The sequence below is a fragment of the Piliocolobus tephrosceles genome, chromosome 14 (genome assembly GCF_002776525.5).
Source record: "Piliocolobus tephrosceles isolate RC106 chromosome 14, ASM277652v3, whole genome shotgun sequence".
NCBI classification, from domain to species: domain Eukaryota; kingdom Metazoa; phylum Chordata; class Mammalia; order Primates; family Cercopithecidae; genus Piliocolobus; species Piliocolobus tephrosceles.
In genome coordinates this window covers 41,303,686-41,431,906 of record NC_045447.1, presented here as the reverse complement: position 1 = coordinate 41,431,906, position 128,221 = coordinate 41,303,686, and the positions used below count along the sequence as shown (strand labels likewise).

At 43.0% G+C, this 128,221-nt stretch overlaps 1 long non-coding RNA gene across 1 annotated transcript; it reads right to left on the bottom strand.

Annotated features, from left to right (window-relative positions):
• Positions 1-47,196: 47,196 nt before the first annotated feature.
• Positions 47,197-83,008, bottom strand: LOC116418429. Its single transcript, XR_004228439.1, has 3 exons — positions 82,696-83,008; positions 78,577-78,676; positions 47,197-47,374 (listed from the first exon to the last, which is right to left on the bottom strand). It is a non-coding gene; the product is annotated as an uncharacterized LOC116418429 (long non-coding RNA).
• Between the last annotated feature and the right edge of the window lie 45,213 nt (positions 83,009-128,221).

The window sequence follows — 128,221 nt, the reverse complement described above, 5'->3', positions numbered from 1 at the left end:
TTTATTATACTTTAAGTTCTAGGGTACATGTGCATAACGTGCAGGTTACATATGTATACATGTGCCATGTTGGTGTGCTGCACCCATCAACTCGTCAGCACCCATCAATTCATCATTTATATCAGGTATAACTCCCCAATGCAATCCCTCCCCCCTCCCCCCTCCCCATGATAGGCCCCAGTGTGTGATGTTCCCCTTCCCGAGTCCAAGTGAGCTCATTGTTCAGTTCCCACCTATGAGTGAGAACATGCGGTGTTTGGTTTTCTCTTCTTGTGATAATTTGCTAAGAATGATGGTTTCCAGCTGCATCCATGTCTCTACAAAGGACGCAAACTCATCCTTTTTTATGGCTGCATAGTATTCCATGGTGTATATGTGCCACATTTTCTTAATCCAGTCTGTCACTGATGGACATTTGGGTTGATTCCAAGTCTTTGCTATTGTGAATAGTGCCGCAATAAACATACGTGTGCATGTGTCTTTGTAGTAGCATAATTTATAATCCTTTGGGTATATACCCAGTAGTGGGATGGCTGGGTCATATGGTACATCTAGTTCTAGATCCTTGAGGAATCGCCATACTGTTTTCCATAATGGTTGAACTAGTTTACAATCCCACCAACAGTGTAAAAGTGTTCCTATTTCTCCGCATCCTCTCCAACACCTGTTGTTTCCTGATTTTTTAATGATTGCCATTCTAACTGGTGTGAGATGGTATCTCATTGTGGTTTTGATTTGCATTTCTCTGATGGCCAGTGATGATGAGCATTTTTTCATGTGTCTGTTGGCTGTATGAATGTCTTCTTTTGAGAAATGTCTGTTCATATCCTTTCCCCACTTTTGGATGGGGTTGTTTGTTTTTTTCTTGTATATTTGCTTGAGTTCTTTGTAGATTCTGGAAATGAGCCCTTTGTCAGATGAGTAGATTGCAAAAATTTTCTCCCATTCTGTAGGTTGCCTGTTCACTCTGATGGTAGTTTCTTTTGCTGTGCAGAAGCTCTTTAGTTTAATGAGATCCCATTTGTCAATTTTGGCTTTTGCTGCCGTTGCTTTTGGTGTTTTAGACATGAAATTCAGCTTAAGAATTAGTACAGGGCTGGGTGCTGTGGCTCACGCCCATAATCCCAGTACTTTAGGAAGCTGAGGGAAGAGGATCACTTGAAACCAGGAGTTCAAGACCAACCTGGGCAACAAAGCAGGACCCTGTCTCAAAAGAAAAGAAAAAAAGAAAGAAAGAAAAGAGGAAAGGAAAGAGGAAAGGAAGGAAGAACTGAACACTGAGCACATATCCTCCCACAGGCCTTGCTCCTGGCTCTGACAGTGCCTAAGATGAACATTTCCTGCCTGCAAGAGCCCTCTGGTCACCAGGGGAGAAGGAGGCCAGTGGAGAGGCTTGCACTACAGGGCCACGCCTGGCAGATTGTGCAGGACATGTGGTGCACTGAGGAAGATGTGGAAGTAGAGATTCTGCTTGGATAAAAAGACGAAGAAAGGCATCATGGAGGAAGTGGCATTGAGCTGGGCCTTAAGGATGAGAAGGATGTAAACACATGTTGATGAGGAAGAAAAGGGATTCTAGCCAGGGGAAGAGCATGAGCAAGGCAGGGAAGCAGGGAAGAGCAAGGTAAGTCTATGTTATTATGAGATGAACTTGCTAGAAACTTAGGGCCTGAGCAGGGGGGCCATGAAAGAGTAGGAGGCCTTGAACACCAAGGCAAGGGGTGTGTAAAGCATTTGGTTGGTACTACAAGCCACTGAAGGCCTGGAAAAAAGGGAGGTAACATCATCAGAACTGTGCTTTAGGGGTATTAATCCAGGAAAATGTGCACATTTGTTTTCCTGAAGGCCCCCCAGGTGGCAAACGAAGGAACTGACATTAGAAGAAACATCTGGTTGACTCCCAAGCTTAAGCATATAACCCTTCAAGAAGGCCATCGAGGCTGGGCGTGGTGGCTCACGCCTGCAATCCCAACACTGTGGAAGGCCAAAGCGGGTGGATCACCTGAGGTCAGGAGTTTGAGACCAGCCTGGCCAACATGGTGAAACCCCATTTCAACTAAAAATACAAAATAATAGCCAGGCATGGTGGCATGCACCTGTAATCCCAGCTACTCGGGAGGCTTAGACAGAAGAATCGCCTGAACCCAGGAGGTGGAGGTTGCACTGAGCTGAGATTGTGCCACTGTACTCTAGCCTGGGCAACAAAGCGAGACTCTGCTTCAAAACAAAAAAAGGCCAGAGAAATGCTATAGATGAGATTCAAACCAACAATTGCTGTTTTTAGACACAAGTGTGCCACCCAAAGGAATATACTGAGAGAGACAAAATAACATCAAACAGGGAAGGGGTGGAGATTCACCTGCTAATTTTTAGTGTAGTGGGTTGGATGGTGGCCCCAAAAGCTGCGTTCACATCCTAATCCCTGCTACCTGTAACTATGACCTTATATAGTAAAAGAGTGATTATTCCCTTATATGACAAAGATGTGGTGAAGGATCTAGAGAAGCAGAACTTACTCTGGATTCCGTGGGTGGTCTTATAAGCAATCACATATGACTTTATAAGACAGACACACAGAGAAGAGGAGGAAGAAGCAATGTGACCACAGAGGTTGGAGTGATGTAGCCACAAGCCAAGGAATGCCTGAGGCCATCAGAAGCTGGAAGAGGCAGGGGATGGACTCTCCCCTAGAGCCTCAGAAGGGAGTAGGGCCCTCTTGACACCTTGATTTCAGACTTCTGACCTCTAGAACTGCGAGAGAATACATTTCTGTAGTTTTAAGCTACCCAGGCTGTGGCAATTGGTTATAGTTGCCACCAGAAACCAATATACTAGATTACCTTTTGTTAAATTTAATTAATTCCAGACTGGGAAACATGGCAAAACTTTGTCTCTACAAAAAATACAAAAAATTAGGCAGGCATGGTGGCATGCCCCCATAGTTCCAGCTACTTGGGAGGCTGAGGTGGGAGGATCTCCTGAACCCAGGAGATCGAGGCTGCAGTGAGCCCTGATCACTGCATGGGTGACAGAGTGAGATCCTTTCTCAAAAAACAAATCAAACAAAAATTCATTCATTCATTTGAATAGGTAATACATGCATATGGTTCAAAACGTTACCAGGGTAAAGGATAAACGCTGAAGAAGAGATCTCCCTCCTTTCCATGCCCAGGAACCACATAGTTTTCCACCCCAGAGGTATCCAGACATCACTTGCTCAAGATGACTATTCAATCTTTTGCATGCGACTACAGAATTTTGCAAAGTATCTCAAAATAATCTGGAAGGTAGAATGTGGTCATGGGGTAATTAATGGAACGAGACCTTGTCCTTGCAGACAGGCAGACCTGGGTTCAAATTCCACCCCAGTTGCAATACATAGAGACTCTCTGGGCAGGCTCCCCAGGCTTGGAGGGGCTTAGCTTTCTCCACTGTAAAATGGGGATGATGAGGTTTGCCACCTCTAGGACTGCTGTGAGGAGTACGTGAGATGACTTGGCTGCCACTCACAGCAGGTGACAGTTTGCAGCTGTCCAGGGAATTCCCATCTTCTGAATTCATGTCTCTGCTGCCCATGTGGCCCGTGGAGGCTACTGCTCAGCTCAGGTGTTTCTCCGCTTGGACTCAGTCAGCATGCCCTTTGCTGACATGCTTAAGAGACACGGCTGCATTCTTGCCATTCCGGGGTTATTTCTGACTGGTTGCCTGTGGTATCTTTTTCAGGTGTTGATAGAAATCAAGGTTACATAACATCAATAAGCCAACTTTGGAACCCCTAAAGAGAGAGGGTTGAGCATCCTGAGGGAAGCAGATGAGCCTGGGCTGCAGAGACAGGGCTCTGGGCCTTTGTTCATGATGTCCTTCACCCACAATGCCTTCTGTCTCCAGTGCAAAAATTGCCACAGCAGCCATGCAATGGTGTCTTCAGTGTAAATTAAAAAATACAGGCGTTAGAGGATTCTAATCCACCTTGGCCAGGAATCTTTTCCTCAGTGAGCCTCTGTTTTCTTTATCTGTAAAATGAGGATAGTGTTCTTTTCCCTACCTATCTCAGAGTCATCATTTGGGTTACAAGGGAAGAATCGGGGACCAATTTAGACATGACCTACTCCACCCCTTATTTTACAAATGAGGAACTTGGGACCCAGAGAAATTAAGTTACCTGCCCAAGATTACCCAGCAAGTCAGTATCTGAGCTGGGGCTAGAACTCAGCCTTCAGGAGAGACCCTTTTTCTTTTTAGCAGTCTGGTGAGATGTATACAATAAACCATAACATACTATGTAAATGTCATTTGAGGTTACTTGTCTTAAAGATGTCTAGACTTCAATGTACCTGACTGTTTCTTTTCATAAAGTTTTGTTCCAAGTGAGCAAAGCCCCAAGCCTGTACTTTTCAGCCTTTCAAGGAAGCCTATAGGGTATTTGAGTTATCTTTGCAACTGTGGGCCTCTGGTCCTAATTCCGTCATGGCCACTGGCTGCTCAAGACAGCAGTGACTTTACCTGGCCCTCTCTGCCCCTTGATCAGGAATGCAGGGAATTAGCCTCATGCATAAGGCCACTTGACCTTCTGCAGGGTGACATGGTGAGGAGGACAGGCGGCGGGGCCTTTTAGTGGCAAATGGTTCTTCCCGGAATTGGGTAAACATTCTTGAAATGTACACATCACTCGCAAATATTTGTCTCCCTGACTTGTACTTTTTTCTTTCCAAGTTGTACAGAACTAGAAAACAACCTGGGAGGTTTCCAATCAATGAATACCACAATCCAAAATAAAATGACTTCTTTCTTCTTTCCTATCATTAAAAATAAAACAACAGAGTATACTACCTTAAGCAATAAGGCATTTTCATTGTGTGGAGAACAGTGGTGTTTCAAATAGCAGGAACAGGCAGAAAGGAGGTTTGGTCACCTTACTCTAAACAGCTAAAGCTACCCAAATCTCTATTTCTGTTCTCTCATACCTGGAGACATCAAAAAAAAAAAAAAATTCATAAAAAATAATAAACCTGTAGACTGTAAAGGAATCAATCAGTTTTCACTTACAGCAGATTAAATGGTCTAGGATGAAATGAGAGGCCTGGAGAGGTCTCCTGGCCCCTCAGAGGTGCTCTTCAAATGTGGAGGCCAGTTCTTAGCATCACTCCACAGTGCATGCCCACACAGATGGCAGAGTGTGAAAGCGTGTTGCAACCCAAATCAGCATCTTCCCTTTAGTACAAAAGACTGACCAGGTACAGGTGCTCACACCTGTAATCCGAACACCTTTTTTTTTTTTTTTTTTTGAGACAGAGTCTCACTCTGTTGCTCAGGCTGGGGTGTAGTGGCGCCATCTTGGTTCACTGCAACGTCCGCCTCTTGGGCTCAAGCAATTCTCCTGCCTCAGCCTCCCAAGTAGCTGGGATTACAGGCACGCACTACCACACCTGGCTAATTTTTGTGTTTTTAGTAGAGACGGGGTTTCACCATGTTCACCAGGCTGGTCTTGAACTCCTGACCTCAAATTATCCAACCGCCTCAGCCTCCCAAAGTGCTGGGATTACAGGTGTAAGCCACTGCACCTGGCCTGTAATCCTAACATTTTGAGAGGTGGCAGCAGGAGGGTTGCTTGAGGCCAGGAGTTTGAGACCAGCTATATAGCAACATAACGAGACCCCATCTCTACAAAAAATCTTAAAAATTAGCTGGGCTTGCACTTGTAGTCTGAGCTACTTGAGAGGCTAGGGCAAGAGGATTGTCTGAGTCCATGAGTTTGAAGTCAGTAAGCTACAATTGTGCCACTGCACTCCAGCCTGGATGACAGAGCAAGACCCTTTCTCTAGAAAAAATTAAAAAATAGAAAAAAGTTTTCAAAAAATACAAGATAGCTTTGGTTAAAGCAGAAGTCACTGGCTGCTTTTCCATTTTTGATAGCGGAAGCTTAAATAGATGTAAGTGGCTGCAGTTAATGGAAAACATGAAATCTTCAGTTAAGATTTTTGATCCATGAGGAAACTTCTTCCATTTCAGTTTGAATTCTTTCAGCAGTAGTCATTGAGAACCTACCCATAGAGTAGGTACACTCTTCATTCTGCCAGGTGGAGGGATTAGATTTCATTCTTTCCCTCCTGTAAGAGGGGAAGACAGACATATCATCACTTAATTCAAAAACAAGGTACAATGAGGCAGGTGCTAAGTAGACGTGCATATAACTTAGTCAAGATAATGTAAAACAGAGACAGAGAAAAATTCTGATAGGAGGGAAATAATCAAGAAAGCTTCATGGAGGAGTTGGGGCAAGAAGGATTCTGGGCTGGGTGTGGTGGCTCATGCCTGTGATCCCAACAGTTTGAGAGGCCGAGGTGGAAGGATAGTTTGAAGCCAGGAGTTCGAGACCAGCCTAGTGCATATAGCGAGACCCCCATCTTTACAAAAAAATTTAAAAATTATCCAGGCATGGTGGTGTGCACCTGGAGTCCAAGCTACACGGGAGGCTGATGTGGGAGGATCACTTGAGCATGGGAGTTTGAGGCTGCAGTGAGCCGTGACTGCGCCACTGCACTCCAGCCTGGGTGACAGAGAGAGAGATCCTGTCTCAAACACAGAAACAGAAACATGTTAACATTAGGGAATACTTCGTGATGGTATATGGGAATTTCCCGCATTACCTTTGTAACTTTTCTATAAATAAAAAATTTCCTCCTAAGGTGTCACAGCTTTTGAAGATTCTTATTCAAATCAATGTTTACCAGGATAGTTGCAAAATGATGATCTTCCAACTCTAGCACTGTCTTCACATTTAATGGTTGGCATTTTACTGTAAGCAAGGGGCCTCTCCTCTCTCCTGTTACTTATCTACTTATTATTGCTCTGTTTTTTATTGCACAGACTCATAGATTCCTATTTTTCAATGGTTTATTTTCTTAATTATGTTGATGCTTAAATTGCCCTAGATTTGGCCAGTGGAAGCGTCTTCAAGTTGATTTCCTTGTCCTTTTGCCAGGTCCACATCACTTTTTTGAGCACTGCCTTACTTTCCAGCACAAGATATTTAAAGCTCATTTTGTAATGGAAAAATGTGTGATTAGAACAAAACAAAGGGGGCCCTCACAGATCAACAAAGATGGTTGTGCATTGGCAATTATAGGTGTAATTAAGTATAAATTATTTTGAGCATATAACACAGAAAGAAATAATTGCACAGAAAAAAGAAAGGACCAGAATAAAAGACTAAAAGAAACTCTTGGAATTATGAAAAGTTTTTTTATATTGTCCTTTTTTCTGTACATTCAAAATTTTATGTAATGAGAATGTATTACTTTCATAATGAGAAAAATTACATAAAAGGTTTTTCCTTTTTAAGAATAATGGAGTGGACCAGCTCTGAGACATTACAACAGGATAAATAAATATGTTCAAAACACCAATAAAAATGCCTGAAAACACCTCTTCACCATCATCAGTCACACTATCAAAAACTGTCAGTCCTATGGCTGAACGAGGGTTGGAAAACGTGGGTTTCTACATCTTATTCTGCGGTGTACCTCTTGGGTTACTTTGTCTAATCACTTCATCAATTTGGGCCTTAACTCCCTCACCTGAAAAAGAGGATAATAACTTCTTGCTATATCAGGAATGTAATGAGACTCAAGTGAAACCATGTATATGAAAACTCCTTTAAAATGCTATAAAGGTAAATAGTTTTATAAAAGAGCTTTTTAAAAAATGGCTGCTTTGTTGAAATGTTTTCAGTTTGTTTTTAAAAAAGCAGCGAACTTGGAGGACCTGTGCATTTGGATGGTGAAGCCCTTTGGCAGTCTGAGTAAGCCCACTTGGGTTCTGTGTTACAGCCTGGGCAACCGCCTCTGCATGGCTGCGTCTTAATTGGGGTCCCCAGAAGCAACCGTGGAGGAGGATTCATGTGAAAGTGGTGTATTAGGAAGTGCTCCCAGAAAAACAGGTAAGGCAGTGGAGCACCGTATCACACAAGGCACTCGGAGGAGAACTTTGGCTCAATCCCACCAGGGAGTTCTGGTGAAGGTCACACCCCTGAGTCGTCTTGGTTAGGAGCCGGTGGCTGGAGTACTTATGCCTCAGCACCCAACAATTACCAGAAAAAGGGTGGGTGGGGGTGGTTAATCTCCCAGGTACTTCCAGCTGTCCTGTGTGCAGGCAAACAGTCGCCAGCAGCCCTGGGCTCTATCCTCTGACAAAGAGATGCAGATGCTGGCCACAGGTAGGCCCCCAATGGTAAAGGAATCTAAATGGATATGCACTGACAACATCAGCTCAAAGAAAGACTAATTCCTTCTAGGCTGGACATTCAGAACACGAGAAATGAGAACAAGAGACACATAGGACAGGCCTCTCTGGAGATGGCCCAGAGAGGCTGAGTGACCTCCCAGGGTTACTCAGGCGACAGAGTCAGGATTCCAGCCCTGGTGTATCTGACTCCAAATCCCATGTGCCCTTTTCTATGCCCTACTGTCTCACTACATGAGTTAATGCCTTACCTATGGAAGATCACCCATAGGAAATCCTTCATGTACCACAAAATCCTACACACCCCATCTTCCCTCAGAAATCCAAAGCCCTCATGGGTGTCCCCAGGATGGCATTAATGTCCCCTTCCCTATAATCACCCCTGTCCTCTTGAATTTGTCCAACATAAGGGATCAAGATAAATTAAATTACGACCTTATGAACTCCACAGAGAGACGCCTATGTCTCAGATACAGGGTGGCCCATCTCCTGGCTGCAACGGCCAGGAGTGATTTGGGGAGAGTCGGTTAGATAAACAGGTACCATCCCAAACAAAAAACCTTGTGAGCTCATCGGCTTGTTTCTCTTTTATTGTATTTAAAGGCAATTTCCCCACATCCTGCATCTTGAACATGAGCAAACATGTGAAGGAGCCAGACACACAGAAGCTGAAGCCATGCAGACCTCACATGTAGCCAGGGAGCAATGGTCTTGAGCCCCAGTTTGATGGCTGGTCCTGCCACAGATGAGCTGAGGGATCTTGTGTAAGACACACAATCTCTTCAGGACTGATCATCCGCATCCATAAAATAGGAAGACTACCCCTACCCTATCACGTTATGGTGAGGATAAGCGATATATCAAAAGGCTTCATAAAATGTCAAGCTCGGCCGGGCACAGTGTCTCAAGCCTGCAATCCCGGCACTTTGGGAGGCCGAGGTGGGTGGATCACCTAAGGTCGGGAGTTCGAGACCAGCCTGGCCAACATGTAGAAACCCCATCTCTACTAAAAATACAAAATTAGCTGTGTATGGCGGCGCATGCCTATAATCCCAGCTACTCGGGAGGCTGAGGCAGGAGAATCGCTTAAACCCAGGAGGCGGAGGTTGTGGTGAGCGAGATAGCACCATTTCACACCAGCCTGGGCAATAAGAGTGAAACTCCGTCTCAAAAAAAAAAAAAAAAACTCAAGTTCAATGCACATGTGAAAGTATTGCTATCCACATTCGTTCTACCAGCATGATTTTAATAAAACCAAATGTGGTCACTTCTATTGTTTTGGATAATTGATCCAACATCCTCAGACACTCAGACCCCAGCCAAGAGTTAAGATATAAACCTGCAAGGCCTCTGGGCAACTGTACAAGATAACATGAACCCATGCACCTTCCTTTTAATGAAGCAACCAGGCTCTGACACTCAGTGAATGTGTTTTCTTCTAAGCAATTCTAATAAGCTTAGTTATCGCGTCTGGCTTTTCAGAGTAGAAGTAAACAAAGACTCAAGCAGTTGGCCCACTGACCCCAGCAAAAAGCAATAGTTAACAGCCTGACAGGAGAAATGCCCAAAAGAGTATAAATGGCAGCTGTATTCATTCAAAAGCATAGTCTGGGGTCAAAATCCTACACATTCCAGGTATTGGTAATGACTGCAGATGCTGAGAATCAGGCTTTGAGATCTGTGCTGTCGATCTAAGGGGGCAGGGACAGCTAGTAGAAAAATGTCCAATACCACTAGTAGTTAAAACAGAAAGCATAGAAAACAACAATTAAAGCCTATGATTGGCATATATTTTCTGAAATGAAAAAACTATGCTGGTAGTGATGACATAAAACTGAAAACTATATAATTGTTTCATAGGAAAGGTAAAGCAAATTTTGATTACATAAAATATGACATCTTCTGCATCCAATACTGGAAAATATGGAAACTACACAGGAACATGGAAACTTGCTTATGATGTGTTCTTCTAGAAGCCACAAGACACTAAATTGCATGTACAGGCCAAATACAGCTGCCCACAGCCATATGCCTATGAAAAAGATACTAGAAAGGATATCAGGGTTTTTTCCTTCTTTCATCCCCTCCATCCTCTGCATTTACAGATGAGGAAACTGAGACCAATGGGCTGTTCCTGCTGTTGAAAACCTGTCCCTACAGTTTCCATGTGGCCCACAGGGGCAGAGTGGAGGAGCTGGTGACCATGCACCAGGAGGATCAGGTCATGAAAGAGACCTGGAGCTGGGGTGGAGACAGTTGGTTCAACACGTGACTTCGGCACACACCCACTGAGCAATGGAGCCTACTCAATGCCAGGCCCTGAGGAAGAGAGGCGGACCCGACCTAGTGCTCACTCTCACGGGGCACATAGGAGGAAGAGACGATCTCCGCCTGAGGTGATCAGGGAGGGCCTCAAGCAGGAGTGGCATTTGGATCTCAAAGCAGGGTGAGGACATGTGGCATGCTGGAGCCAGTTTGTACCAGTTTTTGGAGGCTAGCTGCTTTTAGGAATCTCACATGCCAGTGCTTAGGCATAGGCATTATTAAAAATAAATTTGACAAATTTACAATTTGATAATATTTGAAACAAAGGTAATACCCAACACTTGTCACATCTAAATTATTTAACTACATTTTACTATTATCTATGCTCTTGAGAATGTTTGCATCTATTGCAACATTTTCAACATTGTACTACAAAGCTGTGTGCTACTATACATCTCTTCCCAACTCCGTATCCAGTGACATGATGTTGGTAGCTGAAACTGGCCACAGTGGGAGCATTTACACTATGGAAATGGGCAAATGCTACACATCAGGACTCCATTCAGTGTTTTGTTGATTGTCTAAAGTTTAGACTCTGAACTTAAGAAAGGGGTGAAGAAAATGTTAATAATGCAGATTAAATTTCAAAGTCTGTCAGGTCTATAGCTTTTACATATTGTGAATGCACCCACAAATGAGGAAATATTCTATTTGAAACTAATACCTGATTGAATCCTGATTCAATGAAAGTAGTATCTGTGTCACTGATAAATGAGTGAAGTTCCATTATATGTCTTCATTATATGTCATTTTTTCTTACTTGTTAGGGTAAATGAAAATACCAATCAACATTCGTGAAAGAACTAGGCTCCATTACATGCGTGACTTCATTGCTGAGTCCTATAGTAAACAAGCATTTGTTCATAGTTTGATTTTATAACATGATTTTTGGTGACAGAATTACAAAAATCTAGTGGATTTATTTATTTGTTTGTTTATTCATTTGAGACGGAGTCTCTCTCTATCGCCCAGGCTGGAGTGCAGTGGCGCGATCTCAGCTAACTGCAAGCTCTCCCTCCCAGGTTCACGCCATTCTCCTGCCTCAGCCTCCCGAGTAGCTGGGACTACAGGCGCCCGCCACCATGCCTAGCTAATTTTTTGTATTTTTTTTTTTTTTTTTTGTAGAGACGGGGTTTCACCTTGTTAGCCAGGATGGTCTCTATCTCCTGACCTCGTGATCCGCCCGCCTCAGCCTCCCAAAGTGCTGGGATTACAGGTGTGAGCCACCGCGCCCGGTCAACTACTAGTGGATTTTACAACGAAGGGCAGCACTGAAGTTAAAGGTGTGTGGAATTTATAGTAGAGTTTTGCATGTTATTGTCTTTAAATTGTGGGCTACACAGTCTTTACATTAGGAAAATTTATAATTAACATATACATATAAACTAACTTGTATACTTATATTAACTTATATACATATATATGCATACATTTTTTGAGAATCCGTGGTAAGAACTCAGGTAGGGGAAGACAGGACAGGAGAGGGTAGAGGAAGATACAGTAGGGATTATAAAATGGGTTCTTCTATAGCAGAGTGACACTGTAGGAGATAAGGAGGCTGCTATCTCCTGGGGGCCAGCATCCTCACTGCCCTAGATTCCTCTGGCTCTGGTCCTTGGCCTAAACAGCTTTCAGGAGAAATGAGGAGGCCCTGAGTGGGGCCACTCCCAACCTCCCACTGAGTGAGCATGGCCACAGGCTGTGCTGAGCTGGACCACCCCAGGAGAAAATGCTTTGGAGCCACTGGAGAGAGGGGACCTTGTATTTTCAAAGCATCCCTGAGCTGGAGGCAAACCTAGGAGGTCCAAAAGATCCCCTCATGCAATGCCAGCCCTCTCTAGGTCAAAACCCAAGTAGGAGAAGATGAGGCAGAGAGGGAAGGTCTGGGCATGCTGAGCTGATTCCAGGATCCCTGCACACCCACTGGGGAACCTGTGCTTCTGCCCTTCAAGAACACACGCTGCAGCCCAATTGTGTTGTTTCTCTGCCTAATCCTGCCATTATGTTGAATCCTAGTGAGACAGAAAATCCAAGAAGTTTTCTGCCCTTCACTGTACATGCCCGTCCTTCCTTTCTTTTTACTGTGGTTTCCTCATTACTTACTGTTCTTATATGTTTTTAAATCTCCTCAGTGGCTGTAGTCAGGTTTCTCCTTCAGCCCCTAGCCATATTTTTGTACTTGATATTACTTGTCTTACATATATTTTTCCCTTAATTTTTCCTAAGGCCAGTGATTTTATCAGTTTTTCACAGAACTGGCTTTTTGTTTTGTTGATCATCTGTGCTGGTTTCTTGGATATCTCTACTTTTAAGTAGGTTTCTTCCTTCTACTTCCTCTGAGTTTATTTTTTTCTTTCTCTTTTTTTTTTTTTTTTTTTTTTTTGCATCTTGAATCAAACATTTATTTGGTCCCACTCCTTATTTTTAAAATTTTTCTCTTTTAATAGTAAGGACACTTAAAGCTATGAATTTTCCTCAGAGTACTGCTTTGGCAACATCCCATAGATCTGATATCCATTCATTCAACAATTTTTTTCCAGCTTTATTGAGGTATGATTGAGAAATAAAAATTATATATATTTTGGGTATATAATATGATGTTTTGATATATATACACACTGGCAAATGATTACTACAATAATGCTAATAGTATATTCATTACCTTACATAGTTACTGTGTGTGTGTGTGTGTGTGTGTGTGTGTGTGTGTGTGTATGTCATGTGCATGTGAGATAAGAGCACATGAGGCCTATTCAACAAATTTCAAGTATACCATACATTAATATTAACTATAGTCATGATGCTTACATTAGGTCTCCAGTACTACTTCTTCTTATAACAGATTTGTAAACTTTGACCAATATCTCCCCTCACTCCCCAGGCCCTGGTAACCACTGTTCTACCCTCTTGTACTATGAGTTCCCTCCCATTTTTTTTTTTTTTTTTTTTGAGATAGGGTCCCACTCTGTCACCCAGGTTGGAGTGCAGTGGTGCAATGTTAGCTCACTGCAGCCTCCACTTCCCAGGTTCAAGCAACCCTCCACCTCAGCCTCCCAAGCAGCTGGGACCACAGGCGTGCACCACCACACCCAGCTAACTTTTTTGCATTTTTGGTAGAGACAGGGTTTCACCATATTGCCCAGGCTGGTCTCACAAACTCCTGAGTTCAGGCAATCCACCTGCCTCAGCCTCCCAAAGTGCTGGGGTTACAGGCGTAAGCCACCATACCCAGCTGAGTTCAACTTTTAAAAGATTCCACATGTGAAATCATGAAGTTCAGCAAATATTTATTAAATACCTACTATGTGCTAGAAACTAAGAAATGGTGTTCTCATTATCATTCACTTCTAACATGTGCATTTTCCATTTGGATTTCTCTTTAACCCGAGTCATTTTCAAGTGTATTTTTGTTTCTAGGTGTATGGATTTGCAAAGGGAAGCTGTCTTTCAATAATTTAGTTCTAATTGCTTTGTATTCTGATCAGTGAATATGATTTATTAGATGGTAGTGTTTTGGGATTCATTGAGATTTCCACAACTTACTATTTTTTCTTAACATATTTTTAAGTTGGGGTATAATACACGTTCAGTAAAGTGCACTCATATTAAGTGTACAGCTTGATGAATTTTCACAAAATATATATCTATGTCCCCACCATGTGGATCAACATATAGAACATTCTCAGCACCACAGATGACTTCTTACCTCCTCCCAGTCAATACCCTTCAGAGGTAACATTATGATTAATTTTTCCATTTGTAAGTTTTTGAAATTCTTATAAATGGAATCATACAATATGTATTCTTTTGTGTCTAGCTCCTTTCATTCTATATTATGTCTGTAAGATTCATCCATACTTTTGCAGGTAGCAATGATTTATTTCATTTTCACTGAGGGATAGTAGCCCATTGTACAATTATAATTTATCTATTCTATTGTTAAACGATACTTAGGTTGTTACCAATTTATGGCTATTAAAAACAGTGCTGCAATAAACATTTTTTTCTTTCTTTTTTATTTTTCTTTTTTATTTTTTTGAGACGGAGTTTCACTCTTTTTGCCCTGGCTGGAGTGCAATGGCGCGATCTTGGCTCACCACAACCTCTGCCTCCCGGGTTCAAGCAATTCTGCTGCCTCAGCCTCCCAAGTATTACAGGCATGTGCCACCACACCCGGCTAATTTCGTATTTTCAGTAAAGACGGGGTTTCTCCATGTTGGTCAGGCTGGTCTCAAACTCCCGACCTCAGGTGATCCACCTGACTTGGCCTCCCAAAGTGCTGGGATTACAGGCATGAGCCACTGTGTCCGGCCAATGAACATTCTTATAAGTGTCTTTTAATACACAAGTGCATTTCTGTTAGGCATATACCGGGAGTCCTAACTAACTTTTAATTTGGGGATTCTGAGGGTAATTTTTTCCCCTATGCCACTTTAAATCTTATTTGGATAAAGGTAGGATATAAAACATCTTAAGGTGTGTGACTATGCCAACTAAATCAGGGACTTTAACTTACAGTAGCATTGCCCCCACTTTAGCTTGCCCGACCCCTTAGTGTTTGGACTTAGAAGAATCCTGGGCCCCAGATCTCTCAGACAGTGGCTCCCAAACTTCTGTCTCAGAATCATCGGGAGGGCTTGTTAAAATGTACTATCCTGCCCCTGCCCAAACTTATGGCTTTGGTCTTTCTAGGAGCAGGACCCAGCAATCTGCCTTTTAGAAAGCATCCCCAGGTGATTCCACCACTCAGCCAGGTGTGGAAACTTTCCTGATTCCTGTTTCCATGGACTGTGGACCAATGAAGCAAATTATCACCATCTCAGCTGGATTCCCCCCTACTTCCCCAGTCCCCTTCTGAGGACGGCAGTTACAATTGGTTCTGCCCCTGACACCCCCACCCCTACTCCACCCCCATCTTCTTCCATGTCTTTGCTCCTAAAAGCCAAAGTAAAAAATAAAAACGTGGATGGTTGATTGGAACCACCAATAAGTTTGAGTGCATCTGGTCTCTTTCCTCGTTGCACTCGTGGGGAAATTGAGGCAGGAGAAGGAAGAAATGGCCACAAGGAGTCAGGGCCAGGGAAGAGCCCCACCCTCACTACTTCTACCCTCTACACTAAGAAAAAACATCCAGCAAAGGGAAATGCTTTAGCCTCAAGCCTGCTGAGACTATCAGTATTCTGAACATCTATCTATAATAACATCTATGTTATTATAGATAGAATGTGGGCTTGGAATCAAACACACCTGAGGTCAAATCCTAGCTCCTCTCCTCGTAAGGAAATAATTTGAGGTCTCTGAATCTCAGGCCCCACATCTTGAAAAAGGGATTAGGACTGGTGTTAGGATTACAGCTAACACACATGAAGTGTGGGGTGCATGGGATGTGCTGAGTAAATGGCTGTGATTATTATGAGGAAAATCTAGGTCACCCACAAAGTCCTATTGCATTACCTGGAATATTACATAGGCTGGTGGCAGAGGCAGAGGGAGGAGGGAATGTTGACTTTCCCAATGTTTTACCTGCTGTCTTTAAGTTCTTCCTTCCTCTGTGATCTGCGAGCCTTAACTCTAAGTTCACCTGGGACCATCCCACTGGACACACATGGTTGAGCAGCTACTCAGGGTTGGGTGAGAGACACTGGGGTTTCATTCCTGCCATTGAGGAGCACCCAACCTGACAGGTAGACAGGCACCTATGTGTACAGCCACACTGTAGGGGGCAAACTGAGAGCTGGGGTGAGGAAGTGGTGTTTACAGTGGGCCCCACGAGCCAAGGAGGATGTCAGTGGGCAGACTCCGGCCAGGAAAACACACCACATGCATGCAAGCCTGGCAGTTTACAGATGGGCAAGCAGACAGGCAGGGACTGGGGAAAGCTCTCCCAGTAGCTCTGAACCCTGGCTCTCCTGTCGCCCAGGGCTCCATCTCTCCATCTATTTTGGAGTTTATCTTTTAGGGAAAGTTGGATTGATATAGTGTCAATAAAGAGGCCAGCGGATATGCAAGAGCTTAGTATGAACTTGTAGGAATAAAGCAAATCAAATATGTTAAGCAAACTGAAGAGTCGTAGAGTTCTTTGTATGCCTATCTGAGCTAATATTGCACAAAGAAGAAAGACGCATCTCCCTCCACGGCAGAGTATATGTGAACTTGTGTTAATAAGTGGTATTTACAGAGTATTTTGGTTTCAAAATGACATCCACATGGAAGTTCAGGGGCAAGAGCAAGAACTCGCCTTCAACAGCACCTTGGTCTTTTCAAGGCCAGGCCTCGAGCTTGAAGCATGGGTCCTGGTAGTCAGGAGGCCTGTGTTCTAGGCAATCTGTGCTTGACTTGCTCTGTGATCTGGGCAGGCCCCTGTCTCTCCCTGGGCCTCAGCATCCCTGTCTGAAATGAAAGCTTTAGGCTAATTGTGTCCCAGGGCTCTTACAGATCCAGAGCTCTCAAATGTTGCCATCTTTGTTTTTGTATACTTGCAATGGCCCTGGGAGGTAGACATCATCCTTCCCATTTTACAGGTGGAAAGTCAGGACTTTGAGGAAGGAAGAATCAGAAGTCACCCAAGAGTCAGAGGCTGAGCCAGATCAGAACCCAGAGCCCACACCTTTCTGGTACAGCTTCTAGAAAGTCATGCGTGTGTATATTTGTGTGTACATATGTGCTTGTGTATGAAGGTGCATGTCTCCATGTGTGCGCCAGAGCTGCCCTGTGCTTATTCCCTGGATGCTGCATGTGTAGACTTGTTAGCTGGACTGAGCTTATTCCAGGCAGTTCCACCCTGTGGGAGGGGAGAGAAGAGTGGCAAGGTGGAAGGGGGGAGGGAGCTACACCTACATTTTTGTGCTGCCCACTGATTTTAGCTGCTGAAACGCAGGCTCCTGGCTGCTGTGTACTTAGTTAAGTCTGAATGACTCCATACGTGGGCAGTGGGCCGGAACGCTGCCTGACAAGCATCAGAACTGACAACTTCTCACACAACTGGGATCCAGGTCTGCAGGAGCATTCAAGGCCTTCCTTGCACACAGAAACACACATACACATGAGTATGCATGCATGGTGCACAGAGCAAGTGCCTTTCCCTCTCTGGCCTTAGTTTCCTAATTAGTAAAATGGGAGACTATCTTTGCTTGCCAGAGTATCCTTAGAGTTCAGAGACATTAAAGTTTGCTTTGCAAACTATAAAGTACTGGGAAGACCCTGCTGAGATAATGCTCATTCGATCTGCCCATATAAATAGCAGAGAATGGAACTTTTCCCCATTTCTTTAAATCATAAAATTAGCCCCGTGGGCTCCCTCCAAATAGATATTGGATTAACTTACTCTAATACATAGATAATACCCTAGTCTATTCATAGAAAGTTGGTGATTTCAGCCTCAGAAACATGCTAGCCAGTGTACCCTTTTCCCCACCAAATCTGGAATGGTTTGGTTGCCAGAGAATACCCTGATTCATTGTTCAAAAGGAAGACAATGTAGAGAGATGACTAATAGAATGGACGCTGGAGCTAGAATGCCTGGTTCAAGTCCCAGTTCTGCCACTTGCAGTTGTGTTGCAATGCCTAGGGCCTGTCATTTAATTGCTTAGAGCATGCGGCATGACTGTAGCGCCTTCTCCACTGGGCAGTTGTGAATGTCTGCACATATAAGACTGCTTGATATAAGTGGTGGTTATTTTTTTTTTCTTGAAGAAGAGTAGGTGGTGGTGATGATGATGGTGATGTACATATTCAATGTGAATCAGTGATTGCCAGTGCCAGGGCTAGACCTGAGCTCACCCATGGCCTCCTCCAGCCTACACTGGTTTTGGAGGAATGTTTTATTGTTGGAGGGAAGGGCAGGTACTCTACCCCCATTTTCTGACCACAGTATTTTCCACAGGAGCTTCCACAAGAGGTTTTAATGAAGGAAGCACAAGCTCTCACCAGTTCAAAGCAAAAAGGTGGGGATCTCTGCACCTCTACCAGTGCTAGCATCATCACCACCGTCATCTGTGCCTGGATGCAGAGGTCTTGTGACAGAAGGTTTGGAATCCTGAGGGCTATAATGACTCAGAAATTTATTAGAACTAAGCAAAATGAATAATTGAGTTCCAATTTCTGTTCTGCCCCTGACAAGCTGAGTGGCCCTAGGCAAGTCATTTCACCTATCTGAGTCTTTGAAGATTACATTATTGGTTGTTGTTCTTAAGGCCAGGATTTGATCAGATCAGAAAAGTCTCACTTTCCAAAGGGGATGTCAGTAAAAAGTATTTACTTAGTTTGGTGAAGGTGTGAGGATCGATCAAGCATGGAGATTTTGACTAACCCACTAAGCTGCTAAGAATCATCATAAGATCTTGTATTGAAAAATTATTTATGGGAGTAATTTTATTTGCAGTTCATATGCAGTACAAGAAGCCAGTACACAAAAGGTCAAGTCATGGAGGCTGAGTCTGTTCTGAAGCTACCCATCCCAGAGAGTGGGAATTGGAGAAGCTTCAGGGCATAGTATGAATAGCACTGTGGGCAAGAGTTACGGACATGGGTTTGGTGTTAGGCAGACCTAGGTTTGAATCCCCGTTTGGCCACTTAGTAACAGCTGGGTGGCCCTAGGTACATCCCTCAGCCCTCTGCGTCTCAGCTTCCTTGTCTATAAAATGGCCATATGGTTCATATGGCTGTGTGCAAAATTACATAAAGTGATACAGTGAAAAGCTCCCAGCACATAAGTGAGCTCAATAAATGGAAAATGCTGGTCTCACTTAGGACTCTCTTGGTTTGAGTGACGGAAATCAAATTCATACTAGCTTAAGTAAAGGAGTCATTTTGTTGTTTTAAATAACCAAGAAGGGCAGGGGTGGAGTTGGCCTTAGGGCGGTCTGGGACCAGGGACTTAGACATCAACAAGACGCTCTCTTCTCAGCTTCTCATCTCTAACTGTTGGCTTCCTTCTGCCCTGTCACAGAGGTTTCCTACGGGGTGAGAACATGACTTCCAAAAGCTCTCAGTTCCCCATGCCATGACCCATCAGGAGAGGATCCTTCCTCACCAGCTAAAAAAATCCCGGAAAGGACTCTAATTTGCCTGGCTATGTCACATGACCACCTCTGGAGCAATCACAGTAGCCAGGAGGATGGAGTCCTCTGATTGGCTCAGCTTGGGTTACGTGCCTCTCCCTGGGCTAAGGGATGTGTTCCTGGAAGGAACAGAGGGAGGGGATGCTGCGGGATTTTCTCTTCAGAGAGTCTGTATGTGGGTGTGTTAGGAGAACAGTTCTCTGCACTAGGTGCTAAGGGTGGCATGAAGCCCCTTCTTACAAGCGCCATATCATCTTAGTGTGGCTTTGGTACTATGTTTATTCTAAAATGTGGTCTTTGTAGAAACAGCTCGACTTAATACAGCTTAATGCTGACCAAATCCACCATCCTCAGCTGCTGTTTGCAGAGCTTAGGCAGCGTTCCCAGCAGAGGAAGCCCAGGCGCCGTGGCAGTCTCTTGGAGGGCTCCGAATGGAGCTTTCCCTTCCCCAACCCATAGTCCCCTGCCTCAGTAAGACCCTGGCCTCATTTCCTCTGTCAACTCCCTGCAGATCTCAGTGAGCCTGGGAGTATGGTAATTAGCAAAAACAAAACAAACAAACAAACAAAAAAACAGTCATAGTGTTAGAAGGGACCTCACGAACCACCTGGCCCATTTCACAGATGGAGAGACTGAAGCCAAGCAAAGGCGAGGTGCCTGCCTACCCAGGGACACCTTGCTCCTTTGGGACTATGTCTTCATCATGCGCCCTCTGACGAAATAATCTGTTCAAACCCCCATGACAGGAGTTTACCTATAAAATAAACCTGCACATGTGCCCCTGAACCTAAAATAAACATTTTTTTTTTTTTTTAAAAAAAAGCACCCTCAGCTCCTGTCTTATGGTAGGTCCTCGGTAAATACTGAGTGAATCAGGTGTGGTCGCTTGTGCCTGTAATTCCAGCTAATTGGGATGCTGAGGCAGGAGGATCCCTTGAGGCCAGGAGTTCAAGACCAGCCTGGGCAACTGGGCAACACAGTGAAACTCTTTCTCTACCAAAGAAAAAAAAATTAACTGTGTGTGGTGGCATGTGACTGTAGTTCTAACTACTCAGGAGGCTGAGGTGAGAGGATGGCTTGAGCCCAAGAGTTTGAGGCTGCAATGAGCTATGATCACACCACTGCACTCCAGCCTTGACAACAGAGTGAGATCCTGTCATAAATAAACAAACAAACAAATAAATAAATAAATAAATAAACAGATAGAATGTTGGGTGAATGAATGAATAAACTGAGACTTAAATCCAGGTCTGTATTATTTCTGCTATATCATTCTACTTCCCCTCGAACCTAAAAATCATTTCTAGACTAAAGTCCTTTCCTGCTCTAAGGGAGATGGCTCTTTGACAGGATGGGCAGGAGGTTATGGAGATGACGTCAGTGAGCACAGTCTTAGCTGAAGTGAATGAGAACTGGTATGTGGTATTGGGGCAGGCAGATGGGAGGAATGGATTAGAGAGAGGTCAGCACACACTCATCATTGCCTTTTAATAACTCATGATTTGGTCCTGTGTGTGATAGGCAGGACAGCATTCCACTCCCATTCAACAGATGAAAAAGTTCCATCAAAATTCCTCTGAAGCTTAAAGAAGGCAAGCACTCCGTGAGCCTTGCTTGCCTAGTAATTTGTGGAGTTTAGACCCCTTCCCCGGTGTTCCAGCTTCTGGCTCCCTAAACCTCTGAGGCAGCCACTTTGCTGCCTCATGCTCATGCCCTCAGCACCTGCCATGCCACCTGGGGTATCTCCTGTTGGTCATTTCTGGCACAGGCCAGATGTGCTGGGGAATTAATAGCTCCTTGTTGGAAGCAGTCCTCAGCCAGTGGCTGATGGGAGTTGGCGGACACACCCTCCAGCTGCCTTGCCCCTGGGAACTCAGGGGCTGTGCATATGGGCCACACTGGCTCCCAGAACGCCCCGCAAGACCAGCTCCAGTTGCTCACAGGGGAGGCTTGCTTGCTAACACACCATGATTGTTCTTCCCCTCTCCTGCTTTACTTCCATGTCCCTAGCAGCATTTCCTGGGAAACTCTCCCAAACAAACTTCTTGCATTTGAATCTTTGTCTTAGAGTCTGCTTCAGGAATAACCCAAACTAAGACTACCACCTTCTTAAAAAAATGGCAGAGTGGGTGAACCAGCAGGCTACATAATGGCAAATATTGTTTATACGAAATAAGTCCAAGTCAGGTCTATACCTCCATGCCCTCTCACCACTTGCCTGCTCCTTTCCCGGCCCCACCCTCACCAGTCTTGCAAGTTTCTTCACCAATCACGAAGGAGGGGAACACCTGTGAGGGTGTCACAAGTCATGCTACCAAGAACCAGAACCATACAGGGCTTGACTCCATCCCTGAGCCCCTGGGTGACAGCCTCCCATGGCTCTGACAAGGTGCTGGAGTGAGCTGGCATATGCTCTGCCTTCTCAGACAGGCTACTGGTCTGGTCTGTCCTGGTGTCTGTCAGACATGAGCCCAGCCTTATGTCACCCAGTTCCTGATCTGATGACTCCCCAGGATGATCTATGTCCCTGACAGCACAACCTCTAGACCACTGGGTCTGAGGACCAGAGTGGTGGAGCCATGGGATGCTGGAGCAGGAGAGACGTGTAGGGCCTGGGCACTTGTTCTAACCCTCCCATTGTTGGGGGGATGCCTTAGACCTGGGAGGACAAGGTCTTGTCCAAGGTGACACAGTGCAACAGGAGTGGAATGGGGCATGAACTCAGGGTTTTTTCTTTTATTTCCAGTTCAGCATTTTTGCCTCATTAACAGACTGTATGGAAAGAGGAGCGAGGGGGCATGACAGAAGAACAAAGGCCCTGGATTTCAGACTTGGCTTGAAACCCAGTTTTGCTGACTGTTAGCTGTGTGACCTTAAGCAAGTTACTCAGTTCCATGTGCCTCAGTTTCCACGATTGTAAAGTTGAGGTTCTATTAATCATCCAACAGGGTTGTCAGGAGGCTTAGCAGAGAAAATTGAGATGGAATACACCTGGTAGTAACAGATGCTCAATAAACACCAGGTGACTCTGAATCTATAAAGGGATCCCTCTTATTTTACAGCCTTCCACCTGGATGACACTCCACAAATTTTAAACAGAAATATCCTCATCATCTTCACAGTCACTTCTGGAAAGTTTACAGCAGGGTCTAGTGCAGAATTTCCAGATCGTGTGCTTCAGAGTTCTGCTTCTATGTGAGAAAAGGTGCCATGTGAAAAAAGAAGGATGCTACCAAGTAAGTTTGGAAAGGGTCGTATTAACATCATCCACGTTAACACACTGTAGGACTTCTGAGGGCCTTCGCTTAACTTTTTTTTGTCAGGAGCACTAAATATCTCCTAGTTTTTGGGGATGCTGCAGGGAACAGGTTTGGGAGACAGCTGGTCTACTGGAAAGGCCACCTGACTGAAGTCAGGAGCCTTGGCTCTTTTATGTCTCTCATTTACTCATTGTGTGCAGTTCCTGAACCATTAGAACCTCAGTTTCTCCACTGGTAAAATGAGAAGGGGGATGAAATCCGTAAGTTAGGGAGTTTCCGGTTCTGAAGTGCTGGATCTTGAAGCTCTTCTCCACCACTAGCGCCCTGCTTGTAACCTTAGCACACGCAACTGGACAGGAATAGTCCTGAGAGAAGGGTGGAGGGTTCCAGGAGGGCGCCTGCCTGCGAAGGGTCCCCTTGCCGGTCTCACCCTGGAAAGGTTGGCGGAACTGGGAGAGGCGGACCGCACTGCCTGCAGCCTGCGAGGAGACGCCTGAGCTGCGAGCCTCCCCGCCCTCCTCCTCCCCTGCCGGGACAGTCAGCCGCTAGGGGATTAGGAGCGGGCCCAGCTCCCATTCAAGTCATTCAGCGAGACAGGAAACCAAGCGCGCTTCTGCCCGCTCGCCTCTGCTGGGCAGGTCTGCGGGATGACGCGCATTGTGCTGGGGACTCGCACAAAGAGAGGCCCAGCCATGGGGAAAGGCCGCATCCCGAGGGAATCCGCTGCCCGTTGACGGGGACGCCTGCAAGGTTTCAGGACGAATCCCTGACTCCCACCCCGGGGCTGAGCCCTCCCGGGGCCGCCTCCGCACTGCCCAGTGCTGCCGGTTATCTGCTGCGGGTGGCTCCGGGCCTTCAGGGGTGCGATGGGCGCCATCCCTTCCAGCGCCTCCGGGACAAGGCAGCCCGAATGCCGAGTGCCGGAGTCTTTCTTCAGGACAAAGTAGAGATCTGCACAAAAGGCAGGCAGGCGGGTGAGGACGAGTTAATCTCTGTGAGCCTGCAGGCTCTTGAAGGCCTTGGGGGAACGGGCATGTTCATTTTCTCTGCCTCACTGGAGACATCGAATCCTTCACCTAGACAAGCTAGATCTGGCTTTGAACGCTACTGGAAGACAGGGATTCCTTGTCGGCTCCCAAAGGCCGATGCAGAGAGGCTCGCTTGAGCCCAAGAGTTCAAGACCAGCCTGGACAACATGGTGAAATCCTCTCTACAAAAAAGAAAAAAAAATAAAAAGGAAGAGAGAGAGAGAGAGAGGAGAGAGAGAGGAGAGAGAGAGAGAAAGAAAAGTCCAGTGTCCTGCTCCTCTTTAGTCCCAGCTATTTGGGAGGCTGAGGCAGGAGGATCGTCTGAGTCTGGAAGTTCGAGGCTGCAGTGAGCTGTGATTGCACCACTGCACTCCAGCCTGGGCCACAGAACGAGAGATCCCGTTTCACCAAAACAAACAAACAAACAAAAACAAAAACAAACAAAAAAACAACCAGGAAAGAAAAAAGAATGATGGGCTTTCACTGTCTGGGATCCTGCCGGATTTGAGCTTTGACTACTGCAGAGTGTTGGAACTTCATGCATTCCTAATTTGGCCATGTCGTGTACCACCTGAGTGGGACACTTCTCCAGGAGGCCTTGGACTCATCCAGTTCTACCCCCTTTCTCCTTTGTAGTTCTCAAGAATAACTGTAGAATATGCTGGAAGAGCAACATCCTGAGATAGGGAGGGGCTGGCTGGAACAGCCTGGCTCTGTGCCAGTCCTCCCCAGAACAGAATGTCCTTCAACGCTTTAGTCCAGCAAGTCTTGTTTTCCGGAGTATAAAACCCAGGACAGACTGCTTTCCAGGGTCCTCTGCTGCCGTGCAAGTGGGAGACACACAGTCGAGATTCCATTCCCCTGGGCAGGTTTCCCGAGCCTTGGGGCTCAGGCCTTAAATGCGTCCTATGCTTCTACAGTCCCTTGCTGCATCTCTGTAAGCAGTGAACCCGCTTCATGTAACTTGTAATGTGTTGGCGTTCTATCTCACCCCACTCAGACAAGTTGGTAACCAGTACACAGTGAACCTGATTCACAGCCTGTAGTATTACTGATTCAATGTTTTACTTTATATCAACTTGCTTATTAAATTTTGCTAAGCTGTATCTGTGAAATAATGAGCTTTATGTACTAGTAGTTCCTACTACAATAAAATAATTTTCCAACCATAAAAAATGATTTGTCCCTGTTTGACCTAAAATCAGATTGAGAATCATCAGTGGTAAGTAGAGAGATGGGGTTATATAGTCTCTAAGTGCCCTTCAAATCTTGAGAGCTGCTGTATTTTGTGCTTTTACAGAGTATTCTGTTTAATCCTTGTTTCAACCCTACAAGGTAGATACTATCCTTGAGTTTTCACATGAAAAAAAAAAAAAAACCTGAGATGCTACAATATTAAGTAATTTCCCCAAAGTCCCACAGCAAATGACAGAGCTAGGATGGGAACCCAGGAGTCAGAAATCAGAACTTGTATTCCTAATCACTTAAGCTATATCACAAATGAGAGAGAGTGGATGATTCTATGAGTCTAGGGCTCTCAAATGATGTGGAGGGATGAACGGTGCCCCCCAAGAAATGTCTATGTCCTAATTCCCAGAACCTGTGAACATTACTTTATGTGGTGAACAATGTGATTAAGTTAAAGATCTTGAGAGAAGGAACTTATCCTGTATTACCCGGGTAGGATCTGCATCAATCACATGTATTTTTTAAAAGAGGGAGTTTTGACACAGACAGAAGACACATAGAAGAGAAGGTGATATGAAGACAGAGGCAGAGATTGGAGTGATGCAGCTGCAAGCATGGAATGCTGGCAGCAACCAGAATCTGGAAGAGGCAAGGAATGGATTCTCCTGCTGGAGCCTCCGGAGGAAGTACAGCCCCACTGATACCTTGATTTAGGACTTCTGTCCTCCAGAAAGGAGAGAATACATTTCTGTAGTTTCAAGCCACCAGGTTTGTGGTAAATTTTTTTACAGCATCCACAAGAAACTAATACCAGTGGTAAAGTATATTTTACCTCCCCGTTCGTCATAGTTGCTCTTGATGGCTGGAATGGTCTGTCTGGGGCTTTGATATGGTTTGGCTCTGTGTCCTCACCCAAATCTCATCTCAAATTGTAATCCCCACATGTCAAGGGTGGGATCTGAAGCGAGACGAGTGGATTGTGGCAGTGGATTTCCCCTTTGCTATTCTCGTGACAGTGAGTGAGTTCTCACGTGATCTGGTTGTTTGATAAGTGTCTGGCACTTTCCTCTGCACTGTCTCTCCTGCTGCATGTGAAGAAGGTCCTTGCCTCCTCTTTGACTTCTGCCATGATTGTAAGTTTATTGAGGCTTCCCCAGCCATGTGGACCTGTGAGTCAATTAAACCTCTTTTGTTTATAAATAACTCAGTCTCAGGTAGTATCATCATTAGCAGTGTGAAAACGGACTAACACAGGCTTGTTAGCATGGTTCTTGCCTTTGGATGAGCTTGGCATCAACTGACTCTGAAACATCAGTAGAAAAAATAAAATCAGGTAAAAATGAGAGGAAGAAAATTATACAATAAGCACATTATATAATAAGCACCTATATTGTTATTATCGCACTTGAGTTTTACCTTGAGCCTCCAGATAGCTGAGGTAAAATGAAAATCAGGATGGATGATATAATTTTCACTTTCTGATAAAAAGGAATCAGTTCTGCTCTTCAAGAAACACACATCTTTCCTTTATGTTATATTCTAGGAATAACTGAGCAAGTATGTCTTCACACAGTGGACACTGAACAAGGCAAGAGATAAAATGCTCAACAGTGACTCAGACCAGATCTAGGGCCATCCTCACGTGGAGGGTTCTCATGTTATCCCTGCATAAACACTACAGCCCAATAAAGAAACACAGTTCAGCATCCTGACCACCCAGGCTGGCACCCAGGAATAAGCCCTCACACGGACACAGTGCACCAGAGTTCACAAAGTGCTTTCGCATCTGTCATCCTACATATGTTCAAACAGCCAGGCAGGGCAGATAGTGTAGTCTGAATTTTACAGATGCCAAAACTGAGGCTCATATTCTGGAGATTGTCCTAAGGTCACACAGCCGGTGAGTGGCAGGGCTGGGGCTCCCTGAAGCTCCAAGAACACATCTCCCAGGCATGCTGCCTGGGAGTGAAATCCGAATGCCTCATATTTTGCTGCGGGAATTTCATACACATACATCTTATCTCTCCAAGCACACCGAGCCTTTGCAGGCAGGGTCTTTTCTTCCATGTTTTAGGAAGCCTTGGGTACCTGCCCAGGGCCAGTAGGTAAAAGATATCCTGCCATGTGTCAGGCCCTGCCCAGGAGAGACACCCCATCCTCCCCCTGGTCCTTTAGGTCAGGTCCCAAGCTATCTGAGAACAGTGGCCTGAAGGAGAGGAGTTGAGGAAGGGAGTTAGGGGGCAGACCCAGCACTGTCCAATAAGATCCAAGGAGAGAGGGCAACACCCCCGCCAGCTAAAGGTGTGGCCAGGGTGCTGTCCGACCCACAGTGCTGACTGGTCTCTCGTTGCTGGGAAAAGAGAGACCTCCAGGGAGGTGGATTTGTCCTTCCTGTCTCCCACCCTTCCCAATCAGTGGTTGAAGGGGTTGGAGGCACTTTCTCAGCTGAGGCACTGGAGGAAAAGGAGAAGGAGGGACTGAATGTTTCTGTTTCCCCCACTTTCTTCCTACTCCTGCCCCTTCGTGCCCTTCGCCTTAATTCATCCTGTTCCTCTTCTCTCATCCCCTTCCAACCTCCCCTCCATTCCTCTGGAGGTACTCATTTCCACCTCCTTCCATCCCTATCCCCTCTCTTTATTTTTACCTCCCTCTTTCCTCTTCACCCACTAGCTGTGCAACCACTTGCAAGTTTCTTAACCTCTCTGAGTGAAAGCCCTAACCTCACAAGGTGGTTGTAAAGCTCAGTAGTCAGCATAGAGAAAATGCCCAATCCAAGTGTATTCTACTCACTCACTGCCATTTCTTCCGGATGGGAAGGAGGACAGGGAGGGACACCACATTAACTCCCTTCCTCACCACCGCGGAGCTCCAGCATACCAAATGTGCCCCAACCAGTGGAGAAAGCCTAGGGTCACAATGGACCTCCTCTTCCACCTGAGGAGTCAGACCATGGCCCAGGATGTCAGACTACATCCAGCAGGGCTATCAGATGACATATAATGATGGATGATGATCTCTAAGAGGGAGTGGGAATCATGATTTACCATACACCTGCCATGTTGCCAGGCATAGTCTGAGATTTCTACATACATAGTCTTTATGATGGCCCTATGAAGCAGGTGCTATTTTAGTAGCCCTGTTTAACAGGTGAGTAAAGAGGTTTAGAGAGATGAAAGTCAGAGAGTGACCTTCCCTGGGTCACATAAATCTTAGGTGGTGAAGGCAGGTCAGTCTGACTAAATGACATGCTCTTTGAGTTAACTTTTTTTTTTTTTTTGTCTCGCTCTGTCCCCCAGGCTGGACTGCAGTGGCATAATCTCTGCTCACTGCAGCCTCTGCCTCCCAGGTTCAGGCAATTCTCCTGTCTCAGCCTCCCGAGTAGCTGGGACTACAGGTGTGAACCACCACGCCTGGCTAATTTTTGTATTTTTAGTAGAGACAGGGTTTCACCATGTTGGTCAGGCTGGTCTCAAACTTCTGACTCAGGTGTTCCACCTGCCTCAGCCTCCCAAAGTGCTGGGATTACAGGTGTGAGCCACCACACCCAGCCAATTTAACTTTTTATTATGGGAAAATTTAAGCATATAGAAGACTAGACAGAATAGTGTAACCAACCCTCACTCACCTGTCACCAAGCTTCATTGATCAACTCTTGGCCAATCCTAATCCACATCCATTTCACCCTTTCCTTATTTTGAAGCATATCGCAGACATCATATAGTTTTGTCCATAAATACTTCAGTATGTGCCTTTACAAGACAAAGCCAATTTTAAAAACATAACTAAAATATCATTGCTATGCCTTAAAACTTTACAATAATTTCTTAAGATTACCAAATAACAAGGTAGCACATTTAATTAACATTTCCAATCACTGTTCTACTCTCCCCGGCTGCCTCTTTTAATAAAAATAATAATACCTCTTCCACTGCAAAGCCCTCCCACACACATTAGCTCATCTAATGCTCATATCTGCCCTTGGCCCTACACAGGGTTGGACTTTCTTCCTTCCGGAAATGTGAGAAAGTCTTTCTAGAAAGGCTCAGAGAAGTGAATGGACTCACCCAAGGTTACACAGTAGGTTACGGGCAGAGTCCCTAAACTCCTGTCTCCCAGCCCTTGCTTCTCTCCACCTTAGGGACCTCACAATGGGAGGTTCCAACTGTCAAGCACAGAGGCCAAGGCAGTGATGGGGGGTGTCCTGGAGGAGCAGGACGAGAGACTCTCCCCGCAGTGGTGGCAGGCTGGACAGTGCACGTTCTCAGCTGGAGAGCTATAGCTGAGACTCTTTCTCTTAATAACAACAGTACTAATTCCCTGGCACAGGCTTGTTTGTGTGCAGTAGCTCCCCAAAGCCTAGGCCGTGGCTGGGGCTTATCATCTGGCCTCCTGAGTGGCATGCCTTAAGCCCCCTGCACTAGGGCAGATTGGATACTGAAGCCCAAAAGGAAGGCACAATAACCACATCACTCAGTCAGCCCCATTCTAATTCTGCTTTTCACCTAAGTACAGAAGGAGGGCAAAGGTTGCTCTGTTTTTCTTCTGGGAACCTCCTTGCCTAGCCAGCCCCACACATGCAGAGAATGCCAAGGATTCCATTCTAAATCCCCTGGCTTTTATGGCTAATTCTTCCATTAGTCTGCAAGCTATAGAGCAAACCCTTCAGCCTGGCACTCAAGGCCTGTAGTCTGCCCAACACCACCGAGGTAACCTATCATGGATAGCAAAGAGACCATGGTGCAATTTCAGGGAAAACAAAAAAGCTTTATACAAGCTAATTCCTGGAGTTGTCCAGTTAGAGCTTCACTTCCTTAGCTTTTGACTGTGTCGTCTGTCTAAACACAAGCATTGTTGCCACCAACCGTGTCCATTACGTCTTCTTCCATACCTCATATTGAATGTCCTAATAATACTGCTTGCTATTCATTTGCACAGATGTACTGTGACATTTCATTTTTCTACGACTTTGCTCATGCTGTTTCCTCTGCCTGGAAATTTATTTCTTCCTTCTTCGTCCACTAACTACCACTAACTTCGTCCACTAACTATCTCAGAACTCAACAGAGATATCACCTCCTCCAGGGAAGATTCCTGAATGTCTCCTTCCCCTCATCAGCCTTTCCACTCCCCACATTGGGTGAAGGGCGCTTTCACGGGCTTATCTTTATCTTAGCACTTATTTCAGTGTACCACACTCAGCAGCTTGTGAGCCTTCAAGGGCAGGGATCATGTGTTGTTCATCTCAGCCTCCCCCAGGCCTAAACACAAGGCATGGCACATAGTAGGATCTCAACTTAATGTGCTCGTTGAAATACTTTATCTCCTTGAACCCTCACTGCAGCCCTGTGGGTCAGGCTGCCCAGGAGTCATGATGCCTCTCATTTTATGGATGTGGAGGCTAAAACAAAGAGGGGTGAGTGACATGCCCAAGGCTCCATGCTGAGAGGGAAGCCAGCCTCTCACTCATGCCTCCTGGTCTAGCTGCCACCCACTCGGACCAGCCCTGGATGCCCAGGTCAGAGGATCTGTGACAAAGTGGAGCAGAAGGCAGGGCTTCCAGGCACATCCAGCACAGTCCCTGTTGCCCCAGGGTAAAGCCCAAATTCCTCCTCCTGGCATGACGACCACCCCAAGGCCATCTCTCCAGCCTCATCCTTTAAACTCCTTCTCAGATACCCCTGTTGAGCCACACCTGCTTATCCACCTGAGCTTTAAGGACCTGGGCTCACCTGAGTTTTAAGAACCCTGTACTTGGTGACCAAACTCTGTCCCCATTGCATCCTGGGACTTCACAATCAATTCAACTGGATGAAGAGGCAGAACAGATGTTCACCGAAGTCTTGCAATGTCAGAGTGAAGAAACAGCAAAGTGTTTGGAACACACAGAAGGGCTCAGCCCTTCCCAAACTGTGTTTGTGGAATACTACAATTCTGAGAGATGCTTATAGCTATTCCTCCCACAAAAAAACCCATGGGCAATACATAATAACAATGCCCAGAGCATCTTACATGCAATGTTGTCTTTCATCCTAACAATATCCCTAAAAGGCAGGGTCCATATTTTTCTCTGAACTGTGAGGAAACTGAAGCTCACAGAAGCTAATGAACTTCCCCATGGTTGCACAGCTAGGCAGTAGTGCAACAGGATTCCAAACTCATCTTATGCATTTTGCCACGTTGCAAGTCTACCTTTCTGTCTACTGCACTGTCCCTCGAGGAAATTCAAGATGCCATTAGCATGCTGAACATCCTGAGGATTCTTTTTTAAATTTAAGCATTGGCCAGGTGTGGTGGCTCACGCCTGTAATCCCAGCACTTTGGGAGACCAAGGCAGGTGGATCACGAGGTTAGGAGTTTGAGACCAGCCTGGCCAATATGGTGAAACCCCGTCTCTACTAAAAATATAAAAAATAGCTGGGCGTGGTGGCGGGTACCTGCAATCCCAGCTGCCTGGGAAGCTGAGGCAGGAGAATCGCTTGAACCTGGGAGACGGAGGTTGCAGTGAGCCGAGATCACTCCACCGCACTTCAGCCTAGACGACAGAGCGAGACTCTGTTAAAAAAAAAAAAAAATTTAAAAAGTTTAAGCATCTTTCACACCTATTTGAGGCTAGAACAACTCCCTCCCCACCACATTTTGTTTGCTGAATCCTATTCCTGTCCCACAGAATACAAACATTTCACTGAACACAGTTTTTGAAGTGCTGCCCTGAAAAATACCAGCTCTTGTCCTGACAACCTGAGAGCACAGGATGGAGGCCATGAAGAAAGCTTGGAGACCTCTGTGCAGAGCCTCTTTGTTGTACATATGAAGTTCTGAGACCCAGAGAGTAGCAGGTGTTCTCAGGTTGCACAGCCAAGGAGGGGAGGAACCATGGCCAAGAATGGCCTTTTCACTCCAGGCAGGCTGGTGGGGCTGGCATTTTGGAAAGCTCTCAGTAGATGGAATTCACACACCTTCCTGTAGAGGCCGCACAGGCTTCAAGAGATGGAAACTGCTGGAAGGAGCACCGTCCTACTGAAAATAATCTCAAGATCCCAGGACCACAAAGCTAGATGTTTCACATCAAGCCTAATTCCCCCAACACACAGACCCAGAGAGGAGAAGGACTTGTTCAAGGCCACAAAGCACATTCAAAGCACAGCTGGAACTAGAATCCAAGTGTCCTGCCCCCTGCCTCCAGCTCCAAGGCTCTGTCTCGCCTTTCCTGCAGTTGTTGATATGTGTGTCTGTCTCCTCAGCCTGGCCAGAGGCATTTTGAGAGCAAGGTTCATGCCTGACTTCCCAGCTCCCGGCATTTAGGACTAAAGAAATATTGGTAAGTGAAGGAAGGCAGGGCCTGGCGGGTCAGACCTATAATCCCAGCACTTTGGGAGGCTGAGGCAGAAGAATCACTTGAAGTCAGGAGTTCTACATAGCCTAAGCAACATAGTGTGATCCCATCTCTTAAAAAAAAAAATTAATTAACTGGACGTGGTGGTGCATGCCTGCAGTTCCAGCTACTTGGGAGTCTAAGGCAGGAGGATCACTTGAGCCCAGGAGTTTGAGGTTACAGTGAGCAATCACATCACTGCATTGCAGCCTGGGAAACAGAGCAAGATTCTGTTTCAAAAAAAGAGAAGGGAATGAATACAAGAAATATTTGATTTTTACCAAAAACCCTATTTCTCAGCTTGATCGTTTACAGGGCTGGGATTACCTTTTGGCTACTTCCAAAAATGATTGCACCCTCAAGGGATAAATATTTGCTACCAAAAAGTAACAGCAACACTTATATTGTGCTTAATATATATGTGTATGTACACACACATACACATGCCTGGTGTGAGGGATATGGCAGTAAACATGACAGATACTGTCCCTACTGTTTATGCCTTCGTAAAGCTTACATTCCGGTAAAACAGATAATCATTAAACAATTTATTTCACAATTAGCCAATTAAAATGGTAGTAATGGCTACAAAATAGTGGTAGAGTGAACTGCACTGTGATTAGCTTAATCAGAGTCGAAAGTGCTAATCTGCTGAACTTCTTAAAAGCTGTCATTAAAAGAAACCTTTCCATAGCTCCATACAGCAGTTGTAAAAAGAAAGCAGAGAGAAAGAAGTTCTTATTTATCTGAGGGAAATTAAAAGAAATTCTTAATCAACACATATTCCTGCAAAACAAGACTCCTTACAAGCAAATTAGAGAGAAGATATTCAACAGATATTCAGCAAGAATACCTTGTGAGCACCCACTGTATGATGGAACTTGATGGCAGCTAACCCAACAATACCGTGTATGATACCAAGTAGGAGTTATTATCGTACTCAAAGAGGAGAAACCAAAGGGTCAGAGAGGCTAACCAATTCTTCAAAGTTCAGCCATGTAGCTACCAAGTAGGATGAGGATTTAAGCCCAGGTTGATGTACAGCAATGCCCAGAATCTTTTCCTACACCATGTTGTGTTTTCTAATCTTAAAAGCTGATCAGCCAAGAGTTGAAACTTTGGACTCTGACATCATAGGTATGCAAAGTCTTCTTGTCAATGCCATCTCTCCTCCATGGGGCCCTGGAGAAAGAACATTGCATTTTCTGGGAACGAAGAGGATCAAAATGAGAAGATCATATATGATGTAAACCACACTTCTTGGGGGAATTGTTAATTACTGGAATGATTGCATTCCTTTCCTCTGAGATATAGGTTTCCTGAACAAAAAGCTTTAATATTTTATTTATGCAAATGGAGAAACTATTCTATATCCCTCAAATAAGACGCCTAAGTAGGATCTTTTCTCTGTATTTTCCTTCTCTAAGGCAATTCCACCTCTTGGCACAGCCAAACCTTGCCCAGAATTCTTGGCCCCAATTTCATGAGCAAAACTATATCCTAGTAATCCAGTTTTCTCATAGTTTAAAAGGGACAATGGAGCTGCACTTTTCTTTTGAAGGGAAAAGGGCTCATCTTTTTCTGGATTCATCCATTGGCCTGGGAACAATCTTTATCTGATCACCACATGGGCCTGATTCCACAAATGCCTTTTCTCATCAACGGGAGTACTTTGGAGCATTTTCTAACATCCAGAAGGAATCCAACTTTGGAATAGGGAAGTATAGATTATGCCTTGGTCAGTGTGCCTTCCTGGAAGCTGGCTCTTGGAATCCCACTGCTCCCACAACCCCTAGCCTATTCCATCATGGGGTTCTGGGAACCTGAATGTCCACCACACTGCTGCTCCTGAAACAGACATTCTGTCTTCTTGAGAGTGAGCAGGGAAGAGGGCACCTGGACAGGCGTGTATGAACAGCCCTCCCTCCTGAGGAGCTTGCCTTTCAGGTTTCCTAAGAGCCGATGTGCCTGTGGATTCTATAATGAGGAGGGATTTGTTTGTTGAAGGATCTTTTCAGCTTTATTGCTTAACTCAAAGGTGAGAAGGGGGTGGGGGCAAGATGAAAACTACTCTACTTTGCCTTCCTGCATAGTTCAAATTTAAGCTTCGTCTGCAGCTGCCCTGAAACAGCAGCTAAGATAGTTTTAAAGATGGGGATGCAGGAGTTCTAGCCCTGGATTGGCCCCTTTATCTGCTACATAACCAAGGCCAAATCTTCCCTCTCTCTGGGCCTAAGTCTCCCCATTTGTACAATGAGATGATGGGGTGCTATGATCTGTGCCTCAGCTCCCTCCTCTGTGCAGTGGGCATTGCAACAAATATCCCACTCCACCCTCCTGATTGTTAGATCAACATGGAGGGATGTCAACTAGATCTGAGAACTGACGGCCTCCTTTTGACAGTTTGATGTATTAGAACTATAAAGCAGGGGCAAATTCTCAGTGGCTCTGATATTTCTTCGGTAGTGGCTAACTGTCTGTGTAGCAAATGTAATTTATTTTCTTTGTTTTCATTTCAAAAACCTTTTCAAATTGCAGAAGAGCTGCGAAAGACACAAAAGAGAATTCTCATATATTCTTCACCCAGCTTTCCCTGAGGTTAACATCTTATATAACCACAGAACAATTTTCAAAACTAAGAAATTAACATTGGTACAATACTAGTAATGAGACTACAGACTTTACTCAGATTTCACTAATTTTTCTACTAATGTTCTTTTTTAATCCAAAATTCAACACAGGGTACCACATTACATTTAGCTGTCATGTCACTTTACTCTTCTGCAATCTGTGACAGTTTCTCAGTCTTCCCTTTTTCACAACCTCGACATTTTTGAAGAATACTACTCAGGTATTTTGCAGAATGACCTCAATCTGGGTTTGCCTGATGTTTTCTCATGACTTGACAGAGCTAGTGAATTTTGGGAAAGAATATCACAGAGATGAAGTTCCATTCTTATTGCATCATAGCAGTGGTATGATATGAATACTGTTATCACTGGTGATGTCAACTTTGATCATGTGGTTAAGGTGGTATCTTCCAGGTATCTCCACAGTAAAGTACTGTTTTTTCCCTTTCCCCATAGTCTACTCAGAAAAGAGAATCACTGAGTTCAGCCTAGACTACACACAGTTTAAGAAGTAAGGAGTGAAGCTCCACCTCCTGGAGGGAGGAATATCAGGGTTTGTGGACATATGTTAAAACTATCACAGTTGATGCAGGATAGGTAAGCCCTAAAGTGGGGCTTAGCCCAAGAGGGTTCTTTGCTTCACCCAGGAAAGAATTCAAGGACAAGTCAGTGATAGTTAGAAGAAAACAGCTTTTTATGAAGCGGCAGTGTGTTACAGCTCCGGTGGTGTTACAGCTCCGTGACTGCTCCTGCAGAGCAGGACTACCCCATAGGCAGTGTGCTGAGAGTAGCAGCTCAGGACAGTCATATTTATAACCTACTTTTAATTACATATAGATTAAGGAGCATTTTATGCAGAAATTTCTAGGAAAAGGGCACTAACTTTTGGGTCATCAGGTCATTGCCATGGAAAGGGGCAGTAACTCCTGGGTGGTGCCACGGCAATGGTAAACTGACATGGCATGCTGGTGGGCATGTGTTATGGAAAGCTGCTTCTACCCTATCCCTGTTTTAAGTAGTCCCCAGTTTGATCCGGTGTCCAACCAAACCCCACCTCGAGTTGAGTTCCGCCTCCTACCTCACAGTGATTAACAAATATTTAGGAGGAGGTCCTCTGAGGCTATATAAATATTCAGTTTCTTCTTAAAATTTTGTCTACCAATTTTATCATAGTCAGTGGATATTGCAATTACTGTTATAGTGTTCTAATGGTGATCTTCTGTTTTCTTAGTTTCTTCTATATTTACTATTTGAAATTCTTCTGTAAGGAAGGTTTGTCTCTTCTTCCATGTTTATTTATTTATTCAATCCATTTTTATTTATATCAATATGGACTCATGGATATTTATTTTATTCTTTAGGTTATAATGCAGTACCACATTTATTAACCTTGTTGCTCAACTTTAGGCACTGGGAGCTCTTTCAGGTTGACTTTTATGTCCTTTTGACATGCCCTATCTTTATTTTTTAAATATACTTTCTTTCTTGCTGGCACTTTAGGATTTAGGACCATCTTGTATTTATTTTCCTTGACTCAGCTCTAGAACTACCCATTTCTCCAAGAGGCCTTTGTTCCTTTTATTAGAGAATGGTATTTAGGAACCAAGATTTGTGGGTTGAGAGTGCCCGTTGCTACTGGAGTGTCACTGCTTCTAGGCCTTCTCAGCAGACAGAGCAAGGAAATATAAATAAATATATACATATACTAACCTACGAATATACATGTATCTATACTTATTTCTGAATCTATTTGTATATATATTAAAATAAACATGAATTCATACTGACACTAGCCCTGCAGAGTTCACTTTAGTCTTTCCCATTATCAATTGTGACTTCCTTTGACAATGAGAAACCTGGTTCCCATTATCTATCATTTATTTATTTATTTATTTAACATGTATATATATTAAAATAAACATGAATTCATACTGACACTAGCCCTGTGGGGTTCATACTAGTCTTTCCCCTGTTATCAATTGTGACTTTTTCTTTGACAATGAGAAACCTGGCTCCCATTATCTATCATTTATTTACTTATTTGTTGAACACTTACATACATATAAAGTAGCTTCAGAATGCTAACCTGTACTCCTATGAGATATACATCTACCAACTATAGCACAGTGTTTATAAATGGCTTGTTTTGTCTTTAACTACATATAATTTTTAATATTTAAAACAAGGCTTGGATTCACACCCCAGCTCTGCTACTCACTGGCTGTGTAGATATAAGGCACACACTTAACTTCTCTATTATTTCAGTTTGCTCACCTATAAAATGAGAATAAACTCTGCTCTGCCTGATTCATAGCCCTGATGGTGGGGATGAATTATAGGAGATATAAAGGGGCTCAGAAGAATTGCCTAGCACCCCTCAAATGCCCAATGTCATTACATCACTGTCACTGAGCTCCAGCTTTGGACCTTGCACATGGCAGTTTCTGCCCTTGGAGTCTTGTCCTGCTCTAAGGCACATACAAGGGACACAAGTATCCACTCCTTTCTGCATCCAACTCAGTGAGTCTGATCCAAGCTGGGAGGGAGGCTGGTCTCTGACTAAATAAACACAGACATTAAGAGCATCTGAGCTCTTGGAGGTTTTCACTACTCACTGGAGCATTTCAGCCCGATCAGCCTGTCCAGAGCCAAAGCTCACAAATGGCCTTTTCCCTCAGCTGCCTCAAGCAGTAGCCTTCCTGGGGGCCTTCTCCTTCATTTGGAAGACGCCCACACCCTGGGATGGGAAGCTTTGCTCTCACTCTGTGTTGAAGACTGTCAGGGTCCATTCCTTTTCTGGTTCCCAGCTTCCCTATCTGTAAAATGAGGGAGTTGGATTAGATCATACGTCACAAAGTGGTAGCCAGATCCAGCAGGTATGTGTTCCATTCAGCCCACAGAGCATTTTCAGTATGTTTTTTAAAAAATTAAAACACTTTCGGCCGGGCGCGGTGGCTCAAGCCTATAATCCCAGCACTTTGGGAGGCCGAGACGGGCGGATCACAAGGTCAGGAGATTGAGACCATCCTGGCTAACACGGTGAAACCCCGTCTCTACTAAAAAAATACAAAAAACTAGCCGGGCGAGGTGGCGGGCGCCTGTAGTCCCAGCTACTCGGGAGGCTGAGGCAGAAGAATGACGTAAACCCGGGAGGCAGAGCTTACAGTGAGCTGAGATCTGGCCACTGCACTCCAGCCTGGGCGACAGAGCGAGATTCTGTCTCAAAAAAAAAAAAAAAAAAAAAAAAAAAAATTAAAACACTTTCTATTTTAGAGCAGCTTTAGGCCTACAAAACAAATGGGCAGAAAGTATTGAGAGGTTCCATATGTTACTCTTCCCACTCCCACCTTAACAGTTTAACCCTTTGTTATTAACATCTTGCATTAATATAGTGCAAGTGTTATAACTGATGAACCAACATCAATACATTATTATTAACTAAAGCCCATGATTCACATTAGGGTTCATTCTTTGTGCTGTGCAGATCTACAGGTTACGATAGATGCATGAGGTCATGTATTCACTATTACAGTAGCATGCAGAATAATTTCACTCCCCTAAAAATCTGCTGTGCTTCTCCTATTCATACCTCTCACTTCCTCCCAAACCCCTGGTAACCACTGATCTTTTTTTTACTGCCTCTATAGTTTTGCCATTTCCAGAATGTCAAAAATGATATGCAATCATACAGTATGTAGCCTTGTCAGATTGGCTTCTTTCACTTAGCAATATTCATTTAAGATTCCCCCCTATGTTTTTGTGGCTCGATAGTTCACTTCTTTTTGGTGCTGAATAATATTCCATTGTATGGATGTACCACAGTCTTTTTACCCATTTACCAGTATGATTTTTTGGCTGGAACTATTGCCAGCATTCAAGAATGAGAGGCATTACTTTGAAATTCAGATTTTCAGATTCTCTTGAAGAATGCGAAGATTTGGTGATGTTGGGTCTGTCTTCCCAGCTGGCAATAATTGGTGGGAAATGAATAGCAATAGCTCTCTTTGGATGGGGTACAGGGGATTGAGGCACATGCACTACAATCCCCTCCTGTCCTTCTTATGTGACCTGCCAAGTCCTGGTAAGAACTTAGACCACGTTTGCATCTTATTAGCTGAGTGTCTCCAGGCAAATGTGCTGATAGTTTTTCATTCACTCGCACCATTTCCTAGCCCCCAATCTTACCTCCACCCTTTTCTGTCCTGCTCTGTGTCCTGAGAGACTGAACCTGTAGACTGCATCTCCCAGGTTCCCTTGCTGGCTAGCTTCCAGGTGGGCTTGGCTGCAGAAGGCATTGGCAAGAGATCAGAGGGTGAGAGGAGAAAGGGACCACTCTCTACTCCCACTGCACTCCTCCACACCTGAGTACCTACTTTCTGGAAGGAGCTGCAGGTCCCAAAACCATGGCTTCTGCTGGGCAACCCTCCCTAACAGTCCCCAACCTCACTGGGCGCTGGCAACTCCATGCCTCCCTTTGCTTCTTCCCACTGGGCTAGCCTCTGGGTCATCTCTTATTTCCTCTCTTAACTTTGTTATTCCTCTGTAAGTGATCCTTTCATTGAAGTCTCTATTTGAACCATCTGGGTGCATTCTGTTTCTTGTTGAGAGTGATAAAGCAAAATGCTTATTTTCTCTGTGCCTCAGTGTCCTCATCTGAAAATGAGAATTGTATTAATGCCCACTTCGCAGGGATGATATGGCACTCAAATGAGAAAATGTATATATGATACCTAGTTCAGTGCCTGGCATAGGTAAGTTCTCAATGAATGTTCATTGATATTATTATTACCATCATCATCATTCTCATTAGAATTTATAACCTGGGGCTTTATGATCTTTATAGGTCCTTACAGCATGGATGGAATATGAATGGGTGATTCTCTACACAAAAGTTGCTGCCAATCCAGATATTATTTTAGTCTTTTGATCTCAAGGTAGAGTTGAGGCTTAGATAATAAAAATTATAATTATATCTTGCCATTTATAAGCAAGAGGACTGTTCCTTTTACAGAGAGGTTTCTTCACGTGATGTCAGTCATTTGGAACTTTCATCCCCTGTTACAGATAACAGGTCACATTTATGGAGCACTTTCTCTATGCCAAATAACCTGAGTCTGTACGTGTGAAATTGTATAATGCCACACATTACTGCCTCTACAGATACAATCACTGAGGTTCAGAGAGACAAAGTGACTTGTCCAAGGTCACACAGTCAGTAAGTTTTTAAACTGGGACTAACCCAGGACTAACCCAGGTCTCCTGGCTCCAAGTCTGGTACATTTCCCATTATATACCCTGCCCCTTTATGGGCAAGGACTCTGCCACACCAATACCTGTGAGCTCTCCTCACCACAAAAATCTTCCCACTTCTAAACAGAAACATCACTCAGCCTTATAAATTTCCTAATTAAGGTGACAGGATCTTGAGAAGTGTAAAGTGATATTATTGAAGGTGGGGTGGAAGTCCGCCCTTGACCGCCCCTTTTCCTTGCCAGGCTCCAGCAAACAAGCATCCACTCTCACTTCCTGATGTCAGCCAGTCTCACCGAGTCTACGCCCAGTTTGATCTCCTTTGACGTATCTCCTTGTGAGAGGGGAAAAACCCAGCTGGAAGATCCCAGTGAGGAGGAAGCAAAAAATGAGGCTCAGGCAGAGAAACCAAATCCCTCCACTCGGATGTGAGTGTGACAAATATGTGTGCAATAAAGGAAAGGAGGGATGAATGAGTAAATGAATCCACCAAGGCGTCAGACCTGGGGATCAGACTACAAGGTCTGAACTCATCTCCCTTGTATCACCTTGCTGAGCCTCAGTTTCCTCCTTTGTGGAATGGGCTGCCACTGCCTGTCATTTGGGAGTTGCCTTGGAGGTTGAAGGAGATCACATGTACACAGCACCTGGCACACAGCAGGACCTCAGGGATGGCTGATCTCTGCCCTCTTCCTTGTTTCAGTCTCCTGATACATTCCTTGACTTACCTAAGCCCTCTGGAAATGTATTCCAGTTGGAGGCCTCCTAGGTTGTTACAGCAATGACATCTGAAAATCACTGTAGTTGAGATTTGTAGGAAGCAAAATGTGCAGCAATCTAAAGTTCTGGCTTCTTGGACATATATTTACATGTCTCGGCATTCAGTGATGTGCTGTGAACATGGCAGGTGCTTAAGAAATATCAGGTGACTTGATTTTCATTGTAGATAGATGAGGTTTGGATCACTGTCACCTCCTCATACTCTTAGTGAGCACTCTCACTGGGCACTTGGGCATTTATAAAATCCCCAGAGCCCCCAAAAGCCTGAGAGGTAGTTAGGAAAATAGTTATCGCCATTTTTATGGATGGGGAAACTGAGTCTGTGAGGTTAGGCAACTGTCAAGGGTCACAGAAGTCTCCCAATTCAGAATCCAATGGTCTTTACATTCTAATGAGCTGTCTGTTTATCTTTGACTGGGGGAAAAAAAAAAGGTAGCATCATTGAGCTAGCCTCCGAGTAATATTTCTCTCAGCCTCAGAAGAAGAGAAGCACCTTGCCAGTGGCATAGCACAATGGGAACCGAGTTGAGGCAAAAATATGAGTTTTCTCACTCTTTCCATCGAGCTTTTCTCATTCTGCTATGTGCCTTAGATTCAAAAGGATCTAAGGCAGGGAGTACTTGGAACTGACAAAATAAGAAATACTTCCAGTCCTCAGAGCCCTTGTAAATTAAATTCCCCTAGAGAGTGACTAGGAGAAGAGTTTCCAAGCCCAGCGTTCTGCCTGCCTGGGGGAGCTAAAGCTGGAATGTCTCCTAGGAGTCCAGGCCCGGCTGCTCTGCTGCTGCCCGAGAGGCTCAGAGATGGCATTCGAGTCCCAGATCCCCTGGCCGGAGCCAAGCATGGGGACCCCAGGGTGCTTGGATTCACACAGGGCCCTCCCCAGCCCTGCTCCTGACCCGACTGTCACAGGTGAGTGGACATCCAAGCAGGGGCTGGGAAGCAGAGATGGCTGGGGCTGCTAAGAAGGGCCAGATGGCTGGAGCTGCTAAGAGGGGCCAGGGCTCCAGGGCACACTTGACATGCCTCTCAGTGGAGCCAGGGACATGCTCCAGTGACACCCATGGCTGCTCCCTCATAGGGTACCCTCTGCCTCTCTGGAGCCTGCCTCTGGCCCTATCAAAAGGGGCCACTGGGAAATAGTCATGGGGTTCTACTCTGATCTGAGCAGCCAGAGGGAGTTACGTGAGCTGAGAGTTGTGAATAAACTCCTGTCCTTTGTACTTACTTACTCAACTTGACAAACATTCCCCATGGACTTGCCCTCTGTCAGACTGCACTGGGAACTGGGGATTCTATAGTGAATCAGGCACTGTGTTTGCCCTTCAGAATCTAGTAAGATTTGGGCTCACGTAGCCCAAATGCAAAACAGAGCATGCCAGGGCCCTGGAAGAGGAACTCCAGATTCCTGCTGCCTGGTCCAGAATCAGCTTAGCCCAACAATGCTAGGTGATCTTGGTCAAGTTGCTTAATCTCTCTACTCTCCGTTTCCACCCTTACCCTTCTTTCTCAAAGAGCTGCTCTAAGAAGAAAATAAGACAATCGGCCTGGACATACTTTGGAGTCAAAGCTGAATAGGGAGAGACGATTGCTAGAGTTTCACAGTGTCATCAGTAACACAGACACCATTTATTCAGCATCTCCCCAGGTGCCAAGCATCTGATCAGTGTTGCATGTCATTCTTCCAACACTCCTGGTACAGCTATATTATTTTCTATATTTTAGAGATGAGAAATTGAGGCTCAGAGAGGGGAGGTGACTTACCCATGGTCACACAGCTTGTAAGTGACAGAGCTGGGATTGGAACCAGGACATTTGGATTCCAGAGCCTATGTTCTTTCTGGACTTTCTTCCTTATTTCTCTCTCTCTCTCTCTCTCTCTCTCTGTCTTCCCCTCCCTCTCCTTTCTTTTTGGATGGCCCCTGGTAAATCCTCTTCACTCTTTCATTCAGCAATGACTTCTTGAACCCTTTCTCTCTAACAAGCATTGTACCAGGCTCTGAGCATACAGAGGTAAGCAGACTTGAAGCCTTCCCTCCTGGACTCACAGCTCAGTGGGGAGAACAAGCAATGAAGAATAATTATAGGCATAACGACTCTAACCCAAGGGGAGAGACAGGGCCCCATGGGAGTGTGAATTTTATCTAGGAATTGAGAAGGTCTTCCAGAGACAGTGATATTTAGATAAAATCTGAAGGCTGGCTAGGAGTTGGCCAGACAAGAAGTCAGGGAGGAGGAAACAGCATGGAGTCTGGAGTCCAAAGGGCTCGAGGAACACAACACGACAGATGCGCCATTTGAGAAACAGAAAGACACCAGGAGCACAGGCTGCAGGGAGAAGTGGTACACGGACTGGCAGCAGACGGAGACAGGAGCCCTGTGACACATGTCAAGGAGTTCGGACTCTCCTGGGGGTCCTTGAGAGCAGATCCCATAGGGTTTGCATACCCTTCCTTTTACATCTTCATGGCTTCCTCATCCCTGCTCTGACTGTTCAGTCGGCAGCTGAGGAGTGAGGAGGGGCAGGGGCCAGGGAAGCTGACAATGACCAGAGGAGCTGAGGTCAGTGTAGAGCTGCGGATAGGACAAGGAGGGACTGGGCCAGGACAGTGCAGCACTTGGGAGAGCTCTCAGTGGTGCTTGGACTTGAGGGCAGTCAGGAATCATTCATTCATTCCTCATTCATTCATTCTACAGATGTTTACTGAATGCCTATTATGTTCTGGGCACTGGGGGAGACCTCAGAAAACAGACATAATTCTGTTACTTTCTAGTGGAGAGACAGAAAACAAACGTAACAAATGAGACAATTACGCATTATATCAGAAGGTGACAGGTGTAGGGAAAGAATAAAGGAAGGAAGGCTCCCGAGGGCAAGCAGGGCCAGGTGACTATGACTGACAGGATACTCAAAGAGGGCTTCTTGGAGAAGGTGCCATCTGCACAGGACATGAAGGTGGGGAGGAAGGAGCCAAAGGCACCCACAGGGAAGAGTGTTTCAGGCAGAAGGAACATCAGGCGCAAGGCCCTGAGGCAGGAGGATGGAGGCTCTGTGCAGAGTTGGGGTGAGGGAGCAGGAGTGGGTGACCTCAGAGAGGTAGTGGGCAGGGAGGGAAGAGAGGTCACAGGTCAGGTAGGTGGAGCCTAGAGGGCACAGTGGGGACTTGGCTTTTCCTCGGGGTAAGATGAACTGACGCTGGGGAATTTTGATCAAAGAGGTGGCGTGATTTAACTTCTTCTTTCACAGGACCTGCCTGGCTGCTGGGTGGGTATGAGAGGGTTGGGGTAAGAATGAAGGCAGAGAGCAGTTAGGAGGCTATTGCAGTCATTCAGATGAGATTAGTTTGAAGTGGGAAAGTTGAGTTCAGCACAGAAGAGGTTAACGATACCAGCAATGGAGCTACCAAGGCTGTAACTGGGGGCCAAGGTGGGACCAGAATAGAGAGGAACAGAGAGAGCCCACCTTCCTGTTTCCCACCTGTGTGAGTCTGGGAAGCTGAGAGGCCCAAAGGGGAGTCCAGGCCCTTGGGGTGGAGGCCCCTGTCCATCCTGCATTCTAAAATCTATATTTTCTAGGCCCTTCTTCCCTGGCTCTTTACTATTGCCTGGATCTCCTGCATCGAGTCTCACCTCCCCCAGCCCATCCTCCAAGCTACCTCAGAGTGCTCTTCCAAAACATACCTTGGACACCGTCATTCCCTTGCACCAAGACCTTTGGGGATCCCTTTGTTTCAGGGGAAAGTCAGATCTCCAGTTCCCTCATGATCCGGCACCACCCTAACCTCCCAGCCTCATCTCTCACCATTTTCCATCACATACTCAATACCCCAGCCACATTCAGTGCCCTGCCCCTTCCCAGACCTCAAGCTTTCCTTGTCTTTGCTTAAAAATGTTCACTCCAGTTGATAGAGCTTCACCATCAAGGTCCTCCAGGAAGCCTTTTCAGACTTTCATCCCCTTCCCAAGCTGGATGAGATCACCCAGAACTTGAACAGCTGGTGGACCAGCCACTTTATTTCTATCAAGAGCCCAGAAAAGGGGAGGGGCAAAGGAAAGTAACGGTGAGCACTCAGGGGCAGAATGGCCAGTGTGTGAGACTTTGAACCACACAAGAAGGAGAGAAAGGCAAGCATCCCTGGCTAGCCTAAGGCATACTGGCCCATGATCCTTAGAGGTAGAATGTGGAGGGAGCTCCAATGGGTTATGGCCAAGTATGTTATTGGGCAAACCACTCTCCAAAGAAGGGAAAAAGGGAAGCTCCCTGTTAGTAAGCTACCACCATGTGCCAGGCACTTTCCCTACTGTGTCTACTCTGCTCAGCAATACTGTGAGGCGGGGATTATGATCTCCTCTCATCGGTTTCTCTGGTGACTTCTAACCAAGGTTGTGGCAAGGTTTTGTGCTATAGGCAGCATTTGCCCTGTACTTTAAAACTAGGTAGACTCTGGGCATGTAGAGGTGAAGTTGGGATAGGGAAGGGAACAAAGGGCATTTTAGGCAGAGGGAATAAAATAGAGAGGGAAAAGAGGAGGTAATTATGGGTCCCTGGATTTTAAAAGTAGAGTTGCCACTGTTTCATTTTTTTAAAAAAGAGTATACGCCGAGGAGTAGCTGGAGCTAAGTCTGCGAAGGCCAATTAGGGTCCGTTCTTGTAAAAGAGCCCTGAATGCCAGGCTAAGGCAGGGAAATTAAGAGGCAGTCCCCTCCCCTTGCACCTAGAAAGTTTCCAAGCTGGTGGCTTCAGTGGAGAGAGAACAGAACACAGTAACACAGAAGAAAATGGCTTCTCTTATCACAGCTAACCAAGCAATTTTAGCAGGCTTTTGGAGGAAAGAAAAAAGCAACAACAAAATCTGCCAGGCTTTGCTTGATGGTGTCTACAGGGGAATTTTGGAAACAGACAGGCTTGTGGATCAAAATATAAAGCTCACCACTTAAATAGCTTTATTTCTCAACAGTTGCACTAAGTCCCTAAGCCTCCCAACACACGGGAGGAGGTAATAGGCTTCGCTGCTCCTTGCAGAGGACAGACACCACAGTCTGCAAGCACCTCGGGCCCCAGCTCAGACCTCACAGGGGAAGTGGGGCCCCATCCCCAGGGGATGGCTTAGGAAGGATCCAAGAGGGCAGGGGAGTCACTGAGTGGGGAGTGTGTCTTCTTAGATCGTGGGCCACTCTCATAAAGTTCCACCCTAACTTGGCATTGAGGCCCAAACGGGAGATATTTGGAGGCCCATTCAAGGCTGAGGAATGGATTTCCAACGGTCCCAGTTGCCCACCACTCCCAGCTCCACACTGGGCTTCCATTTACTTTGCTCTGGTCATCGACTGTATGATATAGTCAGCACTGCAGGGCCTCACCATTAAGGAGCTGTTGAAAAGCCCAGTCCCTGCCCCCGGCCCATACTCAACACCCCACAACCCACCTGCCAGGCCGTATAGGTCTATCAGCCTCCACTGAAGATCAGAGAACATCAGAAAATTGCAGCCATAAAACTGGATTCCAAATATAACTCTTCCAAGGGACAAAAACAAAGAAATATAAACCCTCCATGAGTTATTTTCTCATGTTTCTTGTCTTGAAGACCTCTTTGCTTTTCCTTCTCTGTGAGAAAAATCCCTTTGCCTGTCCTTCACCAGGTAAGCCCTCACAGGAATGAGACTAACTCAAAGTCAGAGAAATCCATCGCACACAATACACTCAGCAGGAATTTCCCAAAGACCAAGTCTAGAATAGTCATGCAGGGCCTTAGCAGAACAACATGAGGTGAACTTGGGTGCTCAAAAGACAGTCCTCTTCTATGTGTCTTCACCAAAATGAAATGAAAATGCCACTGGTTCTTCCCACCACCTCCCAAATGGTAATATTTGGAACATACACACACTTTCAAAGCTAAACAATAATTCTCAAAGCCAGTGTAGACTCTAGACTACCAGAAGAAAGACTTTTTTACAAATACATACACATAATCTGCACAGATTCTCCCGCCCACATGGATATCCATCTTATATGTACCCCTTTTTGCTCATGCCAGTTGGAATTGTGTTGCTATCACTTAAAATGGAAAGAGTCCCAACCAGTGCACCTCATCTCCCTGTATTGGTTAAGAAACATTCAGCCTCAAATAACAGAAATGTATTATGTCACAAAACAGAAAGTGTGGAGTTGGGATGGGCTTCAGGGTAGGTTGATTCAGGGCTTCAGTGGTGTCTTCAGGTTCTTCCAAGCTCCTTACTCTGCCTAGAAACAAGGACACATCAATTTTAAACATCACATCCATATGGAATCTTCCACATGATGTCAATCTGAGGAAACAGAGGAACCATTTCTTACTATGTCTGCCTCTCAAGAGTAAGGCAAGGAAACCTTCCCCCAAAGTCCTCAGCAGGTATTTCCTGTGTTTCATTGGCCAAAATCGGATCTCATGGCTTTCCTCAATCAGTAAGTTAAGACAGAGACACTGGCAAGCAAAATGGGATTTTCCTTAGACCAATCAAGCACTCCTCTGAAGTTGGGGGTGGGGTCAGAGACCCCCAGGGGCAGCTGGCTGTGTCTAGAAGTGTATGATGGGGTTACCTCAATCACACTAGAGTTCTGTTAGGAGAGAACAAAAGGAAAAGGGAACTGGCAGGTAGCCCATAATGTGCACTGCACTACATCCAATGGTTACCCTGCCCAAAGCTTTCCTTAAACTTAGGCCACATCAAATTCTCAGGCAGAGAATGGTGATCATAAGACATCCACACACCAAGTCTAGAACCAAACTTCAGGTGTCGACATTTGTACTTCTAGTCACTTTGAGAAAGATTCTCTGGACTGCTGTCGGGGGGTGGACTAAAGTCAGGTGGGACTAAATGCAGGAACACCAGTTAGGACGTCAGTCCAGCTGTCAGCCCAGCACCAGTAAAACCAGGAGACAGCCCAGCCCAGGAATGCCAAGGCATGAGTCAGAACTAAGTTTTCGGTCAGAAGGCTGAAGAAAAGAAGGGTGTGTTGTCAGAGGGAGAATTCTTGGGGATTTTGCCAAAGGAGGATCTCGGGGCCCTGAGCCCTTCTGTGCAGGAAAGGCGGGCAGACAAGACTCTGTGAGTTAGGTGTGGAGGGAGGGGGTCCCCAGCGCCATCCCCTTTACATGTCCTGAATGTTGTGAGGCAGGTTGGGTGAACAAGACCCTCACTAGGACTGCCCTTAAAGCTCTTCGCTCCGTCGGCTCACCAGCCATTCCTTGGTGATGGGGACGGGAGTGTGGGATTTGATTCCCCCAGCCTCACCTCAACCTGCATTCTCCAAACACTCTATGCTCTTTCTTGCCTTCAAGTCTTTGGCTCTGCTGTTCCCTTATCAAAAAGACTTTCTCCCACCCAGGCCTCCTAACTCATCCTTCACAGTATAGCCTTTGTGGCCCCAACTGAGTGAGTAGCTTCCTCCTTCTACTCCCACACAGCTGGAGAGCTGCATGCCTCCCCTTGGGTTGTAGTTTCTATCCACAGGCTGGTCTGTCTGTCTCATAGAATGAGCCGGGGTCTCTCAGGAGCTGGAGCCATGTTTTGTTCATCGTGGTGGCCTCCACAGTGCCCAGCACAGCATAAGTCAACAACTCCTGCTAAGAAAGGAGGATAGGAAAGATGGAAAGAAGGGAGGCTCCTGCCACCTCCTCTAGAGCTGAGTTGTCCAATATGGTACCCACCAGCCACATGTGGCTATTTAAATTTAAACTAATTGGGCCAGGCATGGTGGCTCACATCTGTAATCCCAGCACTTTGGGAGGCCAAGGTGGATGGATCACCTGAGGTCAGAAGTTCGAGACCAGCCTGATCAATATGGTGAAAACCCATCTCTACTAAAAATACAAAAATTAGCAGGCCATGGTGGCATGCACCTGTAGTCCCAACTACTCGGGAAGCTGAGACAGAACTGCTTGAACCCAGGAGGTGGAGGTTGCAGTGAGCCAAGATCATGCCACTGTGCTCCAACCTGGGTGACTCCATCTCAAAAAAATAAATAAATAAATAATTAAATTAAAATAAAAAAACTAAATAAAAGTTAAAATATAGTTTCTCAGTCACACTAGCCATGAAGGCCTCAATAGCCCCATGTAGCTACTGGCTACTGATTGGACAACACAAATATAGAATATTTCCAGTGTTGTAGAAAGTTCTCTTCTAGAAACTCTAACTATGGCTGCAGAGCTAAGAGGGGAAGACTATCTGCTATAAACTCCTTTCTTTTCCAACCCAGCACCCAGCAGTAGGCCAGATACATCCTCCTTCCTCCTCTCTCTCCTTCCTTTCCACCCATCTTTTTCCATACCCCTTTTCAGGAGCAGATCATAATCCCGGAAGAGACAACCTTGAACATAATAATCCCAAATGTTGAAATCCTGAAGGATCAAAATCCCAAAAATATAATTCTGGGAAAAATAATTTAAAAATTCTTGAATAGATATTTATTTACATCTTTAAAAGAGGATTTATTTGAGAAACATAAAAACACATAGGCCACTTTACACAATAAAATGGGCAACAATATACATATTTTTGCAAGCATAAATACCCAGGTATACTAATAACAGTTATGTAAGTATGACAGTTACGAGCAGATGAACTATATTCATAAAGCAAATGGAAATGTATAAATGCATACCAGTATAGTTAGTAGTTGTAGGCACTCAGACTTATAACGGCAGTCATCTGAAATACCATGATGAACATCCTAAGTCTTTTGATGAGATAAAAAAAACCATGGGGGGTCACCACCAAATATGCAGTCACCCAAACGGCCAAGATATCAAGAAATGTTGTTTTCACAAGTGCAGATGTACAAAAAGGACATATTTTCCTTCATTGAGGGAGTTTCAGTGTTTTTACATAGGTGCACAATGCTTACACACAAGCCAACATTGTAATATTGTACTTTCATGGAGTCAAATTTGTAAAAACCACATAAAACAAATTAGAACTCTGAAAGTTTCTATAAAATTTATACTTCCAGTATTGGAAATGATGCAAAGATGAGATATGAAGGGTAGTGAATTGTAAAAAATAAAGCTGACAATTTTAAACAGTGGTGGAAAAACTGAAAAAAAAATTTAAAAACTAAAAAGAAAATTTGACATATTGAAAAGTGCATTATAGGGATAGATTATGGGCAGTTGCACAGACTGGCTGACTTTCATGATCATTAACTATATTTTAAAGTCTTGCATCATAACAAATAGCTGATTTTTTTTTTTTTTTTTTTTTGGACATGGCTCTCCTTGGAAAATACATTCACATGTATTTTCTATATGGCACTGCTCTTTTTGAAATCCTTCTGTGATGCAATATACACTGACATTAGCATTTCCAATTAAGTTTTCCAATCTTTTGAGCCCTGCTTCTGTGTTGTTTTTGGGTACTCCAAAATCCATTCCACAAGCGTGCATATACAGACCACAAATTTGGTGGAAACGATAATGGCGATCAAACGGTAACACCATTGGCTGTCTTCTTATCCTACCATGCAAATAATTGTTTTCAAACCAGTCAATAACTTCACTGGCTTCTTCAGGCAAATGTGGCTTTAATTCATTAAAAGCTCCTGGAATGTCATCAGCTGGAAGGAATGTCAATGCAGGCCAAGGAAACATTCTTAAACGGAAGTTTTCATAACTACAATATTGCTTGGCCAAACCACTCATCTGAATTTTCCACCAGAGGCAAATAAAGACAACAGCAAGGTAATAGTTCCACCTAATGTGATGCAGCTAACATAATGTAACTACTCTGTGCACAACCAAAACCACCACTAATCCCATCTCCAGAATTCAGCTTTCAGGATTACGGTGTTTGGGATTGTGTTTTTACGGATTATGATCCAAAACCCACTCTTCCTGTCCCCCAACAGGGTCAAGTGAGTCAAACGAGTCACTCACAGAAGCTTCAGAGTTCACAAAGCCTTTTTACAGCTTGCGTATCTCCGACCCTTTGCTACAATCCTAGACGGCAAGGAGGGTAGAAATTATGATGTTCATTTTACAGGTGAGGAAACCAGAATACAGAGAGGTGAAAACACTTGCCCAAGATTGCCCAACTGACAAATGTCAGAGCCTGGATCAGACTTCAGACACAGGCCCCCTCTTTTTCTCCAGTGCCATGTCACCTCTCACTAAGGGGTCATCTAATCCAGCCTGCTATCTGATATACTAATGCCTTCAACAACATCCCTGTCCAGTGACTATCCAGCTTCTGCCTAAACACTCCCCAAGACATTAGCCTCACTACCATTCCCTGAAGCAGTGAGATGCATCTTTAGACAGCTCTGCCAGAAAACACTTGCTCAGTCAGGGTCAAAATCAGCCTTCTTGTAACACTCCTGTCCGAGACCTCAGGAATCATGCCATGCAGACATTCAAATGCCTTCTGCAACACCAATGCCGGCCTGCTTCCAGTCTCTATTCGCTCACCTCCAGTTTGGAGGATTCAACACCACTTAAGCCAACATTTTCCTTCTTTGGGTATTTAAAAATCAGCCTCCCTCCCGGAACTCCTCCCCACTGGCTTTGTCCTCTGGGGCCCCCACAGACCACATATGTTCCCTCTGCCCCAGGGTAGCCCCTCAGAGACAACGACCATGCCCCTAGGTTTTCTTTTTCTTCGGGCTGCAGCCTTAACAGGTCACCAGGGATAGGATGCTCTGTCCTGTTAGCACTGACTTCCTCTAGCTTCCCTTTCCCCCGAGCACATGGACCCCCACATTTCCACAGGAGGCCAACGTCATCTCTATAATAACAACTACTGCCATACACTGTGTGTTCGCCATGTGCCAGGCACCTTAATGAGTGCTCTGCTTGTATTCCATCTTCAATAACTCTGAATTATTATTCCCATTAGACTGCCTATGTATACAGGGCTGTCACTCTAGATTGAGGGGACAACTGCAGGAATCTGAAGGATGGATGTGACCAGGAACAACCCAGGTTTGAACCTGTGTCAGTCCCAAAATTCCAGGCCCCAAGGAAAATGGAGGCGTTCAGAGGTAAACAGAATCTGGTTATGGGCACAGACCACAGGGGCAAAAGACTTGGGTTTAAATTGTAGCCACTTACCAATTGTGTGACTTTGGGCAAGTCACTTCACCTCTCTCAGCCTCCATTTCTTCATGTTTAAAATGGAGCCAGTAGCGGGGAGCTAGTAGTATGGAGCCCACATGTTGCAGTAAGGAGACAATGAATGCTGGCTCAGTGCTCAGCCATGGAAGCTAACACCAACATTGTCATCAATATTATTACAGGGAGATCATACCCAGGGCTGAGGCTGGTGCACATCATAGTCTTGTTCCCACTACACACACACACACACTGAGCGTGGTCAGACGCAGTGGCTTCCTGCACCCCCACGCACCTTCCAGCAAATGCCTGAAACCTGAGGTGGGTGCAGATGTGCTATATGAAGGAGGGGTGTGAGAAGCCTGCAGGGACATGGCCTGTAATGAGCTGGGCATCACTCAAACTTCTCTACAGAAAAGAGAAAGGGCAATGGACAGGAAATAAAGGGTGAAAGAGAGTGAGGAGATAGAAATAAAAAGACTGAAAATGCTGCCATCTCACTGCTAATGAAAGCATGGCTTCAGGCAAGTTATTTTCCCTTCTGAGCCTCCACGTGCAACTCTTGTCAAATGGGCTAGTAACTCGTCCCATGACTGGGGTGAAGATGAAGTGAGGTGCTGCACCTGGAAGCCCCCGGCCAGGGTGTAGCCCCCAGGAGCCCTCAGGGAAGCTCTGCTTCTGGGCTCAGAGAGCTCTGTCCAGCACGGCAATCCACAGGAACAACAATATAATCAGAAGAACATGATGCCTACTGTTTTCCAAATACGGCGTGGGGCCAGTCCTCACAGCAACCTTTGAAGAAGGTGTCATTATCCTCGCTTACAGGTAAACAAACTGACGGTTAAGCAGGAAGCAGGTGACATGTATAAAGTCACCCAGTAAGCCAAGATGCCAGGACTGACACCTAGGTCTGACTGATGCCAAATTTTGTTCCCCAAAAACCAAACTGTGGATCCCTTGTGAGCCAGGCACCAGGTGTGGCAGCCTTTCCATACATCTTCCCTCCTAGCCCAAGGATCACCCTGGACCACTACCACTGGGGATGATGGAGGAGCACTAGACAGAAGCCCAGCGCCTTGAGTTCTGGTCCCCTCTCTGCTACAAGATGCTGCATGGTCACAGGCTACTCCTTCCTGCTCCTCAGCCTCAGTTTCTTTAACTGTATCATGTAGGTGCTGGAAGTCCGGACTTTCAGGGTTTTCTGACTAACACTGAGATTGCACACACAGTAGCAGGAAGTTGGAGGAGGAAATTCATTTTAATGGGAGCAGAGTACTGCATTCCTCCATCCCTTAATAACCACTAATTAGTTAATCCCTGTAGCAGCAAAGTGAGTTATCAGGTATTATTAGCCCCAATTTACAAGCAGGAGGTTGAAGGAGAGAAGAACTGAGAGAGGTATTGGTCCCAGGCTCCAGGCAGAGTTGGGATCAGTGAAAACCCAACAGACACTACAAATTGTTTCAAGATTGGGGGAGGAGCAGCAGAGAAGCAAGGGAGGCCTCAAAGGGGAGGAACCACACAGGAAGGTGCTTCTGGTCCTCATGAAGTTAAGGTCCCTCTGAGGGCATCTGGGCCTGCTGTCTCTATGCACAGATGTGTGGACCTAGGCCCAGAGATGGAGAGAGACTGGCCCAAGGTCACACAGCCAAAACTGCAGACAAGGAGTGCAGAGCTCCATCAGTTCTCAGCTGAGGCTGCTCCGATGGGGGTTGGGGCGATGGCTTCTAAAAGCTGAGCTTCTTCCATGGCCCTCCCTGAATTCCTAGAGAAGCAGCCAGCTGTAAGCCCCCAGGGATGGTGTGCATACTAATGGCCTGTGACAAAGGCAGAGGATAAGCTCCCTGCTCTGTAGACTAAACAAGGCACAAGAAGCCAAGTCAAACAAAAGCAGAGGTTTTGTGTCAGCCCAGCTGGTGGGCTAGAAGCAGCCCAGCCTCTTGGGAGGCCAGGCCCTGAGCCATCACCTGGAATCTCCTCTGGTGGCCTTTGCCACTGAGGGCTGCACAGAAGCCTGTCCATAACACATGTCCTCACTCTGTGACCATCCCTGCTTTGTAGCACACAATGTACTTTCATCACAAGGCCCCAAGATGACAAAACTGAGGCTCAGAGAAGGGAAGGAAGATGCTTATCCCAAGTCACATAGCAAGTTAGGCAGGAGACTGGGCACAAGACCTCCTGACTTCCACACCACCATGACACTCAAGTTTTTTTAATGAGTGTTTTTCTTTAAAATATAGTATGAACACTGGAACAGAGGGAAATGCAGTATTCCAATTTCCATCCACAGTGTTGTCCAATCTGGCATCTCACTGGAGTCCCCAAGCACAGGCCCTGGCAGCAGACTGGGCTGTGTTCAAGTCCTACTCCTGCCTTTTACTGGCCCCACGGCTTTAGCAAATTACTGCAGTTGGAATTATTAAGTGTTGGAATTATTAGATTGTTGGAGTTACTAAGTGAACTAATGGGCACAGACATTTTGTTCCATACTTAGCATACAGTAAGCACCCAATTATTGCTATTGTTATTGCTATTGCTATTAGCAGCTCCAGTACTTACCTGCCAGGTGGGCAAGGCCCTCAACTGCTAAGCCTTCTCTCTCGAATGAGACATCACCAAGATTTCTTCTAACTCTAGAGCCCTGTAGTCTCCACCACTCAGCCCAAATGAAACAATGGACCCCAGAATCAGGGAAGTATGGTGGGAACCTGTGACATTTCCCTGTTTCCCTTTCTAACCAGGCTCCTTGCCCCTCCCCCAGGCTCCACACACCTGCTGCAGAATGTTCCCAGGTGTGAATCTGCACAGCAGCCAGTCTGTCCATTCTCAGAGCTGCTCAGTTGAGTCACTCCTAGTGTTGTTCCGGGAGAACGTGGAGATTTTCATGTCCTCCCTTCTCTGGCAGTGCTGCTCCTAAGCGTGTAGGAAGACAAATCCCCCTGCCTTGTTTTGGGTACAAACAGTGGAAACACAGGCATCCTACCTGCAGAAGACTTAGGAGTCAGTCTCCATCAACCCCTTGGATCACGTGTCAAAGTGGTCCTCACCACAGCCCTAATCGTGCAGGGATTGTTCTGGTGTTTTCTGAACACAGCTCCTGTTCTATATTGCAGAGCTCACTTTCAAAAAATAGAGAATGATTTGGCTTCAGGCCTGGGGCCATTTCTCACTTCTTTTCTCCTGGTTCCCAACAGGAGCAAGAAGAGATCTGCCTGGTGGGGATTAAGGTGACACTGCTCTCTACCAGCTAGGGAGGTGCAACAGGACGTGTGAGGAGATTACCTACCTGGCCCTGCTTACCTGTCTGTGTGTCAAGTTTAAGCCCCTGGAGGGTTATGTGTAATACTGTTTAGGAATCTTAAAAGATAGAGACCCTATTGCTGGGATTATAGGGTGTGGAGACATTCTCGCCTTTCACACTGAGGCTTGGGATGGCTGCCAACCTCAGTGCGCCGTGCCAGTTGCTGAGCCCTACTTTGCACAGAAGTGATTGATTCCAGTGTATTTAAAATAACTAACATCCCAGGAGCCCCTTATCTTTAGAGCACATTCTGCCATTGACTGATACGGACTCAAAGGAAAGTTTCCAGACTCAAGTATAGCTGGGAAACTATTGGGTCTGTGTTAAAAGTCTCCATTCCTCTGGGTGCTTGCCGTGAGACTTTAGACAGGTCATTTTCCCTGTCTGGGCTTCCATTTCCTAACCTGTTATCAAAACATAATAACTTCCAGCAATGTCTGGTTTTCATGGCTAGGTGAACATGCTTTCTAATATGTATACTGTGGCACAAATTCAAGGGCTTATTACTGTTTCCTGAAAAATAATAGAGTTACAGCTTCCAAGCATCAGTTCACAGTAGAAAAGTCAGTATAAGGTAATCAGATGACTGTTATTGAAAAGAACTGATTGGCCTTTAGTTTTAAAGTGTGTGTCTTTCCTAATTATTTTATTTGGGGCTATTAAAATGTCCTTCTCTTGGAAAATGGTGGCAGATCTTAGCTTTTGATGGTTTATAAGTTTCTTTGCTTGACCTGACTTGGAAAAAAAAAATGGACATTCCAAGCAGATTTTCCCTATTTTTACTTGAAATATTGGTCAATCCAAAAGTCTGAGAACTATTGGCTTAGAAGACCAAGACTGTGCCTATTAAACTGGTTTTATTGGCCATGAAATAGTTAAGTAGTAACATCCCAGAACTGCTGTAATCATGGGATGCTAGTTACTCCCTCTACTCAGATCCTAATCAAAAAGTACTTCCTAAAAATGGACTTTTGGAAGTGACGGGTGATGTAAAAGTTCCAAGAGACAACACAGTATGGTGGTTAAGAGCATGCCATCTGTGTTCAAATTCTGCTTCTGCAATTTACTAGCTGTTAATCTCTCTGGACCTTAGCTTCCTTATTTGGAAGTTGGGGATAATGAAAGCACCCCCCCATAGAGTTGCTTTGAATCGATTTGAGGATTAAATACATTAAGCCATGGGAAACACTTAGAATAGGGTTGGCACATAGCAAGTGTTCAAAATATAGTATCTATTATTATTAAAGGCATTTACATTTTAGTAAAGCAATAAGTGTGTCTCCAAGTCAATGAATTCCATCTCGGTGTGTGAAAGTTGTAACTGCAATATCGAAAGTACTCCCTGTAATCTTTGAGAACAACTCACAGAGAAAAGGAAAAGTAGCAAAAAGTCAAGTAGTGTTAAATGTTTTGATTTCCAAAACAATAAAAGAAAATGGATCTGAAAGACTGCACTAATCCTCTTATCAACACGGCAGTCTATCAGAAAATAGAACAAAATGGCAAAGAGATGAAAATAGTGGAGAAAGTGTAAGAAAAATAAGGATGAATTCAGGAAATTTGACTAATAGTACTTCCAGACAGTGAAAAAAAAAAAAAAAAAAAAAAGAGGGTGAAAAATTATTTTCTTTAAAAAAAGATTGATTTCTCCAGAAAGAATGCAAGGGCATAAGTCTCCAGAATGAAGGAATCCTTGAGAATCGGTCCATAGATTAAAAAACAAACAAACAAACAAAAAGCTCACACCAAACAATTACCACAAAGTACAAGAATACTGATGATAAAGAAAAGATTCTATGAGGTTCCAAACAGCAAAACCAAGTCACATACAAATGGTCAGCAATTATAGTGACTAAAGACTTCTCAGAAAGTAACACTGGAAGTGAGAAGATGATGGAACATTGCCTACAAAATTCTGAAGGAAAATTATTTTTGACCTAGAATTCAATTTCCAGCTAAATGAAATAATAGAATAGAGACATTTCATACAAGCAAAATTTCAAAATATTTTCTATCAGGGCTGTGCTGAGCCATATTGAAGGCCAAAGTAAAAGGAAAAGTCGGTAATGCTGACTTTGTCTTTATCTAAAATTCTGATTTTTTTTCATAATGATTATTTTGCACCAATTTTTATATTTTAAAACACTGTTTAAAATACCATTTACTGTGATTACTGAGATTTTGGGTGCTCCTTTGCATTTTGCACTTGAAGCAAGTGCCTCACTTGCCTTTCTCTAGTCCCATCCTTAATTCCCATGACCTTTCTTGGGAAGTTACTGAAATATGTGCTTCCCTCAATAAGGGAGAAAATCAAGGAGATAGACATGGACACAAGGGCAAGGCATGAAACACAGCAGAAAGATCAGGGGAATTCCTGTAATGTTGGTAAAGGGTAATCCTAGGGTGATGGCCATGCCCAAATCAGAGAGGCCAAGAGATCTAGACTGCAGCAAGACAGAAGGCAAGAAGTGGAAACTGGTAAGTTCATATGAAAACACAGAGAGGAGGGCACTAAGGATTAAATTAGTAATAATTTTTTTTACTTCAGCAAATGAAAACACAGATAATTATTATCTCCAGACAAAATCAAAAGTTCAAAAATGAAAATAAATAAATAGATAGATAGATAGATAGATAGATAGATAGATAGATAGATAGTATTCTACTAAGTTCAGCTGTGGAAAGCATTTACATAATACTATAAACACTGACTACTGATCTAATTAACATTATGATATGACTATATTAGGCGGATGGGGTAATAGGAAGGATGGGTACACATGGTGGAAATAGGTGTAAAAGAAAGCTAAATCTTTATTTTCCATAGTGTTAAGCCCAAAATCTGAAATATTAAGTAGTAGCTGACATTGAAAGCACATGCTACAAAAGCAAAAATAAATTACTGGGACTATGTCAAATTAAATAGTTTCTTCACAGCAAAGGTAACCATCAACAACACAAAAACACAGCCAACCTATGGAATAGGAGAAAATATTTCCAAATCTAATATGTCTGATAGGAGTCAATATTTAAAATATATAAGAAACTCAGATGATCCAGCAAAAAAAAAACCCCAAATAATCAAATTTAAAAAGGATCAAAAGACCTGAATAGATATTTTTCCTAATACAAGTGATCAACAGGTATATAAAAAGAATCTCAGCTGGGTGTGGTGGCTCACACCTGTAATCCCAGCACTTTGAAAGGCCAAGGCGCGTGGATCACCTGAGATCAGGAGTTTGAGACCAGCTTGGCCAACATGGTGAAACCCTGTCTCTACTAAAAACACAAAATATTAGCTGGGCATGGTGGTAATCCCAGCTCAGGAGGCACAGGCATGAGAATTGCTTGAACCTGGGAGGCAGAGGTTACAGTGAGCCGAGATTGCACCACTGCACTCCAGCCTGGCCAACAGAGTGAGATTCTATCTAAATAAATAAATACAAATAAAATGAAAAGAATATCAATATCACTAAACAACAGGGATATACAAATCAAAACCACAATCAGATATTACCTCACGCTTGTTAGAATGGTTATTTCACAAAAGTCAAGAGATAACAAGTGTTGTCAAAGATGTGGAGAAAAGGGACCCTTGTACACTGTTGGTGGGAATGTAAATTGGTACAGCCATTATGGAAAACAGAATGGAGGTTCGTCAAAAAATTAAAAATGTGACTACCAGATGACCCAGCAATCCCATGTCTGGGTATATATTCAAAGGAAACAAAATCAGTATGTCAAAGAGGTATCTGTACTCACATGTTCACTGCGCATTATTCACAATAGCTGAGATATGGAAACAACTAAGTGTCCTTAACAGATTAATGGATAAATAAGTAATACACACACACACAATGGAATATCATTCAGCCTTTTAAAAAGGATATTTTGCTACAACTTGGATGGACTTGGAGAACATTATACTAAATGAAATACACTAGATACAGAAAGACAAATGCTGCATGCTCTCACTTATGTGTAGAATCTTTTTTTAAAAAGCCAGACTCCTAGTAACAAGGATAGAATGGTGCTTACTACAGGCTGGGAGGTGACTGAAAAAGGGAGTATTTGTCAAAGGGTGCAAGCTTTCAGTTATGAGATGAATAAGTTCTGAAGACCCAATGTACAGCATGGTTACCATAGTTAATAATACTATGTTACGTACTCGAAAATTACTGAGAGGGTAGATCTCAAGTGTTCTTATCTCTCTCTCTCTCTCTCACACACACACACACATACACACACACAAAATATAACTACGTGAGGTGAATATATTAATTAGCTTGATTGTGGTAATCATTTCACAACGTATATACACATCAAAACATCATGTTGTACACCTTAAATATATACAATTTCTATTTGCCAATTATATCTCAATTGTTAAAAATCAAGTAATAGCAAGTTAATTGAGTTATATAGAGATGTGGAAGGAAAATATCAAAAAAATTAGTCAAAAGAGGTGGAAAAAATTTGCTTTTGGGTGGGAGATGTGGGAGAAGGCAAAGCAACAGGGCTGCTCTTTTTGTGTCAAACCTTGTAGTTATTTGACCTTTAAGCTATGTATAACTTTGAAAAATATAAAAACTTTTTAAAAACGATGTGTTGATAGGTGTTTTCAGTTTAATTGAAATGTCTGGGAAGAATTAGAGAAAAGTACATAGACGACTCATCCAAGCAATTATTAACTCCAGGAAAAACAAAAAGAAGTACAAAAAGAGAGACACAGTAATATGGTTTGGTTATGTCCCCACCCAAATCTTATCTTCAATTGTAGTTTCCATAATCTCCACATGTCATGGGAGGGACCTGATGGGAGGTAACTGAATCATGGGGGCATTGCCCCCATGCTGTTCTCGTAATAGTGAGTGAGTTCTTACAAGAGCTGATGGTTTTATAAGGGGCTTTTCCCCCTTTGCTCAGGACTCATTCTCTCTCCTGCCACCCTGTGAGTAGGTGCCTTCCACCATGATTGTAAATTTCCTGAGGCCTCCCCAGTCATGTGGAATTGTTAGTCAATTAAACTTCTTTTCTTTACAAATTACCTAGTCTTGGGTATTTCTTCATAGCAGCATGAGAATGGATTAATACAGTAAATTGGTGCCAGGAGCGGGGGGCTTCTGTAAAAATACCTGAAAATGTGGAAGCGACTTTGGAATTGACTAACACACAGAGGTTGGAACAGTTTGGAGGGCTCAGAAGACAGGAAGATGTGGGAACATTAGGAACTTCCTAGAGACTTGTTGAATGGCTTTGACCAAAATGCTGATGGTGGTATGGACAATGAAGTCCAGGCTGAGGTGGTCTCAGATGAAGATGAGGAACTTCTTGGGGACTGGAACAAAGGTCACTCTTGCTATACTTTAGCAAAGAGACTGGCAGCATTTGGCCCCTGCCCTAGAGATCTATGGAACTTTGAACATGAGAGAGATGATTTGAAATTGGAACTTATGTTTAAAAGGGAAGCAGAGGCTGGATGCAGTGGCTCATACCTGTAATCCCAGCACTTTAGGAGGCCGAGATGGGCAGATTATCTGAGGTCAGGAGTTTGAGACCAGTCTGGCCAACATGGCAAAACCCCGTCTCTACTCAAAACACAAAAATTAGCTGGATATAGTGCTGGACACATGTAATCTTAGCTACTCAGGAGGCTGAGGCAGGGAGAATTGCTTGAATGTGGGAGGCGGAGGTTGCAGTGAGCTGAGATCGTGCCACTTCACTCCAGCCTGGGCAACAGAGTGAGACAACATCTCAAAAATAAATAAATAAAGGAAGGAAGCAGAGTGTAAAAGTTTGGAAATTTGCAGCCCCACGATGGAATAGAAAATAAAAACCCATTTTCTGGGGAGAAATTCAAGCCCATTGCAGAAATTTGCATAAGTAAGGAGGAACCGAATGTTAATCACCAAGACAATGAGGAAAATTTCTCCAGGGCATGTCAGAGATCTTCATGATAGTCCCTTCCATCACAGGCCCAGAGGTTAGGAGGGAAAAATGGTTCCCTGGGCCAGACACAGGGCCCTCCTGCTGTGTGCAGAGTGTCTTGCATCCCAGCCACTCCAGCAGTGGCTAAAAGGGGCCAAGGTACAGCACAGGATGTTGCTTCACAGGGTGCAAGCCCCAGCCCTTGGCAGTTTCCATGTGGTGTTGGTCCTCCACGTGTGCATAAGACAAGAATTGAGGTTTGGAAGCCTCCATCTAGATTTCAGAGGATGTATGGAAGAGCCTGGATGTCCAGGCAGAGGTGTGCTGCAGGGTTGGAGTCCTCATGGAGACTCTCTGCTAGGGCAGTGCAGAAGCGAAATCTGGGGGTGGAGCCCCAACACAAAGTCTCCACTGGGGCACTGCCTAGTGGAGCTGTGAGAAGAGGGCCACCATCTTCCAGAACCCAGAATGGTAGATCCACCAACAGCTTTCACTGTGCACCTGGAAAAGCCACAGATGTTCAACACCAGTCCATGAAAACAGCCTGGAGAGGGGCTGTACCCTGCAAAGCCACAGTGGTGCAGCTTCCCAAGACCATGGGAGGCCACCTCTTGCATCAGCATGACCTAGAAGTGAGATCTGGAGTTAAAGGGGACCATGTTGAAGCTTTAAGATTTAATGACTGCCTTGTTGGATTTCAGACTTGCATGGGGGCTTGTAGCTCCTTTGTTTTGGCCAATTTCTCCCACTTGGAATGGGTATATTTACCCAATACCTGTACCTCCATTGTATTTTGGAAGGAACTAACAATGAGTTTGATTTTGCCAGGTCATAGGTGGAAGGCACTTGCCTTGTTTCAGATGAGAATTTGGACTTGGATTTTTGGGTTAATGCTGGAATGAGCTAAGATTTGGGGAACTGTTGGAAAGGTACGATTGTGTTTTGAAATGTGAGAACATGAGATTTTGGAGGGACTGGGGCAGAATGACATAGTTTGGCTGTGTCCCCACCCAAATCTCATCTTCAGTTGTTGTTCCTATAATCCCCACGTGTTGTGGGAGGGACCAGCTGAAAGGTAATTGAATCATGGGAGCAGTTACCCCCACACTGTTCTCAAAATAGTGAGTGAGTTCTCACAAGATCTGTTGGTTTTATAAGAGGATTTGCCCCTTTTGCTCGGGACTCATTTTCTCTCCTGCTGCCCTGTGAAGAAGTGCCTTCTGCCATGATTGTAACTTTTCTGAGGCCTCCCCAGCCATGTGGAACTGTGAGTCAATTAAAGCTTTTTTTCTTTATAAATTACCCAGTCTCAGGCATTTCTTCATAGTAGTGTGAGAACAGACTAATACACATAGTATTTTACTTGGCTTAGCACTGAAGAATATTTACGCAGATATGTTAGTGTCAACATTGAACACTGATAAAAACCAAAAATTGTGATAGTATAGTGTGAGGATGAAGGGAGGGAAAGTTGGAGAAGGTTAGGTAAAAGGGTTAAATCCTCTTCTATAGAAGTAGGAAATCAATAGATAGTGTTTAAAATTGATAAATCGAGAAATAAAAGTATGAGCGTATCATTTAGAAATGCAAATATAAGTGGCTCATGCCTGTAATCCCAGCACTTTGGAAGGCGGGTGGATCATGAGGTCAGGGGTTTGAGACCAGCCTGGCCAAAGAGATCAGTGTGGCCAACAGGGTGAAACCCTGTCTCTATTAAAAATACAAAAATTACCCGGGCATGGTGGTGGGCACCTATAATCCCAGCTACTCCTGCTGAGGCAAGAGAACTGCTTGAACCTGGGAAGGGGGGGTTGCAGTCAGCCGAGATCACACCATTGCACTCTAGTCAGGGTGATAGAGTACTCCAACTCAAAAAAAAAAAAAAAAGGGAAGGAAGGAAGGAAGGAAGGAAGGGAGAAATTCAGGTATAAGTATCAGAAGAAACAGCTGAAAGGGTGGAAAATGATTGTCTCAACTCTAGGGAGTGAAAAAGAAAGGAAGAGAGTTAGTTTTCATTATAAATAAGACTTCTAGTATTATTTGACTTTTCAAACTGCATGTATTTCTTGATTAAAACAAAAATTAATGTTAAAAAATAAAACTAGAAGCAGGTAACAGCTACAAGGAGGCTAACTGAGGTTCCAGATAAGGAAGAATTTTTTAATATCTAGAAGTATCCAACAGTGGAGCTGGCTGCCCCTGCAAATAGAGTTCTCTCACCATCTAACAGAGGTATTTAAACAGAAACTATATGCTCAGCCTATCAGAAATAAGGTAGAAGGTTCCAGCTTCATTAAGGAGTTAAACTAAATGAGCTTTCCTATCCTTTTAACTCTAAGACCCTTTTCAATTTTATGCATCTGTGTTAACCGGGATGTTATTGTCATTTATCTCCTAAATAATTTATCTGAGCATTTTACAAGCATTTGCTTGGTACCTATTTTGTGTCTGACGCTGCACCAGGTCCTGGGTTGGGGACAGGACAGCCGAGATAGACAGATGTGGTGTCTGCCTACAAGAATCATTGAAGGGCAGTGCTAGAAAGGCCCTCTGAGTTTGTCTGGTCCAGGTCCTTATTATACAGAGAAGGAAACTGAGGTCACAAGATGGGCAGACACTTCCACAGTATTATACAGCATTAGTGGCAGGGCCAAGATCATATCCCGACCTCTGGATTCCTGTGCCAGTACTCTTTTCCTCACCATGCCTCCTCTGAAGAGCACTTCCTTAAAAACCGTTCTAACAAAAATGAAGCTGCTTCTTCATGTCATTTTACTGATCTCATGTAGGCAGTATTGTGTCGGGAATCTTATATTTGAATTGTAGCAATGTTTGGTTTCCTGGATATCTGCTTCAGAGGGCATGTGGTGAACCCTCTGAGACACTAAAGTTTGCTGAACCCAAACCTCCAAGTCATTCACCAGAAAGATCTAAACCAACAGAAATGAAACGAATTGACATTGCTTTGTCTCACTATCTCGTGAGATGCGTGAGAATTCTTAAGTAGAGAGTTACTGCCTGTGTCATGGGTAAAATCCCAAATCAATTTGTGAGGTTTGTCATTGTTCCAACAGCTATAAAAGAGCCAACATCTGCATGTACCAACATCTCTTTTTAGTATCGTTTCCTGGATCCTTTTTTTTTTTTTTTCCCCGCTTGATTTGGGAGTCATGTCTCTGCTACCTTGAAAAAAATCCCACCATCTTGCCAAACTTCGGTTTCCCCATCTGTCTGCTTGCTCATTTAAACAAGAAAAATCAAGGGCATTAGACTAAACCAGCGGTTCTCAGCCAGGGGCAACTTTGCCCTTACCCTTAGAGGACATTTAGCTCTCTGGAGACATTTTCAGTTGTCATAGTTGGGGTGGGGTGCTGCTGGCATAGTGGAGTAGAGGCCAGGGCTGCTGCTAAACATCCTAAAATGCACACAGCAGCTCCTTCCAACCCAGAATTACCTGGTCCAAAATGTCATTAGTGCTGCTGTTAAGAAACACCAGGCTAGATTCTTTGGCTTCAAGAGACAGAAACCCAATTCCAGCTTGGTTAAACAAAAGAAAAGAAGAAGAGAGGGTGGTTATTGGAAGGATATTATCATTGCTTAAAAACAAGACAAAACAGGCTGGGTGTAGTGGCTCACACCTATAATCCCAGCGCTTTGAGAGGCCAAGGCAGGGGAGGATCACTGAGCCCAGGAGTTTGAGACCAGCCTTGGCAACATAGTGAAAACCCATCTCTACAGAAAAATACAAAAATTAGTCAAGCATGGTGGCACACGCCCATAGTCCCAGCTACTTGGGAGGCTGGGGTGAGAGGATTGCTTGAGCCCGGCAGTTGGTGGCTGCAGTGAGCTTTGATTGCACCACTGCACTCCAGCCTGGGCAACAGAGTGAGACCCTGTCTCAAAACAACAACAAGAGGTAAGAGCTAAGCTGAATTAAAAAAAAACAAAAAAACAAAAAACCCCTCAGGATTAATATGCCTTGATGACTAAGAATAAGTAGTTCAACCCCCATCTGGGGCTACCTCTCCCCTCTCTGTCTTCCTTCTGTTCTCATTCTTTTCATGGGACATAGGACTAGCCACCCAAGCTCTGGGTTTGTATCCTCCCAGTGCCACAACCAGACAGGAAAAGGTCCCTTTCCTAGATCCATTATCGCAAATCCTGGATTGGGAAAGGATTCTGATTGGTCAAGCTTGGTCACATGCTTATCCCTGATATAATTAGGTATCACCTCCACTTGTGAATTTCCTGTAGGTGCAGAATCCAAGAAGAAAAGTGTTGCTGTTGCTCATCCCTGAGAAGATTTAGAAGTTAAATGTTTTTATGTTAAAAAGGCGAAGAGAATCTTTGATGCAAATTGTATTGGCGGCACTACTGGAAACTACCTGTTTCACTTAAGCGACCAATATCAAATGGCTCCAAATCAAACAAATCAACACGAAATTGAGCCAAAATGTATTCTTTTGCATGACTGCTGTAAAAGAAAAGAACTGACATCTTAGAACAGAATAGGGAAAACAAAAGAAATCCAGAGCAACCCTACATTCAGTTTAGCATCCATAAAATTAGCAAAAACATTTTAAAATGGTAATTCACCAGTGCAGTTGAAGGTATTAGAAACACCATTGTATACACTGCTGTTGGAATATAGACTATTCACTTCTTTGGGAAGTATATTTGGTAATATACATCAAGATCCAAAAACCAATTCTCCTCTTAAAAATCGATAATTAAGAGAATAATTCAGCAGAATAAAAAGGCTCTGCATATAAAATATACATATTTGTATTACTTGCAAATGATCAAAAAGAACAAACAACTACAATAGTATAGAAATGGTTTGCCAGAGTGTGTTGCGTCCACAGTATGAAGTATTTTACAGCCATTAAAACCATTCATTATGGGAGCATGGCTGTGGCACTCTTAGTCCCATCTGCAAAACCCCTGTGACTCCTGTTGGTCTCAGGAAAGAGCCAAGCTCTCAGAATAGGTCTTTGCTCAAGTGTTTAAGCAGGTCAAGGCCAAGTTCTCCAAGGTGGTCCCAGTGAAGATGTTCAGCTTAACCAAGAGCCCATGAGATACTATGTGGCAGTGGGTTGGCAGGAGTTGGTAATGGGCACTCCAGCATTGCAGGAGCTTTGGTAACTTACTGTTGGCCTTGCTCACAATGAGGCTGTACACATTCTGCTGACCACAAAGGAGACTGTGGACACCTGGAGTATGGATGTGTCTTCTGCAACAAGTTCCCAGCCAAAATTAAGAGGATGGTCAGATGCATAGCGGGGAGAAGGGGTCGAGTACAATCGGAGAAGCTAGGAAGGCTTCTGACTTTATGCTCCAGGTAGCTGTATATGCCTCCCAGTGTTCACGTGCTTGTGTACTAACTACCCTTCCCTTGGACCTGGGCCAGTCCTGGAACTCTCACTTGTAATAAAAAGAATATGGCAGAAGTGATACTGTATGACTTCTGAGGCTAGGTCAGAAAAAGCCTTGCTGCTTTGACCTGAGTCTCTTGGAACATTCTCTAAGAGCCGTGAACTACTACATAAGAAGTCTGCCATGCTGGGGAAGCCAAGTGTAGGAACTCCGGTTGACAGTCCCTGCATAGCTCTGCCTTCCAGCCATTCCCACTAAGACATCACACATACAAGGGAAGTTGTCTCGGATCCTCCAGATCAGTCCATCCACAGGCTGAATCCTTCTATGTGATTTCAGTCAATACCACACGGAGCAGAAGAATCTCTCAGCTGATCCTGGCCCAAATTCCTGACCCACAAAATGATAATGCAAAATAAAATGGTTGCTATTTTAAGCCACTAAGTGAGGGGGCAATTAATATGCAGCAATACATAACCAGCGTATCACCTTTGGGAGATGCTTGAGAATAAACTCATTATTCCAAAAGCAGATAAATTAAAGGTAAAGAATCAAGCATTTGTCCTCCCTTTCCTTTATGAACTATTTCAGAGTAACCAGATAGTTGATGAGACCAAGCTCTTCTGTATAGAAGAATTATAGCTAATAAAGGAAGAAGGAATATCAGAATTAGAATATCATGTGAAACCTCTGATGAAACCAGACAATAATCATCAATGACTGCTGAAATCATTAGGCAAAAGGCCAGCAAGGAACATTAGAATGGATGGATCAGGCTGCAAACACCTGAATCCCCTGATCAATATCTTAACAAGCCAAGACTGGAGAAAACCAGTGAGCATGTGCCTTCCGATGTGAGGCAACAAGGAGTACACGGTACCGCCTCTAAAACTTTCTTGCCCTCAAATTCTGTTCCCCTGAACTGATAGAACTTCTAGACTTCACTACCAGAAGCCAGAGGAACATGTTAAATGATCCCCTGGGGATGCAGTCAGCGAAATCCAGAACATGGAAAATTCTACAGGACAACCAAGTTTCTTCAATACATAATTGTTTTTTAATAAAGGAAGAAGGGGAGCATATTAATTAAAAGAAGCAAAGGGCCGGGCATGGTGGCTCATGCCTGTATTTCCAGCACTTTGGGAGGCTGAGGTGGCTGGATCACTTGAGGCCAGAAGTTCGAGACCAGCCTGGCCAACATGGTGAAACCCCATCTCTATTAAAATTAGCCAGGTGTGGTGGTGGGTGCCTGTAATCCCAGCTACTCAGGAGGCTGAGCTGAGAAAATCCCTTGAACTCAGGAGGTAGAGGTTGCAGTGAGCCGAGATTGCGCCACTGCACTCCAGCCTGGGTGAAAGAGAGAGACCATGTCTAAAAAAATAAAGAGATAGACATGGTGGCTCGCGCCTGTAAGCCCAACACTTTGGGAAGCCGAGGCGCTCGGATCACTTGAGGTCTGGAGTTCGAGACCAGCCTAGCCAACGTGGTAAAACCCATGTCTACTAAAAATACAAAAATTAGATGGTTGTGATGGCACATGCCTAACACGCCTGTAATCCCAGCTACTTGGGAGACTGAGGCAGGAGAATCACTTGAACCCAGGAAGTGGAATTTGCAGTAAGCCAAGATTGCACCACTGCACACCAGCCTGGGTGAAAGAATGAAACCATGTCTCAAAAAAAAGAAAAGAAAAGAAAAGAAAAGAAAAGAAAAGAAAAGAAAGAAAGAAGGAAAGAAAGAAAGAAAGAAAGAAAGAAAGAAAGAAAGAAAGAAAGAAAGAAAGAAAGAAAGAAACAAACAAGAGATATATCAACCAAATTCAATGTGTAGACTTTGTGGATTCTGATATGTACATTTGTGTGTGTGTGTGTGTGTATTTAAACATAGACTAGGTATTTAGTGATATTAACAATTATTTTTAATTTTAGGTGTGATATAATATTGTGTACATTTTTTAAAAGATAAAAGATGTATTTAGAGATAAAAAGATATATGCATCCCAGATATATCTGGGATTCGCTTCAAATGAATGCAGTGGTAAGGGAATAGGAGTAGATGGGATGTAAGGAGGCAAAATTGGCCATATGTTGATATTATTGAAGCAAGGTGATGTCGATGTGGAGGTTTTAATATCTCTACTTTTAATACATAATTTATATATGCATTCAAAATAAAACAAATAGCTCTGATCAAACAATGAAAATATTGGGGGCAGAGGGGACAGGAGGTATTTCCAGTGAAGTATCTCTGAGTGATTGAGCACAGTAAAGACATTCTTTACTGCTTCCCCTCTCACCAAATCCTCCTGCATTCATAGGACTAGAAACCTAAAGAGGCATCTGAAGTCACATCTTAAGGACGCATAATGGAGGGGAGTTTGGAGAGGGAACAAAATTATTAAGGAGGATTATACTGTCACCACTCGACACAATGGAGACTGCTGCTTTTAACTGCCTTAAACAAGTCTTACTTCATACCAGAGCTGCGACTCAAGGAGACGTCGCCATGGGAAGTGGATCCTGCCCAGTCGATCAAATCTTTCTTCTTGGCTGGGTCTTTGAGTGCAAGTTTTCTGCCTATACAACAAGAGAATGGACGTGGCTCTTAGAATGCACTTGAAATTCTTTTTCCTCTTCATGGTGTCTTTGTGGCCAGGTGTCTTGGAAGGCCCAGGAATGAAGGCGCCTCTGGATAAAGTGGCTGTCCTGCTTCTGAGAGGCTGGGGGACCCAGGCAAGTTACTGTCTTTCTGTGAGTCTCTGTTTCCTCCGGACGCAGTGAGCAGTGGTATAGCATAGGGTTAGCCAGAGGGCTCTAGAGACATCTGGTTCCGCAACTCACCAGCTCTGCAACCTTGTTAGGCCATGCAACTTCTCTGTGCCTTATTCTGTATTTATAAAGTAGGGATGATAACTTCCACCTCACGTTGTTGATGAAAGGATAAAATTAGATAATGCATGTAAAGTGCTCAGTGTGGTACCTAGCATAGAGTCCACTCTCAATAAATAGTTATTACAATTATATTTATTTCTTCATAAAATGTGTATTGCAGCTAATAACCATTAAGGCTCCTCCTAACTCTAATGTTTGAGGATTCATTCATTTATACAACAAATTGTATGTCAGGTGTTGGTGCTAAGGTGAAGACATACCTGGTATTGGGGTTAGGGGCTGAAGTCAGCATATTAGGCAAAAACTGAGCATACTCAAAATTACTCAAAAATACTCAAAATTATCATCAGCTGACCACCCAATCATTTGTTCCTCCATTCACAGGTGACATTGGGGAGATGCTTCTTGGGGGGTGGGGAGCCTGCATGATCCGGGCAATGGAGTAATAGTAGCTGAGGGATCTTTCAGGAAGCGGCATTTTCTTTCCTCCTAGGGCCTGGAATGTGAAAGCCATAAACTGTCCTCTATTCAGAGCAAAGCTGTGCTCCCTCCATTGCTTCTGAGCTCCTAGCCCCAGCTCTGGATGAGAAAACGGAGAGCAGCCTCAGTAGTCACTTTCCTTCAATTTCAAGGCTGCCATGAGATGGTCACCACCTCGTGACCAGGAAGGAGCATGCTGCTTTGGTAGGCTGCACACACCTCCCTGTGTCGGCCAGGCTCCCACCACCCATTCTCATCATTCCACACAAACGTGAGCCCCTACCATGAACAAGGTGTTGCACGGAGCACTGGCAGAAGCAGAGTGAGTTGAAGGTGGCTTCCTCCCAGGACTGCACAGTCACAGACCCCAGCAACAGCAAAGTATGGTCATCAAGACCACAGGAAGGGCCAGAGATGGGCTATGGGGCACTGGGGTCAGGAAGAGTGCCCCATCTTCCTGAAGGGTGATACTGGACCTGGCCCTTGGAGAATAAGAAAGATCTAATGAAGCAAAACACTGGGAGGAGGGTACCCAGGATGAAGAAACAGTATGAGGTACAGTCTGGAGGTAGGAAAGATGGGCTGCATTGGAGTCACACCAGGTAGAATGGTTGGTTGGTTGAATTGGGAGGTGGGGCTGGAGAGGTAAACGGGGCAGATGGCAAAAGGCCTTAAAGTCGGGCCAAGGAGAGTGGACTTGATTATGGAGGCAGCAGAGACTGAAGGACCAGAGCTGGGATTAGAAAGAGGCCCCAAGCATATGTGAAGCTCCCCTACTCATGCCTGCCCCACACCTTTTCATGGGATGTTGCACAGCACACTCCCAGATTTGGAAAGCCCCAGCTATAAATCTTTCAGTCCCAGGATCATTTCTTTCTACAGTGGCTTCAGCAGCAACGACAGGGTCAAGAGAGGTCACCCTTTAGGTTTCTCAACACAGTTGCCCTTCGCCTCTGGAGAAACCACACCACGGTGGAATGGGAGAGGTAGAGATGAAGGCTAAACACAAGAAAGAGGTTTACTCATAGAGTGTCAGACGAAACAACCTGAAGGTTCCCTGCTACAAAACACTCAGAAATGCTGGTAAGAAATTTTTCAATTATTTTAAAGGTACAGCTAAGCTTACAGGAAAGTGAGAGCATTTTCCTTCTTTAAAAAAAAAAAATAGACTTGGGGGTACAAGTGTTGTTTCGTTACATGGATATACTGCATAGTGAAGGCTGGGCTTTTAGTGTAGCCATCACTCAAATATTGTCCACTGTACCCATTAAAGAATTTCTCTTCCTTTACCCCCCTCCCACCCTTCCAACTCTCCAATGTCTATCACTCCATAGTGAGGGCATTTTCAAGGTCAAAATGAAGGGAGAGCTGAGCACTGGAGCAGACAGAAGGCTGCAGCCCCTTGCAGAGTTTGCAGCAGGAGATGTCAGGGAAACAGTGGAACTGCGAGGTTGCTTCCAAGCAGGAGGACAGCCTGGGAAGGACTGTGCTGGGAGGTCCTCTGACAGTCTCACTCTGTGAGTGATTCTGAGTCCCTGGCTGCCCTCTACATACAATGCTTGGAAAAGCTATGCACATTTTGTCTAAAGAAATCACTAGTAAGGTGGACGAGTCCCTGACTTGGTTTACCTCTAACATCCCACACCACTTCTGCCCTTCTCTAAGTCTCAATTTTATCATATTTTAACTGGAAATGATGCCACCACAACTGACCTCACAGGACTGCTGGAAGAATTCGTTCAGTATTCAACTAATACGTATTAAGTAGGGAGTGTGACAAGTGCTGGGATATGGAGTTGAACAGGAAAAAATCCCTGCCTGCTAGGAGCTTACGTTCTGGTGCGTAAACAGACACTTTATAAACAATATGGACATGAAGTGGCAGAGATCAGCACTAGGTAGAGAGGAAGGAGCTCCCCCCAGCCTTGGCCAGGACGGTTGGCAGGCCCTGGGGGGAGGTGGTGTTTGAACTGATTCATGAGGGATGGATAAATAGAAATCCTTCACAAGAAGTGGGGAGGGCATTCCAGGAATGAGCTAGAAAGCCCAGAGTCCAAAGCAGCATGACATGTACAAAAACTACACATGGCACAGGGTTACTGGGTGGTAAAATGCGGGTAGGATGCGGTGAGAGAAAAGGGTCAATAGGGACACAGCTCACATGATTGGAAGACGAGACCCTGGATCGACTTAAGTAAAATTTATGTGAATTTCAGAGAACTCCTCCCTCCTTGCAATAATTCACAATCTTATTCCCACCGCCATGACACCCAGTGGTATCCTCAGAGTAGGAGTCAGCCTACTGCTTGGACTTAACCTACCTTCCCCAGAAAGCAGAGCTTGAGGCAGAGGGCTTTTGAGCTGTCATAGAGATCCTCAACTTACCATGGTTTGACTTATGACTTTTCAACTTTATGATGGTACGAGAGTGATACACATTCAGTAGAAACCATAGTTCAAGAGCCCATACAACCATTCTGATCTTCATTTGCAGTACAGTGCTCAGTAAGTCACATGAGATATTTAACACTTTATTATAAAATAGGCTTTGTGTTAGATGATTTTGCCTGATTGTAGGCTAATGGAAGTGGTCTGAGCACATTTGAGGTAGGCTAGAGTAAGCTATGTTGTTCAGTAGGTTAGGTGTATTAAATGTATTTTCAACTTATGATATTTTCAGTTTTCGATGGGTTTATTGGGACATAACCCCATCATGAGCCAAGGAGCATCCGTATTTTACTAGGGAGCAGGAGTGAGGAACAAGGATAGTGAAGCAGGCAAGAGTGAGGATACAAGGATATATGATGGAGACGGCCACTGCAAAATTCACCTCATTATTCAATCTCATGGAAATGTTCCCCGAGAAGCCATGCAATCTGTGTCTCAGGTAGGGTGAACAACCATCCTGGTTTTCTCAAGATGGGGGGATTTTTCCAGGATGTGGAACTTTCAGTGCCAAACCCAGGAAGGTCCTGGGAAAATGGGAATGAGCTGGTTCCCCAGAATCAGGACCACTGGATTTGAGGATAGAAAAATGGAAAGATAGGGAAGGTAACACTTGATGGTCTTGATTGCTTTATGAAGTGCAACATACAGAGATGGATGTGGGAAACTAAAAATGGGGTATGAATAGTTGAAAGAAGTGGAAGAATGAGTAAAAACACAGCCTAGTGGCATTAAGAGCCTGGCTAAAATTGAAGACCTTGAATTGTTGCTGAATAGTATTGATTTATTCAGTCATTCATTCACCCATTGATTGTTGGTTACCATGGAAACATTGATCAGTGATGCCATTTTGGCCATACCAATACATGTCAGAGTCTCATGGAAGTTCAGAGCTCCAAGCTGTCAACCAGGGTCATGACTCCATCATGGCCACACCATTTACATTACTGAATGTTCTCATTCTCTACCACAGCTGCCACTACTGAGTGGATGCTGATGCTCCCCAAATCTCTAGCCCCAGCCCAAACGTTTTTCTGGGCTTCAGACCTACAAACACCCAACAGGTACCTCAGTTTCAATATCTCCAAACCCGTATTCATCATCTTCCCCGTAAAACCTGCTCCAGCAAGGGAGAGGACTTTCCCAGACAGTCTGTGTATAGGAGGATACCAGGTTACCTTCTCACTATCTACTTCCTTGCTTGGTTCTGAAAATGCCATGTCCAAGGCTTCCCCATGGTTTGAGGAATCATGACTTTCAGGGGATACATGTGGGACAAGCTGGAGGAAAAGTGTTTGAGGCAGAGAAAACAGCTAATGCTAAAGCCTTAAGGCAGGAAAAATGTATGTTCCAGGGGTGGAAAGAAGGTCAGTCTAACTGAGGTTGGTAGACAAGGAAGAGTCTGGTTCAAAGGGAAGTCGGAGAAGTAAACAGGAGCTAGATCACATCGAGCACTGTAGGTCAAGTGAAGGAGATTAGACTTTCTTCTTGGAGCAAAATCATTTAAGGGTTATAAACAGAAGAGTTGGTGCATTAGCCGGGGTTCTCCGGAGAGACAGAACCCATAAGATATATATAAATGTAGAGAAAAAGATTCATCATGAGGAATTGGCTTATGTGATTATCTGCTATCTGCAAGCTGAAGGCCCAGGAAAGCCAGTGGTATAGTTCTCATCCAAGCCCAGAGACCTGAGAATCAAGAGCACTGATGTCCGAGGACGAAAGAAGATGGATGTTCCAGCTCCAGAGAAGAGAGAATGTACCCTTCCTTGACCTTTTTTGTTCTTTTCCAGCCCTCAATGGACTGGATGATGCCCACCCATGTTGGGGAGGGTGGAGCTTCTTTACTGTCTGCTGATTCAAATGCTAATCTCTTCTGGAAATACCTGCACAGACATACTCAGAAATAATGTTTTGCCAACTATCTGGGTATGCCTTAGTCCAGTGAAGCTGGCACACAAAATTAACCATCACAGTACGCATGATTTGATTTATACTTTTAAATACACCTTTAAATTTGATTTCCACCCTGGTTGCTGAGTAGACAATAGAAAGTACGGGAAAAAGACAAACAGAACATAGGCAGGGAGACCAATAGAGGGAGACCAGGAGATAGGCAGGGAGACCAGACTGCAGTAATCTAAGTGAGAGTTGATGTTGGATGGGACTAAGATGTAATTGTGATGATGAAGAGAAGTTTCAGATTCTTGATTAATTCTAGGGGGCCTTCAACAGGACTTAAGTATGAGGCATGAGGAAATAAATCAAAGATGTGTCCAAGGTTTAAGCCTGATAAGTGGTGTGAATGTGTGTTATTTACTGGGACGGGGAAGACCTGCGAGAGGAACATGTTTGGAGGCAAAAGGGGAAGCAGGAGTTTGATTTGGGACAAAGCAAGTCTGAGACAACTATCAGACATCCAAATGGAGGTATAAAATATAAGGTTGGACATACATGAGTGTGAGCTAGACAGAGCTGGAGGTAGTTTTGGGAGGCACTGCAGCATATTCAAAGCTTTGGACCAGAGGAGCTCACCAGGGAGAAGATGGATCTAAAGAAGGAGATATACGGCCAAGACTTAGAGCACTATGACATTTAGAAATCAAGCAGCAAATGTGCAGGGCTGCTAAGGAGACTACAAAGGGACAACTAAAAAGATATGATATTCTAGAAGCCAAGAGAAGAAAGTAGTTCAAGAAGGGTGTGGCCAATTGTATCAACCATATCATATGCTGCTGAGAGATCAAATAAGGACAGAGAAGTGACCACTGGAGGTCATCAGCAGCCTCGTGAAAAACAGTCTCAGTGGGCTGGAAGAAAGAGAGGACCCATGGCAGAGGGGTGAGCAGAGAATCGAAGGTGAGGAAGTAACACAAGAGACAACTCCCTGAAAAGGGCTGCTATGAAGGACAGCAGAGAACTAGATCAGCTGCAGGAAAAGGTAGGGTAGGGAAAAGGCTCTGCAAACCCTGGAGATACTGGAACGGGTCTGCATTTGGGGGTAATTATCTGAGTGGAAAGAAAGAAACTAGAGATGCAGCAGAGATAGGAGAATTGCAGAAGCAAAGTCCTTTAGAAAACCAAGAGGCCAGAGGATCAAGCTCACAAGTGAAGGGGGTTTCTCTTGGTAAAAGCAAAGACACTTTATCCATAGCAATATGAAGACAGGAAGGAAATATGAACACAAATTCAGACAATTTGGGAGGTGTGCTGGGAAGATAAAGGTCCTCCTTTATCAAGGACACAGCCAAACCATATCAAGGAGGACCTATATAACTGCTTCTATTTTTTTTTCAGTGAAATATGAGGTGAGGTCATCAGGTAAGAATGAGGGAAGATAGGCCGGGCGCGGTGGCTCAAGCCTGTAATCCCAGCACTTTGGGAGGCCGAGGCGGGCGAATCACGAGGTCAGGAGATCGAGACCATCCTGGCTAACACGGTGAAACCCCGTCTCTACTAAAAATACAAAAAAAAAAAAAAAAAAAAAAAAACAAACTGGGCGGGGGGGGGGGCGCCTGTAGTCCCAGCTACTCGGGAGGCTGAGGCAGGAGAATGGCGTAAACCCAGGAGGTGGAGCTTGCAGTGAGCCGAGATCGCGCCACTGCACTCCAGCCTGGGTGACAGAGCAAGACTCCGTCTCAAAAAAAAAAAAAAAGAATGAGGGAAGATAACAAGGTGGATGACCCTTGGGAGAGATGAGAGGCCCCAGTAAGTGAGGGAGGTGAGGGAGGCAGGAGGTAAAAGATGTGAAATAGTAGTTGTTTTGAAGACTGGGGAGTGGAACACATAGTGAAAGGTAGGATTGCTGAGCAGGACTGAGTGCTCATTTCAGATTTGTGGTCATGAATTTAAAGCAAGACCAGTTGGTCTAGTTATGTGTTTTTCTCTCATGACATTTACCTGCTTGAATTCAGGTGTGTAGTAGTCAGATGTGTAGGCTTAAGCAGAGAACAAATATGAAGGAAGAAGAGTGGAATACAGGAATTAGAAGTACTTGAAATAGAGTAGTTATGATGATGAACCACAGAAATTAAGCTGGTTAATGAAGGAAGTGAGAACCTGAGGGAAATGACAGATAGTGGGAAAAGTGGAAGGGCCAGTGTATTGGAAGTCTTGATGAGGTGGATTGGAAATATTACCCCAAGGGAGCTGGGATGAAAGGAGGTAGCAGTCAGAGAATGTAGGTTTTTAATGGTGGTATGGTCATTGACAAGACAAAGGTAATGAGTGGCTGGAATGGGATAGATCAAAGGAGTAAATTAAAAAGAAGATACATTAGTCTGTTCTCACACTGCTAATAAAGACATAACCCGAGCCTGGGTAATTTATAAAAGAAAGAGGTTTAATTAACTCGTAGTTCAGGATGGCTGGGGAGGCCTCAGGAAACTTACAATCATGGTGGAATGAGAAGCCAACATGTCCTTCTTTACATGGTAGCAGGAAGCAAAAGTGCTGAGCAAAAGGGGGGAAAGCCCCTTATAAAACCATCAGATCTTGTGAGAACTCACTCATTATCACCAGAACAGTATGAGGGTAACTGTCCCCGTGGTTAAATTACCTCCCACTGGGTCCATCACATGACACGTGGGGATTATGGGAACTACAATTCAAGATGAGATTTGGTTGGGGACACAGGCAAACCATATCAGAAGATCAAAGAGAGACATGGAACCTAGAAGCCAATGTATTGGATGTCTCACCCGTATGAATGCTGAAATTACCAGGAATGGTGTGAGGAAAAAGGATAGACAGGAAGACAGTGTGCCAGTGCTAAAGACACCCACGAATGAGGGTAAATAGAGCATTCATATGGGCATCAAAGGAGTGGAGAGTTGAAGGAAGAGGGAGAAGGAATGGGTTTGGAAGTGACTGCAGAAGGCAAGGAGGACCACTTACCCAACTTCCCCATCTTAGGCCCTCAGGTACCCAGTTTTTAAGAGGAAAGACACCTTCCACCTCAGTAGGTTGTAAAAAAAATAATGTCATGAGCAGATATTCAACTTTCATTTAATGCAAAAAAGTAAGGGAGCACTCAGAGAAGTAGTTGAGGATATTGGAAAGAGTGTAATTGACAGCCATGAGTTCACAAACCCACAGAGAAAAGGTTTGGGAGCGTAGGAAGGAATGGAAAATTGAGTCAAAACAGAGACTGCTCAGAGTTGCATGGGCGTTAGGGTCCTCTTGACCTGAGGAGCCTGGGTTTCTGGAGATGACTAAGGTGGACAGGAATGAAAGGCATCCTGAAATTAGTCTTGAGGGTCTCTTAGGGAAAGATAGACTTGAGACAAAGGGCACAATGCTCATTAGCAACAATTCTCTACTGTGCCTGTGAGTAATGCAGAAGCCAGAATGAGTCCCTCAAGGGATTGTTCTCTTAAGTGGAGTTCACTGTGAAGGCTTCTGGGGAGGGTCCATCTACCCTGAAAATGGATCCCTAGGGCTGACTTTTCCAACTCTTCAGGTGGTGCAGTGTTATGATGCTCTGGAGCACAAGGAGCTCAGAGCCTGCCCCTTTGCTGCTGGTGGTGTGGTGGTGTGGCAGGCAGGTTCCCAAATCATTCCACACAAGTGACATTTGTGTAAACACCATTGCAATTTCTCTGTTGGAGTCTGCAGGCCCACCCTCAAGTTATCAGGGAGAATTTTAATTTTTCTATATTGATAATAATCTTAACAAATAATAAAATCATATTCTACGTCCTCTAAATGTAAGGTTACCAGATAAAATACAGGACTCCCAGTTAAATTTAGATTTCACATAAACAGTGAATGCTTTTTTAGTATAAATATATCTCAGATATTGTATGAGACATATTTCTACCAAAAAAATTATACTTCATAGCTATTGCCACCTGATGTTAGTACCTGTGTGTATGCATTTATTATATATTTATTACACAATAAAGAGATTTATTATAAGGAATTGGCTTACACAATTTGGAGGCTGGCAAGAACCAGGATCTGCAGGATAAATCCACCAGCTGGAGATCCAGGAGAGCCAACAGCATAGTTCCAGTCTGAAGGCTGTAGGCCTGTGAACCAGAAAAAGAGCCAATTTCCCAGTTTGGAGGCCGTCAGGCAGGAAGAATCCTCTATTACTCAAAGAAGGGTCAGCCTTTTCTTCTAGTGAAGTGTCAACTGATTGGGTGAGACCCACCAGCATCAGGGAGGGCAATCTGCTTTGCTCAGTCCATCGATTTAAATGTTAATCTCATCCAAAACTACCCTTGCAGAAACACGCAGAATAATATTTGACTAAACATCTGGGCACCCCGGAACCCAGTCATGTTGATACACCAAATTCACCATCACACTGTTCATGTTTGCACTGTTTATTATGAAACTGGGACCAAGCAGTAACATTAATGAGAAAAGGGAGGCAGACCCAATCTCAAGGTGTAATATGGCCATGTTAACTAAAGATGAAAGAGTATCACAGCCCTGTAAGAAGCAAGCTTTCTCAGAAGTTCAAATAGAGAAAGTTCAAACTGAGTCATCCACACACAGCCTTATAGTCATGACAAATTCCAAAGAACCTGCCCCTTAACAGGTTAGCCCCATAGTAACACTGTAAGTAGCCACTTAGTGTCAGCAACTAAAAAAAAAAAAAAAAAAAAAAAAATTCCATCATATTAAATGTATGGGTTTCTATTTTGATTTTGTTTGTAGCATTGTATTTAATTTATAAATTTGTTTTGGTTTGATTGTTTATAAGGCTATATCTAGTTTTACATGTCTACATACTTATATAATGTTAAACTAAAACTCATTTAAGTAACACATTAAGTACCAAGGAGTCTGTGAGATTTTTCTCCTTTTAAATGGGTTCATTAGTCTGTTATTCTTAGTTTGAGAAACACTTACTATAATAATATAAAAGCATTTATGGCCCTTTTTTAGGGGATTTGTGTTTTGGAGCATGTCATTTGCATAATTCATTGAATCAGATATTATTAGAGGGGTTTTTAAACAACAAATAAACAAAAGTGTGTACTGTGTGCTACACTGAATTAGAAAATGTTGCACATTTTATCTCCTCTTAGATATATATAAAGCATTTTAGTGAATAAAAGACTTGGAGAAATTGGGCAGAAAAAGATGTCAGATGCTGTTTCACTCAGTGTTCCCAAGCTTATCTGAGCAAAGAATACCTCTATTCCAGTAACTATCAATATCCTAAGAAATAGCTTTCTTTGAAAAACCAGTTTGGAAAACATTCATCCATAACACTATCCAGAATAAGGATATTCTATTAACACTTTTGTGCCAAAGACTCTTCTAGCAGCCTAGTGACAGCTATGGACATCTTCTTAGAATAATGTATTAAAAATACAAAGGAATACAAAGGAAACCAATTATATTCAAATACAGTTTTCAAAATAACTTTAAAACAAATGGGAGTACCTGAAGGAGAAGAGAAGAGGAAAGGACAAAAGAAATATTTAAAGAAATAATAGAGGCTGGGCACAGTGACTCATGCCTGTAATCCCAGCACTTTGGGAGGCCGAGGCAGGCGGACCACTTGAGGTCAGGAGTACGAGACCAGCCTGGCCAACATGGTGAAACCTCATCTCTACTAAAACTACAAAAATTAGTTGGACGTGGTGGCGCATGCCTGTAATCCCGGCTACTCGGGAGGCTGAGGCAGGAGAATCACTCGAACCTGGAGGCAGAGGTTGCAATGAGCTAAGATCACACCACTGCACTCCAGCCTGGGCAACAAGAGCAAAACTCCATCTTGAAAAATTTTTAAAAAGTCACATGACCATGCTTTACTTCAAGGGGACAGAGGAGTATATGCATCCACATACCTAGAAGTAAAGGAGAATTGGATAAGTGGTGAACATTAATTATCTTCCACGATTACCTGTGATACTAAAAATTATTTCCACACCAACATATTGCAAAAAGAGATCAAAACAGAACATGCTCAAAGAATGTGAACTGTCCCATGAACCAGAGGTCCTACCCAGAAAAGGTGGGAGAACTGCAACTCCTGCCACACCTTATCCTCTCAATACATTCCCAGTATGGACAGACAAAATTCCAAAAAACCCAAGGACATCTGGGTGGCAGCTCTATTTGATTAAAAAGTCTCTTAGTTGGTGGAGGTTGCCGTGAGCTGAAATCGTGCCATTGCACTCCAGCCTGGGCAACAAGAGCAAAACTCTGTCTCAAAAAACAAAACAAAACAAAACAGTCTCTTAGCTGCCTAGAAACCAACTTTCTTTGCACTTGCTATGCATACAGTCAGATACCTCTACCACTTGTTCATTCAATATCCCTCATCTATGCCCAGCTGATGGAGAAACCCATCAGGTACGGTCTACACCCAGGAGTCTAAACAAAGCACTTTGGGAACATAGACGAAGGAGCAAATCGTTTTTCTAGTGTTTTGCACTCTGACCTAGCCACTTTTTTCCTGCTTTTGTGATACAAACCTAGGTCCCCCACCTTGCCAACTCTGCAGCTGAGCAGCTTTGTGGCCATGGCAAATCCCTTCACCTGGAATTGTGAGGCTCGGTTTCCTCAGCTGTAAAATGGGAATGATAACGCCTACCTCCCAGGATTATTGTGAGAACAAGAATGAGATAATGTCTATAGAAATGCGTTTTGTGTCAGGCCAAGTTATCATCCCCATCAGCAGCATCATGGCTGTCTTCTACTGTCTAGAAGGGGAGCCCCAGGGCTGGAGAAGGCCCAGGGAAGAGAGGGGTTCCCAGGCCGACCCTCTTACTCTGGGGGATTCAGGGGCCTCTCTCTAATTAACTCTTCCTGGCAGAAGTTTCTTGCTGGACGTGTTTGCCTACCAGTGAAAAGCCAGGTGAGGCTTCCAGGAGCCGCCTACTGGCCCTGACACACCAGGGAAGAATGATGACTCACCAGACTCTAACAGCTTTGCTGACAGGCCCATTGGCCCAGTCCAGGCAGAGGCTGGAGAGGGCTGCCCAGGGTGCAGCGCGGCCATTAGGTTTTATAGAAGTGAAAGAGAGAAAGAGAGAGGGAGGGGAAGAAAAGGGAGAGATAAAGGAAAAGAAACAAAGGCCCCAAAAGGGAAAAAGAATGGAAGAAAAACAAAGTAGAATGGTGGTTAGGAGGGTCGGTGGGATGGGTAGTTGTTTAATTGATATAAAGTCTGTTTTGCAAGATGAAAAAGTTCTAGAGCTCTGTTGCACAACAATGTGAATACAGTTAACACTACTGAACTGCACACTTAAAATGGTTAAGATGGTAAATTTCATGTGACATGTTTTCCACCACAATTAAAAATATTAAAACACATTTTTAAAAGAAATGAGGCCAGGCGTGGTGGCTCACGCCTGTAATCCCAGCACTTTGGGAGGCCGGCCGAGGCAGGTGGATCACGAGGTCAGGAGTTCAAGACCAACCTGGCCAACATGGTGAAACCCCTTCTCTACTAAGAACACAAAAAAATTAGCGGGGCGTGGTGGCGGGAGCCTGTAATCCCAGCTACTTGGGAGGCTGAGGCAGGAGAATCGCTTCAACCCGGGAGGCGGAGGTTGCAGTGAACCGAGATCGCGCTATTGTCCTCCAGTCAGAGAAGACTCCGTCAAAAAAAAAAAAAGAAAGAAAAGAAAAGAAAAAGGGGAGGAAAGGAAGAAAGGAGAGGGAGGAGAAAGAAGAGAGAGAAGAGAAAGAAAGGAAGGAGGCAGAAGAGAAGGAAGGAGGAAGGGAGGAAGAGAAAGGAAACGGAAGGCCGGAGGGAGGAGAAAAGGAAAATTAAAAGGAAGGAGATGGAGAAGTGAGGAGGAAACGGACAGAAAGAGGGAGGAATGCGACAGATAAAAAGGAAGAGATGGGAGACGGTAACAAACAAGAAAAATAGCTGACAGGGAGGAGGAAGAAAGAGGAAGCGGCGCAGGTCTACAGGCGCCCGCGCACCGCTTCCTCCCTAGGCCCGGCCCAGCGCTCCGAGGCTGCTAGTGACGTCGCCGCCCCGCCGCCCCACTGCCCCGCCCCGTCCCGTCCCGTCCCCGCGCCCGGGCCTTGTGAAATCGCGCGCGCTGGCGGCCGCCGTCGTAGATCTTACCGCTCTCCTTGGGTGGCTGCGAGTCCCTTGGCCGTGGGCCCTGTGCGCGGCCAGCCCCGGCGGCGGGAGGGCGATAATTGCCCAGAGACGCAGCACTTATCTGGGCCGGTTGTGCAAGGCGCACGGGGGGAGGCCACGGGCGGCGGCTCTCACGCCTCAGCGGCCAGGCATGCGCGGGGGCGAGGGCGGGCCAGGGTCCCGGGGGGCACCTCCAGCGGTTCCCGTTGCGGACGCCGCCCCGTTCCTCCGGAAAGAGCCGCAGCCCGTCACCGCTGGGGATGGGGAGACCCGCGCTCCCATCCCGCTTGGCCACCTGTTGGGGTGCGTGACGTCGGTCGAGTTCCACCCGTGCCTCTGAACCCCAAGCGCCTCCTCTGTGTACTAGGGGTAAAAACGCCACCTCTCTGAGCCTCTGGTTGAGAGGATTAGAAATTATGCAGGAGAGGCCTGGAACATGGCCAGGCACACATTAGGTACATGGCAAATGGTGGCCTCGATGCCCATAGACTGCCAGTCAAAACCAGGGTTCAAGTTGTGTCTGCCACTGACTTGCTGGTGACTTTGGGACATTTACCTCCCCTCTCTGGTCTTCAGTTTCCTCTTCAGAAATTGGAGTTTGATGCTCACCATCATCGTGGGCCAGGATGATGGTCTGTGCCAGCTATCCTTGAAAAAGGGTGAGGCCGGGCTGAGTGTGCACTGGGTTTGGACATGGCAGGTGGCTCCTGTCACTTGCGCCTAGTTCCTGGGGCCATGATCCTTGGAACTGCTGTTAGGGATGGAGTGGGACAGGGTATCCTGAGCTTACACCAGGATCCCTAGAAGTGTGATCACACATAGACACACACAGATACACATACATCACACTACCTACACACAGGTGCACACATAACCCATGGAGGTCTGACAGTAGCTGCAGTCACCCAGCACCTTCTGTGAGCCTTTGTGGCCAGTCCTCCCCCCGGGCTTTAAGGTGGTGTTGCTGTCCCAACCAACAAGTAAGAAACTGAGGCTAGGGGAGGGCAGATGAGCTTGATCCTGGGGGCAGCCACCTGCAGTGGGGCCTCATTCTGCACCAACACTATGAGATTGTAGTCCAACCTTGGGAAGGAAGCAGAGCTAGTCACCTGCTCAGGCTCAAGTCTGGGGTGCCCAAAGACGGTTCCACAGGGGAGCCACTCTTTGGATCTGGCCTGAGAGTCCCTACTTTCCTCCTTCCCCTTTTTAACCTTGAAAAAAATAAAAAGTATGCAGGACAAAAAGACTCAAAGAATAATATAAAAATAAATACCCATCATCCAAAATGAAAAATTTTAAATTAAAAAAGGAGAAGTGGCCAAGCGCGGTGGCTCACACCTGTAATTCCAACACTTCGGGAGGCCGAGGCGGGCAAATCACGAGGTCAGGAGTTTGAGACCAGCCTGACCAATATGGTGAAACCCCATCTCTACGAAAAAGACAAAAAAAAAAAATTAGCCAGGCATGGTGGCACATGCCTGTAATCCCAGCTACTCGGGAGGCTGAGGCAGGAGAATCGCTTGAACTCAGGAGCCGGAGGTTGAAGTGAGCCAAGATTGCACCACTGCACTCCAACCTGGGCAATAGAGGGAGACTCCGTCTCCAAAAAAAAAAAGGAAAAGTTAGAGTATAATGGTTCCCACTTCACCAATCTGTTGGGAGGATTAAAATAATGAGGTGGCCCTTGGAAAGTGAGGGATATACTCGCATCAGATTCTCCCAACCACTGTCCTCTTTGCCCTCTGCTTCTGTGACAACAGGCACTCCCAGTTTCTCCTTCCCAGTCTTTTTGCAGGTTCCCACTCCCTTACACATGCCTGAAGAGTCAGTGTGCTCAGGGGCTAACCAATTTAGGCCTCCCTCTCTTTTAGGCATCCCGCTCTCCCTTGCGATGACTTAGTGATTGCATACTCTCGAAGACTTCAGGTCCCAGTGTCCTGCGATTGTATGAGATTTTAATTTTGTTCGTTTTGCTAATTCTTATTTTCTGTATTTGCTCTCAAATTGTGTGATTTTTTAAATAAATCTTTTTAAATAAAATGTTTATTGTTTGATTGGGTATTTTTATTCCCAACATGGCTGGGATCCTTAAGCCTCTTGGAGCTCCTTGGAGGGACCCGAGAAGCCAGGACAAAAATGCCTCTCACCTATATCCGATTCGAATACATAGCCATGTCAGTGGGAAGGAAAAACAGTTGCTCCTTCGGTGGAAATGGCTACTGGAGGAAATTTGATTCATTGAAGAACTTGGCTTGGGAATTTGCAGACTGGTAGCACTCATCAAGGCCTTGGAGATCTTCAGATTCCACCCCCTCATCTTGGAATCAGGAAACTGGAAACCCAAAGGTGATTGATTACTGTCCCCATCTGCCAGATGGCACAGGAAAGTAATGGCAGAGCCAGAATTTGAACATGTTTCCTCACTCTGTGGTCCCTGCTCATTTTGAAATATGTTCCTACCCATCCCAGCAATTGACCCCAAGACAATCTATACACACACACACACACACACACACACACACACACACCACAAGCAGCCTACTTTTCCATCCAAAGTCTTTACATTCAGAAAGCAGATCAATCTTAGATTCACTTGATTTCCTATGGGGATCTCTCATACTAATCCTTGAGAAAAGTGAACCAACTTAAATCCCTCACCAAGCTCTGTTCTAAGGAGGAATATTCAACTCTGTGGCAATTACATTCCAAAGTCCCTATTTTCTGTAGAGAGCTTCCTTGATGTTAACCACTTTTCTTAGTTATTCTTTTATTTTTATTTTTATTTTGTTTTATTTTATTATTTTATTCTACCAACAACTCCACAATGTAGGTATTACATTGTGTTCTTTTGCTCTATGAGAAAACTGAACTTCAAAAAGGTTAAATAACTTTCTCAAAGACACAGCAATAAGTGGCAGAGCCAGGATTCAAACACTCATTCTCAGGACACCACACCTTGTACCTCAGTGTTCTCTGGTCCACACTGCCAGACCAGAGCAGAAGTCCTTTGTACAGGTTGCAGGGAATCATTTTTGAGACTCACAGGACATGGGAGCTAAAATGACTTTGTAGGTCCTCATTTCACATTTCGTTCCATCTTTCAAACAAACCACATTGTACAGAATGGTTTAAACCATGACTTCTGGACAGAGAAACTGAATTGAAATCCTGGCTCAACAACTTACTAATTGTGCAACTTTGGGCAAGTTACCTAATCTCTCTGTGCCTTAGAGTCCTCATCTGTAGAGTGTGCATAATAATGGTACTTAATTTATTGAGGTGTTATGAGGATGAAATGAGTTACAACATGAAAGTACATAAAACACTGCTTGACACATAGTAAGCTCTTCATAAATGGAGAGTTTTTACCAGGGTCATTATCATCATTGCTACACTATTATTACTACTACTAAGAATTTGTGATACACTGGATCTTAAGATAGTGAATGGGAAGACAAAGATGACATACACACTGTCCTCTCCTTATGGAACTCATCCTATGGAAGGAGGATACAGAAACCATGTATGATTACAATTTAATAATACGGTAAATGTAATAGCAGTGATGTGTGTGGACACTCCAGAGAGTAGACACGACTTGTTCAAGGCAGCAGCAAAGTTAGGACTTGAGCCCAGTTATCCTGAGCCTTTTTCTGTTCCACCTTATTGACTGGGAATGTGCCTGTGGACTGCACATATAGGTGTGACCCCAAAATCTTTGCACATGGCACCAAAAAGAGGTTCCTAAGGCCATGGCTTCTCCAGCTGAAGATGTTACTAAAGTGGAGAGATGGTCAATGAACCTCTGCTGAATGAGTCAGTGAATCAAAGGCCCTGGTGAGAAACCAGCCAATTTTCTCCCCCCACCCAGCGTGTAGGCTTGAGGCAATGGCAGGGCAAAGCAGTTCTACATGGGCCCTAGAGGACAGCTGGTCCCCCTCTTCATCCTCAAAAGGATGTTTTATCGGGTTACCACCATTCACAGACCCCTCCTTTACCACAGCTATTTCTGATGCCCTCAAGAGAAATTTTAATTCACTCAAATCAATAATTTCCACAGTTCTGTGATTTGTATGTGTCCAACTCTGTAGAAGGGAAGGTGAATCAGCAACACTCCCTCCCCTTGGGGTGCTCAAAATCCAGGAGGCAAACATGACAAATTGCTAGCCTACAGGGTAGAAAGTGATCCGGCCCTGAGAAAGGGACAGACCACAAAGACAACCGGCATCCAGATAATTAGAGCTCTCACAGATAATTAGAGCTCTCACGGTACAGTCGACTGAGTAATGTTGCCAAAGATGTCCATCCATGAATCTTGGGAACCTGTGAATATTACTCTACATGACACATGGGTCTTTGCAGGTATGATTAAATTAAGGATCCTAATGTGGGGAGGATATCCTGGCTTATCCAGATGGGCCCTAAATGTAAACATTTGTTTCAGCAGCTATAGGAAACTAATACAGATAGATTGCTGACTGTATGCTAAGCATTCTCATTGAGTTTTTTCCATGAACTCCAAAGCCAGACTGCCAGGGTTCAAATCATGGCCGCTTTTCTTTCCATCTGTGTGGCTTTAGTCAATTTTCCTCTGTGGGCTTCAGTTTCCTCATTTATAGAAGAGAAATAATATTTAGCAACCTCCTCCCACACAGGAATGATGTAAGCAATGATATGTAGGAGATATTCTAAATGCTCACGATTATTTGGTTCTCCTTTCCTTCCTAGTTATTTGGGAATCTACACTTCCTGCCCCCTGCAGCAAGAGGCACCATGTGGCTAGTTCTGGACAATGAAATGTGAGCAGTGAAAAGCCCCAGTGGGACCTGGGCCACATGACCACAAGCCTATGGGCACATCACAAGCTCTCTCAGACTCAGTGACAATGTTGGACTTCTCCAATGTCCAATGTCCCTTCCAACACTCAGCCCCTAGGACCCTGAGCACCATGTGACAAAAGGGACAATAAACAAGAGAGCAGGAGAGAAGAGATTTAAAGGGTTCCTGCAGCAGTGTGAAGCATGCAGAGTGTGTGTGGTGTGGATTCCCCAGAAGATATGTGCATAGCACCAAAGGTGATCGTAGGCGGCACTAGGATGAACTTCATTGTTATAATAATTAATTTAATTAATTATGGCAAATTATACTGGGTTTCCATCCAAAGTTTCTTTTTAGAGTAAATGTACATTTTTTTAAAATGAGTTAATTTAAAGAAAAAATATTGATTACTCTCACAAGTGGTTTGTAGATATGGCAAACATTGTAAAGGCAGAATCAAAAGACTAAAATTATGATGAACTTCCCTGGAACAATGAAAAGAACATGGGCTTTGGATTCAGGCTAGGATTTGAATCCAGTTCCTCCACTTGTTAGCAGTGTGACCTCGTTACTCAAGCTCTCTGAGATTGTTTCCTCCTCCTTACTTTTTAATGGAGATCATTAACCAAACCTCATGTGGTGGGGAGGAGGCGGCAGTGTGAAGGGATAGGATGGGAGGGGGTGCATGGGTGTGTGTTGGGGGGTGGGGAGGTGTGAGGATTATGGCTTACTTTCACCACTGCTGTCCTTACATTCCTCCTCCTTATTGTTACCCCTGGGTCTTGACCCAGTTTGTAAATCGGGGGCCAATGCAACCCACATTCCCAGATGCCTGGCCAGGCTCCAGGGACAGAACCCAGTAGGACCAGCTTCCTGCTCTCCAGGAGCTCCCAGCCGAGTGGGGCAACTAACACGGTCTCAAAGATCCATAGTCCACAGTCAAAATGCCATGAGAGACAAGCAAAGGTGGTGGCACGGAGGCCCTGAGATGACTCCAAGGAGATCCACGGACGCCAGAGATGGATTTTGACCCGTGAGTAATATTTCAACAGGTGCTGAGGGTAGGGAATGCAAACCAGGTTTCCTTACTTGCTGAGCCTCAGTTTCCTCTTTGGTAAAATTTAAGTAATATTTCCTATGTTTTTGCTATGCTACTGTAAGGATTAAGTGGGATAAAGCGTAGAACGCACCTACCACAGTGCCAGGCCCATGTTAGACCCTGGATAAATAGAGGCAATTACTTTCCTATTATGCTAGATGATAAAGCCCCAGTGGGTGGCCCCTTTCATAATGAAACTGTCTCCTCCTTCCCTATGACTCACCTGCAGGGGATTGCCCAGGGGCACAGATGTCCCAGGCTCCTGGGTGGGTTGGAACCATCAAGCTCCCTGAAGAAAGACTACCAAGAGAGGGAACATAATTATTCCCCCAGGTCAGAGTTGGACTTCAAGTGCAGATTTCCACCATCTATGGAGAGAGAGACCATGTCTTGGAGTCAGCCCCAGACCCTTCCAGCCTCCACTCAAAAGCCTGCTGTGCAGGAGCCCAGAGAGACCACCTATTGGGAAGAAACAGGAGACCAGGGCTTAAATCATTCCTTGCTGTCTGAGCAGCATCACAGCCCTTTCTCCCTCCAGGCCTCCATGTTCTAAGGGTAGGAGTGGGCTGACTGGAAAAACCATCAGGATAGCAAAGACCAATCAGAGCAGACACTGGCAGGGGCCTGGAATGTTAGTCCTCCTGGCTGGGTGTTAGTTCTCTGCTTGCTAGGGATGGGGTCGTCCAGGGGTCCTGGGAGGGGCCAGCACACTCAGAACAACAGGAGGAGGCCACTTAGAGAGCTGGAGGGAACAATTCTCAGCCTGCTCCCACCAACCTCCTGCAGAGGGTAGTTATGAACTAGATACTGACTTGCTTTACCGGCTGGATGTCCATCTGCCCATCTCCATGGGCCATTCTTCCCTAGCTCCCCTAACCATGAAGAGAGAGCTAGACACGTAGCCCAGCCTCACAGCCTCTCCTCAATGCTGAAAACGCACAGATCTTGCCCACAGTTACACAGGTGAATCAGTTGCTCAGGCACTGGCCATAACCAGTCTCCTACCGTCTGACCCGGTGCAGCTTTTCTTCCCACTGCTAACTGTCCAGAAGCAAAGCGTCCCTCAGGGGCAGGTGATGACCAGGACCAAGATGGTAAGAGTGAGAAGGGCCTGTGGCGGAGGTACAGAATGTGCACTGGGGGCACGGTGTGCTTCCCACAGTGGAAGAGGGCTTGTCCTTTCCCCCTACTTCCCCCTGAGTGCTGGAACTGTGTCTGGCATACGCTTGCTCCACCTCAAGGTCAAATGTGCATCCTCCAAGTTCCTCTCCCTGAGGAAGGCCCATATCCCCAAAGAAGAGTCTGGAGTCTCACGATTTTTTTTGTTTGTTTGATTTGGGCTTTTGTTTGCTTGTTTGCTTGTTTTTGTTTTTTGTTTCTTTCTTTGTTTTTGTTTTTGTGAGATGGAGTTTCACTCTTGTTGCCCAGGCTGGAGTGCAATGGCATGATCTCAGCTCACTGCAACCTCCCCCTCCTGGGTTCAAGCGATTCTCCTGCCTCAGCCTCACGAATAGCTGGGACTACAGGTGTGCACCACCATACCCGGCTAATTTTGTATTTTTAGTAGAGATGGAGTTTCACCATGTTGGTCAGTCTGGTCTCAAACTCCTGACTTCAAGTGATCCAGCCCCCTCAGCCTCTCAAAGTGCTGGGATTACAGAAGTGAGCCACCACATCTGGCCAACCTCACAATTTTTGTAAAGCCATATTGAAGTATAACTTACACACCATGAAATTCACCCATTTAAGTGTACAATGCTATGACTTTTAATAAATTCACGGAACTGTGTAACCATCACCATAGTCTAGTTTCAGAAGTCTTTCCATCATCCCACAAAGATTCCTCATGCCCATTTGCAATCAATCTTTATTTCCATTGCCAGCCCCAGGCAAACCACTACCAGCTGCTTCTATAGATTGGCTTTTTCTGACATTTTATGTCAACAGAATCATACAATATGTGGTCTTTTGTGTCCAGCTTCTCACACTTAGCATACTTTTTTTTTAGTTTTATCCGTGTTGTGGCACGTACAGTACTTCATTCCTTACCTCATTTATTTTATATCCCTGGCAGTCTGCCAGTGCCTGGCAGATAGTAGGTGCTTAATAAGGGGCTGAGGAATTTCATATGGAGACCAGATGCCTTTCCAAAATGAGGGCAACTATCTGCAAAAATCCCAGCCAATTCCAAGCTGCTACGGACAAAGGCAATGATTCTCATGCATGCTGCCGGTGGTATAAACATAGCAATTTGTTTTCATACCTATGACTGTATGGAGTGAACTGTCAGGCCCTCCATCTCAGAGGTGCTGCAGCATCCCATCCACTTGTTTTCAATTTGCCCTTATTCCCCCTTCATCCTGGCTCTGAAAACCACAGTGACTCATCCTTCCGAGATTAGCTCTCCTTCTTCAACCCTGAGTGACTGTATTGCCTGAACTAGTTGGAGAAGAACACTCCAAATACAATCAGAGCTCCTTGAGAGGAAAACAGCTCCGTGGAAAAATGTACTTACCTTGAATTGGCAAGGGCCAACCCCAGTCTCAGAAAGATAAGAAATCGGCTTTTTCTCTCTTGCCTTGGCACCAGATTCACTGGTAGCTCTAGGAAGGAAAAAGGTTGACTCGCTTTTGTATGGTGAATCTATAAATATTTCTGTAGAAAACAGAAGCATTAAACATTTTCTGCATAGGCTCTTGGACTCCCAGCTTCAGGCCTAACTCAGTTCAAACACCTACTGTGTTTCTATTTTGTGTCGGGTGCTGTACTAACCTTGGGAGGGGTGGACAGAGACATGTAAGTTCTTTCTTCTTTTGATTGTGGTAAAATACATATATAACAGAAAATTTGCCATTTTCACCATGTTTAAGTGTGCAATTCAGTGGCATTAATTACATTTACAGTGTTGTACAACTGTTACCACTATCTAGTCCCAAATTTTTTTGTCACTCCAAACAAATCTGTGTAGCCACCAAAAAATAATTTCCCATTCCCTTGGTCCCCAGCCCCTAGTAAGCTCTAATCTACTTTCTGTCTGTATAAATTTGCCTATTCTAGATATTTTATATATGTGGAATAATACAATGTTTGTCCATTTGTGTCTGGCTTCTTTCACTTAGCATAATGTTTTCAAGGTTCATATATTTTGTCACATATATCAGCACTGCATTCCTTTTTCATGGCTGAATAATATTACTATATAGATACAGATGTATATAGAAATATATACAAACATATATATGAATATATATACACACATATATCGGAGATATATATCTATATATATGCACACATACAGACCACATTTTGTTTATTCATCTGTTGCTGAACACGGATTGTTTTCACCTTTTAGCTACTTTTGAATAGTGCTGCTGTGAACCTTCTTGTACAAGTGTTTCTTTCAACACCACCTGTTTTCAGTTACTTTGGATATACACCTAGGAGTGGAATTGTTGGGTCATATGGTAACTCTATACTTAACTTTTTAAGGAACTGCCAAAGTGTTTCAACAGTAGCTGCACCATTTTACATTCCCAAGAGCAGCGTATGAGGTTTCCAGTTTTTCTATATCATCTACAACACTTGTTATTTTTCACATTTTTAACTTTACCCTTTCTAGTAAGTGTGAAATGATATCTCATTGTGGTTTTTATTTGCATATCCATAATGACCAATAAGATTGAGCTTCTTTTCACATGCTTATTGGCCACCTGTATAACTTCCTCAGAGTAATGTCTGTTGTAGTCTTTTGTCCATTTTTAATTGGGTTGTTTGGGTGTTTCTTTGTTCTTCAGTTGTAAGAATTCTTTTTATATTCTGGATATTAAACTTTATCAAATGTGTGATTTGAAAATATTTTCTGTCTTTCCACGGATTATCTCTTTACTCTCTTGATAGTTTCCTTTGATTCACGAAAGCTTTTGGTTTTTGAGAAGGTACAATGTATCTATTTTTGTTGTTGTTGCCTATGCTTTTAATGTCAAAAGAATGATCTTAAGAAACCATTGCCAGGCCAGGCACAGTGGGCTCACACCTGTAATCCCGGCACTTTGGGAGGCTGAGTTGGGTGGATCGCTTGAACCCAGGAATTCAGGATCAGCCTGGGCAACATGGCAAAACCCTGTCTCTACAAAAAATACAAAAATTAACCAGGTGTGGTGGTGTCCACCTATAGTCCCAGTTACTCGACAGGCTGAGGTGGGAGGATCACTTGAGCCCAAGAGATTGAGGCTGCAGTGAACCGTGATCGTACCACTGCACTAAAGTGGTACTAAAGCCTAGGCCACAGAGTGAGACCCTGTCTCAGGAAAAGAAAACAAAAGAAAATAAACTATTACCAAATCAAGGTCGTGAAGATTTGCCCCTATGATTTTTTCCCAAGGCTTTTATAGTTTTAGCTCTTACATTTATATCTGTAATAAATTTTGAATTAATTTTTGTGTATGACATAAGGTAAGGGTCCAACTTCATTCTTTTACATGTGGATATCCAGTTTTTCCAGCACCATTTGTTGAAGACACTGTTTTTCCCCATTGAATGACCTTGGAACCCTTTTCAAAAATCAGCTGACAATAGATGTGAGTGTTTATTTGTGGATGCTTAATTCTATTCTATTGGTGTAATATGCCTATTAGCCTTTTCCCCTGGTCTGCATGCCAGTACAACATGTTTAGATTACTGTAGCTTTGTGATAAGTTTTGAAATTGGAACAAGTGAGTTCTCCAACTTCATTCTTTGTTAAGATTGTTTTGGAGATTCTGGATCCCTTGAAATTCCATATAAATTTTAGTGTGAGTTTTTCCATTTCTGCAAAAGAAACCATTGGGGTTTTTTATGGGAAAGCATTGAGTCTGTAGATGACTTTGGGTAATCTTGACATCTTTTTACTTATTTAGGTTTTCTTTAACTTCTTTCAGCAATGTTTTGTAGCTTTCAGTGTACATCTTGCACCTCCTTGGTTAAATTTATTCCTGCATATGTTATTCTTTTTGATGCTATTGTAAGTGGAATTGTTTTCTTAACTTCTGCTTTGGATTTTTTATTACTAGTATACAGAAAGACAGCTGAGTTTTGTACATTGATTTTGTATCCTATAACTTTGCTAAATTCATTATTAGCTCTCACATTTTGTGTATGGGTGGTATATAAATATATTAGCTCTCACATTTTGTGTATGGGTATATAAAATTATGTCATCTGAAAATATAGTTTTACTTTTTCATTTCCAATCTGGATGCCTTTTATTTCCATTTCTTTTCTACTACCCCTGGCTAGAACATCCAGTGCCATGTTAAATAAAAGTGGTGAAAGCAGTAAAAGCTTCTGGTCCTGGGTTTTTCTTTGTTGAGAGGCTTTTGATTACTGATTTAATTTTGTTACTTCTTACAGGTCTATTCAAATTTTCTATATCTTTGTAATTTAGTCTTGGCAGGTTTTGTGTCGATTCTCGAAGTTTGTGTGTTTGTAGAAATTTGTCCATTTCACCTAGGTTATCCAGTCTGTTGTTGTACAGTTTTTCATAGCATTCTTTTATAATCCTTTTTATTTCTATAAAGTCAGTAGTAATGGCCCTTCTTTCATTTGTGATTTTAGTAATTTGGGTGTCCTGTTTCTTTTCTTTTCTTTTCTTTTTTTTTTTTGAGATGGAGTCTCACTCTGTTGCCCAGGCCAGAGTGCAGTAGCATGATCTCGGCTCACTGCAACCTCCACCTCCTGGGTTCAAGCGATTCTCCTGCTTCAGCCTTCTGAATAGCTGGGACTACAAGTACATGTCACCAAACCCGGCTAATTTTTTGTATTTTTAGTAGAGATGGGGTTTCACCGTGTTAGCTGGGATATTTTTAGTAGAGATGGGGTTTTACTGTGTTAGCTGAGATAGTCTCGATCTCCTGACCTTGTAATCTGTCCACCTCAGCCTCCCAACGTGCTGGGATTACAGGCTGGAGCCACCGTGCCCAGCCTCCTGTTTCTTAGTCTAACTAAAGGTGTGTCAATTGTGTTGATCTTTTCAAAGAACCAACTTTTGGTTTCATTGATTTTTCTCTATTTTTCTATTCTCTATTCTGCTTATCTCTTCTCTGATCTTGTATTATTTTCTTCCTTCTGCTAGCTTTGTGTTCATTTGCTCTTCTTTTTCTAGATCCTTAATGTGTACTGTTGGATTGTTGATTTGAGATCTTTCTTCTTTTTTAATGTAGGTACTTACAGTTATAAATTTCCTTCTGAACACTGCTTTTGCTATATCTCATAAGTTTTGCTATGTTGTGTTTTTCATTTTGACTTGTTTTAAGGTATTTTCTTATTTTCTTGTGATTTCTTCAACCTATTCGTTAAGAGTATGTTATTTAATTTCCACATATTTTTGAGTTTTTAAATTTCTTTCTGTTATCAATTTCATGTTTTATTCCATTATGGTTGAAAAATATACTGTTTATGGTTTTAATCTTTTAAAATTTATTAAGACTTGTTTTGTGGCATAGCATATGGCCTATCCTGGAGAATGTTCTATGTGCACTTCAGAAGACTGGATATTGTGCTATTGCTGAGTGGAGTGTTCTATGTGTTTGTTACGTCTAATTGATTTATAGTGTTGTTCGAATGTTCTGTTTCCTTACTGATCTTCTATCTGGTTGTTCTATCCATTATTGAAAGTAGAATGTTGAAGTCTCCAACTATGACTGCAGAGCTGTCTCTTTCTTCAAGTTTGTCAATTTTTGCTTCATATATTTTGGGACTCTATTTTTAGATATGTATATGTTTATAATTATTATAAAATTTTATATTTATTAGTGGATTAACTATTTCATCAGTATATGATGTCTTTCTTTGTCTCCTGTAACCCTTTATTTAAAATCTGTTTTGACAATAATATATTAATAGCTATCCCAGCTCCCTTTTAACCATGGAATACCTAGGTTAAAAGCATCTTCTTCTGTGAATCCTTACAATAGTCCATTAGCAAAGTAGTAACCCAAACTTGTTTCTTACAACAGAAGTGACTGAATTCACAAGAGCCTGATGATGGATATAAGAACAAAAATCCTCAGATTTAATAAGGGAGGGAATGTGTCCCATAAATGAAATACATCTAAAATGTTGTTGAGGGGCATCAACTCAACTATTTATTTATTCCATAATCTTATAGCCCTGAGCACCTACTAAATGCCAAGCCCTGAGCTGGACATAGCATTGAATCACTCATGACCCATGCTTCCAGGACTTAAAGGATGATGCAGGCAAACAGAGCCATTTTAAGACATTCTTGAACTACATCTGAGTTTCTTCACCTGTGAAAAAGGGATATTAGCAGCATAACTTCACAGAAGTGCTATAAAGGTTAAATTAATTTAAAATATGTGAAGCACTTAGAACAGTGCTTAGTACATGTAAGCACCCAATGAATGTTACCTATGGTCATTATCATCGTCACCATGGGCCTTAATCACTCTTTCTTTCGTAAGCCTCATCCCACCAGGTTAAAGTTGAATGCTTTTTCTGAAAAAAAAATTTAAATGGTTTTTCTGTAAAAAAATCTCCTACAGGTGGTGCGGAGCAAGATGGCCGAATAGGAACAGCTCCAGTCTCCAACTCCCAGCGCAAGCGACACAGAAGACCGGTGATTTCTGCATTTTCAACTGAGGTACTGGGGTCATCTCACTAGGGAGTGCCGGACAATCGGTGCTGGTCAGCCGCTGCAGCCCGACCAGCGGGAGCTGAAGCAGGGCAAGGCATCGCCTCACCTGGGAAGTGCAAGGGGGAAGGGAATCCCTTTTCCTAGCCAGGGGAACTGAGACACACAACACCTGGAAAATCAGGTAACTCCCACCCCAATACTGCGCTTTAAGCAAACGGGCACACCAGGAGATTATATCCCACACCTGGCCGGGAAGGTCCCATGGCCACAGAGCCGCCCTCATTGCTAGCACAGCAGTCTGCGACAATCTAACCGCAAGGCAGCAGCGAGGCTGGGGGAGGGGCGCCCGCCATCGCTGAGGCTTAGTAGGTAAACAAAGCCGCTGGGAAGCTCCAACTGGGTGGAGCTCACAGCAGCTCAAGGAAACCTGCCTGTCTCTGTAGACTCCACCTCTGGGGACAGGGCACTGCTAAACAACAACAACAAAAAAAGCAGCAGAAACCTCTGCAGATGCAAACGACTCTGTCTGACAGCTTTGAAGAGAGCAGTGGATCTCCCAACACGGAGGTTGAGATCTGAGAATGGACAGACTGCCTGCTCAAGTGGGTCCCTGACCCCTGAGTAGCCTAACTGGGAGACATCCCCCACTAGGGGCAGTCTGACACCCCACACCTCACAGGGTGGAGTACACCCCTGAGAGGAAGCTTCCAAAGTAAGAATCAGACAGGTACACTCGCTGTTCAGCAATATTCTATCTTCTGCAACCTCTGCTGCTGATACCCAGGCAAACAGGGTCTGGAGTGGACCTCAAGCAATCTCCAACAGACCTATAGCTGAGGGTCCTGACTGTCAGAAGGAAAACTATCAAACAGGAAGGACACCTATACCAAAACCCCATCAGTACGTCACCATCATCAAAGACCAGAGGCAGATAAAACCACAAAGATGGGGAAAAAGCAGGGCAGAAAAGCTGGAAATTCAAAAAATAAGAGCACATCTCCCCCTGCAAAGGAGTGCAGCTCATTGCCAGCAACGGATCGAAGCTGGTCAGAGAATGACTTTGACGAGATGAGAGAAGAAGGCTTCAGTCCATCAAATTTCTCAGAGCTAAAGGAGGAATTACGTACCCAGCGCAAAGAAACTAAAAATCTTGAAAAAAGAGTGGAAGAATTGACAGCTAGAATAATTAATGCAGAGAAGGTCATAAAGGAAATGACAGAGATGAAAACCATGACACGAGAAATACGTGACAGATGCACAAGCTTCAGTAACCGACTCGATCAACTGGAAGAAAGAGTATCAGCAATTGAGGATCAAATGAATGAAATGAAGCGAGAAGAGAACCCAAAAGAAAAAAGAAGAAAAAGAAATGAACAAAGCCTGCAAGAAGTATGGGATTATGTAAAAAGACCAAATCTACGTCTGATTGGGGTGCCTGAAAGTGAGGGGGGAAATGGAACCAAATTGGAAAACACTCTTCAGGATATCATCCAGGAGAACTTCCCCAACCTAGTAGGGCAGGCCAACATTCAAATTCAGGAAATACAGAGAATGCCACAAAGATATTCCTCGAGAAGAGCAACTCCAAGACACATAATTGCCAGATTCACCAAAGTTGAAATGAAGGAAAAAATCTTAAGGGCAGCCAGAGAGAAAGGTTGGGTTACCCACAAAGGGAAGCCCATCAGACTGACAGCAGATCTCTCGGCAGAAACTCTACAAGCCAGAAGAGAGTGGGGGCCAATATTCAACGTTCTTAAAGAAAAGAATTTTCAACCCAGAATTTCATATCCAGCCAAACTAAGTTTAATAAGTGAAGGAGAAATAAAATCCTTTACAGATAAGCAAATGCTTAGAGATTTTGTCACCACCAGGCCTGCCTTACAAGAGCCCCTGAAGGAAGCCCTAAACATGGAAAGGAACAACCGGTACCAGCCATTGCAAAAACATGCCAAAATGTAAAGACCATCGAGGCTAGGAAGAAACTGCATCAAATAACGAGCAAAATAACCAGTTAATATCATAATGGTGGATCAAGTTCACACATAACAATATTAACCTTAAATGTTAATGGACTAAATGCTCCAATTAAAAGACACAGACTGGCAAACTGGATAAAGAGTCAAGACCCATCAGTCTGCTGTATTCAGGAGACCCACCTCACATGCAGAGACATACATAGGCTTAAAATAAAGAGATGGAGGAAGATCTACCAAGCAAATGGAGAACAAAAAAAAGCAGGGGGTGCAACACTAGTCTCTGATAAAACAGACTTTAAACCTTCAAAGATCAAAAGAGACAAAGAAGGCCATTACATAATGGTAAAGGGATCAATTCAACAGGAAGAGCTAACTATCCTAAATATATATGCATCCAATGCAGGAGCACCCAGATTCATAAAGCAAGTCCTTAGAGACTTACAAAGAGACTTAGACTCCCATACAATAATAATGGGAGACTTCAACACTCCACTGTCAACATTAGACAGATCAACGAGACAGAAAGTTAACAAGGATATCCAGGAATTGAACTCATCTCTGCACCAAGCGGACCTGATAGACATCTATAGAACTCTCCACCCCAAATCAACAGAATATACATTCTTCTCAGCACCACATCACACTTATTCCAAAATTGACCACATAATTGGAAGTAAAGCACTCCTCAGCAAATGTAAAAGAACAGATATTATAACAAACTGTCTCCCAGACCACAGTGCAATCAAACTAGAACTCAGGACTAAGAAACTCAATCAAAACCACTCAACGACATGGAAACTGAACAACCTGCTCCTGAATGACTACTGGGTACATAATGAAATGAAGGCAGAAATAAAGATGTTCTTTGAAACCAATGAGAACAAAGATACAACATACCAGAATCTCTGGGACACATTTAAAGCAGTGTGTAGAGGGAAATTTATAGCACTAAATGCCCACAAGAGAAAGCTGGAAAGATCTAAAATTGACACTCTAACATCACAATTAAAAGAACTAGAGAGGCAAGAGCAAACACATTCAAAAGCTAGCAGAAGGCAAGAAATAACTAAGATCAGAGCAGACCTGAAGGAGATAGAGACACAAAAAACCCTCCAAAAAATCAATGAATCCAGGAGTTGGTTTTTTGAAAAAATCAACAAAATTGACAGACCGCTAGCAAGACTAATAAAGAAGAAAAGAGAGAAGAATCAAATAGACACAATAAAAAATGATAAAGGGGATATCACCACCGACCCCACAGAAATACAAACTACCATCAGAGAATACTATAAACACCTCTCAGCAAATAAACTAGAAAATCTAGAAGAAATGGATAATTTCCTGGACGCTTACACTCTTCCAAGACTAAACCAGGAAGAAGTTGAATCCCTAAATAGACCAATAGCAGGCTCTGAAATTGAGGCAATAATTAATAGCCTACCAACCAAAAAAAGTCCAGGACTAGATGGATTCACAGCTGAATTCTACCAGAGGTACAAAGAGGAGCTGGTACCATTCCTTCTGAAACTATTCCAATCAATAGAAAAAGAGGGAATCCTCCCTAATTCATTTTATGAGGCCAACATCATCCTGATACCAAAGCCTGGCAGAGACACAACAAAAAAAGAGAATTTTAGACCAATATCCCTGATGAACATCGATGCAAAAATCCTCAGTACAATACTGGCAAACTGGATTCAGCAGCACATCAAAAAGCTTATCCAACATGATCAAGTGGGTTTCATCCCTGGGATGCAAGGCTGGTTCAACATTCGCAAATCAGTAAATGTAATCCAGCATATAAACAGAACCACAGACAAGAACCACATGATTATCTCAATAGATGCAGAAAAGGCTTTTGACAAAATTCAACAGCCCTTCATGCTAAAAACGCTCAATAAATTCGGTATTGATGGAACGTACCTCAAAATAATAAGAGCTATTTATGACAAACCCACAGCCAATATCATACTGAATGGGCAAAAACTGGAAAAATTCCCTTTGAAAACTGGCACGAGACAGGGATGCCTCTCTCACCGCTCCTATTCAACATAGTGTTGGAAGTTCTGGCTAGGGCAATCAGGCAAGAGAAAGAAATCAAGGGTATTCAGTTAGGAAAAGAAGAAGTCAAATTGTCCCTGTTTGCAGATGACATGATTGTATATTTAGAAAACCCCATTGTCTCAGCCCAAAATCTCCTTAAGCTGATAAGCAACTTCAGCAAAGTCTCAGGATACAAAATTAATATGCAAAAATCACAAGCATTCTTATACACCAGTAACAGACAAACAGAGAGCCAAATCAGGAATGAACTTCCATTCACAATTGCTTCAAAGAGAATAAAATACCTAGGAATCCAACTTACAAGGGATGTAAAGGGCCTCTTCAAGGAGAACTACAAACCACTGCTCAGTGAAATAGAAGAGGACACAAACAAATGGAAGAACATACCATGCTCACGGATAGGAAGAATCAATATCGTGAAAATGGCCATACTGCCCAAGGTTATTTATAGATTCAATGCCATCCCCATCAAGCTACCAATGAGTTTCTTCACAGAATTGGAAAAAACTGCTTTAAAGTTCATATGGAACCAAAAAACAGCCCGCATTGCCAAGACAATCCTAAGTCAAAAGAACAAAGCTGGAGGCATCACGCTACCTGACTTCAAACTATACTACAAGGCTACAGTAACCAAAACAGCATGGTACTGGTACCAAAACAGAGATATAGACCAATGGAACAGAACAGAGTCCTCAGAAATAATACCACACATCTACAGCCATCTGATCTTTGACAAACCTGAGAGAAACAAGAAATGGGGAAAGGATTCCCTATTTAATAAATGGTGCTGGGAAAATTGGCTAGCCATAAGTAGAAAGCTGAAACTGGATCCTTTCCTTACTCCTTATATGAAAATTAATTCAAGATGGATTAGAGACTTAAATGTTAGACCTAATACCATAAAAACCCTAGAAGAACACCTAGGTAGTACCATTCAGGACATAGGCATGGGCAAGGACTTCATGTCTAAAACACCAAAAGCAATGGCAGCAAAAGCCAAAATTGACAAATGGGATCTCATTAAACTAAAGAGCTTCTGCACAGCAAAAGAAACTACCATCAGAGTGAACAGGCAACCTAGAGAATGGGAGAAAATTTTTGCAATCTACTCATCTGACAAAGGGCTGATATCCAGAACCTACAAAGAACTCAAAAAAATTTACAAGAAAAAAACAAACAACCCCATCAAAAAGTGGGGAAAGGATATGAACAGACATTTCTCAAAAGAAGACATTCATACAGCCAACAGACACATGAAAAAATGCTCATCATCATTCACCATCAGAGAAATGCAAATCAAAACCACAATGAGATATCATCTCACACCAGTTAGAATGGCCATCATTAAAAAGTCAGGAAACAACAGGTGCTGGAGAGGATGTGGAGAAATAGGAACACTTTTACACTGTTGGTGGGATTGTAAACTAGTTCAACCATTATGGAAAACAGTAGGGCAATTCCTCAAGGATCTAGAACTAGATGTACCATATGACCCAGCCATCCCACTACTGGGTACATAGAAAAGGATTATAAATCATGCTGCTATAAAGACACATGCACACGTATGTTTATTGCGGCACTATTCACAATAGCAAAGACTTGGAATCAACCCAAATGTCCATCTGTGACAGACTGGATTAAGAAAATGTGGCACATATACACCATGGAATACTATGCAGCCATAAAAAAGGATGAGTTTGCATCCTTTGTAGGGACATGGATGCAGCTGGAAACCATCATTCTTAGCAAACTATCACAAGAAGAGAAAACCAAACACCGCATGTTCTCACTCATAGGTGGGAACTGAACAATGAGATCACTTGGACTCGGGAAGGGGAACATCACACACCGGGGCCTATCATGGGGAGGGGAGAGGGGGGAGGGATTGCATTGGGAGTTATACCTGATATAAATGACGAAGTGATGGGTGCTGACGAGTTGATGGGTGCAGCACACCAACATGGCACAAGTATACATATGTAACAAACCTGCACGTTATGCACATGTACCCTAGAACTTAAAGTATAATAATAATAATTTTTTAAAAATCTCCTACCTGTAAAAGGTAGGAGATTTCAGCAATTTTTTAAATTTAGAATTAATTTCAATTTTACCGTTTTCTTTTCATGTTTGGCAATCAATATATTCTGGGCAAACTCTTGAAAACTCACAAGACTATACCTCTGGTCTCCAGTGGATAACGTGGCCCTGCCCAGAGTGATCATGTAGGGCTGCACAGGCAGTGCTTACTGCACAACTCCAAGGAAAACCAATCTCATAGACAACAAACTGAATGCCCTCATCCCCATCCCCGGGGATGTGTAGTGCAACATTCCTGGCCTTGTTGGTGAGTACATCGAAGACTACTACACAAAGCAATAAAGATCACTTCCAGTTGGGAAAGAGAAGGCTTTATGGAGGGATGGCATCTGATGAAGAGTGGAAAGAGTAAGTCTGCAGAGATGCTCTGTGAAGGGCATTCCAGGCAGAAGGAACAGTAAAAGCAAAGCCGGGGGGTATGTTTGGGGAAAAGCAGGTAGTTCTATTTGGTTGGAGTAAAGCATGTATGAAGGGGGGAGAGGAAAGCAAGTCTGGAGAGAGGTGAAGAATCCAGATCAGGGACAGCTTTGAGTGGCAGGCTTAGAGTTTGAATTTTATTATGTAGGCAATGAGAAGTCATTGTAGGTTTTTGAGGAGGGGAGTGTCATTATCAGGACTATGCACAAGAAAGGTCCCTCTGGAAGCTAGTATGGGAGGCAGACTGGAGAGGGCAGAGACTGGGAGAAGCAGACCAGCAAGGAGATTATTGCAGTAGTCTGTGACTGACAGAAGGAATGGAGAGGAGGGACAAAATCAGGATGATGTTGGGGAAGTAGAGTGGACATGGAGCATTACAATGGCCACTGGGACAAATGTAGTGGACATAACTCAAATTTCCAACCCATGTGACTTCTCTCCCTAATGTAGAATTGGGTTCACAGGCTGCAGCTCCATTCTCTCCCTGGACCCTCTGATGACTGTTGCTTGGGGTAGAGGATTTGAAAAATAAGTCCCAGATTGTAGGATTCTAACCTATGCTGAAAGTGGCTGATTATATTGTTTTCGTGTCCGTGTTGTTTCTCCTCCTGATGACTGGATTATATAAGAGGTGGATGTTCAATTTTGTAAGAGGTTATTAACATATCACATAAAAAGAGGTGTGCATTTGTGAGGCCTTAAAAATATGGTTAGGGAAGTTCTGGCTACAGCAATTAAACAAGAGAAAGAAATAATGGGCATCCAAATTGGAATGGAACAAGTCAAATTATCTTTGTTTACAGGTGCTATGATCTTATATTTGAAAAAACCCGAAGACTCTACCAAAAAAGTATTAGAACTAATAAAAAAATTCAGTAAAGTTGCAGGATACAAAATCAACACACAAAAATCACTAGCATTTCTATACGCCAAGAGTGAACATTCAGTGTTCAAGAGTGAACACTGAATATGTAGATTGCTTTAGATACTATGGACATTTTAACAATACTGATTCTTCCAATCCATGAACATGGAATATCTTTCCATTTTTTGTGTCCCCTTCAATCTCTTTCACCATGTTTTATAGTTTTTGTTGATGAGATCCTTCACTTATTTGGTTAAGTTAGAGGACTTTTCTCAAGATCTCATAGTTAGTAAAACATACAGACATTATTCAAGCCCAGGTGATCTATGCTGACCCCAAAGTTCAAGCTCTTGAACACTTTGTTACACTGCTTTCCAGCAAAATCAACTCTATAAGCATAGTGGTATTCATGGAGAACTGAAAGCTGAAAGTTCAGGTGGTTGGGTAAGGGTTACAATATTAATAATATAATTCAACATTATTCGAATAGTAGTATTTTAGTATTTTAAAAAATAAGAAATAGGATGCCAGTGATAAGATTTCCTAAGGAGAGCAGGGTAGAAAAATATCTGGAGGCTGGGCGCCATGGCTCATGCTGTAATCCCAGCACTTTGGGAGGTCAAGGTGGGTGGATCATGAGGTCAAGAGATCGAGACCATCCTGGCCAACACGCAAACCCCGTCTCTACTAAAAATACAAAAATTAGCCAGGCATGGTGGCGGGTGTCTATAGTCCCAGCTACTTAGGAGGCTGAGACAGGAAAACCGCTTGAACCTAGGAGGCGGAGGTTGCAGTGAGCTGAGATCACACCACTGCACTCCAGCCTGGTGACAGAGCAAGACTCTGTCTCAAAAAAAAGAAAAAAAAAAAAAAAAGAAAATGAAAAAGAAAAAGAAAAAGAAAAGAAAAAAGAAAAATATCTGGAGTTAGGGTATGCAACTGAAAAGCATCACTGAGAGCTTGCTGATTTGATAAGAAAGCTCCTTTACCAGGCAGAGGGGCATGAATTGTTCAGCTCAGTGGGGCCAGCACAGGGCAGGCAAAATCTTGGGAAATGCTTGGTGAATGAATGAATGAGTGAGTGAATGGATGAGTGACCCTGAAGAGCTGTATAGGAGACTGCTGAGGCTAACTGTTGGGAGAAGTGATGGTTGGTGCTTGGGACAGAGTGTGAGTCCCAGGAGAGTGTGTGTGTGTATGTGTTTGTGTGTGTGTGTTTGTAGGTGGGACTTGGAAGGTGGGAGGAAGAGGCAGGAGCCTTTGAGAAGCTGGTGAGGGAAATGTGAGGCAAAAGGTATACAAAAAGAGAAGGTCAGAGAAGAGGAAGCTGGCAGAGGACTTCTGCCCTCACTGGCTTCATCCCAGCAGCTTAGACTTGTTTATTCTCTTAGACAGCAGTTCTGAACCCTCACAGATAACATCATGTGGGTCTCTGCTGGAGGTCACCATAAAGCCTGCACAGTTCAGCCATTCATCCTTGCTACTCCTGAGGCTTCAGCTCATTCTACCCACTCGTGTCTCAGGGTTCTGTCTTCCCTTACTTTGTCTGAAGGGTTCAGGTTTCCTGCAGATAACTCAGGACCTGCTAGTTGCTTTGCCCCCCCAATCTCATTTCATCCTCCCAGCAACCTTGCAGATGGGTTCTTCAGTGATTCCCACTTTTCAGATGAGGACCCTGAGACTTGGAGAAGGAAAGTAAATTGTCCACAATCACATACCTAGCAAGGACTGAGTGTGGGATCTGCTGGACTGGGTTCAAGTTCTAAATTTGCTAATGACTTTCTCACCTTCCACATACATAAGGTAGGATTAGGATCCTTGCTCTCCTTCCCTGAAGGGGGCTTTGAAGAGCCATTGAGATGACAGAAGTGAAATCACTTTGTCAGTTAGGGAGATAAGAAATGGAGTGTGAAAAGATACATCCTGGATTCGAACCCCAGCTTCACTGCTCATTTCCTGGGTAACCATGAATAAATTAATCTCTCTGGACTTTCATTTCCTTACCAAAAAAATGGGGGATGATAGCATGTATCAGGAGGATTTAATTAGATGTCAGATATGAGGCTGTTAGCACACTCCATGACATAGGAAACAGCAGACTGTGAAGTCCATGAGCTTACTAACTACAGTATTTTTTTTAAACCAAAGGACAAGAAGACATAGAATCTAAGCCAGATTGATGTCAGTGAATGTGATTTACATGGAAATAAGAAAATTCTGAATAAACAAAACTCGCCACGCCAGGTGTGAAAAACAAGATCCTGAGGCACTGGTATTTTTAGCAGCCATTTTGCCTGTCATTCTTGTTTCATTTTCCTAACTCTGTGGGGATGAGTTTTTAAATAATTTAACTGCTAGTCTTCAAACAAATTCTCATTCAAGGAGATTGACAAATGCCCTCCATTCATTTTTTCTTTCATTCATTTAGTAGATATTTGTCCATTTGGCAGATATTTACTCAGTACCTGCTTTGGGCCAAGCAGTGTGGCAAGTGCCGGGGATATAGTGGCCATTCCTGGCATCAAGAACTTCTAGTCTAGTCCAGAAAACAGACAAACCAATCACCAGTTACAGCTTCCCTGAGGAGGTGGCACATGAGGAGTCATCTGGTGAAAGGTGGGAGGGGGGGTAAGGGCAGGTTGGGATCAGGTAAGAGTAAAGCAAGAGAGATATTTGGGGGAAGGGCAAGTAAGAAGGCATGGTGGGGAGGAGCCCAGAGAGATGGGAAGAGTCCTGATCAGTAAGGATGGCCCTGGAACTTTGTAGCAGATTGAACATCTGCTTGAGCTAGAAAAAGTAGGCAAGGGCAGGGAGTGGGGAAGATTCATCACGGCCCCCCAGAAGGGTTTTGTGTGGTTGTTTGTTTAGCTTTGTTTTTAGATCTAGGATCTCAAATGGGCTAGATTCTGAACCTAGTTCCATGTTTAACCTGATGTTTGATCTTGGCAAGTCACCATCTCTCTCTAAGTCTCATTTTCATCAACTCTAGCTGAGGCTAAGAGAGGAAAGGGGAGGAATCCAAGATTATAAACTTTGAACCCAGGGTCCTGGCTCAACACACTGGTGAGTACATGAAAGAGATCTCTTCATATCTAATGCTGGGGGAAACAGTGCTTATCAAATTGAGGATCTTTCAAAGGTAAACCGCATAAATAAAATAAATAGCATGAACATGAGTAAGTCTGTGGCTAAGGTTAGTGTCTATGGCAGGATGCTATGGAGTCTAAGAATTAATAAATTCAGTATGAGAATAGATGCATTTGAATAAGATTGGTGTGTGAGGCCAACCTAACAAAATCACATACAGCCAGCATTTACCTCCTCTCACTCCAGAAAAGCCTGTCTTTCCCCTATTCTTTAAGATTGTAAGGATATGGGCATCTTAGTTCATTTCTGTTGCTATAATAGAATAGCACAGACTGAGTAATTTTTTAAAAGAAATTTATTTCTCATGGTGCTAGAGGCTGGGAAGTCCAAGAGCATACAGCCATCATCTGGTGAGGGTCATCACACGGAAGAGGGTGCAAGGCAGAAGACAGAGAGAAGAAATCAGGCAAACTCATTCTTTTTATTGGGAGCCAACTCTTGCAATAAGTAACCCACTCCTGCAATAATGGTATTAATCCATTCGCGAGAATGGAGCCCACTTGACTTAATCACCTCTTAAAGGTCTTGCCTCGGCCAGGTGTGGTGGCTCATGCCTGTAATCCCAGCACTTTGGGAGGCCGAGGCAGGCAGATCACCTGAAGTCAGGAGCTTGAGACCAGTCTGGCCCACATGACAAAACCCCATCTCTACTAAAAATACAAAATTTAGCTGGGCATAGTGGCAGGCACCTGTAATCCCAGCTACTTGGGAGGCTGAGACAGAAGAATCGCCTGAACCCAGGAGGCAGAGGTTGCAATGAGCTGAGATCGCCCACTGCACTCCAGCCTGGGCAACAGAGCAAGAGTCCGTCCCAAAAACAAAGAAACAAAGAAACAAACAAACAAAAAAGTCTTGCCTCTCAGCAGTTGCAATGGCAATTAAATTTCAACATGCGTCTTGGCTGGGACAGTCAAATGATAGCAATGAGCAAGCACAAAAAAATGAAGCAGTTATCAACACTGGTGTCTTTCAGAGAGACCAGCTATAGAATGATTGCTAGCCAACTCCTGTCTAAAACCTACCTGGAATTTGGCAACATCTACTACAGATTTAAAATATTTATGTCCTATGACTTAACAATTCCACTTCTGAGAATCTATTTTTTAAATAATGAAAGTTGCAAAGTCTCCTGTACAAATGTGTTCATTGCCACACTATTTATAATAACAAAAAATAGAAACAAATGTCTGTTTTAAGCTGGGTTTCCCCAGAAGTTGACCCTGAGACAAGATTATGGATGCAAATAGTTTATTTTAAAAGTGACCCTAGGAAGCACCAATAGGGGGATAAGGCAGTGGGTCAGGCAAGGAAAGAAAGCTTGTAAAGTGTGAGTTATCAAGCCAGTTTCCACCATGGGCAATTGGGGCTCAGTCCCACAGGGGAACCCTCAGTGACACTGCAAATCATACCACAGAATTACCCTACTTGACAAGTGAGGAAGCTGGAGTATTTACCCACCAACTCTATACCTGTCATCATTTTATGTGACTCCTGAGGGAATTAACTTCCTGGAACTTTCATTTTGTTCCACATGCAGGCTAAGCATACTTTCATAGATAGAAAAAAGTCCTCAGGAAAGTCATAAGTGTTCCCAGTAAGCAGCCTCCAGTGAACAGAGGTAGGTTCCTACGTGACACAGCAGAGCACTGACAACGTTCAACATAGGATAAGCCGATGAAAGACAAAATGATAGATGTTGAGGAAAAATAATCATAAAGCCAATATACACTTATTTGGTGTTCCTTAAGAGATTAGAATAAATGAAGCATATGACAATGTAAAAGCTAGAAAAGAGAACATTACAGAGATGGAAAAAAATAGTGTATGTGGGATTGAAAGGTTTGATCATGTGCTGTGCAAAACCAATAAAAGAGGCTCCATCTAAATATATTCTAGAAAACATTTAGAACTGAGAGCAATTTTAAAAATCCACACAGACAGAAAATTAAAGTTACCACAAAATAACAAAATTCAATTTGACTTCAAACTTGTCTTCTGCAAAAGTAGCCTGAAAGATAATAAAGTAACATTTACAAAGTTTTTGAGAGTAAGAAATGTTGTGTACCAATAACTTTATATAAAGACAAGTTGGCTTTTATGTAGAAAGAAAACAGAGAAATTTGGGAAAGTAGTTCCACTCATTAAAAGACAAAAGAGAAAGATGATATAAAGCCTAAAGGATTTCCAAAGATAAAGTTCTATTAAAAATGAATATCTCAGTCAGAAATGTACCACACAAAAAATGAGGTGGCAGATCAGAACCGCAAAAACTGCAGGCTTAAGCTATTAGAATTATCAGAATAAAAATTTAAAATTGTATTTAGTATGTATCAAAAACTAAAAGAGTCTTGAAAATATGAACACAAGACTATGACAATAACTAAGCATTTATAGAATACTTCTCTCAACAGTAGCAGAATACGTATTCTTCTCAAGCCAAATGGAGCTTGAGAAGATAGACCAAGATAGACCACATTCTGGGCCATAAAATGCACCTTAATGCATTTAGAAGAATAGAAATCATGCCATTAATGTTCCCAGACCACAACAGAATTAAAGTATAAACCAGTAACAGGAAGTCCTAGCCAGTGTGATAAGATACGAAAAGGAAATAAAAGGTATACAGATTGGAAAGGAAGAAATAAAACTGTCTTTGTTCACAGGTGACATGATTGTCCATATAGCAAATACCAAAGAGCTGACCAAAAAACAAAAGAAAAACCTCTTGGAACTAACAGGTTGTGGGATACAAGGTTAGTATACCAAAAGCAATTGCTATCCTATATACCAGCAACTAACAAATGGAATTTGAAATTTAAAATATAATACTATTTATATTAGACTAAAAAAGAGATACTTAGGTACAAATCTAACAAAATATGTACAAGATCTATATGAAGAAAACAATAAAACTTTTATGAAAGAAATCAAAGAACTAAAAATAAATGGATAGCTATAATCTGTTCATGATTAGGAAAGCTTAATGTTGTTCAGATATAATTTCTTTCCAACTTGATCTACAGGTTCCACACGATACCAGTCAAAATCCCAGCAAGTTATTGTGGATATTGACAAATTGATTCTAAAGTGTATATGGCTGGCCAGGCACAGTGGCTCACCCCTGTAATTCCAGCATTTGGGGAGGTTGACTGGGGAGGATCATTTGAGGCCAGGAGTTCAAGACCAGCCTGGGGAACATAGTGAGACCCCCATCTCTACCAAAAAAAAAAAAGTTTATATGATGAGGCAATCAACTCAGAATAGCCACCACAATACTGGAGAACAACATAGTTAGAAAATTGACACTATTCAACTTCAAGACTTACTGTAAAGCTATAGCAATGAAGTCAACAGTGTGGCATTGGCAAGATAATTTTAATTAAGTCAATGAAACATAACAGAAAGCACGAAAATAGACCTGTACAAATATAGTCAACTGATCTTTGACAAAAGGGCAAAAGCAATTCAATGGAAGAAGAACAATCTTGTCAAAAAGGGTACTAGAACAACTGGACATTTACATGCAAAAAAAAATAACCTACACATAGCCTTCACACCTATCACAAAAATTAACTCAAAAGAGAACATAAACCAAAATGTAAAATGAAAAACTATAAAACTCCTAAAAGATAACACAGGAGAAAATCTAGATGACCTTGGGTTTGGCAATGACTTTTTAGATACACCAAGGGCATGATCCATGAAAGTAAAAAAATAAAAAAGTTGGACTTAAAAAAATTATATTCTGCATAAGATACTGTCAAGAGAATGAGAAGGTAAGCCATAAACTGACAAAAGATATTTTCGAAAGATATATCTGATAAAGAACAGTTGTCCCAAATATACAAAGAACTCTTAAAACGTAACAATAATAAAACAACCCAGTGTTTAAAATGGGCAAAAAATCTGAACAAACACCTCACCAAGGAAAGATATACAGATGACAAAGGATATCATACATCATTAGGGAATTGCAAATTAAAACAACAGTAAGATACCACTTTACATCTATTACAATGGCAAAAATCCAAAATACTAACAACACCAAATGCTGACAAGGATATAGAAGAAAAGGAACTCTCATTCATTGCTGGTGGAAATGCAAAATGGCACAGCCACTTTGAAACACAGTTTGGCAGTTTCTTACAAAACTAAACATACTCTTACCATATGATCCAGTAATTACTCAGATAACTTGAAAACGTATGTCTGTACACAAGTCTGCACACAAATGGTTATAGCAGCTTTATTCATAATTTCTGCTATGGTTTGAATATTTTTGTCCCCTTCAAAATTCATGTTGAAACTTAATCCCCAATGCAACAGTATTATTAAGAGGTGTGGCCTTTAGAAGGTGATTGAGTCATGAGGGCTCCACCCTCATGAATGGGATTAAATATCCTTATAAAAGTGCTTGGCAGAGGGAATTTGCCCCTATTTGCATATCAGTCCATTCTGCCATGTGAGGACACAGCATTCCTCCCCTCTGAAGGATGCAGTAACAAGGCACCATGTTAGAAGCACAGCGAGCAGCCCTCATCAGATACAAGGTTGCCTTGATCATGGACTTCCCAGCCTTCAGAACTGCGAGAAATAAAAAAACCCAGTCCGTGGTATTTTTTGTAGCACCACAAATGAACTAAGACAATTGCCAAAATGTAGAAGCAACTAAGATGTCCTTTGATAGTTGAGTGAATAAATAAACAAGTACATCCATACAGTGGAATATTATTCAGTGATAAAAAGAAACAAGCCATCATGCCATGAAAACACATGGAGGATCCTTAAATGCATATCACTAGCTGAAAGAAACCAATCTGAAAAGGCTACCTATTGTGTGATTCCAATTATATGACATTCTGGAAAAGGCAAAACTATGCAGACAGTAAAAAGACCAGTGATTGCCGGGGGAACAAAGGTATGAATAAGTGGATCACAGCGGGTTTTTAAGGCAGCGAAACTATTCTGTATTATACTATAATGATGGACACTTGCCATTATACATGTTTCAAAACCCATACACTATAAATAAAAAGAGTTAACCCTAATACAATCTATAGACTTTAGCTGGTAGTGATGTGTCAATGTTGGTTCATCAGTTGTAACAAGTGCACCACACTAGTGGGGAAAGTTGATGGTTGTGTGTGTGTTGAGGGGTGGGATTGCAGTATGTGAAAACTCTCTGCACTTTCTTCTCAGTTTTGCTATAAATTTAAGCTGCTCTAAAACAATCTATTAATTTTTTAAAAACTGACAAGACAAAAACGTAAAACCTAGTAGTCCTACAATTGTCACACACATTGAATTGTTTAAAATATTTCCACAAAAGAATCAGCAAACCCAAAAGATTTTAATAGCAAAATCTTTCAAATGCTTAAGAAAAAAAAATGTTAACAGAAAATGGGGTGGGGCATGGTGGCTCACGCATGTAATCCCAGCACTTTGGGAGGCTGAGGCGGGTGGATTCCCTGAGGTCAGGAGTTCGAGACGAGCCTGACCAACATGGAGAAACCCCATCTCTACTGAAAATTCAAAAATTAGCTGGACATGGTGGTGGGCGTTTGTAGTCCCAGCTACTCAGGAAGGCTGAGGCAATATAATCACTTGAACCTGGGAGGCGGAGGTTACAATGAGCCGAGAACACGCTGCTGCACTCCAGCCTGGGCGGCAGAGCAAGACTCCATCTCAGAAAAAAAAAAAAAAAAAAGAAATGAAAAAGAAAATGAGACTCACTGCAGTCTGAATGTTTGTGTCCTCCTCAAAATTCGTATATCGCTACCTAATTCCCAGTGCAATAGCATTAAGAGGGGAGGTTTTGGGAGGCGAGAGCTTTCATGAATGGGATTAGCACCTTTATAAAAGAAGCCAGAAGGAGCTTGTTCACCCCTTCTATCATATAAGGACACAGCTAGAAGGTGCCACCTTGGAAGCAGAGAGAAGCCCTCACCAGACACTAAATGTGCTGTTGCCTTGATCTTGGACTTCCCAGGCTTCAAAACTGTGAGCAATCAATTTATGTAGTTTACAAATTGCCCAGTATCTGAGTTATTTTGTTAAAGCAGCCCAAACAGACTAGATGGGACTATTCCCCAATTATTTCATGATGATACCATAAACTTGACACAAAACCTTGAAAATAACATTAAAAGAAAGGATAATTAATTATGGATCAACCTTATTCATGACTGGATACCAAACTTGCAAACAAAATATGAGCAAATTAAATCCAATAATATATAAAAATGATAGTATATCTTGCTCTAGGTAAGGTTTATCCCCAAAATACAAGGTGGTTTAACATTTTCAAAAATCAGATTAACATTAACAGGTTAAAGAATATGATTATCTCAATAAATGCAAAAATAGCATTTAAAAATTCAACATCCAATTTATGACATAATTCCCTAAAATTCAGGTACAGAGGAAAACTTCTTAACTTAATAAGTGTATACGCCCCCATAAAAACTATGGCACAATACTGTATTTATTTGTGAAACATTAAAACATTATTTTTAGATAGAGATCAAAACAAGGATGCCCACTATCATCACTTTAATTCATCATTGTATTGAAAGCAATAAAGCAAGAAAAAAGTTACATATATATTTGAAAGGAATAAACAAATTGTCGTTACTCACAAATTATATAATTATCTACACTGAAAACACAAAGAAATCTAGAATAAATTATTAGATTTTTAAGAGAGTTTAACCAGTTACCAAATAACCAGTTACAAAATTAATATGAAAAGGTCAGTGCTGTTATATCCATCAGTAGTAAACAAGTAGAAATTTCAATTTAAGAAGAGCTAATATTTTCAATTTTATTTTTTAAAAAGACAAAGTGTTAGAAATAATTTTTAATAAGATGCACAAGGCCTTTACTGAGAAAATAGAAAACTTTATTGATAGACATTAAGGAAAATCTAAACAAATTTTAAATAAAACATGTTCATGAATTGAAAGGCTCAATGTCATACAAAGTATTAGCCCCAGCCACCAATTTATGAGAAATACAGACGGTAAAAACATGTTGAACTACACCATAAAAATACAATTCAGAATATGGAAAACTCTACAACAAATAAATTCCAAACAGGAAATAAAAGATGGAACAATTATTTATGTATTAAGTGAGGTAAGACTACTTAAAGCCAACCCAAAACAAAATGTAGAAACAAAAACAAATAAATTCATGAAATGAATGAATGAGTTGGAAATTTAAACCTTGACTTTTAACAAGTCATCAAGTTGCCCTTGATAATATCAAAGACTTATTGTTAATTTAGGGGAGTACAACAACAGTGTTGGCATTTTGATATCTTTTAGAGATATATACTGAAATATTTACAGATGAATTTAAATGACGTCTGGGATTTGTTTCAAAATAATATGACCGCAGGGGACGATGGGGGCACAGATAGTACCAGATTGGACAGGATTGATGGCTGTTAGGGCTTCGTAATGAGTACTGAGGGACACATCATACTATTTGCTTTGTATATGCTTAAAATTCCAAATTTTTAAATTAAACATATATATCAAATATACATGTTATCCCTTATTCATTTATAGACTTAATATAATCCTAATCAAAATCCCAACAGAAGTCTAAATAAATGTAACATATATGTTAATAGAATACTAGGTAACATTTTAAGTGATTCTCTTGAAAAATATTTAAGTACATAGAAAGTCACTTATACATATTGTTAAAGGCAAATTGTGAAGCATTATGTGTAGAAAACTTCCATTTATGTAAAAAATAGGCCAACTGAGAAGCAGAATTAGGATAAGGAGTTTTTGCGGAAGGTTAAGTATCAAAGAGGTATGTCTAAGTGAGTGCTTCTTAACCTTCACTATGCTTTGGAATCATCTAGGAGGATTTTTTCTTTTTTTTTTTTTTTCTTTTTTTTTTTTTTTTGAGGCGGAGTCTCACTCTGTCATCAGGCTGGAGCACAGTGGCACGATTTCAGCTCACTGCAACCTCCGTCTCCTGGGTCCTGGTTCAAGCAATTCTCCTGCCTCAGCCTCCAGAGTAGCTGGGACTACAGGCACACACCACCACGCCCAGCTAATTTTTGTATTTTTAGTAGAGACGGGGTTTTACCATGTTGGCCAGGATGGTCTCGATCTGTTGACCTCGTGATCCACCCACCTCGGCCTCCCAGAGTGCTGGGATTACAGGCGTCAGCCAATGCACCCAGCCTCATCTGGGAGGACTTTCAAAATATGCAGATGCCCAGGCCCCACACCAAAAGATTCTATTTCAACTGGCCTGAAATGGAGCCCAGGCATCCATAGATCTTAAAAACTCTTCAGGTGATTTCAAAGTCTTTCCAGGTGATTTTAATCTGCAGGACTGAGAACCAATTATCTAGATTTACAAAGAAAGGCATAGACAGAAGGATGGAGAATAGAAATATGATAGAGATTGTAATAGATATATGATTGATGGTCAGATGACCAATTTTTTATAGGTAGATACATACATAGATGACATATGGATAGATAATAGATTTTTGAAGGATGATGGATGAGATAGAAATATGGACAGATAGATAGATAATAGGTAACTAAGTAGATAGACAGTAGACCTGAAGATCTGAAGGAACGGAAGAGAAAAAAAGAGGAGAAAGGGATGGGAAAAGAAGGAATGGAATTTGGAATGACAGGTCAGAAATGGCCCATAACTCAGACCCTAAATGAACAAAAGAAAATGAAACAAAAATGAATGTGGAAAAATAAAAGGTGAATAGGTACAACTAATGCAATGAAATGTAAAAGTTGTCTGTTCTTTTATCTATTATTTTTATTTAGAATCTATACCCCTTACTCATTTCACAAAGATATCTGTGATGTCTTAAAAGTTAAAGAATGGGGAGTGACTGCTTAGTGGACAAGGGGTTACCTTTTGGCATGATGAAAACATTCTAGAACTAGATAGTGGTACAGATTGTCAGTGCACAATCGATTGCATGGCATTGTGAATTGCTCAATGTCATTAATGGTAAATTTTATGCTACATGTTTTTTACCACAATAAAAAATTACATCCAAGAAAGATGAATTTTAAACTAAGAGAACCAATTCAAAAGAGCAGAGGATGTTGCCAGACCATTGGGGTGAGTTAATTATTACTACTAGCACTAAATTCCTTCCAAGTCTCCTAGCAGTAAAGCAAAAGAAGAAATCTGGCAGGTTATGGGGTTTTCTGTATATGTTCATGGACTCTTTGTGTAGCAAGATCTCTGTCACCTTTCATTGCGCCCATTTCTTTATCTCACTGTCTCACATGCTGATGATGGCAGGAATGAAAGTGGGAGTCGTTCTGAATGTTAGACCCAGCCAGGAAAGGAGGATTTGTGCTGGCTGGGAGAAGCAAGTCTGAGCTCAGCTCCCTCCCAGTGGAGTGCCCATATCTGCTCCCAGCCTGTCATCAAACTGCTCCTGAAGAATAGCAGCCCCTGCCGCTGCCTGGCCTCAGCCTCACCGGTGGGGCAGATGGCTGCTGTTTGTTCAGCCTGAGCCTGGTGGAATCAGCCCCGACACTGATGGCCCTGTCTATATTATGGAAGGGGAGCCGGCTTACCTGCCCACCGACAAACAAAGCGAATGATTTGACAGGCAAAACAGAGCCAGCCTCCTGTCTTCCAGGCAGCCAAGGGGCTATTCAAACCCAAGACCTGGAAGATTTTCATAGGTGCTGACATACGAAGCCGGAATGCAGAAGGGACAAGACAGAACTGACACCTGTGCAGTCAGGCGTGGCCAGCCACTCTGGATATCCACACTGTGCCTTCAGGAGCTTGGAGTAGGCTCCACCCAGGAGAGAGACAAGGAGGAAAAGGGTGATGGGTTGGAGAGAGAGAGGAAGCAGGAGGGGAGATAAGGGGGTAGAGGGAGAGAGAAGTGGGTAGAAGGATAGGGAAGAAGACAGAGAGGAAAAGAAAGAGAGAGAAATTTGGGGAAGAGGGCCCCAGTTTTCAGGCCTGCATCTTCAGCAAACCTCACCTTTGCCACTGCCCTTGTTATTGTTCGACAGAGGAAAACCTTCCAGGCCACTCTCCTGGAAGCACAGAACTGCTCCAAAGAGCCAGGAATACTGACCAAGCCACCCACAGCAGGGGCAGGGAGGGGCTGCAAAGGAGCATGTATGGAGTTCCCACTGTACCTTTGTATGCAAGTCGCTAGCTAGGGGCTTTACCCTCAGTCACATATATCATCTTCAAGGAGCCCCTAAGGTACATACCCTATTATCTCTCTATCTTGCACATGAGGAAACTGAGTCTCTATAACAGTAATTTGCCCAAGCCACTCAGCTGGGAAGTGGCATAGCTGGAATTTGAATCCAGGTCTCCCAAGCACCTGAGCTCTGCTCTTTCTACCTGAATTAAGCCAGTTCATAAGACCTACAAGGCCCTGGAATCCATCAAAGTGACTGTGGTACTTTCCAGATCTTTGACCCCAGCCATATCCCTTCTCTTCTCTTCTCTGAGCCTCAACTTCCTCATTTGCAATATGAGAGGAAATTGTTCTAAAAATTAAATGAGACAGGAAGTTGAGAATGCTTGGTCATTCATTAGGTCAGCATTGCAGAGCTTCATCACACTTTTTTTTTTTTTTTTTTTTTTTTTTTGAGAGTGGGTCTCGCTCTGTCACCCAGGCTGGAGTATAGTGCAATTATAGCTCACTGCACTCTCAAAGTCTTCAGTGATCCTCCCACCTCAGCCTCCACAGCAGCTGGGACTACAGGTGTGCACCACTGCACTTGCCTAGTTTTAAAAAATTTTTGTAGAGATAGGGGTTTGCTATGTTGAGAAATCTGGTTTCCAACTTCTGGCCTCAAGCAATCCCTTCACTTTGGTCTTCCAAAGTGCTGGGATTATAGAATCACACTTCTTGACTATTCTCAAAAACCACCTCCACCCATAATGGAGGTGGCCAAATCTATACAGATAGAACTTTACCCGTCCCTCTCTCAGGACTCTGAAAGAGCATTCTCTGCCCAGAGTCATGAGTAACTTGAAAGCAGAATTGAACCCCACTTGTCTATCCCAAATGATCACCACAGAAACCAACACTTAGTAGGGACTCAATAAATGCTATTGAATGAAAGAAAACATAAATCCGAATGAAAAGTTTGCCACAAGACATGTCACGTGCTGTGACAAAGAGTTGGGAATCAAAAGAACTGGTTCTGGCTCTACTAATAATGCATTATGGGCACTCACTGGCCCTCTCTGGATCTCAGGGATCCCATTAATTAAACTGAGAGAGGTGGAGTAGGTATTCTCTGGCAGTCCATTTCAGCTCTGATTTTGTGTGAGGCTATGGGGTTAAGGGGAAAGAAAGATCACATCTTCTGCAGCCCACTCTCCCCTCTCCATGAAAAGCCAAAGCTACATTATGGTCATATTTGAGGATAATCAGGGAACATTCTAAATAAATGGCATCTATGTAACTCCTGATTTAATCAGAAACAGACAAGCAACATTCTGAATAGCCAGGTCCTTCAGTCTGTGGAACACAGACTCACTCAGGTGTGCACCGAGTTTTACAGTTTGCAAAGTGCTTCACCTCCTTTGTCTTATTTAAACCTCACCACAGCCCTGTGAGGGGCCCTGCAATGGCAGAAGTCATCATCCTGTTTTACTGACCATGAAACTGAGGTCACAGGGATAAAGTGACTTACCCAGAGTCATATGGGGAAACAGTAGCAGAGCTGAGATGTGAACCCAGAACCAGGCTCCTGACCCCAAATTTAGCCTTCTCTCCTTTACACAGTTCACCTGTACACAGGCTGTGAGCAGGAGATGAACTCATTCAACCAAAGCCTGATTTGGAGGTTCACAAGTTTACCACCTGGATGGAAAACTATCCAGCACAATGGAGCATTTTAAAGTCAAATTTGGAGGAGAAGAGTGTATGCAGTGATACCAGATGGGCTTGTGGCCGTGGAGAGTCGGCTGTATGGGAGGCAAGAGGTCAAGCCTGGGCTGCAAGCCTCATATGCCACTCAGTGTCGCAGCTGGAAGGATGGCCTATGTGCAACCTCTGAATACGGAGATACTGAAAGACAGCCATGCCCACAGATACATATCCACTGCCCAAGCTCCCTTCCCCATGCCTACCCCATTCCCCCAGCTGTCCTGGTTGTCTTAACCCTTCCCCTGGGACTCTCAGGACCGACCTCGAGATCCTGCAACTAAAAGGTTAAAGCCTGCATCGCAGGGGGCCCAGTCTGAGCAGGCTTCCATTCTGATTGATCCAGGGCATATTCTGATTGGTCAATACCTCCTGCCCCGTGGAGTGTTAAAATTTTTTCTTTAGTTATAGAAAAAATTGAATTTTATTGGTTAAAACATTGTATCTATGATACATTCCTATATTCCTATAAAACAGCAGGAAATTGTAATTCTTGCAGCTAATATGAATTCTACTCAAAAACATGCTATTTTGGTTCTTTTGATGAAATTCTACCCTCAAAACTCTGCTTTCGTCAATTAAAAAAAAAAAGACTAATTTACATCAATCATTGTTATGCAGCAGCTATTGCCATTCAATGGAGAAAGTGGCCACCATTTCCCCTGCATTATTTCTACCATATAATCAGTTCCTAATAACCTATTATTGTCCTCCCATAAAAATCTCTGTATCCTAATGTCTTGGCCTGTTGGTAGAGCCTTTCTTTCCTATAACCCACAATGCCCTCTTGTCAGAAGAACATCCTGAACACAATAAGTATGATGACTGACATTATAGTTTTACATTATACTCTGCCCCTGCTCCAGGCTTTCTAATTCAGAAAATAGAATATTGTTAGTATTACTCCATCAGGCTAGAAGAGACCTTGGGGAATGTCTTAGTGCTTCTCTATCATTTTTAGTTTGAAGATACTTTTTTAACAGCTATAAATTCCACAGTGCTTGCAACATACAAGGTAGATAGACCTTTCAGTAAACATTGAGAAATTTTATGTCCAAAACATGACCAAAAATTCAGTAACATCTTAAAATGAATTTGCATTTTATTTGTCACACAGCTTGACATACATTTGAAAAGCAGATATATGTATGTGTGTGTGTGTGTGTGTGTGTGTGTGTGCGTGTGTGTATAAAACTCAGGTTGAGTATCCCATATCCAAAATTCTTGGGAACAGAGTACTTCAGATTTTGAATTTTGGGGGATTTTGGAATGTTTGGATGTACACAAAGAGATGTCTCAGGGACAGGACTCAGATCTAAACACAAAATTTATTTATGTTTCATATATACCTTATAGACATAGTCCAAATGTAATAAAGTTTGTGTACATTGAACCATCGGAAAGCAAAGGTGCCACTCTCCCAGTCACCCATGTGGACAATCTGGTTGTTTGGCATCACCATCATTCCTGACTCTGAATTTATATGCTACTGATTAGCAATCGTTTTCTTTTCTTTTCTTTTCTTTTTTTGAGATGGAGTCTCGCTCTGTCACCCAGGCTGGAGTGCAGTGGCCGGATCTCAGCTCACTGCAAGCTCCACCTCCCAGGTTTACGCCATTCTCCTGCCTCAGCCTCCCGAGTAGCTGGGACTACAGGCGCCCGCCACCTCACCCGGCTAGCTTTTTGTATTTTTTAGTAGAGACGGGGTTTCACCGTATTAGCCAGGATGGTCTCGATCTCCTGACCTCGTGATCCGCCCGTCTCGGCCTCCCAAAGTGCTGGGATTACAGGCTTGAGCCACCGCGCCCGGCCAGCAATCATTTTCTTATGCTAATTCACACCTAAGTACTTGATAGTAAAAAATATGACATACCATTAATGCAGTAAAAAAATAATGTGTTCAGGGTAACTGAGCAGCACAGTAGCATCACCAGAATACCTGCATCAACTGTAAAACAACAGCAACAAGTAACAGCAGGCTTTCATTCCCCATCTACAATGCTGTTTTGATTAAAAAGTTACTGTACACTGTGTATTTGGGGTGGGGAGTGAGAAGAATCATCACAAGCAGTTGAGCCAGGCATGATGGTTCATGCCTCTAATCTCAATACTTTGGGAGGCTGACATGGGAGGATCACTTGAGGCCAGGAGCTAGAGACCAGACTGGGTAACATAGTGGGAACCTATCTATACAAAAATAAAAGAAATAAAAATTTAAACAAAATTAGCCAGGCATGGTGGTTCATGCCTGTAATCCCAGCTACTTAGGAGGCCAAGATGGAAGGATCACTTGATCCCAGGCCCTCAAGGCTGCAGTCTTCTATGATAGTCCCATTGCACTCCAGCCTGGGCAACAGAGCAAGACTCTATCTCAAAAAAAAAAAAAAACCCCACAAACAGTTGAAGGATCAGGAAGAGGGTATGCTGAGACATAGATGGAGTCACTGGTGAGTTCCACCAAATGTTGGAACTTCATAAATTATTCTAATAAAATAGAAGAGAAAGGAATACTTCACATCTCAATCCTTGAAGCTACTATTACCCTAATACCAAACAAGACGAAGACATCATGAGAAAAGCATAGACCAATATATTTTATGAATATAGATGTAAAACCTTCAACAAAATGCTAGCAAACTGAATTCAACAACATATAAAAAGGATTATACACCATGCCCAAGTGGTATTTATCTCAGAATGTAAGGTTGGTACAGCATATGAAAATTAATCAATATACTATGGCATATTAATAGAATAAAGGACAAAAACTACACAATCATCTCAATAGAGGCAGAAAATACATTTGATAAGATCCAACTCCATTTCATGATGCAAAATAAAAATCTCAACAAAGTAGGCATAGGAGAGAATTTTCTCAATCTGAAAAAGGGAAGGTACGAAAAACTCACTGCTAATCCTACTTAATGGTGAAAAAACCAAATGCTTTCCCTAAGATCAGGAACAGGAAAAGGAGGTACATTCTCCCCACTTTTTTTTCAACTCTTTTCTTAGATTCAGGGGGTACATGTGCAGGTTCATTACACGGGTAAATGGCACATTGCTGAAGTTTAGTGTACAAATGATCCCATTACCCGGGTAGTCAGAATAGTACCCAACAGGTAGTTTTTCAACTCTTATCCCGCTCCCACCCTCCCTCCTCTAGTAGCCCCCAGTGTCTATTGCTCCCATCTTTATGTCCATGTGTATTCAATGTTTAGCTTCCACTTCTGAGTGAGAACATATGGCATTTGGTTTTCTGTTCCTGCATTAATTCGCCTAGAATAATAGCCTCCAGCTGCATCCATGTTGTTGCAAATAAAATGATTTCATTCTTTTTATGGCTGCATAGTATTCCATGGTATATGTATAGCACTTTTTTTTTAATCCAGTTCATCATTGATGGGCATCTAGGTTGACTCCATATCTTCGGTATTAAGCATACTGCTGCACTGAACATATGAGTGCATGTGTCTTTTTGGTAGAATGATTTATTTTCCTCTGGGTATATACCCAGTAATGGAATTGCTGAGTCAAATGGTAGTATTGTTTTAGTTCTTTGAGAAACCTCCAAACTGCTTTTCACAGTGGCTGAACTAATTTACTTTCCCACCAATAGTGTATAAATGCTCCCTTTTCTCCGCAACTTTACCAGCATGTAATTTTTTGACTTTTTAATAATAGCCATTCTGACTGGTATCTCACTGTGGTTTTTATTTGCATTTCTCTGATGATTAATGATGATGAACATATTTTCATACGTTTGTTGGCCTTGTGTATGTCTTCTTTTGAGAAGTATCTGTTCATGTTCTTTGCCCATTTTTAAATGATGTTTTTGCTTATTGAATTGTTTTAGTTCCTTATAGATTCTGGATATTAGATCTTTGTCAGATGTATAGTTTGCAAATATTTTTGCCCATTTTGTAGGTTATCTGTTTACTCTGTTGATAGGTTATTTTGCTGTACAGAAGCTCTTTAGTTTAATTTGGTTCCACTTGTCAATTTTCGGTTTTGTTGCAATTGCTTTTGGGGACTTAGTCCTAAATTATCTGCCAAGGCCAATGTCCAGAATGGTATTTCCAATGTTTTCTTCTGAGATTTTTATAGTTTTAGGTCTTACATTTAAGTATTTGATCCATCTTGAGTTAATTTCTGTATATGGTAAAAGGTAGGGGTCCAGTTTCATTCTTCTGCATATGGCAAGACAGTTACCAGCACCATTTACTGGATAGGGAATCTTTTCCCCACTGCTTGTTATTGTTGACTTCGTTGAAGATCCAATATTTGTAGGTGTGTGGCTTTATTTCTGGGTTCTCTGTCCTGTTCCATTGATCTATGTTTCTGTTTTTGTAGCAGTACCATGCTCTTTTGGTTACTATAGCCTTGTAGTATAGGTTGAAATTGGATAATGTGATGCCTACAGCTTTGTTCTTTTTGCTTAAGATTTCTTTGGCTATTCGGGCTCTTTTTGGTTCTATATACATTTTAGAATGATTTTTTCCAATTTCGTGAAAAATGACATTGGTAGTTTGATAGGAATAGTGTTGAATCTGTAAATTGCTTTAGGCAGTATGCCATTTTAATGATATTAATTCTTCCAATCCATGAGCATGGGATATCTTTCCATTTGTTTGTATCATCTATGATTTCTTTTAGCAAAGTTTTATAGTTCTCTTTGTAGAGATCTTTCACCTTCTTGGTTAGATACATCTAACTTTGTGAGTGTGGCTATTTTAAGTGGAGTAGCATTCTTGGTTTGGCTCTTAGCTTGAACATTATTGCCATATAGAAATGATAATGATTTTTGTATATTCATTTTTTAAATAATTTTTTTAAGAGACGAGGCCTCACTATGTCGCCCAGTCTGGTCTTGAACTCCTGAGCTCAAGCGATGCTCCCACCTTGGCCTCCCAAAGTGCTGGGATTACATTCCTGAGTCACCATGCCCGACCCTGATTTTTATATATTGATTTTGTATCCTGAAGCTTTACTGAAGTCATTTATCAGCTCTAGGAGTCTTTTGGTGGAGTCTTTCTTTAGAGTTTTCTAGGTGTAGAATCATATCATCAGTAAAGAGAAATCGTTTGACTTTTTTGTTTTCTATTTGGATGCCTTTTATTTCTTTCTATTGCCTGATTGCCCTGGCTAGGACTTCCAGTACAACACTGAATAGGAGTGATGACTCTCCCCACTCCTATTCAACATCATATTGAAGGTTCTAGCCAGAGCAATTAAGCAATAAAAGCAGATACAAGGCATCCATATTGGAAAGAAACAAGTAAACTTAACTCTATTTGCAGATGACCTGATGATCACCTCTATTAGCAGATGACCTGCAAAGAAAATCCTAATGAATACACACACACACCTACACACAATTAGAACCTATAAACAAGTCCAATAAAATTGAAGGATGCAAGCCAATATACAAAAATCAAGTATATTTCTATATGCTAACAACGAAAAATTAAAATGAAATTAAGAAAATAATCCCATTTACAATAGCATCAAAAAGAATAAAACATTTAGAAATAAATTTAACAAAATAATTGCAAGGCTTGCCTACTTAAAACTATAAGACGTAGTTGAAAGAAATTAAAGAAAACCTAAATAAATGGAAAGACATACATGTTTATGGATCAGAAGACATAATATTATTATGATAGCAATACTACATAAACTAACCTACAAATCCAACATAATCCCTATCAAAATATGTTTGTTTTATAGATATTGATAGGCTGATACTAAAATGTATATGAGAATAGAAAGGACACAGAACAACCTAAACTACGAAGAAGAAGAAGAAGAAGAAGAAGAAGAAGAAGAAGAAGAAGAAGAAGAAGAAGAAGGAAGAAGGAGGAGGAGGAGGAGGAGGAGGAGGAGGAGAAGGAGGAAGAGGAGGAGGAGAAGAAGAAGAGGAGGAACAAGAAGAAGAACAGGTGCGGTGGCTCACGCCTGTAATCCCAGCACTTTGGGAGGCCGAGGCGGGCTGATCACCTGAGGTCAGGAGTTCGAGACCAACCTGACCAACATGGAGAAACCCCATCTCTACTAAAAATACAAAATTAGCCGGGCATGGTGGCGCATGCCTATAATCCCAGCTACACGGTAGGCTGAACCAGGAGACTCTCTTGAACCCAGGAGGTGGAGGTTGTGGTAAGCTGAGATCACACCATTGAACTCCAGCCTGGGCATCAAGAGCAAAACTCCATCCCAAAAAAAAAAAAGAATAAAATTGAAAGACCCACACTTCCTGATTTCAAACTTACTACAACACTACAGTAATCAAGGCTGTGTGATACTGGCATAATGCTAGACATATAAATCTAGAGGGAAATTTATAGCTATAAATGCCTATATTACAAAAAAATAACATTATATTTTGCATTTCTCAAAACCCATAGAACTACACAACACAGAATGAACCCTAATGTAAACTATGGATGTTAGTTAGTAATAATATATCAACATTGGCTTATCAATTGTAACAAATGTACCACTCTAATGCAAGATGTTAATAACTCAACAAAATGCTAGCAAACTTAATCCAACAATATATAAAAAGGATTATACACCATGACCAAGTGGTATTTATCCCAGGAATGTAAGTTTGATACTGCATATGAAAATCATTAATGGAATAAAATTCAAAGTCCAGAAATAGACCCTTGTATTTATGATCAAGTGATTTTTGATGAGGGTGCCAAGACCATTCAATGGGGGAAAGAATAGACTTTTCAACAAATGATTCCAAGACAACTAGATATCCTCTCCGTGCCCCCCGCCAAAGAAAAGAAGCTAGACTATGACCTCACATTATATACAAAAATTAGCTCAAAATGGATTACAGACCTAAATCTAAGAGCAAAACTATGAAACTCTTAGAAGAAAATGTAGGAGTAAACTTTTGTGACCTTACATTAGGGGATGATTTCTTAGATATTATTCCAAAAGCACAAGCAACAAAAGAAAAAAAAAAGCTATATTGAACTGCATGAAAATTTAAAATTTTGTGCTTCAAAGGACACCATAATACAACCCACAGAATGGGAGAAAAGATTTGCAAATCATATATCTGATAAGGGACTTGTACCTAGAATATGTAAAGAATTCTTACAACTCAACAGTAAAACAAGTAACCCAATTTAAAAATAAGCAAAGAATTTCAAAGACATTTTCTGAAGCAGATATAGCAATGGATGATAAGCATATGAAAAGATGCTTGACATCATTCGTCATTAAAGAAATGCAAATCAAAACCACAATTGGTTACCACCTCACACCCACTTGGATGGCTAAACATCAAACTGACAGAGAATAACAAGTACTGGAGAGGATGTAGAGAAATTATAAATCATGCTGCTATAAAGACACATGCACACGTATGTTTATTGTGGCACTATTCACAATAGCAAAAACTTGGAACCAACCCAAATGTCCATCAATGATAGACTGGATTAAGAAAATGTGGCACATATACACCATGGAATACTATGCAGCCATAAAAAAGAATGAGTTCATGTCCTTTGTGGGGATGTGGATGAAGCTGGAAACCATCATTCTCAGCAAACTATCACAAGAACAAAAAACCAAACACCACATGTTCTCACTCATAGATGGGAATTGAACAATAAGAACACTTGGACACAGCAAGGGGAACATCACACTCTGGGGCCTGTCATGGGGTGAGCGGGGGGGAGGGATAGCATTAGGAGATATACCTATGTAAATGACGAGTTAATGGGTGCAGCACACCAACATGGCACATGTATACATATGTAACAAACCTGCACATTGTGCACATGTACCCTAGAACTCAAAGTATAACAATAAAAAATAATAATAAAATTTAAAAAATAAAAATAAAAAAACTGAAAAAAAATTAGAATCACTGGGAAGGATGTAAAATGGTGGAGTTGCTGTGGAAAGCAGTCTGCTAATTCTTCAAAATGTCAAACAGTTAGCCAGCAATCCCACTCCTAGGTATATATCCAAGAAAACTGGAAACATGGCCATACAAAAACTTGTACACAAATGTTCATAACATTAGTCATAATAACCAAAAAGTGGAACCAATGCAAATGTCCATCAACTGAAGGATATATTTTTAAAAATGTCATACAGACACAAGGGAATATTATTATGAAATATTATTCAATGATAAAAAGGAATGAAGTAGCGATACATGCTCTGATATAGGTGAACCTTAAAAATTATGCTAAGTAAAAAAGTCAGACACAAAAGGCCACATATTGGATATTTCCAATTGTATTAAATGTCCAGAATAGGCAAATCCATAGAGTAGATTAGTGGTTGCCAGGGGCTAAAGAGAGGAAATGAGGAGTGACTGCTAATAGGTATAGGGTTTCTTTTGGGGTAATGAAAATCTTCTGGAATTAGATAGTGGTGATGGTTGTGTAAGTCTGCGATTGTGTTAAAACCCAATAAATAGTATACTTTAAAATAGTGAATTTTATTATATGCAAAATATATCTCAATAAAGCTGGATTTTTTTAAAAGGTCATTATAGCGGCCGGGCGCGGTGGCTCAAGCCTGTAATCCCAGCACTTCGGGAGGCCGAGACAGGCGGATCACGAGGTCAGGAAATTGAGACCATCCTGGCTAACAAGGTGAAACCCCGTCTCTGCTATTAAAAAAAAAAAAAAATACAAAAAACTAGCCGGGCGAGGTGGCAGGCGCCTGTAGTCCCAGCTACTCGGGAGGCTGAGGCAGGAGAATGGTGTAAAAAAAAAGGTCATTAGGTCATTATAGCAAACCAGGCAAGAGATTGTTGTAGCTTAAACCAGGATAATGGCAATGAAAATGAATAGAAATAAACAAACCGAAAGAATTTCAGGGAAGTAGGAAAGACAGAACTTCTGAATTGATTGACTATGGAGGGAGGATGAGAGTGATATGTTCCAGATAAATTAAGAAGCTAAATAATTTAAAATCATGGAACACAAACATTTGTAGGAAATATGCATATAAAAAGTTTAGAAGGAAAAATACAAAAATGGTAAGAATAGCTATGTTATAGTAAGAGAAATTAAATAGCTTTTAAAAATCTCATTTTCCAAAATTTCCATAATGTGACTGAGTATATTGCTTTTATGTTTAAAAATAGTTTTTGGCCAGGTGCGGTGGCTCATGCCTGTAATCCCAACAGTTTGGGAGGCTGAGGTGGGTGGATCACCTGAGGTCAGGTGTTCAAGACCAGCCTGGCTAACATGGTGAAACCCTGTCTCTACTAAAAGTACAAAAACTAGCTGGGTGTGGTGGCACATGTCCATCATCCCAGCTACTCCAAAGGCTGAGACAGAAGAATTGCGTGAACTCAGGAGGTGGAGGTTGCAGTGAGCCAAGATTGTTACCACTGAACTCCAGCCTGGGCAACAGAGCAAGACTGTCTCATAAATAAATAAATAAATAAATAAATAAATAAATAAATAAATAAATA